This window comes from Camellia sinensis, chromosome 14, assembly GCF_055761805.1.
Source record: "Camellia sinensis isolate YWXY chromosome 14, ASM5576180v1, whole genome shotgun sequence".
In the NCBI taxonomy this organism is placed as follows: domain Eukaryota; kingdom Viridiplantae; phylum Streptophyta; class Magnoliopsida; order Ericales; family Theaceae; genus Camellia; species Camellia sinensis.
In genome coordinates, this window is record NC_138974.1 from 35,309,239 (window position 1) to 35,453,417 (window position 144,179).

The 144,179-nt window shown below is 36.3% G+C and overlaps 6 protein-coding genes and 2 long non-coding RNA genes across 27 annotated transcripts; 7 read left to right on the plus strand and 1 right to left on the minus strand.

Annotated features, from left to right (window-relative positions):
• The first annotated feature begins 1,881 nt into the window (after positions 1-1,881).
• Positions 1,882-5,818, plus strand: LOC114306826 (putative protein phosphatase 2C 51). 3 transcript variants are annotated; one of them, XM_028252158.2, is made up of 7 exons: positions 1,882-2,016; positions 2,685-2,981; positions 3,550-3,775; positions 4,139-4,241; positions 4,322-4,463; positions 4,634-4,808; positions 5,080-5,818. In XM_028252158.2, the coding sequence occupies exons 2-7, from the start codon at positions 2,708-2,710 to the stop codon at positions 5,390-5,392; spliced, it is 1,233 nt and encodes a 410-aa protein (XP_028107959.2). In that variant the 5' UTR covers positions 1,882-2,016; positions 2,685-2,707; the 3' UTR covers positions 5,393-5,818. The 3 variants fall into 3 exon arrangements, with proteins under 3 accessions (XP_028107959.2, XP_028107957.2, XP_028107958.2); XM_028252156.2 differs by having other exon boundaries at positions 1,886-2,021; XM_028252157.2 differs by having other exon boundaries at positions 1,987-2,170.
• Positions 5,819-5,971: 153 nt separating this feature from the next.
• On the minus strand, positions 5,972-8,031 carry LOC114306827 (putative protein phosphatase 2C 50). The gene is made up of 6 exons (XM_028252161.2): positions 7,977-8,031; positions 7,160-7,391; positions 6,879-6,972; positions 6,621-6,762; positions 6,287-6,527; positions 5,972-6,194 (listed from the first exon to the last, which is right to left on the minus strand). The coding sequence occupies exons 2-6, from the start codon at positions 7,357-7,359 to the stop codon at positions 6,170-6,172; spliced, it is 702 nt and encodes a 233-aa protein (XP_028107962.2). The 5' UTR covers positions 7,360-7,391; positions 7,977-8,031; the 3' UTR covers positions 5,972-6,169.
• Positions 8,032-13,821: 5,790 nt separating this feature from the next.
• Positions 13,822-16,420, plus strand: LOC145807968 (uncharacterized). 2 transcript variants are annotated; one of them, XM_082907113.1, is made up of 6 exons: positions 13,822-14,017; positions 14,114-14,163; positions 14,928-15,039; positions 15,211-15,324; positions 15,535-15,709; positions 15,921-16,420. In XM_082907113.1, the coding sequence occupies exons 1-4, from the start codon at positions 13,949-13,951 to the stop codon at positions 15,238-15,240; spliced, it is 261 nt and encodes an 86-aa protein (XP_082763239.1). In that variant the 5' UTR covers positions 13,822-13,948; the 3' UTR covers positions 15,241-15,324; positions 15,535-15,709; positions 15,921-16,420. The 2 variants fall into 2 exon arrangements, with proteins under 2 accessions (XP_082763239.1, XP_082763238.1); XM_082907112.1 differs by lacking the exons at positions 15,535-15,709; positions 15,921-16,420 and having other exon boundaries at positions 14,928-15,254.
• Positions 15,525-16,203, plus strand: LOC114306825 (putative protein phosphatase 2C 51). Its single transcript, XM_028252154.2, has 2 exons — positions 15,525-15,709; positions 15,921-16,203. The coding sequence occupies exons 1-2, from the start codon at positions 15,525-15,527 to the stop codon at positions 16,201-16,203; spliced, it is 468 nt and encodes a 155-aa protein (XP_028107955.2).
• Positions 16,421-48,741: 32,321 nt separating the features above from the next.
• Positions 48,742-50,825, plus strand: LOC145806904 (uncharacterized). Its single transcript, XM_082904755.1, has 4 exons — positions 48,742-49,061; positions 49,151-49,291; positions 49,929-50,304; positions 50,803-50,825. Exons 1-4 carry the CDS (start codon positions 48,954-48,956, stop codon positions 50,823-50,825), a joined length of 648 nt encoding a protein of 215 aa, XP_082760881.1. The 5' UTR covers positions 48,742-48,953.
• Positions 50,826-50,939: 114 nt separating this feature from the next.
• Positions 50,940-51,636, plus strand: LOC145807825 (uncharacterized). Its single transcript, XR_014351246.1, has 3 exons — positions 50,940-50,994; positions 51,093-51,396; positions 51,492-51,636. It is a non-coding gene; the product is annotated as an uncharacterized LOC145807825 (long non-coding RNA).
• Positions 51,637-66,322: 14,686 nt separating this feature from the next.
• Positions 66,323-105,070, plus strand: LOC114306824 (heat stress transcription factor A-7a). 17 transcript variants are annotated; one of them, XR_014350752.1, is made up of 7 exons: positions 66,323-67,496; positions 68,116-69,162; positions 69,294-69,497; positions 69,606-69,668; positions 69,770-69,838; positions 76,365-76,406; positions 104,421-105,070. XR_014350752.1 is itself a non-coding variant. In XM_028252146.2 (2 exons), exons 1-2 carry the CDS (start codon positions 67,203-67,205, stop codon positions 68,878-68,880), a joined length of 1,059 nt encoding a protein of 352 aa, XP_028107947.2. In that variant the 5' UTR covers positions 66,323-67,202; the 3' UTR covers positions 68,881-69,366. The 17 variants fall into 17 exon arrangements, 1 of the variants encoding a protein (XP_028107947.2); XR_014350750.1 differs by having other exon boundaries at positions 69,606-69,838; XR_014350761.1 differs by lacking the exons at positions 76,365-76,406; positions 104,421-105,070 and adding an exon at positions 67,708-67,753 and having other exon boundaries at positions 69,770-69,871.
• A 34,243-nt stretch (positions 105,071-139,313) lies between these two features.
• On the plus strand, positions 139,314-140,932 carry LOC145807552 (uncharacterized). Its single transcript, XR_014350765.1, has 2 exons — positions 139,314-139,512; positions 140,715-140,932. It is a non-coding gene; the product is annotated as an uncharacterized LOC145807552 (long non-coding RNA).
• The last annotated feature ends 3,247 nt before the right edge of the window (positions 140,933-144,179 follow it).

The window sequence follows — 144,179 nt, forward strand, 5'->3', positions numbered from 1 at the left end:
GCAGATGACTTGAAACAGATTAACAGACACCTGCATAGGGATAAGTTGAACTTGGTGCAAGAATCGGCGCACCAAAGGGTCGAGGGGAAACCAAACCCCTCCCTCAACAATGGCTGCGACTAGGAAGGCCACAGTACTCCTAGTGTCCATGCGCTTGGTGCCAACCTTTGCTAGCAAAAGGGTCACGTCATTAGGGATACTGTAATCTCAGCGAAACATGGCCATAGCCTCAGGAGTATCAACTAATGGTCGAAACTTCCCCATTAAACAGTCCTAATGGTACAAAGACAAAACTCAGACTAGGCATAAAATAAAACCAGACGTCGAAGACAATGGCGTAAGGGCCAAAGAGGGCGATCAAGACAAAAAAGAAAAAGAAAATAAAGAGAGAGATAAGAAAAGAAGACTCTAAAGGGAACTTACAGAGATTGCAGTGGCAAGTAGGCGGCACCGAAACGAGAACGGCCGTGGAACATTTGGACAGAGCACCGACGAGACCAACTTGGAGGAACGGAAAGGGTTTTGGACTCTCTAGAAATTTTGCAAAACAGATGAAGGGATTTGGATTGATGAATCTAGAGCATTTATTGCACCAACCGACGTGAAGGTACATAAATCACAACCATCAGCATGGAATCGACGCACTATCTCTGTGCACTAGTACCACGCCGCCACGTGTCCCCATGAAAGGACACATGCAGGGGGTAGGTGTCAGGATCGAACCGTTACCAAGGCCGAATTGGGACAGATTTGAAACGACACGACGCGATGTTTGGAGTATAGAGTAATAGCTTCCTCCAAGGGAAACCTTAACGCGAGCTAGGGGCAAATGAAGGGGCTAAATATGAAATGGGTCGGATCCTATCCCTGGGTCGGCCCAATCCATTAGACTCAAGATCTGAGAACCAGGATAAGCAATTAGGCTAGTCAGTTCAACCCAATCACATTGTCAACAATCCACCCAAGTCCACCTAGGCCCAATCTGTGGTGAAAAGATCAGTCTAGCCATGATGTTGGACTAGGCCGAGCCGCAGGACCTGACCCTTGGATAGAACCCAAAAGGGGCTGAGCCCACACAAAGACATCATACTGGGCCAGTCCATCTCCACAAGTAATCCCATAGAGGGCCGAGTTGAGACACACAATACTGAGACGAAGGAACATACTAGAGAAATGTGGAAGCTGTGAGTATTTGCATGTACAAGTTGCCACCTCAGCTGGTCCCCTATACCTAGAATCACGGAAATAGTTAACCAAAAGAATGTGGTTAGTTATCAGCATGGCTACAATGAGTATAAGCACCTATGACAACTACCAGATGGTCCCCAACATTGGCCAGTGCTAAAAGGAAAGCTGGCAGCACCACAGCTCCATAAAACCATCTTGGGTAACAAGTAAGGAGTTATATATAAACTACATTGATTTCACATTGAAGTTAGCTGATCTAAGCTAAACCCTACTCACTGAAAATTAACTCTCTATACTTAGAGAGCACCTGACTTCTTCTCCAATTACTCATTCCCACACCGGATGGGTCATCCGGCCAACCCCGGTCGGGCAGCTCTGATGGTGCTCCTTGTTGCAGGGCCTCAATTCTTGGATAATATAATCAAGTGCGGAGCTTCGATCCACAATCATCTAATACGGTGTTCAATACGCACAGGTATTTTGAGAAATAGGTTAAAAGTTAACTTTAACTTTTTTTAACTTTTAAAAATATATATATTAAAAAAACAAAGAAATAATGTCATAAATAAAATAAAATAAAAAGTCAAAATGGTCAAAATAGTGTTTCCCATATATTACGGATCCAAAATTTAAAATATATATACATAATATTTTTTTATTAAAAAAAAAAAAAAAAAAAAACCCGTAAAAAAAGGGGCTTAAAGCGAGCGAACAACTGAAAAGGCAATTTTCCTATTGGCAGTGACAGAAGCAGCTTCGTTTGGATTGGATTACTCAGCGATGGCTGATGGAAGAAGCGTCAATTATCTCGACATTCCAGATCCCTGCGTAGAGTATTCTTTCTCTCTCTCTCTCTCTCTCTCTCTCTATATATATATATATATGTGTATATAGTAGAGGCATATTCTAGGGCACTATGTATGACTGTTTCTTGTGAGATTCTATGATACTTTCTTCTTAATTTTGTGATTGCACATAAAAGGTGAGACCAGTAATTTCATCGAATCATCCTTGGTAAAAAAGGATTCGTTCGAAGAAGTTCCAAAAAAAAAAAAACAAAAAAATTCCTGTTACCACATTCATCTTTATTTAAATTTTAAGAGTTTTCTTTGGGTATTAATTTTTTTTTCTCGTGTATGTTTTTCCCATGTATCTGAGATTGCACTGTTAGATTTGTTTAATATTTTTTGTTTTTTCTTACTGGTACATTTGTTTAATTGATTAGTAGTTTACATTCATATGCCTTGCAAATCCTATGCTTTGTAGATTTTGAAGAACCATATCATGTTCTTATATTAGTATGCTATCCACAAATACTAGATTGTTTATATATCTATGTAGTTCCATGTATGATAGTGAATTATCATCTTTAGACTAAAGTAATTAAATGGAAAGCCTTATCTTCCACATTCCATTTCATTTAGTTTGAATTTATTTTCCCCAAATTATGTTCTTTATTTATTTATTTAATTTTTTCTGGTATTCTTTCTTTTCAGGAGAGCAATTTGATAAGAAATTGATGACGAAAAGATTTAAGATTGTAGTACTTTTAGGAATATTTCTTTCTGCAATTTCTTCATCTGCTACTCATGAGGTATCTGTATCCTGTATGATGGTTTACGATGAAGGTGGCGCTTCGGCTGTTTTAGAGTCTCCAGAGTGTCCGCAATGGCACGTCTCCACTCAATCTCAAAATCAAACTGGGAATTGCCAGTTTGCCACACTTCAAGGGCATAGGGAGTATCAAGAGGATCGCATTACTTGCAATCTTGAAATGAACATTCCCTTTCTTGGTATCCCCAATCTCCAAATGTTTCCTAGTTTTTTTCATAGTTAGGATAGGATATATATATATATATATATATATGGATGGTTATTTTGTTGTAAGTAGTCTGGCAGGACTTTATCATAATCATAATTAAATTTAGGAGTTATTTGGGATGTTTCTAAATAAGTGTACTTTTTGACTTTTTATGAAATATGGGTTAGGTTTGAAGTGATGTGGTAGAGATGTGATATGATTTAAATAAGATGATGTGACTTAAATAGGATAGTAACTTTTTGACTTTTTAACTTTTTTAGGTTATGACAAATAAGGCCTTATAATTTCTTATCTGCTTCATTGATCTAATAAACAATTAAGGTTTAACATTAGTTTTTTTTTTTTTTTTTTTTTTTTTTTATAATCATGAAGCTCATAAAAGATTTAATAAAAGGCAATAAGGTTACTTTCTAACAATGCAATGCATATATATTGACCATATTTGTTTGATTGTGATAAAATATTTTGTACATGCCTATATGGTGAATGTTTTGATTTAAATGACTAAAGCTAATTTTTTTGTGTTTGTTTTGTTACAGGCAAAGATGGGCCTAAGGAAGTTTTTGTTGGTGTAGCCGCAGTATTTGATGGTCATGGTGGCAAGGAGGCAAGTGAGATGGCTTCAGAGAACTTCTTGGGTTACTTTTTCTTGCATGTTGTATTCAACACATACAAACAAGCATTGTCTTTGAAAGCAGAACATGATTTAGTTGTTCAAGGGCCTAACAAATACAAAGCAGGGAATGGTAGTTTAAATCTTGTAAGGTGTCTCCTCGAGTACTTTGACTATTACAGGGGTTACAAAAAAATTAAAAAAATTTCCCCAGAATTTTGAAGCTTTTATTCTCAAACATAGTTTTTGCTTTTGAATTTATTTGCATAGTCATCTTAAACTTCTCTGCTTATAATTGCATTTCAGTATTTCTATTTTATCCACATGGTGACCATTTTTCTGAGATTTCTGTAGTTTTATTATTGCATCCACTTGAACTTTTAAATTTTATTTTTTGTTTTGTTTGTGTATTATTTATATTGTTCAAATATCGACCCGTATGACATTTTAAAATAAAAATACCACCTTTAGCATTGGTTAGTGATATCTGATTTATTTTTGTTATGTCGTCATAGTTCTGATGAAGGTCTACCTGTATCTGGTGATGAATCAATGCATGAAATTCTGCAGAAGGCTTTGTTGAGGACAATTCATGATATCGATACAAAATTTTCACTGGTAAGTATTCAGTCTTTACATTTTTCTTTCTCAAAACAAGTGTTTCTCATTAGTTTGTTGTGATCATCCTACATTCCCAGGAAGCTTTCAATAACAGATATATATCTGGATCCACTGCCACCATCGTTCTCTTGGTGGATGGTCAAATTTTAGTTGCTAGTGTTGGTGATTCAAAAGCACTCCTGTGCTCAGAGAAAATCAAGTCTGCTTTGGGGGATGAAGGTCTAATTCTTCCCGTTATTATCAAGTCCCTTTGTGGTTGGACTCACATTCACTAGGCACTGCTAGATTAAAAAAAATACACTTGTCTTGCATGTTATTAGCATATGACAACTAATCTAAATGTATACCCATAATTAGAAGTCTTATTTCAAGCCATTTGGACATAACAGGTGCTTCAATAACAGTGCTTGATGTGGAAGAACTGACAAGGGATCATCATCCAGATAGAGATGATGAGAGAGCCCGAATAGAAGCTGCTGGTGGGTTTGTACGTTTGTGGGGTGTGCCTCGTGTCAATGGTATCTTAGCTGTATCCCGATCTATTGGTGATGTGTACTTAAAAAGGTGAATTTTCGGAAGCTAAAGTTAGCTTAGTCTGCTCATCTTTTTCCTCTTCACTTTTTTATGTTTTGCTGTTAGTTCTGCTCTTTAGCCATCATCCTATGGTAATGATGAGAATTATGTAATTTTCAAATAGTTTTGGTGAGCCCATTGCCGATCTCTGATATTATCATTCTCTGTCAAACGTGTGAACTTTGCCCTGATCATTATTACATGGCTGATATAACTAGGGATGAGATGTTTTCTCACAGTTTATTTTGTTTTTAACTGTCAGATATGGTGTTAGTCCGGTGCCTGAAGTGATAGGTTGGCGGCATTTAACTGCCAATGATTGCTATTTGGTTGTTGCATCTGATGGCATCTTCGAGAGTTTGAAACCACAGAAAGTTTGTGATCTTTTATGGGATGCAAATGTCCAAGTAAATGAAACGTCCAAAAGCTCATGTTCATGTTCATCCTCTTCCTCATTGGCTGACCGCATTGTCAACAAAGCGTTCAAGAAAGGCAGTAGGGACAACTTGTCAGCTGTTGTAATTCCACTGAATTTTACTGGTTTTCCCGAAGAACCCGCTGGACAGAATTTGTGATTTTGGAAAATCAGCCATATTAGCCTTTCAAAAGGCATCTGCAATCAGATCAATATTCTTCAAGTTTCTACTTTGACAAACAGAGCATGTTTTTCATTTGCTCTGAAACTCATTTGAGATAGGATTGATAACTTTTGAAAGTTAGAGTTTTAGAGTTTTCATGTACTATTGAGGTTTTGGAGTTTTTTTTTTAATATTTTTTATAATCGCTACATTGTGGGTAGAATACTACCATGCCATGTCTGGGACCTAGGATTTGTTCAAGGGAAAGGAAAAGAATTTTTTTTGTCAATACATTTGAGTGTAGAATAGTGATGATGTACCCGTGAATGTCCAGTTTAACATACTTCGCATAATATTTGTAAATTTTGTAGCTCATCTCGTGCCGGTTGATAATAAAAATAAAATAAAATCCAATTCAACCAATTAGTATATTGTCATTACTGTACAATATCCTAAGTAATGCAAAGCTGAAGACTGAATGCTTCGTCATTGCTGCTTCTATTTTGCAGGTTCTTAGACAGAAGACCAGCTGACTTCAATGGAACCACAATGGCTGACAAGTTATCCATGCTGCCTTCTTCCGAGGCAGTCTTTACTATGCATTCGGCTGATGGATAATGGCACGAAGGGAACAGCTTCAACATTTCATAACCTTTGGAATGTCCGTATGGCAAAAGATCAGAGACATCTTGGACGGTAAGCTTTTCGTATATTCCATCAGATGAAACCACTAAGTAGCTGTCGTTCAGGGTTAACGGTCGCCAGTCCATTACCTCAGGCGAAGATTAGGACACCATAGCTGACCACAATTCACAAAAACATAAATTAGCAAGAATTTTTTTTATTTTTTTTTCCAAATTTATATTATATAACAGACTAAATATTCCAAACCTTTTGAATTTTACATCACCAATAGACCTTGACACAGCTAGCTGGCCATTGACACGAAGCACATAGGTCCAATCAACATGACCGCCACACGCTTCAATTCGCAATCTTTCATCAACTTGATCTGGATGATGATCTCTTGTTAGTTCCTCGGCAGAAAGCCGGGTCAACCCATTAGAAGCAGCTAATCTCATATCTTTACAGCCTATTCTTCTTCTTCTCTTGAATTCTCTCAGTAAAGTACCTGTTGCGTTGCACGAGTTTAAACAAAAATTTACACAAAACATGCTTCAGATCAATATATATATATATATATATATTACAGTAAGAATTCGACCTTGAACCTCATCTGGAGTGTTGAATTTCTCTGAACAAAGAAGAGCCTTTGAGTCACCAACATGTGCGGCTAAAATATGACCATCTACTAAAAGAACAACTGTGGCCGTAGATCCGGAAACAAGATTGTTTTCTGAAGCTTCCTACAAGATAATGGAAGAAACAAAACAAAAATGGGTCACATGTATTAATTAAAATACAGAATACTAGAAAGTTGAAGAACAAAACAAAAAAGGTTGTTTTTGTAAGAAACAGTTACCTTGGAAAATGTTGTATCAATATCATGGATTGTTCTCACCAGTGCTTCTTTCAAAATTTCCATATGCATTGATTCAGTCAGAGGTAGAGCATAGCTAAGGTAAAATCAAGGCATATATGTGAGCAAGTTTGGATGTGAAAATCTACGCTGTGTACAGTCAGTTGAAAAATATCAAACATAAATACTTGAAAAATAATATGCCACCGGATAAATTTCTTAAATTTTTTTACCTCACGTGAATCTATACAACAAATGTCGTATGTACATGGAAGAATACACACCTTTCAACAATTGAATCAAGCTGATCCGAATAATCTTCTTCCTTAAACAGAGAGCTTCCATTGTAGTTTTTCTTAAATGTAAGTGAAAATGAAGCCTCATGACGAATAAAATTTGTGTGTAGCAAGAAGTAATCCGACAGGAGCTTCGATGCCATTTCACCTGCTTCAGCTCCGGCATGACCATCAAAGACTGCAACCATGCCAATTCTAACTTCCTTCACTCCATTTTTACCTTCATCATCGTTAAATGTCAAACTCATCGGAAGATGATTTTCTTCTACACTTTTTTTTTTTTATCTAACCATCATATCGCAATTTATCCAAAAATCATAGCTGGTGATGTTAAATTGTGGTTGGATGAAGAAAGTGTTAAAAGAGGATTCGGATCTCACAAAAATCAGTCATGACTCTTTTAAATACTTAAGATAAGAAAAGTAAATTTACAATAATTTTCCACGAGCACACACATCTCACAAGTTTTAGCACATCAAGTTTTGTACAAACTCAATAATATGTTTGACGTGGTATTCTCAAATTAATAATAACAGTAATTACCATATGTGCAGAGGTGATTTGACTTACGTTATTTGACTAGGTGGGTATGAAGTCGGTCTCATCTATTATCTTTTATGGAATTAGTTGAGACTATGGTGTTCTAAAACAAACTATTGAATAATTTTCTCTTTACTTACACTCTTGCTTTTAATTTGTACATTGGCATGCAAGAATTTAAATATATCTCTAATGTGGCTATAAACAGACTCAATAAACTATACCAAATAAAAAGTAAAAAAGTTGAAAGAAATTTAGAGATTACCATAAAATAGAATTGGAATATGGAGATCGCAGAAAACACGATCCTCTTGGTACTTTCTTCGCACCAAGGATCTTCTAGAGTGAAATTTCCCTAAAATTTCCTAAAGTGCTACAGTGTATGGTTGAGATTTATTGGCAAGTCACATCAGAAAAATTGATGTGACTTGCCAGTAAATCTCAACCATACACTGTAGCACTTTAGGAAACTTTAGAGAAAAATCACTCTAGAGGATCCTTGCTCCTTTCTTCGTCCCTAAAGTCTAGCAGACTCACAGTTCATGTTGTGATGGCTCCTCCGCGACATTGAGGAGACTCAAGAACGGCAGGCGCCCCACCTTCATTGTAAACCATCATGCATGACACAGTTTTCCCAGTTTCAGTTTCTCCATTAATGGTGCATGAATTTACGTAAACAAACAATCCCAACAAGATTATTAACACAACTTCTAGTCGTTGTCTTTCCATTTAATTAGCTTGTTTTTATTATAACATTAAAATTTCACCTCTGCAAAGCCGCACAAAGAAACATTTATATATATATATATATATATATATATATATATATATAATATTGAGAGAGAGAATTTGAAAGTCGAGAAGAAATCACAAAAGTTGTGAGGAAAAAATACTTGTAATGTCACCCAAGTTGTATGGGAAACAAGACTTATGCTAACCCACGTCAAAAGAATAGCAAACCATTGTGTTTATAGATTATATATATATGAGAAATCACACGTCACTGGTCTCTCTCAAAATTATTATTTATTATAAATATAAGAAAAGTTATGACTTTGCTTTTTAATATTTATAAAGTTTATTATTAATTTAAAAATTATTTTTTTATATATCAAACAGATTTACTATGTCTTTTTGGACTAGATAGATTTTATAAATCTAATATTTTTGGACTAGATTTTGTAAATCTATGTACTTGAGTAAAAATCGGACTTCTAGTTATAGTGTTATTTGTGTCTGTTACATCAACTCTTTAATTCATATTTGAATACCAAAATTAATTAGATTAATTCATATTTTATTACTAGTTTATATAGTGTTATAGATATGAATAATGCTTGGGACCCTCTTTTGGGGGTCACCCCCTCACCCTCTTTTTGCCATGTGGCGGGTGGTGGTTGGAGGAGCAGGAAAAAAAAGAAAAAGAAAAAGAAAATGTAACCAATGAGAGAGAGAGGGGTTAAAGGGGTGGGAGGAAAAGGGGGATGAATCATTGTTGTATAGATATTTAGTCTAACATTCTTATCTAACTTTTAATAATGAAATCCACAATATTTTTTTTTTAATAATCTAAAGTCCCTCATCCCTTTATTATGAGATCTCACTCACGCGTTTATATCATACCAACTCTCTCATTCTGTCTCTCCATTTTCTTCAAAGTAAGGATCTTGACAATGATACAACCAGGAACGACCTTGGTCCCTCCACAAATGGCGCCTCCAACTGTCCCTTACCAACAGAACCACTTCCAATACCGCATATAGCTGCTGTTGATTGTCAACATACACGACCCCAATTAGGTTTGATCCCTTCACAGGTGAGCCTTACAAGCCAATTCTTCCTGAGAGCTTACCTCGCCATTTTGGAAGCCCATATTGATTCCCAACATACTTATCGGTTATGGTAGTGGAGGACCTTTGCTTCTCAACTTTTAATGAGGTAATGGTTTGTGGTTCCCATGTCTCGGCTTTTAACAGCTCCGCAGACATGGTTACTTGGAGTTGCCAAGTATGTGTTTGGTTCCATATTGCAACATATATTTTTTCTGTTACAATGATCGGATACTGTTTGTACAAAAATTTTAGAGAGAGAAGATATGAATATATAGATATACAGAGACCGACGATGTTGTGTTGTCTTTTTGATCAATTTTTTTTGGTTGAGTTAAAACACAATTTTCTTTAGTTTGATCAAAGCATAGAGAAAATTGTATACCAATCAGAAAAAAAAATTGATCAAAACACGATGAAAATTGTGAGGAAATTAGAGAAATTTGTGAGCAAATCAGAGAAATTTCAAAACACAAAGAAAATTTGAAAACATAGAAAAAATTAGAGAAATTGAGTAAATCAGAGAAATTTCAAAACACAAAAATTGTTTGAAATTTCTCTGAATTGAAATTTTTCTGGAAAAATATTGAAAGACCCCAACTACTATGAAAACGTTACATATCCTTTATCTTATAAAATCTTAATACCAAAGACCTTGAAAAAAACTCCCCCTAATAAAAAGAAATACAATTGTTTGGTTCTAATTTTCTGAATTCAATTTTTTGAAAATTAAGTTTTTTATTTTTTGTGCTTTTGATTTTATTAAAATTTTTAAATATTTTAAGCAAATTTTTTACGCACCTAACTTAGACATAACCTAAAAAGTAAAATATTTTAAAAAATCAATAAATACACGTGAATATGAAAATGCATTGAATTTTCATATTTTTTTCTATATTTTTTATATTTAGAAAATTCACAAATATTAGTATGTTTTTTAATTATATTTATATTAAACGTATTTAAAAAATAAAAAATTTATTCAAAATATTAAAAAATACAAAAAAATTAATTAAAAAAAAATTCAATTTAAAAAATTAGAACCAAACAAATAAGCATACTAAATTTTTTGCGCGGTATTTTTGGCCTACTATGTTCCTCGTTTGGGAGCATGTTATTTTAGTAATTTTTTGATTTTTTAGTTAAAATACGAGATAAAAAAAAAACTAGTATGTTTAAAATGATTTTTTATGAAAAGATATGCAAAAAACAGAGAGATTAGGAAATCTTTGACTTTTTTATATAGGTTATAAACTTTTTGATTTTTTTAATAATTTTTTGACTTTTAAACTAAGGCCTAGTTTGGGAAGACTAAATAAGTGCACTTTTTGACTTTTTATGAAATATGGGTTGGGTTTGGGTTGGGTTTGAAGTGATGTGTTAGAGAGGTGATGTGACTTAAATAAGATGATGTGACTTAAATAGGATAGTGACTTTTTGACTTTTTGTCTTTTTGTCTCATACCAAACTTGGCCTAAAACTCTCTCGTGCCAAACGAGGGCTATACACCAATGGAAGCCATCCGATTAAGCGTGTAACATGATCTTCGAACACGATAGAGAGAGAGAGAGAGAGACGATCGGGGGTTTAGTTGTACAATAATGCTTGATAACTCAAATTTTCATGATTTGAATAGCACGAATGTCTCAAAACGACTAACACTACGTCGCTTTGATACATTTGAGGGCCAATGCATGACGTGAAACCCTAGCCATTGATCCATCCCAGTGCATAATTCAAAACTTGTTTGGCTTCAACGAGTATCCGTTTGGAGTGAAATCAAATAGATTTTGTTTACTACTTTTTCGCATTGATACTTGTTTTTGTTCTTGTAATTTGATTTGGCTAGATTAGACACACTGGTGTAGCCTATTGGTTTCATTGAGTCGAATTTGACGGGGTGTTTAGGGTTTGATACTTGTTTACAATAAAATAAAATGTAAAAATATGCATTAAAAATTACAATAATGATTCATCCCACTAAAAATATCACCACTAATAGCACTAATGTATTAAAAAAGTAAAAAAACAAAAAAAAAATACAATTCCAAGACCAAAACATCACATCATTAATGGCGGGATCCACTGCCACCTAATTAGTGGGAGCACTAATTAGTGCTCCCAAGCATTTTTCAAATGCAAAGCAATATCAAAATCAAAAAAAGCATCAAATAAAGAAGGGAAATTCTCGAATTAGTTTATTTTGTAAATTATATTAGTAAATTGTGACCAGTTCAATTGCTTTGTATTAAACAAATAGGCATTTGTTTCTTGTATGTTTTTGCCTATTAATTTTTTCTTCACACTTTCCTTTTTCCAGGAATAAAGTTGGATCATCTAATTAAAAATGGGTAAACTTAAGGTTTTGTTAGAGCATCTCTAATGGTTTGCCATTGGAGCTGTCATTGCTATATATAGCAGCTGCCATTGAATTTTGATGCTCGAATGGCAAAACATAGCAGCTGCCAAATTTGAGAAATGCCAAAGCTTGTGTCAAATTTGACACAAGCTTTGGCAGCTGCCATTCATGCCACCTCAGCCATAAACCAACGGTTTCCCTCCCTCCTTCCCTCCCTTCACGCCAACTCATCCAATTCATCAAACAGATTCACAGATTGACAGGAAAAAAATTACAGATCCAAAATTCAGATTCAAAGATTCACAGATTAAAATTCATCAAAAAAATTACAGATTCAAATTACATATTCAAAGATTCACAGATTCAAATACAGATTCACATATTCAAATTCATCAAAAAATTACAGATTCACAGAAAAAAAAATAGTTAAACAGATTCAGAATTTTTATACCTGGTTTGGTAGCTGGTTTGGCAAAAAAAAAAAAGATTCAAATTTGCCAAAATAGATCCAATGGTTGCTATAATTTGCCAAATTTGAGATGCTCTCATCGTCAGAATAGATTCAAAAAAATTACAAAACAGATTAAAAAAAAAAACAGATTCAGATTCAGATAAAAAAAAAACAGATTCAGAATACAGATTAAAAAAAAAACAGATTCAGAAAAAACCTGGTCTCATCGTCCTTGTTGAGAGATTTATCGACTGACACAGATCATATACCTAGTCTCATCTCTCTCTCTGTTTCAAACAGTCGCCGATCTGTTCAAAATTCACCGATCGAAGACAGAGAGATGATGGATAGAGTGAGACAGAGAGAGAGAGGTAGATGAAGACCGATCGGTGACTGAAACCAGCTTCGGGTTCATCCATGGAGACCGAGAGAGGTATAGAGAGAGACTGAAACTAGATCAGTGGAGAGAGATCGGCTTGGTTAGGGTTTGATTTGGAAGATTTAAGGAGAGGAGATGAAAAAAGAGGAGAGAGAGATGAAGATCGGGGAGGGGAATGAAGAGAGAGGAGAGAGAGAGAGAAAGAGAGAAAGCTTGGTGCCATAGATATATGACTCAACAAGGAGAGGTATAGGTAGATAGATATTGGAAAGCACGGATTGTTCTAGATAGATGGATGATTAGCCGTTGAAATTATTTGTAATAAATTGAAATTATTTTTAACAAAAAATTGAAATTAAAAAATTAAAAATTTATTAAATTGTATTGGAATATTAAATTTAAATATTATTAGAATATTGTATTGAAATTTTATTAAATTTTATTAGAATATTGTATTGAAATTTTATTAAATGAAGAACATTGTATTGAAATTTTTTTAATGTCTTTTTATTAAATGAAGAACATTGTATTAAATGAAGAACATTGTATTGAATTTTTTTTTTCCAATTTTTCATTTTTTTAAATTTTTTATATTTGTCTAGTTGGGAATAATATAAATATATAATTTTTTTAACAAACATGTAAAAAAATGTCACAAAAGACAAAAAATAAATAAAAATAAAATCACAAAAAACCTATATCCAAACAACACCTACAAATTTGGAGGGAAAGTTGGTTGAGATTTGCCAAAAATAGCAAATCACCATTGGAACACCATTGCTATAATTTGACAAAATAACATTATTCATTGCCAAATTATAGCAATAGCAATAGCAAAATATCAATAACCATTGGAGATGCTCTTACTCCTATTAGGAGTGGTTATGCCTGCAATTCCAATTTCCTATGGATTATCAGTATCGTGTATGGCGGTCTACGATGAAGGTAGTACTCCCGCTGTTTTTAGATCTCCAGAATGCCCAGATTGGGTTCTTTCTCCCAAATCTCATCAAAATCAAATTATGAATTGCCAGTTTGCTACAACTCCAGGAAGAAGGAAATATCAAGAGGATCGTTTTTCATGTAATCTTGATATGCAGATACCGTTGCTTAGTAATCACAATACTCTTTACTGATATTATAATCGCTTGTATGATTATAAGCAATACGGGTTATTTTGCTCTTAAGTAGAAAAAAATAAAGTTTCTGGAACTTGACAATGCTGCAGGCAAAAATGGGCCTAAAGATGTCAGGCTGGGTGTGGTGGCTGTCTTTGATGGCCATATCGGTGAGGAAACTAGTGAAACGGCCTCAAAACTTCTGTTAGATTTTTATTTTCGTGGACTCTATGTTTGGCTCGTTCATGGACTGGTTAGCATTGCAGGAAGAAGACAATATGGTTTTTCAAAATAATTATGAAGATGAACTTGGGAGGTGAGTCCCTTTGTAACATACCATGACATTAAAATGTTTGTTAACAGTTTGTCTCTTCACCTGTCTTCAAGTCCATGCTCACACTTTCCTTCTTCTCTAATCCAAGCAGTAACGGAATTAAGAGAAGATTATGAGGGGTCGGGGCCCGTATTTCTTTGAAAAATGCTATTTGTCATAACATTTAAAAAATATCTATATTATTTTATATATAAAATGGCCTCAGCATAAAAAATATATATCTTATTTTTCTTTCATTTTGCATTCTCTTTCTATTTTGCACTAAAAAAATTTCTTCATTTTATTAGATATGGCTTCTATGGTATTTAATTTTTATCATATTTTATATATGTATATATGTGTGTGTGTGTGTGTTTGTATATATGATGAAAAAATTTTATTGATCTTTTGGCTCCTACAATGATGAAATCCTGATTCCGTTCTTAAATCCAAAGAATACTTTGATAAAGTTTCGGGCATATGTAATGCACTTAAAAAGTAGAACGTGCATTGTTCTTACATATGAAGCACTTTTGTAGCTTGTTCTGCATGCAAGAAGTTGCTATGTTAGCCCGTGCATCACAACAAATCCTCGCTAATTTGTTGACTATAATAGTAATACCGTGTTCAGTACCACATGGTTGAACAATTTTAACCCATTCACTTTTTGTTGTAAGTGGAGAAGCACAATCCTTAGAAAACTAAGGATTGTAAAATGTCTCTTCTTATTTATATCCAAATTCTTGTTAACTTGTTTGTTGGTGCAGGCACAGTTCTGAGGGAATAGTGCCTGTGATATTGGATGGATCGACACACATGGGAATCTTGAAGCAAGCCCTGGAGAGAACAATTTATGATATTGATTCAACATTCCCCGAGGCAAGTGCCACTTTTTCTTATTTCTATTCCTCCCTTTCTTTGTATGGGAGTGTAACTTGTGGTTCTTCCTGCTTTTTCCCGCATTCTTAAATTAGGCTAGCCATCTTCCTCCTAAATTTGTTTTCGGGTTCTGTACTTTCAGGAAGCTTTAGAAAACAATTTTTTTTTCAGGATCCACAGCTGTCATTGCCCTTCCGGTAGATGGTCAAATTTTAGTGGCCAATGTTGGTGACTCAAAAGCCCTTCTCTGCTCTGAGAAACTTCACCCGCATCATGAGGCTGATGGTTAATTTCTTTTGGCTAATATTTTAAAACTTTTCTTTTGTTCAATTTGTGATAAGAAAAATACTAGAATGATATTATACTTCTCTTTCATTTCTTGCACAATATTATATGGATCAAAGATTGGGCACACATGCAAGACACATTTGTCAGACTTTATTTTCTTTATTATTTCGATCCCAATCAATTCATGTCGCTTAGAAATGACAACAGGTACCTTAAAGGCGCATCTTGCTTCTAAGGAATTAACAAGAGATCATAATCTACACACAAAAGATGAGAGAGCCAGGATTGAAGCAGCTGGTGGTGATATCACTGAGTGGAATCCACCTCTAATCAATGGTCATTTTCCTATGACACCTGCTATTGGCGATGTTCCTATAAAGATGTATGGTTCCCAACACAAAGGAAATCTTAAATTTGATTTCTTCTTTCTTTCTTATTTATCAAATTTTGATTCCTGCTGTCTCCACCTACACTATTTATATAGTTACCAAGCTCCAAGATTTGTCTTCCCTAGTTTCCACCATTTCTAAAATGTTCATCACCAATTCTTGTCTCTTTTCCTTCTCATTCAAAACACCTTTTGTTTTTGTCAGGTATTTGGTGGTTGCATCGGATGGCATATTTGAAAGTCTGGAGCCAAAGGATGTCTGTGATCTCTTACAAGATGCACATTTCCAAGGCAACAAGAAGTCGAAGCAAAAATCCTCTTGTTTGTTGTTGTCCTCACTGGCAGACTGCATCGTCCACAACGCATTTGAGAAAGGCAGCACTGATAATTTGTTTGCTGTTGTAGTTCCACTAATGTCAGTTGGTTTTAACACAAGAACCCTTGTAGGTAAGGAAGTGAGTGGAGTAGCATTGATTCTTCTGCTTTAGCACCTTGATTGCTTTGTTTACACTTTTCTTTTCTGTAATTAGGGATGAACATGAGTTAGATAACTTTGTAAATATGTTTTCTAGTCAGATAAGCAGCACATATAGATTCTAGTTCAATTTGGTCCTCTCTCTTTTATTCCCAGAAGGGCTAATAGTTGTCTCATTATTATCTTTTTCTTTTATAAAAAAAAATAATAATTATAATAATGTTCTGTTACCCCTCCTTGGATTTATTTTATATTTCTGCAATATGAAAAAAAAAAAAAAAAAAAAAAAAAAGTATAAGGTTACAAAGACTTGCATAAACATTGGGGGAGGACAGGTTGTCAAGCCTTACATGATCTAGTGTGTCTGACTTTGGCCCTGTTTGGTAGAGTTGTGGGAAAGTGCTTATAGCTTATGCCTTAACAGCTTATACCTTATAACTATGAATATAAACTGATTTCTGACTTATAAATTAAGCATCTCCTGCCTCACTCAAAGAATAAGCTGATTTTTGACTTACAAAAAGCTATAAGCTGCATTGTTAAGTTAAACTAAACACATCAAAGTAGCTTAAATTAAGCTGAAAGCTAAAATAAGCAGCTTTTAAACTGCACCAAACAGGCACTAGTGAAATTTTTCATGATTTTGTGGAATCATCTTTAATTTGGTCATTGGGAGTATTAATATCACCTGTGAAGTGGTAATTGGATATCGTAAAAATTGATCTAAATCTATAATATAAAATATTAAAAATACCATAAAATCAATAATATGATAGTAGAGTTACCCCTTTTTTTTTCGTGATTTTAATTAAAAAATTTAGTAATATAAGGGTGGTTAAGTTTGAGTAGTGAAGTTTAATTAGCATCTGAATTGTCATTAATGTATTGGTTTAAAATATATAAGTGAGTGCACCAAACTAATTTATTTGTAACACATAAAATAATATTTTGCTTGATAAGGAATTTAATGTAAAAAATTTCAAGCAAGGTTGTGAAGATATCTTTTTTGCTTTTGGATGTGGATAGAAAAGGAATAGATATTTCCCAAAATAAATAAATAAATAAATAAATAAAAATTGTAGATATTTCTATTGGAGGAATATATGTTTGGCATTAGGATCCTCTGGAGTAGAAACCCTACAGTGATCTCCTAGAGTGGAAGATCCAACGGTTGACAATAAAACTCACCAAAACGATGTCGTTTTGGTGAGTAAGTTGAAAAAAAAAAAAACAAAAAACAAAGAGAGAGACAAGAAGAGAGAGAGAAGAAGATCTCCAAATTCTGCAAATGGCTGGGTTTTCAAATTTTTGAGTTTTTCTTCCGTCACCCCTTCATCTTCCCTCTCCTCTTCTTCATTCTCTCTTCGGTGATCGTCACCTATGTTCTTCACTGGCGAGCACTTGATGAGTGGTCATATAAGGATTTGAGAAAAGTATATATATATTTTTAATTTCTGCACTTGATGATGATTCAAATACCCTCCTTCTTCTTCTCTGATTACACCCACATTAAACCCACTTTTGTGATTTTAATTTTTTTTTTTTGTTGATAAAATCGTTTGTATATTTATTTGTTTTGATTTATATATATAGAAAGAGAGTTTTGCTTTGATCTGGGAATGATTCTCTGTGAGGACAAATAACAAACACCAAAGCTACAAAATCAAAACAATAAAGAACAAAAGACATAGACATGTAAGATTAATCTCAGATTTCCCAAGAAACAAACAAGCAGAGCCTGAACCTTAATTATACAGAGCAATGCCACAAAGATCATATAGATATTTATTTGACTCCATTACTTGCTTCTTAACATGGAGACAGTATCATCAAAGGAAGGCATTGTCTTGAATATTTTGAAATTGTTTTTGGAATCTTCATCTTTGTCTAAAAGGCTAAGTTTTGCTTCTTCCTTAGCAAAAACGCAGTCATCACCATCTGTAATCGACTCCGGAAGGAAAACTCTCACATATATTGTAGCTATCACCTAGATGAGATATTGACAGTATTAGAGACAAGAGTTGTAGCCAATATGAATTGGCGGTGTCCGGTGGTGGCGAGGCGGCGAAGAGGGAGAGGGAAGATGAAGGGGTGAGGGAAGTAAAACTCAGAAATTTGAAAACCTAGTCATGGCAGAGTTTGTGATCCTCTTCTCTCTCTCGTCTTGTCCCTCTCTCTCTTTGTTTTTGTTTTTGTTTTTTTTTTTTTTTTCAACTTACTCACCAAAACGATGTCGTTTTGGTGAGTTTTATTTTCAGCCATTAGATCTTTCACTTTAGGAGATCACTGTAGGATTTCTATTCTAGAGGATCCTAACGCCGCCTTTGTGCGTGGGGACAATCTATGGACCCATCAAAATTATGGTTGATTTTATTAAAATAATAATATTACAAACCTCAAAAAAACATAATTCTCACAATTTCACTTATCTATGATTGGTCCAAAAAGAAAAAAAAATAAAAAATAAAAAAATAAAAACACATAATTGGTCCACATCATTTTAAAGGTAATGAGAATCTCTAACTTTGGAGGTCCCAAACATTTTAATAAATATTATAAGAGTATTAGTTCAATTGAACTATCACTCTTCCCTTAGGGTGGGACTAACATACTCATCAGCTAGTTAGGATTGTTAATCCAATTTTCTTGAATTGAAATTAAAAAATCATTTTTTTATATTTAATAAATTTTTAAATTATTTTTAATTAAAATTTATATTTTTTGAAACCAAAAAAAATAATTATAAAATTAAAAAAATATTAATCGTAGATATTAATATTATCTATAGTATTACTAATTCGGATGTGTACAAACAAACACTATTTATGCTATATCTCCAACATAATATTATCACATTAATAATTTACTCACTTAATCTCATCGTACTCTTAGGTCTCGTTTGTCAACTATACATTTTAGCCAAAAAATTACTATAAATTATCACATCATTTTCTTTATTTTTTTTCACATATTTTTATAAAAAGTTAAAAATTTATTAAAATAACATATTTCCTTAAAAATGAAAATTAAGAGTTCTAATTTTGAAGTTCTAAAGAGAATTTTAATAATGTGATAAGAAGTGAGACTCACATATAATATGATATATGTATGTACATTTTACTTTTATTTTTTTCTCTTACCATATCATTAGAATTATCTTTAAAACTCTAAAATTAAAACTTTCTATTATTATTGTTTCTTTAATCTCCTCCATAGCCAAACAAACTCATTTCCATTGGTGAAGCGCTCCACAAATGATCCAATAATTACTTGCCACTTATTAGTCCCCACTGCCACGCATGTGCTTCTCCTTCTATTTGCAGCTATGTAATTAATAATTTATTTATATTTTCATTGCAGAGCTCAAAGGAGAACTATAGGGCAATTGTTCTTATTTTTTATTTTTTATTTTTTAAATCTCGATTCTTTATCCCATTTAAAAAAAAAAAAAGCTCAATTCTTTAAACAATTAAAATGTAACCCAATCTTATACTCTACCATCCAAAATGATCTAGTAAATACTAGAACAATGTAGAAGGCTTCTTATTTTATTTATTTTTTATTTCTGGATTGGCAGAATTCATAACTTTTGTTATTTTATTATTATATTTTTCCAATAAAATAATACTGTTTGCATAGTAAGATTTAAATAATAGATGGCCTACCTACTTTGGATTAAAATAATCGCAGCCACGTCAGACCCATGTGATCATTTTTAGTGGGGACAGTAATTTTTTTTTTTTCATTTTTTCCCATTAAATCGGGATTCTCTAAAAAAAATAATAATTCAGCATAAAATTTTAAAAAAAAATTATATATCAGTTGTAAAATTTATAAACATTAATAATTAAAATTCTGAATTTTTCTATGTATTAAGTCTCGTTTAAGAACATATTATTTTAATAATTTTTTAACTTTTTATAAAAAAATATATAAAAAAATAAATAGAATAATATGACAATTTATATTAATTTTTTTATCTTTTTAACTAAGACCGAAAATTTCCAAACGAGGCCTTAGTTAGCCCCCACTGCCACACATGTGCTTCTCCTTCTATTTGCAGCTATTTAATTAATTATTTATTTATATTTCAGTGCAGGGTTCAAAGAAAAGGGCAATTGTTCTTATTTTTTATTTTTTAAATCTCAATTCTTTAAACAATTAAGCGAATCTTTAAAGTCACCTTTGAAATGTGAGTTGATCTTTTCATTTTTTTTATTATTTTAATATGAGACTAAAAAATTTTATTTTAGATAAATTTTTTAATTTTTTTTTGATTTTTTAACTTGGTGATAATGTGTCCATATATCAAATTGCGTATATGTCCTTGAACATCAATTTATTTTCTTTTCTTCAATTTGTGCCCATGTGCTTAACAGACCTCCTACGCTGCCTATGCCAACCCCACTTTCAAATTTTCCTGTCGACTTCGATTGCTAATAATTATGTAAAATGGGGTTTAACTTGGGGTGGGTGACATTGTGGTTAAAAGTTGGGGTTTAAACTTTACGATCACAAGTTCAATTCTTTTTTTTTTGGCCAATTTCTTAGGCGAAGTGCAGTTGGTTAAGAGATTAGATCTCAAGATGTCTAATCAGTACTTGGTGTGAGTTCAATACTCTCCCGCTATGCGAGTCCTGACTTAAGGGGAGTTTGTCTCGGGAGGTTCAAGCAAGTTCTCAGGTTATAATCTTCTCGCTCGAAACGGCTAACAAGACACCCTGATGATCTCTGCAAGGGGTACTGCTTTGGACCTACAGGAGGGTAGAGAGGATTTTCCTGTTAAAAAAAAAATTTATGTAAAATGAGCCAATTTTTCAACATAATTAAAAAAAAATTACAGTTGAATTTATTTTAAGTCACATCATTTATGAACATATTTTACAATTTGTTAAAGAAAATTTCATAAAAATCATACTGCTAACTTATAACAACTCTGTTAGGTAGCTCGAATGGCTTGAGGTGTCAAAACGACGTCGTCTTGGCACCATTTTTTTATTTTTATTTTTTTTCCTGAAACAGAGAGGTGAGAGAAAAAAGGGGAGGACGAGAGAAGAGAGAGGAAAAGAAGAGGAGAAGGCAACATAGAGGAGGGTCGACGGTGAAGGTAACACAAATGAAATCCCAGCTTCACTACTCCTTTCCAATTTTCTCAGCAGCCAAACACACCCTATTTCTCTAAAAACCTCCCTCTTTTCCCTTCATTTTCTCACCTTTTTCTCTTTTGTTTCCGTCTGGGTTTTCTGTTACAAATGAATCTCCAACACATGAATAGTAATGGTGGTCATGATCTCACTGGGTTCTGGGATATCAACTCCTCGATTCCACCTCCCCCGGTCAACTTTCTCTCTCCATGAACCATCTTGGAAAGAGAAATGGGTATCATCAGATTCTGAATCCTCCATTTAAGAGCAAACCTTGGAGTTTTGCTCCAATGAAGGAAGGAAGGGGAATAGATGATGGGACTAATATAGGTTCTCGTGGGATTGATAGAAATGGGCTTGATTTAGACCAAGGTGATGATGAAGATAGTATTAAGAAGAAATTTGGGTGCACAAAGCTTTGTGCCAGAGGACATTGGAGACCTCATGAAGATTCCACGCTCAAAGAACATGTTACCTAATATGGTCCTCAAAATTGGAACTTGATTGCTGAGAAACTTCAAGGAAGATCGGGTAATTAATCTATCTCTTCCTATTATTTATGTCCGCAAATTCATTTTCTTTTCCTTGTTTGGGTCCTAAGAAAAAAACCCATTAATCTTTTCTTTTTTTTATTTATTTTTATTTTTTTGTTGTTGTAGAGAAGAGTTGCAAATTGAGGTGGTTTAACTAGTTAGATCCAAGGATGAACAAGAGGGCTTTCAGTGAGGAAGAAGTGGAAAGATTGTTGGTTGCACATAGAATGTATAGGAACAAGTGGGCTATGATAGCAAGTCAACACAAATGAAATCCCAGCAACACCCTAACAAAGGAAAATGAGGGAATTGTTATAATAAGAAGGAGATTGGGATGGTGTGTATAGCGATCCCGGTTGTCCCTTTACTGTTCTGTTGTATTCCGGACTCGGTTCCGTGGAGTTGGTAGTTGTATCTATCTTGTTACTATCCTTTAAATCCATTTGTTTGAGTTTTAGGATGTGTTGGGCTTGGTTGTTACAGGTTGGTAGAGCTTTGGCTCCCATGGTTGTTGCCCAGTTTTTGGATGGTCCGCTCGAGCGGGTCGTTTTGTGCTCAAGCGGGGTTTACACCCTTCCAGCATTTCGTGTCCCTGCAAAACTTCTGCAGGTGCGTTTTTTACGCTCGAACGGGTTTCTTGCGCTCGAGCGTGTCGCGCTCGAGCGGGATTGTTGGTGCTCGAGCGGGTAGTTCAGTTTTGGTGTAAATTCTGGGAAGAGGGAATCTACACTCGAGCGGACTACTTTTCTCGCTCGGGCGGATGTACTTTATTCTTGTATCTTGGCGCTCGAACGGGCATTCTTGCGCTCGAGCGTGTCCAGATTTTGTACTTGACGCTCGAGCGTTGTGTTTTCCGCTCGAGCGGGAATGTCGTATATTAGTTGACTGTGGGGCATTTTTAAATCACTTTTTCTCATCTCTTCTCTCTCTTACTTTTCCAAAAACTTCATTGTTAAGCCTCTCTCTCTAGAACTTTTCTTTCTCTCTAGGTATTGATCTAGTTGGAATTGTTTCCTCACCTTTGGCCTTTACAAAAAAAGTTGTTGATAATCGAGGGCTATCTTTTGATCCGAGAAACTTGTGATTTGGAGCAACTTCGTTTTTGTCATCTTCTTCATTGGGTGTCATCTTTTGAGGTAGGGATTCCTACTCACAACTATGGGTTTTGACCTAGATTTTTGAGCATCTTGTTAAATGGTTTGATTTTGGGATCTAGGGTTTCAAAATGTATAAAAGGGGGTTTGTTATTTTGATTCTAAAATGTGTATTTTGGGTTTCAAAATAAGGATACTGTTGTTGGTTGTTGATATATAAGCCATTGGGCCAATATTGGGAAATGGGGTAGAAAATCCTAATTTGTTGTATAAATTAATTGGTATAATTAATTTGGAAAAAGTGTTAATATTTGGAATTGAGTTGGAAATAATGAAATTGGCTCATTATATGGTAGAATGGTGGAGTTGGATTTATTAATCGCTCACTTTTGAAAACATTGATATTTTATCTGTTAATGCATTTATTATCTGTTTAGATATATTTGCTTTGGGCTACCGGTGGAGGGTAGTCGTGATTGTTGTAGACAATGCATGATGATTAGGTAAACTAAAACTAATCAATTGGATGTGTCATAGAGTATGACGGTTGATAGAATACATTTGCGTTATGTATTGATTGATTGTGTATATAACCCATGTGTATATACGTTGTGTGTGTGTGGGAAGAGATAGGGGATGTACTTCACGGTTTAGGGGAAGATAGGGGATGGACCTCTAAACCGGATGTTGTTTGGAAGGAGATAGGGGATGGACTCCACTGATACAGCTCATACGCTTGTCAGATAATGTGGTGATACAGCTCATATGCTTATCTATGGAAGTGTTGATATAGCTCATGTGTCTATCTGTTGAAGTGTGGATACAGCTTGTACGCTTATCTGTTGAGATATTGATATAGCTAGTAGGCTTATCTATTGTGTAATGAGAAACGTTTAATATGAGTCACTGTCTCATAAGTTGTTGGCCAGGTTCTGAGCCGTTGATATAAATTGTGAAATTGATAGGAAATGGAAAATGAAATGAAACATGAACATAGTGATCATAAAATGGAAATGGGTTACGAATTGATTTATGGAAATTGAATATTTATCAATTGCTGATGTCTTAGTTATTGCTCATACTATGTTTATCATATCTCTACTGGGCGTTGGTTCACCCTATATGGGACATTATTTTCAGGTACAGGTAGCATGCCACCTCCAAGGACATAGCTTGGATGATGATGAGAGTTAAAGACTCTTTTTGATTATTTTGTTTGTATTACATGTATATCAAGCCAAGGGCTTATTTTGTATAGAGTTAGTACTTTACTTTTATGTAACCAAGTGTTGACTTGGAAAGCTGTAAGCCCATAGAGCATTTGCTTTTGTTGTTAACATGTAATACCGTTGTTAAATTTACTCTGATGAAATGAAATGGTTGGTTTCTTTTATATCAATGCATGTCAAAAGTGATGGGTTTTATATATTATTTTGAGGGCGTTACAACTTGGTATCAGAGCGTGCCGGGTTCGAATACTTTGGGTACGTGGGAAGTGATTAGTATCACAATGGGTTTGTCTCGCTTGATTAGAGACTTAGAGGTAATGTTATGTGTCTAATTGATAACATGCTTATGTGGCTATGTGGGTATGGAATGTAGTTTCTAGGATGTTGATTGGATCCTTGGGTTTCTGGGAGTCTTGTTGGAAAAGCACTTGATCAATGCTGTTTCTAACCGGAACTCTAGTAATGCCTCGGGACTGTCATTATCCGAAAATGAAATTCGTAATTGCTTACGTGATTATGTGCTTACGTGGAGTGAATTACAGTTGTCCATGTATTAGGACGCGAGTGTTATAGCTTCGGCACATTTGTGATTGTGCTAATGGTCTTGGTTACCTTTATTAGGATGTCAGGACGAGGGCGTGGTAGGCGTAGCAGGCGTGGTAGGCAGGAGATGCCTTTACCGGATGACGTTCCGACAATGCAGGAGGGAGTTGGTTAGGCCAATGTGGCCGAGCCAGCGGGTCAGCAGGTTATGGGCGCCTTGGCCCGAGAGGTAGCGAGACCTTTGGGTATTTTCAGAGCTGAGAATCAAGTTGCTGAGGCAGGACCTTCTTTCTTGAAGAGGGAGTTCTTCCTGTCTAACCCGGACGAATTTGTTGGGGATCCGAAAGAGCCACTTAAGGCTGACGAGTGGTTGGAACAGATGGAGAAGACGTTCGAGATGCTTGGCATCGAGGACGGGGCTTTAAAGGTGACCTTGGCATCCTTCCAACTGAAGGGAGATGCGGGTCAATGGTGGAAGTACGAGAAGGGCAGTGTTGGTAGTGCATGGGGGGTTTTTGTGGATGCCTTCCAGGGGAAGTTTTTATCTTCAGCTGCTAGGGAGAAGCTAAGGGAACAGTTTTGCCAGCTTAAGCAGCAGGGTTTGTCAGTGGCCGAGTTTGAGGCTACTTTTACTAGCTTGTCTAGATTTGCACCTGAACTTGTGGCGTCCGAGGAACGCTGTTGCTTTGAGTTTGAGCGGAAGTTAAGGCGTGGACTCAAGTTGAGGGTTGGAGGATCGTTTATTCGAGAGTATAGACGTTTGGTGGATGCTGCAGCTCATATGGAGCTCATGATGCAGGAGGAGGATGAAGGGCAGAGAGGCTCCAAGAGGAGCCAAGATGGTCAGGGTGACGGCAGGAGACAGAGAGGTTCTAACCCTCAGCAGTCTCAGGGTGGTTTGGCTAAATTGACCTTTCCAGTGCCGAGTGCGGGCTCTGGGAGAGGTAGTCAGGGAGGCTTGACTTGTTTTGCGTGTGGCCAGCTGGGTCACAAGTCTTCGGTTTGCCCGCAGAAGGGAGGGGGTCAACGAGCTGCTTCTTCTTCAGCTAGACCTCAGGGCCAGAGTCAGGGCAGGGGCCAACCTTTGTCTTGCTATTAGTGTGGCCAGTCGGGGCACCTGAAGAGGTATTGCCCACAGTTGGGTGCCATATCTGGAGCGTCTGGCTCTAGGCAGACGCAAAGTTATCAGCCAGCTCAGTCTGTGCAGGCCTCGAGGGCCAATCTGGGAGCTTCGTCGTCCCAGTCAGTGCAGCAGTCTTTTGCTCCTAGAGGTGAGCAGGTGGATCAGGGACCTACAGGGCGCGTGTATGCTGTTACCGCGCAGGACCTAGTACCGGCTCCATCAATTGTGGGAGGTACCTTTCTGTTTTGCAACTCGGTTGCTAGTGTATTGATTGATACGGGTGCGTCTCATTCTTTTGTATTTGTTGCATTTGCATCTGTGTTAGAGCTGGAGTTGGCACTGTTAGCATCTCCTATTTGTGTAGTATCACCTATTGGGGGTGAATTGGTTTTGAAACACGGATGTAGAGGTTGTGATATAGAGGTCGCCGACCGTAGGCTTCCTTTTCCCTTTGTTGTTATGCCCATGAAGGGTTTTAATGTTATTTTGGATATGGACTGGCTATCGTCATACCGGGCAGTTATTGATTGCTACCGCCAGAGGGTTACAGTTTGTACCTTGAGCGAGGAGTGTTTCCATTTCTTGGGGGATCGGGTTAGTAGTGTGTTGCCACCGATGTATGATCCGCGAAGGCGGAGTGAGCTTAGTGGTCTACTTGCTAGCGTTTTGAGTAGTGAGTGTGATGAGACCCAGACTGTATTACCGAGAGTGGTTTGTGAGTATTCGGATGTTTTTCCCGAGGATCTCGTTAGTTTGCCACCTTACCGAGAGATAGAGTTCTCTATTAATTTAGTGCCCGGCACGGCGCCGATTTCTATGGCACATTATTGTTTTGCCCCAGCCGAGTTGAGTGAGTTGAAGACTCAGCTTTAGGAGTTGTTAGATAAAGGTTTTGTTCGCCTTAGTGTTTCGCCGTGGGGAGCACCGACCCTCTTTACTAAAAAGAAAGATGGTGCCTTGAGATTGTGTATCGACTACCGGAAGTTGAATCGGGCTACGGTCAAGAATAAGTACCCTATGCCCCGTATAGATGATTTTTTGACTAGTTGAAGGGTTCCCGTTGTTTCTCTAAGATAGACTTGAGATCGGGTTACCACAAGTTGAGGGTCAGGGAGGAGGATATTCCGAAGACGGTATTCCGTACGCGGTATGGCCATTATGAGTTTCTGGTGATGCCATTTGGGCTCACTAATGCACCGGCAGTCTTTATGGACTTGATGAACCGAATCTTCCAGGAATTCTTAGATCGCTTCGTGGTCGTTTTCGTGGACGACATTCTGGTTTATTCACCTTCTGAGGAGGAGCACGAGGAACACTTGAGAGTGGTGCTTGAATTGCTTAGAGCCCATAGGCTGTATGCCAAATTTGAGAAGTGTGAGTTCTGGCTAGAAGAAGTCAAGTTCTTAGGCCATGTGGTATCCGGGGAAGGGGTGTCTGTTGATACGTCCAAGGTTGAGGCAGTGCAAGATTGGGCACAGCCTAAGAGTGTTTTTGAGATCTGCAGTTTTCTGGGATTAGCCGGGTATTACCGTCGGTTTGTGAAAGATTTCTCCAGGCTAGCTTCGCCGTTGACTAGATTGACGCGAAAAAGGGATCAAGTTTGTGTGGAGTGAGACTTGTGAAAGGTCGTTCCAAGAGTTGAAGGTTAGATTGACCACCGCTCTGGTTTTGATTATTCCGGAGAGAGGGTTGGGTTATGCGGTTTATTGTGATGCCTCACGAGAGGGTTTGGGTTGTGTGTTGATGCAAGAGGGGAAAGTGGTAGCTTATAGCTCACGTCAGTTGAAAATGCACGAGAAGAATTACCCTACACACGACTTAGAGTTAGCTGCAGTGATCTTTGCCTTGAAAATTTGGAGGCACTACCTTTATGGTGAGAAGTTCGAGGTGTTCTCGGACCACAAGAGTTTGAAGTATCTGTTTACACAGAGAGACTTAAATTTGAGGCAGAGAAGGTGGATGAAGTTCATTGAGGACTATGACTTTGAGTTGCACTATCACCCGGGAAAGGCCAATGTTGTGGCCGATGCCCTTAGTAGAAAATCCATTAGTGATGTAGCTTGTATAGCCATCCGGGAATGGGAGATGTTGGGTACACTAGGCGAGTTTGATTTGCTTCTGGGCGAATCTATTGAGGCTGCGGCCTTGTTCTCTGTTATTACACAGCCTACACTTGTGACTCGAGTGTTAGAGGCACAGAGAGGTGACCTTGAGGTAGAATCCCTCCGAGGGAAGATCTCCAGTGGGAAGGTTGAGAAGGGTTTGATGGTGTATCCCGACTTGAGTGTGAGATATAGAGACCGTTTGTTTGTGCCGGAGTCTTGCCGAGAGGAGGTACTCCGGGAGTTTCACCATTCACGCCTTGCGGTGCATCTGGAAGGCACTAAGATGCATCGTGATTTGGGTCGCCAGTTTTGGTGGCGGGGTATGAAGAGGGATGTGGCAGTTTTCGTATTGAAGTGCCTTACTTGTTAGCAAGTGAAGGCCGAGCATCAGAGGCCAGCGGGTTTGTTGCAACCCTTGCCTATTGCCGAGTGGAAGTGAGAGCATGTCACTATGGATTTCGTTGTAGGTCTTCCGAGGACTCAGCGGGGTAGTGATGCTATTTGGGTGGTTGTAGACCGATTGACTAAGTCGGCGCATTTTATTCCTTTGCGCGTGAGAGATTCGGTAGATCACCTTGCCGACTTGTATATTCGGGACATAGTGAGATTGCACGAGGTCCCAGTGACGATCGTCTCAGATAGAGATCCTCGTTTTACTGCTAGGTTGTGGCAGAGCTTGCAGAGTGCCTTGGGCACTAGGTTGACCTTTAGTACGGCTTATCACCCTCAGACTGACAGGCAGTCCGAGCGTACTATTCAGATCATTAAGGATATGTTTCGAGGTTGTGTCCTTGACTTTAGTGGAACGTGGGAGAGGCACTTACCCTTGGTAGAGTTTGCCTATAACAACAGTTTTCAGTCGAGTATCGGTATGGCACTGTTTGAGGCCTTGTATGGCCGACCGTGTAGGTCTCCAGTTTGTTGGGCTGAGGTGGGTGATGCACCTTTGTTGGGTCCGGAGTTGGTTAGGGAGACGACGGAGAAAGTTGAGCTTATCCGTAGGAGGCTTGTTATAGCCCAGAGTCGCCAAAAGAGTTATGCTGACCGTAGGAGGAGGCCTTTGGTGTTTGAGGTAGGTGATCATGTTTTCTTGAAAATATCACCTAAGCGAGGTTTGATGAGGTTTGGGAAGAGTGGGATGTTATCCCCTCAGTTTATCGGTCCTTTTGAGATCCTTGAGAGGATTGGGGAGGTTGCTTATCGTTTGGCTTTGCCATCGCAGTTGTTCGGAGTGCATGACGTGTTTCATGTGAGTATGCTTCGGAAGTATGAGCCGGATCCATCCCATGTGTTAGATTGGACCGACTTAGAGGTAGATGAGGATGCCTCGTACGAGGAGAGACCGGTTCAGGTCTTGGATAGGCGGGATCAAGTCTTGCGAGGCAAGACCATTCCCTTGGTGAAGGTTTTGTGGAAGCATCACGGAGTGGAGGAAGCCACTTGGGAACGTGAGGCGGATGTCCGTGAGAATTATCCGGACTTGTTTGTTGATGTGTAATCATGTATTGAAATTCTATAATATTGTGGAACTTTAAGAGCATTACATATGTCTTAAGTTGTAAAACATGGTATATGTTTTGATTTATGGAAGTATGTTGTAGAACTTGCCTTATGATGGAAGTTGATTTTAACATTGTATATGTTAATGATGTTTAGAAATGCAAATAAATACATTTTGGCATTGAAAATGAGTCGAAATTGGTAAATTTCAGAGGAATGCATGTTGATAATGCAGGTTGTTATGTATAATGAGAAATGCCTCTTGAAAAGAGATGGGATTGACCGGTAATGGGTCGGAATGTTTAATATCATGTTGTAATATTGTTGGGAATGGAGAAAACCTATCTTTGAGAAACTTGTGTCTAATTTCGGAGACGAAATTCTTTAAGGGGGGGAGGTTATAGCGATCCCGGTTGTCCCTTTACTGTTCTGTTGTATTCCGGACTCGGTTCCGTGGAGTTGGTAGTTATATCTATCTTGTTACTATCCTTTAAATCCATTTGTTTGAGTTTTAGGATGCGTTGGGCTTGGTTGTTACAGGTTGGTAGAGCTTTGGCTCCCATGGTTGTTGCCCAGTTTTTGGATGGTCCGCTCGAGCGGGTCGTTTTGCACTCAAGCGGGGTTTACATGCTTCCAGCATTTCGTGTCCCTGCAAAACTTCTGCAGGTGTGTTTTCTACGCTCGAACGAGTTTCTTGCTCTCGAGCGTGTAGTTCAGTTTTGGTGTAAGTTCTGGGAAGGGGGAATCTACGCTCGAGCGGACTGCTTTTCTCGCTCGAGCGGATGTACTTTATTCTTGTATCTTAGGCCAAGTTTGGCAACTCTTAAAAAATCCAAAAAGTCAAAAAGTCACTATCCTATTTAAATCACATCATCTTATTTAAGTCACATCACCTCTCTAACACATCACTTCAAACCCAACCCATATTTCATAAAAAGTCAAAAAGTACACTTATTTAGTCTTCCCAAACTTGACCTTAGTGCTCGAGCGGGCCTTCTTGCACTCGAGTGTGTCCAGATTTTGTGTTTGACGCTCGAGCGTTGTGTTTTATGCTCGAGCGGGAATGTCGTATATCAGTTGACTGTGGGGCATTTTTAAATCACTTTTTCTCATCTCTTCTCTCTCTTACTTTTCCAAAAACTCCATTGTTGAGCCTCTCTCTAGAACCTTTCATTCTCTCTAGGTATTGATCTAATTGGAGTTGTTTCCTCACCTTTGGCCTTTACAAAAAAAGTTGTTGATCGTCAAGGGCTATCTTTTGATCCGAGAAACTTGTGATTTGGAGCAACTTCGTTTTCGTCATCTTCTTCATTGGGTGTCATCTTTTGAGATAGGGATTCCTACTCACAACTATGGGTTTTGACCTAGATTTTTGAGCATCTTGTTAAATAGTTTGATTTTGGGATCTAGGGTTTCAAAATGTATAAAAGGGGGTTTGTTATTTTGATTCTAAAATGTGTATTTTGGGTTTCAAAATAAGGATACTGTTGTTGGTTGCTGATATATAGGCCATTGGGCCAATATTGGGAAATGGGGTAGAAAACCCTAATTTGTTGTATAAATTAATTAGTATAATTAATTTGGAAAAAGTGTTGATATTTGGAATTGAGTTGGAAATAATGAAATTGGCTCATTAAATGATAGAATGGTGGGGTTGGATTTATTAATCTCTCACTTTTGAAAACATTGATATTTTATCTGTTAATGCATTTATTATTTGTTTAGATATATTTGCTTTGGGCTACCGGTGGAGGGTAGTCGTGATTATTGTAGACAATGCATGATGATTAGGCAAACTAAAACTAATCAATTGGATGTGTCATAGAGTATGACGGTTGATAGAATACATTTGCGTTATGTATTGATTGATTGTGTATATGACCCATGTGTATATACGTTGTGTGTGTGGGGGAGGAGATAGGGGATGGACTCCACTAATACAGCTCATATGCTTGTCAGATAATGTGGTGATACAGCTCATATGCTTATCTATGGAAGTGTTGATATAGGTCATGTGCTTATCTGTTGAAGTGTGGATACAACTTGTATGCTTATCTATTGAGATGTTGATATAGCTAGTAGGCTTATCTATTGTGTAATGAGAAACGTTTAATATGAGTCACTGCCTCATAAGTGGTTGGCCAGGTTCTGAGCCGTTGATATAAATTGTTAAATTGATAGGAAATGGAAAATGAAATGAAACATGAACATAGTGATCATAAAATGGAAATGGGTTACGAATTGATTTATGGAAATTAAACATTTATCAATTGCTGATGTCTTAGTTATTGCTCATACTGTGTTTAGCATATCTCTGCTGGGCGTTGGCTCACCCTATATGGAACATTATTTTCAGGTACAGGTAGCATACCACCTCCAAGGACATAACTTGGATGATGATGAGAGTTAAAGACTCTTTTTGATTATTTTGTTTGTATTACATGTACATCAAGCCAATGGCTTATTTTGTATAAAGTTAGTACTCTACTTTTGTGTAATCAAGTGTTGACTTGGAAAGCTGTAAGCCCATAGAGCATTTGCTTTTGTTGTTAACATGTAATACCGTTGTAAAATTTACTCTGATGAAATGAAATGGTTGGTTTCTTTTATATCAATGCATGCCAAAAGTGATGGGTTTTATGTATTATTTTGAGGGCGTTACAGTGTGAGACAAAGAGAGTGAGTGAGAGAGAGAGAGAGAGAGAGAGAGAGAGAGAGAGATACTAGTGCTAGTTAGAGAGAGAAAGAGAGAGAGAGAGAGGGAGAGGAGGTTGGAGTGTTTGAATGGAGATGAGAAGAAACAGAGATAGAGATGAGAGGAGAACAGAGATAGAGATAGAGATAGAGAGGAGAGGAGAGAGAACACTTTTCGAGCCACTCGAGCCTCAATAAATCAAGCTACGGGGCATTTTCCAACTTCAACTGTAATGAACTTGTCAGATGCCTCAATATTTTCAAACTTAGTTCAACATAGTTGGTGGCCAATTTTTTTTTTCTTCTCATAGTCATAAAATCATAATTCCATCGCTTGCCGTGGTGTTACCATATTTAAAATTAACAAGTACATAACAAATTTTCCTTTTCTCCAACTCAATAATTAACAAAATACGTTACGTAAGCCATAGTAATTTAATTTTTCTATATAAACACATACATATTGTACAATATAATGGAATCACATACATCCCGACCTTGGCTAAACTATGTTTCACAGATAGGAGTATTAGGTTGATTATATGTTTCCAAACATTCCGTTATTGCGCATGTACACTAACTTGCTCCGTCTCCTTGGTTTTTCACACCAACCAATCCAATTGACATAGGGCTGACCAGTGAAAATGACAAAGTTATTAGTCAATTGGTCCGGAATGAATTCAAATTGTTACTAGAAATGAATTGGTTACTCACCACAAGGCGGGACAAGCAAAGTACGGATGCCCTGAATTTTTATTTGATCTCGAGATCTTCACAACACATTGGCCATAGCTATAGGCACACATCTGACGTGGCCATGTAGTGAAAGTTGCAGTTGATGTAAAAGAAGCCATGCTTTGTTTTGTGACCGTGTAAGTGACTACAACAACTACATTATCGTATAGAGGCCACATAATTTAAAATTGATGAATGCTATACTCATTCACAAAATCACAAATGTGATTTTTTTTCCCTAAAAATGGGATTTTAAAAAATTAAAAACTAGAAGCACAAATAATTTACGAAATAGTTTACCAATTGAGTGAATCTTATCTTCATTTATTTTATTATTTATGTTTTAGAGTATAATAAATTGTAAAAAATGAAACCAAATGTGGAGCCAAAAAAATAGAAACTATCCACACAAATTGAGATACAAATTTTTTCATATAACAATTGTTTTGCTAGCATTTGAAGTTATCTTTTGTTTTAAATGAATTTATGTGTGGATGGTTAGTCAGATTAATTTGTTCAACTTATTTTAATATAATTATCAAATGAATAGTTGCAATTAAATTAGTTCCATGCATACAAAATTCTTCGAATTTGGCATTTTAAATTTTGACTTATTTAAATATTTTCATTTCCAGCTCTTTTTTTCTTTTTTTTTTTTCTTTATTTTTTAGATGGAATCAACAGCATCTCCCAAATTGTTTAAATCTAAGGACATGCTTTTTACACTTACATGAAATTAATAATGAGATGATATCAGTAAATTTTTCATTGAATTTTCAAATTAAACAGATTTTTAATTATTAATTTTTGGATACCTAATTTTTGAAAGAGCACCAAATAATTTTAAATAAATAAACGATAAGGACAATTGATTCTCTTCAATTTACCAACCAATCCATTAACTTCAATTTACATAACTACCAAAAGATATTGTTATAATATCTTCCAAATGAATTCAAGTTAACCGAGCATTGTTTCAATTTTAACATAAACAAAATTGCGACAAATAACAATATATCATGGACAGAACACAGTAGCAAATCAAAAAAATTTGCCAGAAAAAATTATTTCATTATAAATTAAAATTGTCCACCGCAACAAATCTTTGCATTAGCAACACAGCAGCATTCAAGACGTCTCCCAAATTGGTACAGAATCGAAAAGAAAAAATTCCCAGAAATCGGTATAAAACTTCTTTGCAGAAGAAGCAAAGAATGTAGGAAAGGTTACCAAAAATTAAACACATATCGGAGTTGTTTTAGAGGTAGAAAGTTTCCAAAGGTAAAAACAAAATTCCACATATCACAAATTCATGTCAGAACTGAAAGGAAAATGTTTTTTCCTAGATGTCCAACAAAAAAAGAACATGGACACAACAAAAAATGGACGATTCACAAATATATCATGGCAGATCGGGTTGAAAGAGACGAAATCCCAAAAAAACCAAAAAATTCTCCGTACGTCAAGATCGACTGCGGCGAGGACGCGATGGCTGCAATCTAGTAGTCAATCTACACTCCGATCAGCTTCGGATGTGGACAGCAGCCGTTGCTCCTCTTCTTCAGCGATGGATTGCTGCTGATCATCTCCTTCTTCGTCTAATGGTTAGGAATGGCAACAGGGCGGGGCCCGGGATCACCCTCCCCGTCCCCAATCCCCGATGGCCAAAACTTCCCCGTCCCCGGCCCCAATCCCCGACGGGGAACCTATCACGGTCCCTGTCCCCGTACCCAACTGGGATCGGGTTTCCCTGACCCCGAAAATTCCCTGATCCAACTCTGTTTCAACATTCAACACCATCAACAACAACTTTCAATATCATCAATAACATCCTCAAAAAAATCATACACAGAGAGACACACACACATACTTATATGCATACATTCACACAAAGGCACACACATACATTATACATACACATAGACACACCCATACATGTATACATAGAGAAAGAGAGAAAGGGGACGACAGAGGAGATCGGCGGAGATATGAGATCTCTGTGACTGAGGGCAATGATGGAGGTAGAGGCAGACAGCGACTGAGGGCAGCGATCTGAGATCTCTGGAGCGAACGGCGGAGTCGACAGAGGTGAAACGGCGGTCGAGGTGGACAGCGACTCTGGCGTCGCGGACAGTGACGGCTGCGCTAAGGAGGCGGAGAGGAGAGGTGCGAGAGTGAGAGAGAGGAGAGGAGAGGAGAGGTGCGAGAGTGAGAGAGTAGAGGGAAAAGAGAGTGAGAGAGAGAGAGACAGAACAGAACATATAATATATATATATATATATATATATATATTAAAGGGTATATATAGTAACTTTAATTCGGGGGGCTAAAGGGAATGGGGTTGGGGCCAGGGACGGGGACGGGCCAGGGGTGAAAAACATATCACCGTCCCTGGCCCGAAAATCATCAGGGATTTATTTTTGAGTACCATCCCCGGCCTGTTGGGGCTATTTTTCGGGAAAAAATCGCTCTAATCGGGGTTGGGAGGTCGGGTTCCCGTCGGGCCAATTTTAAATTGCCATCTCTGCTAATGGTGCCTTAGCTGAGGAAATGGGTGTGTGCGAGATTTGCTGTTATGTATAAGAGAATAAAGGAATCAAATTGGGGGTAATTTGGTAATTTTGACATTGCCTGAAAGGCTTCGCCCGCCCTGTGATGGGTTTTTGTTTTATATGGCTAAAATAGTTTATTTTGTCTCATATGACTAAAATTGCCAAAACAAGTATCCAAACGGGAGCTAAGATGTAACTGAATCTTATATTCTACAAGGATAAATTACACTAACCCCCCCTATTGTTTCAAAAATTACACAGGCTCCCCTTAGTTTTGAAACTAATATACAAATAACCCCTTCTGTTATCCACCCGTCCAAATTCAAACAGATTTGGCTGATGTCATCCAAAATTATTCTTCAAATTCCAATACTGCCCTTACCTCCCCATATATATATATATATAAACATATACATATCTTATATATATATATATATATATATATGCATATATCATTGACGATTCTTCCCTCGTACTCTCTCTCTCTCTTTTCCTTCTCACACTCTCTCGCTACTCTGTTTCTCTTCCCTCGTCATCCTCTGCTGCCCCAACGCCTCTCCTTCTAAAACCTCCGCCCAGTGCCGCTACCACCATACCAAACTCCACTCTCTCTCTCTCTCTCTCTCTCTCTCTCTCTCAGCTCATCCAGCTCCACCACCACCACCACCACCACCACCACCAAAAACCCTAGATATAAAGAGCTTAGTGTCGCGATGTAATCACGAGGGTTGTAGTGATGGCGAATCGCGATGACGATCATGGCAATTGCGACAGTTGCAGAAAGAGTGAGAGAGAAACAAAGAGATCGCAGTGGTGGTTGACTGTGATGGTGGCGATGTGATAAGAAGAAAATGTGAAGCTTAAGGAGGCGAGAGGGAGACAGAGTTCTCGACTGTATTATGAATAGTTCTCATGTCAACTGGAACTTCAATCTCGATTTATTATGGTCTTGAACCTTTGCACCTGATTTGACTTGGATTGGACATGTTCTTGCCAAGCACAAAACAATTGTGATTGAGTAAACACACACACACACACATACACACACACACACACACACACAAAGCCATGGATTCGATCATCGGCGGAGGTGAAGAAATAACAATGGGATGCATTTTCTCAATCAAAACCACACTCGAAGAATAGCTCGAAGTCCAAGTCATGTCCTTCGATCCACACTCTAACATACTTTTTCTTCATATCCTTTTCTCTCTTTCTCTCACTTTACATATCTAATTTCTTGCTTGAACCCTTGAATCAATTGTCGAATTATCTATGTATGCACTGTCAATTTGAATTCTTTAACACTCTGTGTATGTGTGTGTTTGATCGGCACAAGAGGGCATTCAATGTGTAGATTGTAGAGACATAGAGGTTTGGATAAAGAGTTCCATCGCAAGTTGAGTTAGTGATTTGGGTGTGTATAAGAGGGGTTATTGTTGGTTTGGGTTTTGGGTTTTTGATTAGAGAGGTTTGGGAAGAAAGTGTGACGAAGACAATGGCAGAAATGAGTAGTAGAGTGAGAAAGATGTTGATGATACAGAGTGGGTTAGGTGTGAAAGACAATGGGTTAAAGGGTATTATGGTCAATTTCACTGTCAAGTTAACATCGTTAAGACTCTTTTGACGGGAAATGGGTCTTTGTATATTAATTTCAAAAGTAAGGGAAGTTAGTGTAAGTTTTGAAACTACAGGGGAGGTCCTTATAATTAAGGCAAACCTCAGGGGAGGTTAGTGTAATTTAACCATTCTACAATTCAAAAGGATCTAGGTGCATGTTTGGGAAGAACTAAAAAAGTGCACTTTTTTTTTATATACATATACTTAAGGGAAAATCGGTCTAAGGTCCCTATCAAACTTTTAGTAATGGATTAAGTCCACAATCTGTTCTTTTGTAGTCTAAGGTCCCTCACCCCATCCCCTCTCCATCCACGTTGTCCTGAGTCCGAGCAACAAGCTGGTCTGCCGTATGCATGTCTCCATTATAGAGAGAGAAGCTGGTCGTTCTTTGTGTTGCCCTCTCCATCCCGTCCCTCATGCATGGTCTAGGTGTGTGGGTCTCTCCTTGCTGTGTACTCTCTCCTTTCTCTCTCTAAGCCGAGAGAGAGAGCCCGTGTACAGCTCTCTGTAATCATGTTCGTGTATCCTCCTCTCTTGATGCCATGGAGCTGATTTGCAGAGAAACAAGCTATGGACTCTTTCGATTGAGATTTGGTTTGACAAAACTCTTTTTAGAACTGTAAAACATATAGCTATGAGCTTTGAAGCTAACTTGTTTGATAAAATGTTTCTTAGAAAAATAATCATAGAGAAAAACAATTACAATTTTCTCTAATTTGTTCAAAACACATAGAAAATTATGATTTTTTTTTTTGTTTCTAGGTAGCCCAAATTTCTCTGGTTTGGTTTGATTTTGAATGACCAATAATAAAGAAGTTTAGATAACCAAGAAATATTTCCTGGTAGGTAACTAGAGAAATTCTTTGATTTTGAATGACCAATAATGGCTATGAGAAATTTGGAGAATCAGAAGCTTCTTCTACAGCCATATATCCAAAGAAAAAATATTAGAGAGTGAGAGAGAGTTTAGGGTAAGATGAGACTTGAACTTACTTTGTCCAAAGAAATTACAGTGGGAAATCCAGAGAAATTTGGCGAGAATTTCTCTGGACAGTGGGAAGTCCAGATAAATTTGAAAAGAAGTCCAGAGAAATTTGGAATTAGGTAAGGATAGATATACCCTGGAAAATTTGTAGATAAGTACAACAAAAATTTATTGAATTCATTCAAAGAAAATGATAGGAATTTCCCAAACAATTGTAGAATTTCTGAATCAATATCAACAATATAGCATATTCAAACAAGATGAAGCACATTACAATTTCTCTGGAGAGAATGGAAATTTCTCTGGAGAGAATGGAAGGCCAGAGAAATTTACAGTGGGAATCTAGGGAATGTTAGAGAAATTGGAAAGTCCAGAGAAATTCTTCCCAGAATTTCTCTGGACTAATTTTCTCTTTGAAGTTGAATTTTCTCTGGAAGTCTAGGGAATGACTTCTTTTCTTTCTTGTCTATGCTAGGGTATTGCAAGATCTTACTGTCAACCACCTCATCTTGTTGGACTTGATCTACAAAGAGCACTAGGATTAGCAAACAGAATTTTGATAGCAACTCTTCATGAAAAGATATTTGTAAGAGAACATATAAAATGCATGATGATGCAGAGTTTCTTGGATTTTGTGAATTTTCTCTGAACTATCTGAATTTTCTCTGGATGTCTAAATTTTTTCTGGACTATCTGAATTTTCTCTGGATAAAGAGAATTTCTCTGGATGTCTGGAGAGAATTTCTCTGGATTTTCCAGAGAAATTCTCTGGACCGAATTTTCTCTGGATCGAATTTTCTGTGGACTGAAATTTCTCTGCACCAATTTTCTCTGGACTGAAATTTCTCTGGACCAATTTTCTCTGGACTGAAATTTCTCTGGATCAAGGTTGAGGGACCTTAGACATTATGAAAATATTGTTGATGGACCTTAGACTTCATAAAAATATTTGATGTCCTTTATACTATAAAATCATAATATCAAGGACCTTAAAAAAAAAACCCCTATACTTAATTGGGTCACATCAATTAATATCTATCAATATTTTCTCCACACTTTATCTATTTTTTTACATTTTTTTTATTATAAAAAATTAAAAAATATACTTATTTAAAATATTCTAAACCACTCCTAATTAATACTAGAACAATGTAGAAGGTTCCTTATTATTATTATTATTCTGGACAGTGGTGGCAGAATTCATAACTTTTGTTATTTTATTATTATATTTTTCCAATAAAATAATACTGTTTCCATATTAAGATTTAAATAATTGAATGCGTACCTACTTTGGATTAAAATAATGGTAGCCACGTCAGACCCATGTGATAATTTTTAGTGGGGACCGTAAATTTTTTTTTTTTCATTTTTTTCCCATTAAATCGGGATTCTCTGAAGAGAAATAATAATTCATTGTGAATTTTTAAAAAAAATCATATATCAATTGTAAAATTTATAAACGTTAATAATTAAAATTTATATTTATAGAAATAATTCAAAAGCCCTTATTTAATGGCATTTCTTGTACTACTATCTCTTTTCGTTCTAATTTCATCAAATGTTTTTGACATGTTTGTCTTGCATAACACATATGTAATTCCAACATCACCACATCAATAGATATATTTATTAAGGGTGCTTGGCGGATATTTTAATCTATTCAAATGAATTGAATCGAATTGATCTGTCGCATTATAGACAGATATGTAATTATGAGTAGAAAATTACGAATTGATTTCTTCCAATTCGCTTAGTTTTGGACGGATGACGGATTTGAGATTCTTTTAACTGCAACCGAACTGTCAAATTGCGAGTATCCCTATTAATTTGTAATATTTTATGTTTTCAATTTGTTTAGATATTTTGCTTATATTTTCAATTAAAAATGAGTTTAAATATTCTGTTGTGTTTTCAATTTAAAAATCATTTTATCAAATGGCTAGTATTGATATTTGGTATTTTTGTGTAGAAAATATAAGATTTAATTGTCATTTTTAAAAAAATCAAATTAAATAGTTTTTGAATAAAAAAAAAAGGGTAATGAAATAGTTTTGATAATGCATGATTTTTTTTATATGTATTTAATATTGTATTTGACAATTTACTTGATAATCTTTTGGTTATATTGAGTTGGATTGTTATCAAAAAAAAAAATATATTAACACGTTGTATTATATTCAAAATTTGTAAAAGTTTAAACTGCCAAAGTGATTTGCATCCATTCATCAATCTGCTCAATCAGCATCTGCCAATTCGACAGATAGATGCGTATTGATTTTTTTCAATTCATCAATCTGACTGACGGATGGTGGATTAGAAGTTTCCCGACCACAACCGAACCGCGAGCACCTTTAATAGTTATATCTTTTGTAATAGTCATTTTTTTTTAATTTCAATGAACATATGTAATAACTAATTGGATTTGCTTATAAAATTTGAAATTTTATTTATAAATCCCATTTTAAGAAATGATGATCCGTTTTCTATTTTATATATATATATATATATATATATATATATATATATATATATATATATATATATATATATATTTGTACTAGAAAGGTAAGATACACAACCTATGATAATCAAATTTGGATAAATTTTTATATGGAAATCTTTTTTATATGGAATTATTTGAAATGTGGGATTTTTCAAACATTTCAAAAAGATATAAAATTCTTCAAACATTTCAAAAGGAGTACAAAAACTCCTTAGTAAGTTTTAACAAATGTATAATGTCAAACTGTAGCACCCCAATATAATACTCAAACGTAATACTTTAACGTAACACTCCAATCTAATACTCTAAGAAAAATGATGTGGAATTCTTCAAACCATTCCAAAAGGATGTGAGATTCTTCAAACCATTTTAAAAGGAGTACAAAAATTCATTAGTAAGTGTAGCCCGACTTTTCCGCGCTTCTTTCAGATGGTGAATAGCCCTACAGTTCAGACTCCACTTGTGGTTCTGAATCTAATTTCACAAGTGCAATGTGAAATAATGAAAACACAAAAAGAGTCCAAATTCGGCAATTCCTTTTTAAAAAATCAATGTTTGAATCAAATGTAAAAAATAGACTGCTTTGCTAGATTATAAAGTCGCCACCTAAATATTTTTGAAAAACTTAAGAAACCCTAGACTCGTGCCAAAGGCCATTAGTCCGTCATCACCAAAGTGTCTCGGCTTGGGGACTTAGGTACGAGAGGGGAAGGTCATGAATTGAGCACCCCACTTACCTGATCAAAGATCGACCTCTACTAATTATGATAAGTTTTTATTTATACTATATGCTCTTGTTCAGATTTATTAGCTATTTTACTATGTGATGTGCACACAAGGTATACACTAGTTTGAAAGAATTGGAACATTTGATCTCATGCTTTGTTTTGAAATTGTTTTGTGAATTTGCCACTTGAAAAAGTGGGCTAAAATGGACATTTAATCAAATTATCCCAGTTCAAGCAACTACCCTTCATCCACAGGGATTCAAACAATTATATCATTTAAGCAATTAGCCTCATGGTATTCGTGCTTTAGATATGGCAACACAAACATCCGATGCAAGATGCTAAGACATAAATGCTCACCTAATACTCCAAGCCAAAACAGGTGAAAGAGTTAGAAAAATATGCATGTTCCTAACTTATGCAATATAACTAATGCAACGCATACATTATGTATTTTTATAGGCCCGCCTATGAGCATAGCATGTGATTTCATTCAAGACATGCGAGAGAGGACGTATTCAAGTAAATGAATTTGAACATTTGATATTAGGTTAGCATGATGAGTCGAACCTTGGATGCATGCAATACAATGGATGCAAATTACAAGAATGCTAATGAAACGTGATGCCCTATACTAACCATCGTAAGCGAATAAGTAAAAAGGAGAAAGATGTGGGGTTGGAAGACATACAACTTATTACAACGTTGCCCTCGCACAAGAGAGTACAAATCAAAGCCCGAAAAGTCCGAATTAAACTAATTATTACAAAACCGAATGAATAAATAAGCGAGGCTAATTAACTAGTTAACTATGCTATTACAACAACAATAACTATGTTAAGTAAAGTAGCCCTTCAAACTAAGTAACTACAACAATTACAAAGGGACAATAATAATAATTATAACACTTAATAATTATCGAGACTAATTACAATAAGCAATATTAAATTAATTAATTACAACAACGATCATAATGTAAGCGAGAATGCGCAAGAATTGCATGCATGCACATACATAATGTTCGAGAACAGCTCTGTTTGCCCCAGGCTTGCTCTGTTTCACCTCAGCCACTGCCCTCTGTTTTCTGCAAAAATACACTGTTGACAAAACACTGAGGGCCGACCGGTCCTCAATGAAGCCTGGCCTGGCCTAAAAAAGGCAAGCCGTGCCTCAATTTTGTGCAAAACTCTATTTTGTGTTCTGAAGTGAAAATAGTGCAGACAGAGTTATTCAAGCTCTGTTTATCCCTTCCTTCCTTCTCTGTCATGGAAAAGCCTCGAGAGAAGGTTAGAATTGTTTCTAAAACCATCAATGAGCAAATTAATTGCTTGATGATTCCGGATACAATTTTGGACAAAAATTAATGAATGTAATGAATATGACCATTTCTCCCTTCTTATCATGGAATAAACTTAAAAAGGGGAAGTAGAGACGCTTCAAGAATCATCAAAATGCCATGAATTAGCGCATGATCACTCTTGATTCAATAAACTTAGCATAACGTCCGGCCAAGCCTAAGTAAGATAACTTATTTTTTTTTATGTGTGTTGGTTTCTTTTAAACCAATTCTTTAGTCATTTCCATTCTTTAGTCTATTTGTCCGAAGTGATGATTAAGTCCTCTAAAAGAAGAGAAGTGTCAAATGGGAAATAATTCTCAACATGAAAGAGAGATTACGCCGTTGACAATGAATCTCCGTAGAGATTAAGCCATTAAGTGTGAATCTCTAGTTCATGCGTTGAATAACCATCAACCGATTGAAACAACTCTCAAATGAAATAAATGAGTGACCAGTTGATTCTTAAAATGAGGTTATTACTATGAAAGTTAGACAAAGAAAAGCAAAGAACAACATAATACAAGCTATGTACAAAGACCAATGCTATAACAAATGAACTTATCAAAGCTTGAATCAATTAAATAGATTAGGACAACCTTAAAACAACCTCTGATAAGCCAAAAACAGTGGCTGAAAATGTAAGAAAAGAACTCAAAGAGCTAAACAAAAAGGTAAAGATAATGAAGCTATGTAAGCAAAAACAATAAGGGGTGGCCAACCCCTCCAATTTCAAGACTTCAAACCATTTTTATGGCCTTAGTTCAACTCTCAAAATTAGTTCAAAAATCAAAGAAAAAGAGTGTCAAGTTATCAAGGGTTGAGCTATAGAAATAGCTGCAAGCAAGGGTGTTAACTTTACCACCTTTGGTAGCTTATTAAAACCCAAGTTCCAACACTTAGAATGGATACAAAATAGCCCAAGAATACAAGAAATAGGTAGAAATGAAGTAAACAAAAGTAAGAATAAAAGTTACAAGCTTATACCTCTCAAAATGGAGTAAGTTTTGGTTGATGATCAAACTCACTATTGACACACTCTCAAGCTTGAATTATGCTTCTCAAGGGTCAACCAAGGTTCTAAGATAATGAGTCAAGGTTGTGTATGGTGTATATAGATGATACAAGGTTGATAAGTTAACTCAAAGGTAGCTTGCAATGGAAGCATGAGGAAGCAGGAGCTCTCTCTATGTATATAGGCTTTCTTTCAAATGTTCAACCCCCAAAACAAAGGTATCTGGTCGTATTTATAGAATTTGAACACAAAAAGTGATAAATATCTTCAAAAATGGACAGCTGGCGGCCTCTCACCTAGAATAGTGTTTCTCGCTATTGAAGCCTGGTCGGCCCTCAATAGGTACGGTCGGGCCTCAATGAATTCCCCTGTTTTCTGTTTCGGCCTCAACACAAGGTATAAAAATGAATTTCTTTGGTATGATCAGTGGGGAATATGGAAGGTTTGGGGTTGTTTCCAAGCTTAAATAAGGCTCATTTATTGGGACCTCAAACCATGTACAATATCACTTTCATTATTGAGTGTTCCGAGTAAAGCGCTCGAGCCTTGCAGGCGGTCAAAAGTGGGGTGTCCACGGTAAGTTTTGAGCAAATATATAATTTCAAATTGTAAGTGTTACATTAGGGAAAAGTAAAATTAAAGAGTTTTTTAGTGTTTCTGTGTGTATTACATTGGAGTATTGATTAGAATGTTACGTTTGAGAAAAATATATTAATGAGTTTTTTTAGAGTGTTACGTTGTTATATTTGGAAATAGAACACTAAGAAGTTTTTTAGTGTGTTATATTGAAATATTACGTTATTGAAGTGTTAAATTGGAGTATTATGTTCTTATCTGTAATATGGGATTTGTTCCAGAAAGAAAATCCAAAACCTCTATAGTGCGAATTACCCAATGTGTAATTTTACATTTCTAGAAATTCACTTTTATCCCTAAAAAATTAAACTCAAACATGTGAGCGATGTTTAACATGTGAGTGATTACCCTTTTATGTAATTTTCACTTTAATTGGACCTTTGGGTTCATAAGAAAAAATGGAGGATTAAACAGTTCAGAATATCACATTTAGAAATTTATTGGTGCTTTTGTGATAAAAAATTTTTCATAATGGAGGTGTTTGGGAAGAGTGTTAGGTTAAAATAACTCACTAAAATATAAATTAGACTAAAATATTCAATAAGATAAAATGTCACATTCAACTCATAATCATTTTATTTTTTCTCTCACAACTACCAAATCAACTATAAAAAAAAACCAACCAACTATAAAAAAAAAATAGCCCAAAAAAAAAAAATCAAATAAACAACTAAAATAGTTAACTTTTCAAATAAGATCATTGACTAGTTTAATTTGAAAAATCTACTGTGATCCAGTATAAATTTGTCCAATCATAAGATTTTAAGATTGATCAAGATACACAAAAATTAGCCCATGCACCTAGCTATCAATAAAAAAAATGTTAGTATAACTAAATTTAAAGTTTATATTTTAGAAGTCACTAATATCACACAAAAATATCAGTGATGGTGCATATAATAAGTAGGATAATGTTATATACATTAATTAGTATACCAATTGATGATATGGTATAATTTAGGCTTCGTTTGGAAAGTCAAGTCTCGGGTTTTTTTTGACTATTTTAGCCACAAAAAACAAAATAAGTTTTTTAACCCAATAAGATAAAACATTACCTCCAACCCTTAATTATTACATTCTTCTTCTAAAAAAAAAACCAAAAAAGTCAAAAACCCTTTCCAAACGAGACTTTTTAGCCCCAGGTTAAAATAGCCAAAAAATTAAAAAAGTCAAAAAGCCAACTCACTTCTTAATCCAACCCTTAAGAGGTTTTTGATATTTGTAATTTGTATAATGAATGTAATCAATAATAATGTCATAACTAGTGTTGATGCACTAGTTAATACATTAATTGGTATATGTAGCACCACCGTAATAAGTATGTGGGGGTTTATCAATGTAATAATTTCATTTAGGTAGTTTTATAACGAAAATTATACAATAATTTTGAAGTATCATGTGATTATTTTTCCTCACTAATTATTATTCATTATATTTTCTCATGTGCCTCAATCACCTAACATAAATAATCAACACTCAACCTTCTCTACCAATCATACTACCATAGAGTACCATGTGATCGTATTCTTGGACTACTGAATAATTACCCGTATTATAAACTCAAGTTTGTTAGGTAATAAATTCTACTACTCCCTCTGCCCCATTTTATTTGTTTACTTTTCCATTTTAGTTCGTATCAAAATATTTGTCCACTTTCTATTTTGGGATATTAAATTTTGTTAGATTTTTAAATTGTCCCTTATAAACCATTTTCAAATTCTAAAAGAAGGGTGATGGTGGGAAAATATTTTAAAATTTAAATTAAAATGTAATGATTGCATGTCTTCCTAATATGTGGAATTTTTTATAATGAACAAATAAATTATAATAGAGAGAGTATTATTTTAGGGGATTTTTTTTTAAGGTCCCTAATAATAACAATTTAGAGGATAAAGGACACACAAAAAGATAGTGATGCCTCACGTCCCTAAAACAACTTGGCGCGCGTTTTTAATTATTTTGTGGACCAAAATACCCTCGCCAAAATCAACACAGAACCAAACTCATTCCGACGTCTCAGTTACATTCCAAACATCCAACATCTTCACGAACAGGAGAACAGCAGAATTAGGGTTTCAACATCATCTGCACCATCGACATTACAGCTTCGTTATCTTCTCCAAAAATCATTCCCATTCCTTCCTCACAAATTTCTCTGACCTAGGTTAAAGCTTCGTTTTCACTGCTCATCATCATCTCAGTCCATCTTCGTCACGTCGCATCTTCATCGCGGGCCATATCAGCTCATCATTCAAGTTTCATCCTAACTCTGGTCAGTTTTTCTACAATACAACTAGATTTTCTCTGGAAACACAGTTAATAGCATTTTATAATAACCTTTCATAAATTAGGGTTTCAATTTCGTAATAAAAAGCTACCTGAATTTGAAAAAATTTATTTCTGTATATTTTGAACTTATTCTTCAACATGTTTGTGTGATTTTATCTGTAAATTTCACTGGCATTTGAATTTCTCTGATTTTTTATTAATGTAATTTTCTTCTTTCAATTTTCTCTGGCATGTTTATTTTCACAACAATTTTTTGTGTTTTTATCTTATTCTTGAACATGTTTCTGTAATTCTGTCTATAAATTTTCCTGCTCCGTAAATTTCTCTGTAATATGTATTTTTAATTGCAATGTCTATCTTAATCTAGAATGTCTATTGCTTTCTTGCCTCTGTCTTAAGTTTCTCTGGTATTTATAATTTTCTCTGACCACATCACATCACTTTCCTCCCTTGTGTCTTTGTCATTTTAAATTTTCTCTGGAATTTTAATATTGTGCACTGGAATGAATGTTTCTTCTTGGAATTTTCTCTGCCATATGTACTTTGAGAAAAAGTTATTTCTCTGAATTTTGATCTTATTCTTGAATATGTTTCTGTCATTTTGTCTCTGAATTTCTCTGCTTTGTAAATTTCTCTGGAATATGTATCCTTCTCTGCAATGTCAATTACACTCTTGCCTCTGTCTTAAGTTTCTCTGGTATTTATAATTTTCTCTGACCACATCACATCACTTTCCTCCATTGTGTCTTTGTCATTTTAAATTTTCTCTGGAATTTTAATATTGTGGACTGGAATGAATGTTTCTTCTTGGAATTTTCTCTGCCATATGTACTTTGAGAAAAAGTTATTTCTCTGAATTTTGATCTTATTTTTGAATATGTTTCTGTCATTTTGTCTCTGAATTTCTCTGCTTTGTAAATTTCTCTGGAATATGTATCCTTCTCTGCAATGTCAATTACACTCTTGCCCCTGTCTAAGTTTCTCTGGTATTTATAATTTTCTCTGACCACATCGCACCACTTTCCTCTATTGAGTGTCTCTATCATGGTTAATTTTCTCTGCTTGTGTATGTAAATTTTTCTTGCATTTTAATATTATGAATTGAAATTTTCTCTGGAATGGAAATTTCCTCAAGAATGTGTAATTTTCTCCAGAATGTGCAGTTTTCTCTGGTATGTTTATTTTGTTCAATTCTTGATTTCAATATGGTGTACTTCTCAGTGCCATGTTTACATTACTTTGTTTATTTTATCTTTGCTAATTGTGGAATGCAAATTTTCTTTCACTTGCCATGTTTACTTTTTTCTATCATTCATTTTCTCTGGTATGTTTACTTCTATCTGTAATTTAAACAATTATTGAAAATTTCTCTCCCATGTTTATGATGCTGTGTTGATTTTCTCTGACATGTCAAATTTTCTGTAATTTTCCCTTATCTGTAATTTTCTCTGGCATCTCCAATTTTCTCCCTTATCTGTAATTTTCTCTGACATGTCCATTTTTCTCTGGGATTTAATGTTGACATCTCTATGCTTTAATCATTGTCTAGAAATGGCAAAACGTAAAGGCAGCGAAACACCGGAAACACCAAGCAAAAAACAGAAACTGTCTCAGTCTACTTATGGACTAGGATCAAAAACCAGCAGCAAAACACTAGAAACACCAAGGAAGCAAGAACAACTCTCTCAGTCCTCTTATCATCTAAGATCAAAAACCAGCACTAAAACACCACAAACTCCTTCCCAAAATACACAAGTCCAAGCTGATGAAGCAACTAGCATCCAGATGAGTACCCCAACTTCAAAAGACTCAAGCTCAAGGGGGAAAAAACCTGTTAAACTCCACAGAAAGAGAGCTCACTACAGCATTCAATTCCGATCCAACCTCTCATCTGTCGTCTCCTTCTTTCAAACACTTAAATTCAGTTCAAAACATCTTCTAGAGCTTCAAAAGACCCCATTCTGGTATTTGATCCAAGCTCTAACCACTGGAAGGATGGATCCAAAGAAATCTAGGAAATCCGATGATGATGTAGTTGCCATAATCCAATGTTACAATGAAAAAACAAAAGCATTCACAGTTGGGAAGAAGAACCTGACCTTTACAACAAATGACATGACCTTGATTTTTGGTTTGGAAGGAGGTAAAGGAGCCATGTCATTAAGATATTCTAAAAAGCCAAAATCTGCATTCCTCTGGAGAAGATTCCAAAAGGACACAAGGCTCACTGGTCCTGTTCTTAAAAATGCCTTGGTCAAAGCAATGAAAGGCAAGCAACCAACTGACTTCAAAGATGTAGCAATCATTGTTACATTGTACTTGTGTCTCACCCTATTTTTTGCAACAAGTGGGAATTCAATAGGTTGGGTTTTATAAAGTATGTGGAACCTCTTGAATCAATGAAACAGTATGATTGGCCGGAAGCAATCACATCAACATTGATTGATTCTATCATGGCATTGCACAGAACTCCAGAAAAAGTTACGGGGTGTGTCATTGCATTGCTGGTAAGTATAATATCCATTCAAATTTGCAGTTATCATACTTACAAATTTGTGCGTTTACAAAATTTTATTTACTTTCATTTTCATCACAGTATTGGCTATGTGAACATGCAACTATCATTGACTCAGAAGACAGTAACACAACAGACTTCCCAAGATGTGCCAAGTGGAACCTTCAAACCTTGACGAAACAGCTGCAGAAGACACCAGTCCACTCTCTTGCACCTCGACAGGTTAGATTCCTATTGCTACCGAAATCTCAGTGAAATTTCAAAATTTCTCTGACCACTGCTTTGTTTCCCTCCTTGTGCATTGATTGATTAAGATTAATTTTCTCTGAAATATCAATTTCTGTTTTCTTCTTTGTTAACCACTGGTCTATTTCTACCATTGTAATCAATTTTCTCTGCCATCCAAATTTCTCTGACCACAATTGTAACACATTAACTTATATGCCCTGATTCATTTTCTCTAATATCTGAATTATGTTCTTTGTTACATAATTTTCTCTGGCCCATCAAATTTTATCTCCTTGTGTGTAATTTTCTCTGCCCATAACTTGTGTGCCTTGCATCTTTGATAAACACTGTTTATTTCTACCCTTCTAATGAATTTTCACTGGAATTCAAATTTCTCTAACACAAATATAGTAAAACATTAACTTATAAACACTGTTTATTTCACTGTTTCATAATTTTCTCTGCCCCATAAAATTAACTCCATGTCTCTAATTTTCTCTGGCCCAATACAATTTTCTCTGAAGTTTGTTTTCAATTAGTATCATTTAGATGAATTTTATTTTTCTTATTTGAATTTTTTCTCTCAGTGAATTTTGTAACATTTCTCTAATAAAAGAGTCTCCTGTTACAGATTGATAACAAGCAGCTAGTGAAAAACCCATCTGAGGAGTTCTGTCTTGGCAAAAAGACGAAGAAAGAATTAAAAAAGGCAATTGTCATATTCAAGGAGACATTACAAGATCCATCTGAAGATGGAGGGAATGAACAAAAAGAAGGCAACACAGAAGAATACGAAGCCAGCAATGGACAAGAACATCAAGCAAGCAGCGCAGAAGAAGAAACCACCAAAGAAAGTGAAGAAATAGAACCAGAAGACAAAGAACAAAATGAACAGAAAGAAGAAGACAGTGAACAAGAAGATGAAGATGAAGATGAACAAGAAGAAGAGAACAAGGATGAAAGTGATGAAGAAGAAAATAATGAGCCGATGGACCAACAATATGATGGCATTTGTGGCTCAACAATCCATCAGCCTGAAGAATTTGAGGAATCAAAGGATGCCCAAATTGCTGATCTATGTCAAAGACTGAAGGCACTGTCTCAATCTAAAAAAGAAGAAGACAGAAATTGGATGGAATTACTTGCTGAAAAGGATATTTCAATAAGAATCCTGACATCACATAACTCAGAACTTCAAGAAAAAGAAAGCACAATCCGAATGAAACTAAGGATGTCGGAGGTTGAAAAAGCAGACGATGCAAAAACAATTCAACAGTTGAGGTGTTCAAATTCGGAGCTTGAAACTGAAAATGCCAAATTGCATGAACAAGTTCAAGAACTATCTGTCCAACTAGCAACACAACCATACCGAACACCAACACAACTTCAACCACAAGGTCAGTGAAAATCTTGAGCCACAAAAAGTTATGTCCTTGTGCCATCATAACTCAGAGAAATTTCTATTTATTATAATTTTCTCTGTCATTGGTAATTTTCTCTGGAAGTTATATATCTCTCAACACATTAGTTATATTTCTACTGCTCATTTCATTTCTCTGTATATTTTCTTATTCCATTTTTGGGGCTTGTTTGATTTTCACTGTGTATAGTTGGAATGCAACTGGAACAACAACCAACAATCCAACAAGAGCAAATGCCACACAAACAACAACCGAAACAAAAGAAGAAACTCTATGGTAACTGCAAAATATTGAATTAAATTAATTTACATATTGAAATATCATCTGTTGCTTCAGAGAAATTTCACTTTTCCTAATATTTTCACTGCCTACAGTCAAAAAAGATCCAACCTCAATGATAAAAAATTTAAAGGCAAAAGAAAGGAAGGAAAAGCAGCATGATCCAGAATTCCAATATCCGAAAGTTGCGAAAGTGACTAGAGCTTCAAAACAAGCTGCAAAACAAGTTGAGCAAAGCACGAAGGACAAAGAAGTGCTTGATGCTGATGCATACGTCTTGCCTCAACCTATAAACATCACAAAATCTTGGGTCTTTCCACAAACTCTTCCCATTTCAAGATTGATAAAAGATCATATAAAAGACATCTTGCAGCACATATCAAATGTGTCTGGGCTTGAGTAAGTACAACAAACAAAATAGAACATAACAAACAACAAATTACAAACTTATGTTGCCTTAACAACAATTCAATCCCTTCTTTGTCATCTTGTAGAGCTTTAATTTGGACAAGTGAGTTGAATATCATTACCTTTGAAGACATTGGAAACCTCATAAAGCAAAAAGAAATTGCCAACAATGTAAGTCTTTCCCTTTCATCAACATTTCTCTGCAATGTTCCATCAGCCTTTATAAAACAATATTACAATTATAAATCATATTTTTCAGGTCATTGATGGCTATAGAGAGATCCTTTTGGCTGACCAAATCAGAGAGAAACAACAACCAACCTCATTTTTTTTCACATCCATGTGCTTAGTATGTTACTACTATTTTATTTGATTTTCTCTGGAATTTACTTTCTACTTTCTCTTCTTAATATACTTCTTGAAGTCAGTTGTGTCACTAACAAAACCATTTTTTGATTTTCTCTGAGCACAGAATTTCATCAACATGACAGAAAATCAAAGTTTTCGAGTGTCCTTATTTGACAAGCATATTGAAACAGCATGGAGGAACTATAGGTTCCTCTATTTTCCAATAAATACTGGAGGTAATGAGAAGTCCACACATGGAAATCACTGGACCTTACTTGTCCTGGACAAACAAGACAATTTATGGAGGTTCTACAACTCACTGAGGCCAAGGAGGGATGATGCAGAAGACAAATATGTCAAAGATGCAAAACAATTGGTAACGAGTGCAAATTTCTCTGATCCATCATCATCTTTATGTGATGATAATTTTCATAGAATCCCATTGACTTGTCCGTAAATTTCTCTGTTATATAAAAATTATTTTTTTGCAGTAAGATTACGTGGAGAATTTTTTGAAAGCTTGTCTTGAAAGAGACGCTCAATCACAACCCTCTTTCAAATTAATTAACTCACAAAACACAAGTTATGACTTTGAGTATGTCAACAATGCTCCACAACAAGAAAGCGATTCGTAAGTTTCATACATCTATAAATAAGATAATTTCAGTTGCATGTTTCTTAAAACTAACCATACCTATAATTTGTATGCAGTCTGGATTGTGGCCTCTTTGTCTACTATATAATGAAACAATATAGCAAGCATGAACCTATCAAATCCAAATTGTCCACACAAGAGATAAGGTTGATGAGGGCAGAACTCATAGAGAGATTTGTGACCGAAGTTGGCCGGTCATGGACTGAACCAATTGAAATACCTCTAGAAGAACCACAAATGTAATAGTGAAACTAGTGAAAGGAAGACAATGTACATATCCACACAGAGAAAATTGTCTCACATATATGTATATATCCTTTCTTGTTGATACATTGAAGGAATGATGATCCTTGACGTATATGTATATATCCTTTCTTGACTAATCTAAATTTCATTTTTTTTTTATTTCGACAAATGTAAATTTCAACAATTGTCTGCCAGAGAAAATTGTCTGCCAGAGAAAATTGTCTGCAGAAATTTCTCTGGTATAAACTACCAGAAATTCACAGAGAAATTTAACTTGTATCGTCCCAAGGGGATGCCTATATGACCATGTAATCTGTAAAACTTTGTGTTGGTACAAAACAATCATCAAACTCAACAAAACACAAAGCACACAGTAATTTTATCTGCCACTGGAAAATTTCATTGCATGAATTTCAAATTTCAGAACACAATGCCCATATAGTTTTCTCTGATGGTGAAAAATTTCTCTGGATGAAAATTTCTCTGGCTTTGACACAAATTTCTGAGTTCAAGTGAGTCCAGAGAAATTCTTCCCTGGTCCAGAGAAATTCTCAACTCAGAGAAATTCTCAACTCAGAGAAATTCCAAAAGAGCTTGATTTTGTTTCTTGGTTGTACAATAATTTTTTGAATGCTCTGTCTGCTGTGCACATTTCTTGAAATGATTGATATGAAGCTACCAGAAATTTACAGATAAATTTAACTCATATCTCACCAAAGAAGGTGCCTATATGATCATTCAATCTCTAATGCACTGTGTTAGTACAAAACAATTATCAAATTGAAAAAACACAATCCACACAGTACTTTAGTCTGCCATTGTCAAATTTATGTGGATGAATATGAAGCTTCAAAACACAACACACAGAATTTTCTCTGCCATAGGAAAATTTCTCTGGATGAATTTGACAGGTACTACAAACCCACTGCCTATAGTATATATCAACAAACACACTTTAACTGATATTGAAAAATTTCTCTGGATGAATTTGATTGATATTATTATATACACTGTCCAAAAAATAAATTTCACAAAACAAAATACACAAAGTAATCATCAAATGTATTATTCTATCAATAAAATGTATAATCCTCAACTATTTAACAAAGGTTCCTTGCATGTCCTCTTATTATGGTGACCAATACTCTCACAACGACTACACTTAATCACCCTTTTAAACTCTCCAGTAGAAGCAATTCTGTTCTTCTTCGGCCTCCCAGCAGGTCTCTTGCTCAATGGAGGTAAAATCATAGCATCTTCAATGCTACACACAGGTTTTTCAACAGTTGGAACTGGGCCAATCGAAAAGGAGTATGCTCGACGATACATATCAGCATGAAAAAATGGTTCAACAAATGAATTCAAATTCTTTCCACTCCTAAAAATTGCAGCAACAGCATGTTGACATGGATACCCATTTATTTCCCATTTTCGACATGAACAAGTTCTCAACCCAAGATCAACCATAACCGAAGGAAAACAATGCACTTCAAAGACATTATCAGATGATAAACTCACATTCCATGTCCTCCCGTCCAAAAAAGACTTCTCCAACACACTATCCATATGAGGACACAAAATTTTATTCCATTTACTAGAGAGCAGCCTCCTATCAGACCTCATATTCATGATTTGCAACCGTATCATGTCCACCAAATTTGTTATTGGCAAGTGCCGAGCTTCTCGTATCCATGAATTGAATGACTCAGCAACATTTGAATACATCTCACCATAACGTTTCCCTGCAAAATATGCATCACTCCAATTTTCATATGGTAAACTTCTCAAGAAAACACTCACAATGTCTCCTCCCTCACTTTTTAACTCATTTAACTTGAAATGAAATGATGCCTTTGTTGGAGCATATGCACATTCTGAAAACTTGGACACAATCGTCTCCCTAACCAAATTTGTGTTTCCACATGACAACTTATCCCTCAAATTTCTCTTTAGATGTTCCAGACAAAATCCATGAAAGCAGTTAGGGAAAAACCTAGCAATTCCCTCCACAATTCCACAATGTCGATCAGATATGAAACTTATCACCCTTTCTGATCCTAATAATCCATATAAATGTTCAAGAAACCAACACCAATTGTCTTTATTCTCAGCATCAACAACAGCAAAAGCTACAGGAAAAAAACCTACAAAACAAATAGGAACAAGCATATTAGGTACACACATGCAGAGAAAAATAGAACAATAAACAACCAGAGAAGTTTGACACTGCCAACATCCAGAGAAAATTCACACATTGGCAACATCCAGAGAAAATTGAATATGTGACCAGCTACAGAGAAAATTCACACAATCATAATATACAGAGAAAATTCACTTAGTGACCACCTACAAAACAACAGAGAAAAATAGAACAATAAAACAACTAGAGAAGTTTGACACTGTCAACATCCAGAGAAAATTCACACATTGGCAACATCCAGAGAAAATTGACTTAGTGACCAGCTACAGAGAAAATTCACACAATCATAATATACAGAGAAAATTCACTTAGTGACCACCTACAGATACAATTCACACAATGACAACATCCAGAGAAAATTCATACACTGACAAAAATCCATTGAAAATTCTCACAGTGGCCACAACAATAGAAAATCCACACAGTGGCCAAAACCAGAGAAAATTCACATTCACTCAATTCCTACATGTATAGAAAATTCACATACTTAGATAAAAATAGATATATTTACAATTACCTTCATTCCCATCTTTCCCCGTTGCAGCAAGCATAACTCCTTTGTATCGTCCTTTCAAAAATGTTCCATCAAGAAAAAGCAATGACCGACAATATTTGAAACCAGCAATGCATGCATGAAAAGCCACAAACACTCTTTTGAAACGCTTGTTATCTTCAAAATCTAACTCAAAACGACTCCCTGGATTGTTCTTCAATGCCTCATCAAAATACCACCGTAATTGATCAAATGACAAACAAGAATCCCCATATGTACTACATTTTGCTTTTTCAACACTCAACCAACCACAGTTATAACTAATTGAGACCCCATACTTGTCTTTCATTTCTTTCACAGCATCCACTGGACGAGTTAAAGGTTTTGCACTTACCTCTTCAAGTATCAGCCCAGAAACCAAGCTGGAAGTCATCCTCGAATGTTTACTCGTACGAACCGCCACACCACACGTATGTTCATTGTTCAAAGTCCTTATGTAGAAGAACCCATTTGTTTTTTCAACAGAAGCATGTACACGCCACATACATCCCCTTGATTCCTTATATGCACATTCTGCCGTAACCCTCAGCTTGTCATTTTTAACATACGTAAACTAAAAACCAACCTCAATAGCATACTTGCATAAAAAAGTACGGAACTCAACCACACCACCCTCAAACTTTTGTCCAACACTCGTAATATTATTCCGCCAACTAACCGACAATAACACCTTTTCTTGGTGAGAACAAAACTTAGAGAGTGAATTCCTTTCAACATCCACCAGCCTATCACACTCACCATCCACAACATCTACCCAATTAGACCCCACTTCATCCTCTTCATCAGAAGTACTACATCTACTAACTGAAACATCAACTATATCAACACCGCGTGCACAAACAACCCTCAACATATTCAGAAAATCAATATTATTTTGAACCATACAATTCGGATGGCCCAAAATAGAATATGAAATACACATAGTCTCAGGTTTCAAATTCTCCCATGTTTTACACAAAATGCCAACCAATTCCTCAAAATTCAATTCGCATGAAACATTAATGACAATAGTATCATTCCCATATTTGCACAGCAACAACACTGCAATGTCCATTGAAACTGAAACAAAAAACAACAAAAAAAATCACAGAAACACTTCACAAGAACAACATAAATGTCCAGAGAAATTTCTAAAAATTATAATTTTCTCTGAACTTAAAATAAAACTCCAAAGACATCTACAAACTGATATTCACCTTCAAGATGATAAAAAACAAAATCACAGAAACTTAATGAATCACAGAGAAATTTACCGCTAACAATTAAACACAATTATAGAAAAAAAATCACATAGAATACAAGTCCAGAGAAATACTTTTCTCTGAACTACAAACTGAAAGTGAGTAACAAACTTACAATTTTCTCTGAACTACAAATACAAGTATAGAGAAATTTATGAACTTACATTCACTTTCTCATATTCTATCTCCATTACAAACTTCTAATAATATGTCCATATGCACTTATAATTTCCTCTGGACTACACAAACAATAGTGCAGAAAATGAAATTTCTCTGGTTTGAAAAAACATAGAACACAACTATAATTCATCAGCATGTTGATAAAAAACAGAGCACCAAAAATGAACTCTAAACATCAAAATCACCTACACTGTCAACACTATCTGAAATTGATCAAAAAACAAAGAATGAAAAATTAATTCCAAAAATAAAAATCAACTCTATCAAGCTGGCCTCTCTCTAAACAAAAATCAAAATCCATTTGGAATCTAAATCGAAAACAAACCTAATTCAACTCAACTCAAAAACCTACGCGATCAACACACTGTCAACACTCTTTCAAATTGATTAAAAAACAAATAATAAAAAATTAATTCCAAAAATAAAAATCAATTCTATCAAGCTGGCCTCTCTCTACACAAAAATTCAAAACAAATATCAAAATGCATGTGCTATCTCCATCGAAAACAAACCTGATTCAACTCCACTGAAAATCTACGCGATCAATACACTATCACACCACTGAAATCTCCGACGAAATCTCTAACAAAATCTACACGATCGTAGCAATCTTTCTCGTCAACTCCACTGAAATCTCCGACGAAATCTCCACCATAAAATCTCCACTGAAATCTCCGACGAAAACTCCGACAAAATCTCCACTTCAAATTCGGTTTCCAAAATGTATCAGTTAAGTCAACCATATAATATTCAAACAAATTTATGTTATAAAGGAAGGGTAATGTAGGTACTTTATAACCTAAAATAAATTTGAGGGACCTTAGCCATCAAAACATATTATAAAGGACCTCTCCTCGTATCAAAAGTAGAGGAGGGACGTTAGGCCAATTTTCCCATTATTTTATATCTCTAATACAATACTAACCATTAAAATGACATTGTCAATAATAAAAAGCTTATGCACACATAAGGTATCGAATACAAAATACATTATAGAAATTTTAAACATTTTATTTGATATTTGTACATTTTATATTTAGTATATTGGTACCTTTTATATCTGATGAAACCTTCCATGCATGGCACAACTGAATTATAAATGTTAATTCAAGCATTATTGAGTAGCTAATCCACAAAACTATCACTTGAGCTGGTTTGAAAATTAATGGTACAACTGAATTATAAATATTAATTCTAGCATTACTCGGTAGGTTAATCCACAAAACTATCACTTGAGTTGGTTTGAAAATTAATTATCTTAATGGTTTTTTAAAAAAAATTATGAAAAAATGTGTAAAAAAAAAAGTAGCGAGATATATGATTAAATGTTTTAATTTTTTTTTTGTGACTATTTTAATTAAAAAATCATATATCAAACACCTTAGGCAAGTATGATTCTCCTAAGGGCTTAATCTCAAAGGATGTCATAGGTTCAACTTCCTTAAAGAAAAGTTGAATTAAAAAGACAAACACTTGATGCTTTAAAATGATAGAAAGACTAATTTTCGTAGATACTAATCTAACAAATAAATAGTTGTTTGGAATGATCTAAATAAGTATCATTTTTGAATTTTTGTAAAAAGTTATCCGAGATAGTAGAGAGATAGTATGACCTAAATAAAAAATGATATGACTCAAATAAAATAAAAAAAATAATCTACAATAGAACAACCCCTAACAACACTTTCGCTGATAAAAAAAAAAAAAAAAACCACCACTTACACAAATCCAAGGTTAGTTTTGTGTATCTATAATCCCATCATAATTTACTACCCACCAACCAAACAAAGTGACGTTAGCTTTAAAAAAGAATTAGAAAGAGGGAGAAAAAAATTACTAATACATGAAGGTATAAATGTATTTATGATGGGATGTCAATAAAAGACTATAGAGTGCAAGTATCTGTAATGAGATGTAAATAAAAGACTGTAAAGTGCAACTGTTGGGAAATTATGACAATTTCCTTTATAAACTCAGATGTTACTTTGGAAGTAGGAGAGGGGTGTAAATCACTTGTTGTGATTTACAAAGAGACACAATATTTAACGTGGTTCGGCCTCACTGCCTACGTCCACGAGAGAGTAACCATTTTCACTATATAATGGAAATTACAAAGAAATTACAATGGAGGAAGACTCTCTCTCACTCAACTCTCATTGAGCTCCAGCGTTCACACCGAATGAGCTCTTATCTCTGTCACAGGGTTAATCTCTCATTTAGCTCTTTGAACAGAGTAACTCTCTATAGCTCTCAAACTCTCCAACTCTCTTGGAATCCAATCTCTTTGATCGGAGATGATTTTGTATCTCCCACTTATGGAGATTATATTTTCTCGCACTCTATCTAAAATAATCTCACAACCTCTCTATTTATAGATTCATCCTACAATGTAAACATATAATATGAACACAAGAAAATACGAATAGTAAGATACCAAACTCCTTAGTTCCAGAAGTTTTTTCTTCATTCTAGACTCTATTCTTCAACTTGAACTTTGCAGCCTGCAAATGCACAGTGATGAGATTTCATGAATTCTCTATAAGCTTCTAGCTTCTTCTTCTCTTTTTCAAATTCAAATTGAATTCCTCTTCTTAAATCTAGAATTCTTTGGAACCTTCTTTTCCAAACTCAAATTGAGTTTGATTTCCAACATCCCCCTCAAACTCAATTTGTTGGATTCTTTCAATCCAAGCAATCTTCAAGTTTATAACTTCAACACCCCCTTAAGCTTGATTCTTGACACAATGCCTCATATGTGCTTGTGGATCTCATCATGACCTCTTGTCTGGTCTTTGTAGTCAATCCTCTATTGACTTCTATCTCTCTTGGAATAACCTTATGTCATTCGGTGCTGTCAACCTCCTATTGACGTTTTTTCTCTTGCAGATCAACCATCTGTTTTCTATTGCGTGGTATAACCACTTGTTGTCCACGGTAGTCAACCACCTGTTAACCTATGTCTCTTCAATGTTACAAAGCAACCGCCTATTGTTTGTCTCGTTCACAATATTTGGGACGTCATCTATCACCCATTTGTGATGTCTTTTTTGTTGTATTCTTTGACTCCCGTTTCAAAGAATTTTTTTTTTCCCTTCATCTCTTTAAACAAAATCTGCAAATTTCTAGTATAGAATTTGCAAAATCTAATCGTAGGGATGTGTCACGACCCAAAACCCACCCTTATGGGTTTAGTGTCGTAACCGGCCAGTATTTTGTGATTACCAAAAGCATGTTTAACAGTATTAACAATAGTTTAATAATAGGGGCTAGCGGAAGCAATAAATATTATAATAAATCGTTCAATGAGCTGTGAGGACTTAAATAAATAAACAATTTATATATATATATATATAAACACTTAAGTCCAAAACACATCTAAGTACAAAATAAAAGACATGTTAGGAAATTAAATCCCAAAGCCAAAACAAATTATAAAACATTCACTTAACTTCATACAACATTCAAAAAAGGTGGATTTAGATCACCGAAAAGCCTTGACACGTGCAATAGTTCGAAACCTCGCAATGAGGCACAGTAGTTGGCTTGACAAAAACAGGTTTTGGGTCGATGCCGCTAACCCTAATCCAGTGCTCGATCACTTATATACATATAATAAACTAGAGCCTAATGAATAACAAATGTGTAAAGAGATTTATGAATGTTGTCCTTTTAACAATTCAAATTAGTCAGATTCAGTAGTGAATAAATTCACAAAGCAGTATTTCAGACATTTCATAGTCACATGAAATCATAGCAGTCATATGTGGTACATCCAATAGTAGAATAGTATAGTATGTCTTAAAGACCAAACAGTTAGTTGATGGCCATCAATAGAGTAAACAGTAGTTCCAAGAATTAGAACTGACAGAGATCTCTGTAACAGTAGCAGTAACAGTAACAACATCAATAACAATAGCAATTGTTATGGATGCCACGAGTACAATTTACAAAATAGGACAATCATTCATTCAAAAAAAGAGTATCATTTCATTTCAGAAAACAGTACATTTAATCAATCAGAAAATAATTACAATTGAACATAACTTTACAACATTATTACTCACAGTGGGTTCCTTGAAACACGTGCTAAAAATGCACTAAAGATGCGGCATCCAACCTAAACAATCAAATTCAAGCACAACTCAATACACAATTCACTCATTCGGTCGATTCTATTCAGTTCATTGCTTACTTAATCAGTTTCTAACTTTTTGTTCTCTAATTCATTCGTGTTCATGGAAGGCAAATGCATATGAAAAACACGTTAAAACCATACAAGCGGAGGCTCAAAAAGTGGAATAGTGGAGCGAAAAACAAAACTGGGATTGCCCTTAGAACCACATATGCGGGGTACTAGCTGCACGTGTGGAACCATCACCGTACGTGCAATTATTTCAGTATGCAACTCTAAACTACCCTGTTTTCCGCACGTGCAAAACTGGGTAAAATTCAATTCGAATTCTGCTCTAATTTTTGAACCTTCCTCTTCTCAAATTCTAACTTCTTTTTTGCGTAATTCAAGACCCAAAACTTTTCATAATCATGGTAAATAAGAAATTCCTCACTTCATTTGAAATCGAAGCTTCATTTTAAAACCCAAATTCCATGCAAAGAATTTAAGCTCTTGAATATATACATTCTATGTTCATTAAACATACAAGTTAAGCTTTAAACCTCAAATTCTCCTTTATTTTCCTTAATTTTGGAAACTCATGCAATTTAACAAATGAAGAATCATGAATTTTATGAAAACAATGCCATGCATGTTGAGTTTTGAAAATTAATTCATCTAACTTTTCGTTTCTATGATCATATATTTCCAATTCTAATTTTACTCCAAGAATTGAAATGGAGAATGATAAACCTTACAATATTGAGCTTCAAATTCTTAATTCCAATGGAGTTTTCTCTTCAATTGGAAGTATATGCAAGTACATGAATGCATACTCATGAATGTTCAAGAATCTTGTCATGCATGTATCAATTTTCCATCTAATTCAACAAATCTTATAATTAAGCTGATGAGTTCCTTAATCACTCCTCAATTTCCATACCCCATGCATGAGATGAAATGTAGAATCATAATTTCATGAAAACATGCTATGCATGGTGAATTTAAGAGGTAATATAATCATTTTTTCCCCTTAAAATGACATGTATGTTCTAAACCCTTAAAAATATAAACAAAATTTCCAAATCACCATGAATTCATCCTTGTTCAAGTTTTAATCTTTAAAAATGAAAAACGTACAAGTCCCTAAGTCAAGAAATTGGAGAGGAAAGCTTACTTTACTTTGATGTTTTGCAAGAATTAGCTTAATTTCTCTTGTTTTCTTTTTCCTGTTGTTGAATTCTTTTCTAGGACAATCTCTCTCTCTCTCTCGTTCTAGACCTCTCTTTTTTTCTCAAATTTTTGTTTGCTCAAATGAATAAGTTTTAGCTCAAAAGATAAGCTAAGCCTATATATATCTGATATATAGCTATTTCTAAACTCAATACAAGTAGTAAGAGCCAAACATGACTTTACAAATTAGACGAAATCAATTTTTAATTAAACTTCTCAGATGATTTTAAAAATTCCAATTAACATATCCATGTACTCCATTTCGATTTCTGAACCCATTTCGGCTGTCAATATCAGTTTTAAAGTCGTATTCTCAACAGATAATTTCTCCATTTGGATAGATATACACAAATTAAATCATATAATCCACAATTAACACACGGGTAATCCAGATAATTATGATTTGCATTTGTGAGGTTGTTATAGGATATGTCCGGAATGCTCCAAATAACTGAAAATGACTATTGGATCGTCAAAATCCGATTTCAAGTGGCTCAGATCTAGCCAAAACAATTTGGACGGTTCAGATCACGGTTGTACCTCAACCATGTCACATCAGAAAGTTCCTCTTATTTTTCATGCAGATGACGTTAGTAATGATAATGAGTGATGTTAGTGGTGGTCATCTTGACTTTCTTGGCAACTTTGACCAGCTCGTATAGCTTTATTTTAACTCTGTTTTTTATGCAATTTTTTTCCAAAATGATCATCTCGATGAGGCCTACACACTAGTGTGATCAAAAGTTGATTTTGACAACTTTGATTTTTGGACAAATTTGAAATCACACTTTGTCTCTTCTAACTTCTTCTTTGAATCGTCGTGGCTTTGATAACTTCTCTAGATTGTCTTGACTTTGATACCATTGTTGAAAAATTATAGCAAATTCGTTTATAAACTCTGATACCACTTTGGAAGTGGAAGAGGTTTGTAAATCACTTGTTATGATTCATAAAGACACAATATTTAATGTGATTCGGCCATACTGCCTACATCCATGAGAGGGCAATCACTTTTACTATATAATAGAAATTACAAAAGAGATTACAATGGAAGAGGACTCTTTCACTCGACTCTCATTGAGCTCCCCCTCTCTACCACAAAGGGTTAATCTCTTATTTAGCTTTCTGAACAGAGCAACTCTCTGTAACTCTCTTAGAATCCAATCTCCCTAACTGGAGATGGCTTTGTATCTCACACTTCTAGAGATTATTCTCTCACTCTATCTAAAATAACCGCATAGCTTCTCTATTTATAAGTTCATTGTAACAACCCCGACCCATGATTAACGTTAATCCATGATTTAATGTGTCTAATAAGTTATTGAGATCGAATCCTAATTTAATTACATGTGTGATGCATTATTTATACTTTTATCTATCTCTCGTAGGAAGATTTATTCATGTTTTCGTTTCGGTTTGCGAATTGAAGGCCTTATCGGCATCCGATTCAGAAATTGACTTGATTTATGTGTTATTTAGAATTTTTAGAATTTTATGATAGATTTAATTGAAAGTTGATTTGGAACGATTAAATTAGATTAATTTAATGCCTACTTGATTAGCCTTAATTAACTCTCATTAGGCAAGCCTATATAAGGCTTCTTATGTGCTCTCACTCATTCTTTTCTCTCATATCAACACATTTTGAGCTCACACACACACAAACGTGTAGAGAGAGAAAGAGAGGCTAGAGAGAAGTCTTCAAGCAAGGAATTTGCTAGAGAATTAAGGAGAATTGAAGGAATTGACCAAGAACTCACTAGGATTCAAGGAGTTGAGAACTTAAGGTATGAAATCAAGCCTTTAGTTGTGTAATTAAGGTGCGTAACTCATGCATTCAAAAAGAATTAAATGAGTTGGGGCAAGAATTAAGTTTAATGAAGCAGAAGAGAAGAGTATACACACATGCATGTGCATTACATTGCATTTAGAGCATGTTGTCTAAAAATTTGCCCATGCATGTTCATATTTTGGTTGTAGTCTAAGAATTCACCATGTTTTTTAGTAGAATATCTCATTTGATCATGTTTTGGAAGTTATGAACTCAAATGAATACATGCATGACACGTTCACGTCATATTTTACATTTTAAGTTGAATGTTACACAATTAACATACTTTTGGGCCTTGATTTTATGAAATGATCTTTAAACCTTCATATTTTACAAGTTTACATATGTTGTCTTAGTTTTGGGCTCAAAAGGATGTGAATTGTGACCTGGAATTTGAATTTCGAGTTGGAAAGAGCAATCTGGAAATCCTAGATTTTGCCTCTCCGCTTGAGCGACGGATTCTCCACTCAAGCGCCCACTCTGTGATCTTGCATTTCCCGCTCGAGTGACCAAAAGTCCGCTCGAGCGTGAAATGCATGCTCCTAGAAGTTCTTATGTTTTGCAGTCCGCTCAAGCGAGGACATGTCTCTCACGCTTGAGTGAGCGTCAAGCGAGCATCGAGCAGAAAAATCAAGCAACCAACACTTTTGCAAAAGTTTACAGACCGTTCGAGCGACAGATCTTGCCCTCGAGCGACCACTCACATTTTGCATGTCTGCTTGAGCGTAGGAAGTTGCGCTCGAGCGAGAACTCTGTTTTCAGCAAGTTTTATCAAGTGCTTTCAAGTGCATTTTTGCATCCTCATTCCATCCTAGGCATACCTAGGCCAAGATTAAGGCACAATAATGAGGATAAAAGTAGAGACACACCAAGATAAGAAAAGAACAAGGTAAATGTCTCCGGGTGTGTAATTCAGTATATATATTCGTTTTGTTCTTGTGTAGGTCACGTGCCGCAAGATATCTAAATTACCTACTTTATTCCTCTGTTTGGAGCCACTTGTTATTTGTGAGTAATAACTTTGTAAAGTTATGTTAAACTTTAATTATTTTCTGATGATACGACATGATTAGTTTCTGAAATGCTATGTTTTGTGTGAATAAATGATTGTCCAAGTTTCTGAAATATATTTTGTGGCATCCTTAGCATCATATGATATGCGCCCCTTTATGGGTCATCAGGTCCCTTTATGGGTCACCAGGTTCTCTTATGGGTCATTGGAATGCCTTTACGGCTGTTCCTTTATGGGTCATCGGAAACGTCTCTGTGCACCTGAGTCATCAGAATGCCTTATGGCTGTCCCTTTTATGGGTCATCAGAATGCCTTCACGGTTGTCCCTTTATGGGTCATCGGATTTGTTAACACTAATAGATGTGCCACATACTATGATGTGAAATGTGTGAACTTTGAAAATGAATATGAACAAGTACATGAATCTATTTCTAAATTGAAATCTAAATATGCATAAAACTCTGTTTCTGATATAAATTCTGATTTCTAATTCTATTATGGACATCATTCATTATAACCCCTTTACTTTGTTATTATTCACTAGGTTCCTGCTAACTATTTATATTATATATGTAGCTGATCAGGCGTGAGACCAAGCCCAGAGTTGATGGCCTAAGATTTCGTTTTGTCAGTCATCCTTTGCGCCTTTCAAGGAGGTTCCAGATTAAGTCAATTTAGTGGCTGTTTCTTTTTGTGAATGTATTAGCCTTTGTTTCTTTTGATCTTTGAACAAGATTTTGTTCATATGTACATGAAGTAATGTGTAAATATTGTATCTTTTGGTATCACTCGTAAGTTTATAAAAGCTTAAGATTATCTGTCTCATGTATATTTTCACAGCTTAATGGACTAAGTATTATTTATGTATTTGCTTTCGCAGCCCCTAACTATGTGTTATTCTGTTGAGAGGCCTTTGATAATCTAAGAATTATTGGCCGGTTATGCCGCTAAATCTATAAGGGCCGGTTTGGGTCGTGACATTCATCCTATAATGTAAACACACAATTTGAACACAAGAAAATACAAATAATAGGAAACCAAATCCAAATTAAACCCCTCAATTCCAAAAGTTTCTTCTTTATTTTAGAATTGCTTCTTCAACTTGAACTTTGCAGCCTCTAAATGCACAGTAATGAAATTTCGTGAATTCTTCATAAGCTTCTAGCTTCTTCTTCTTTTCTTCAAATTCAAATTGAATTCCTTTTTTTCAATCTAAAATTCTTTGGAGCCTACTTTTAAACTCAAATTAAATTTGACTTGCAACAATCCCTCAAACTCAATTTGTTGAATTGTTTTAATCTAAACAATCTTTAAGTTTATAACTTCAATACAATATATAAATAAAAGAGGATAAAGTTCAAATATCATTTATACCTTTTTTATATGTTGATAATTTTTTTTTTCTCTTTTTCAACCCCATACATATCCTTTAAGAAAAAAACCTTTCTTCAACGATTTTGTGATTGCTGCTCAGTTTAGTGCTTGTTTTCAACCATGTCACCCAATTATGAGTGGGGTATCAGAATCCTCCCATTACATTACAGTTCAAAAAAAAAGAAAAAAGAAAAAAGAATCCTCCAATTAAATTCTATAAAATAAATAAAACCACTTCTTTTTTTAATCCAAGTGGCCGGCACACCCTGTCCCTCCACCATACCACTCTCCAACCTCATCCCTCCAAGGATTCCAGAACCTTCCTCCCCCCTCTCTCTCTCTCTCTTGCCAAATGAAGAAAGGAAATATTACATATACACAGATATGGCTTACCAAAATAATATCTAGAACTTTCCATCATTAAAATTTTCATAATAGATCCCCATTCATACCCTTAATCACTCACTTCCAAAGCTTCCCTCTATGTGTCTGTGACTCAGCAAAACGAACCTCTCAACTGGATAAACTACCTTGCCCAAAGGGGAAAGTCTGGTGCACCTCGTGTCCTTCCACTTTGACCTGCTCAGTCTCAATCCATGTAGCTCTAAATCCATTGCACTCTCTTGTTTTCTCCTCTTTTAGCATGTTTGGATCTTTAAACTTTTATGAAATCTTTTCTTGTCTCTTCTTTGCAAAATTGACTGTATTGTTCTTCAATTCTGGCATTCAAAATTGAACCCATCTGAGATTGGACCAAGGAATCGAGAAAAGAACACAAACCCAGTAAAATTTAAGCATCTTTTTGCAATCTTGATGATGAATCCTTCATACCCAGTTAAGGAGGAGTGTCCGGGATCGAGTTCATCGCAATCCGGTGAGGGGCCGCCGCCGCTGCCGATGGAGGGGCTTCATGACACAGGCCCTCCACCGTTTCTCACCAAGACCTTTGACATGGTGGATGACCCAATCAGTGATCATGTAGTTTCTTGGAGCAGAGGGGGTCACAGCTTTGTTGTTTGGGATCCATATGCCTTCTCTTCCAATCTCCTCCCAACATACTTCAAGCACAACAACTTTTCAAGCTTTGTCAGGCAGCTCAATACTTATGTGAGTATTCACTCTCTTAAATACAAATCTTCTGATTGGTTTTTGCATTTTTAATCTCCTTCTATATTTCATCTTGATGGAAAAAAATAAAATAAAATAAAAAAATCCTTCAAAACCAGTAATTCCATCTGTTACCTGTTTGTTTAAAGAACTGTGAGAGTTTCTTTTATTACTGAAAATTTTCGTTGCTGTTTGTTGATCTATTTTTCAGCCTGGATGATCGGTTCTTGGAGTCTCTCACTCAACACTTTGTAATGGTTATATTTTCTACTCTTTAGATTTGAAAGATTTGGGAACTCCTTTCCATTCTTCAAATCATCTTGTTTTGCATATCATTGAATCTTTTCCCCCCCATCAATCTTGTGCCTCTTTCTTTCTTTCTTTCTTTCCAAAGTTCCTTTCTAGACTTAGGTCCTTAGTAAAATTCTTTTACTTGGTCCATAAAGTCAGAACTGGTACATTTTTACAGGTATTGTATGAAAGCTACTAACCTTCTTAAACCTTTCAATCTTATTGTTTAGCTAGTGCGCACACAGAGATCTATAAATTCCAGTTTCCAAAAAATTCTTGATTCATGGACTCAGGAACCATGACTTTGAATGTGGAACTGGACTTGCAGGGCTTTAGGAAGATTGATCCAGATAAATGGGAATTTGCTAATGAAGGATTTCTGAGCGGTCGTAGGCATCTTCTGAAGAACATCAAAAGAAGAAAGGTACCTTCACAGCCTCTTCCTCCTCAACAAGCTCTGGGTCCTTGTTTGGAAGTTGGAAGATACGGATTCGATGGAGAAATAGATCGCCTGAGACGGGACAAGCAGGTTCTGATGATGGAACTTGTGAAGCTTAGACAGCAACAGCAAAATAGCAGGGCTCATCTTCGTGCCATGGAACTGAGGCTTCAAGGGACAGAGAGGAAGCAGCAACAAATGATGATTTTTCTTGCAAAAGCTATGCAAAATCCATTATTTATCCAGCAATTAGTCCAACTGAAGGAGAAAAGAAAGGAACTCGAAGACAAAGCTACTAAAAAAAGGCAGAGGCGCCCAATTGAGCAAGGCCAATCCAGTCGAAGTGGTGAAGGGTTAATTAAAATCGAGCCTCTGGAATTCGTAGACCCTTATGGATTTGAAGTATCAGAGCTGGAGGCACTTGCAATGGAAATGCAGGGATTTGGTAGTAGATCAAGAAAGGAGAGAGAAGAAGAACTCGAGCAATTTGAGAATGGGGGGGATAAAGAACTTGATGAGAGGTTTTGGGAAGAATTACTGAATGAGAAGCTCGATGAAGAATCAGGTTTGCCAGGGAACGAAGAAGAAGGTGAAGAGGAGGATGTGAATGTCTTAGCCAATCAATTGGGTTGCTTGGGTTCAAGCCCAAAGTAGAAAGTGGCTTCTTCTGCATCGCTGATCGTCCACTTCCTGGCTCCTTGCATCAGTGACCATTTCTTTTGTGTTCTTAATCTTAGATCTACCTATGTTACTTGTTAATTTCTGTCTCATTTTGTGTAGATTAGGTTCTCAAGCAAAGAGGAAGATGTGATTACCTAATCCAATCCATTGGGTTACCTGTGTTCGAGCGCAAAGTAGAAAGCTGGACTTGATTAAACATTGCTAGTTGTCAACTGTCAACTACCTCACCACTCCCTCGATCACCGTTACTTTTAGGTAGCAGGCCTTCCGTAGTTGTTTGATTAATTTCAGTCTTGTTTGATTAATTTCAGTCTGTTTGTGTAATTTAGATCCTAGCAAATGCTAGTAGGCCATAACTTTCTTATGGGTTTCTTGCAATTTGGCAGGATAGGGAATTACCAATCATTGTAACCATCAAAGAAAAAAAAAAAAAAAAAAACTTGGTTTTGTTGTTTCTAACTCTGTGACTCTTCTTTGTTGCCTTTTTATATGTACATAGATATATCTGCTTCTCATTCATCTCTACCTTCATCAGATTGCAGGCCTTGTTCAAGAGTATGTAGAAGTTCTTTATCATGATTTGTCTCAAGGTTCATGTTTTTTAATATTATTTAGTTTATTTGTCCTTATCACCCACTAGTTCTGATTTAATATCATTTGGTTAACTGGTTTTTTGGTAATTCATTTTTGGCCTATAGATTGCTCAGGAGCCGTTGAATATGAAGATACTTTCGCTGCAAGTTGCAAAAAAAACAGCTTCAGTTAAGTTATCTTTTTTTATTATTCAAGTGGCAGCTGTGGTCACTTTGTCGGTTAGATTTTTTGTTTATGAGTTGTCTTTTTATTTGTTTTAATGAGGCAGAGATCAAGATCAAGATGTGGTTGGTTTTGAATTTGGTGATGCAACTTGCGAAGATATTTTCTGCTTGCGGTAATTTAATTCTTAAATCAGTCATTTTCGTCAGCTCAGCTGTATCTAGGCTCATGAAGGGCAATGCATATGACTCTTTTGAGCAACACCACACATGAATAGCATTTTAAATTTGTCATTGTTAGTGATGTTCCTGTTAGACTGATAATAACAAAACTTCCTCCGTTTGCAGCTCTAAATAACGGGATTCTGAATGAAAAATAAGGTAAAATAGAAGGGAACTTTTTTTTGGTCCTTCATGGGAAGTTCCTCCACCATCTATAATGATCCACCATCTATAATGAGCCTGCTATCAGTTTGTAGGTTTTGTTCATCTGGTGACCTTGAATCTCTTATGGCAGATGTTGGGCATCTAGGACTTTTGCACAACTTTTGGTTGCGTACCTAAGTCCATATGAACTGGAATGAGTACCGGTAGTTGGGAAGTCTTGGTGGTTATTTGCTGAAACCATTTAAGTTTTCAGTTTGTGAATAGGCTGTTGAGCATCTTCAAAAGCCTCGGTAAAAAATAAAAACAAAAAACCAGAAAACAGGAAGGCGTGATATGTCGGATAAAGAGATTATTTAGGATGATTGAAGGTAAACTTTGAACGAATTGAAATGAAGAGCTGGCTGGGCAGTGACAGTCTATGAATTGAGTTGGGGGGTAGGGGGTTAATGCTTACATATTGAGCTTGCTCCAAATATCTCAATCAATGCAATATATCCTCATGGCCGATCAATGACATGAAAACATAGGAGGTACCAAGAGAACAAGCATCTATGGTGTCTAAGAAATTTCAAGACAAGACATTGAACATTAATATACTTTTACGTTGTGTTTGGTTGGGGGATTTGGGAAGGGAAATGGAAAGGGAAATGGAAATGAAAGGAAAAGGAGAAAGAATTAATAGAATTTCAAATCCCAACTATGTTTGGTTGTGTTGGTTATAAAATAGAATTGATGTACTAAAAGGTCTCCTATTTCTTTATTTATTTCTCACCCCCTTTCTTTTCCCATATATTTTTTATTATAACCAAACATAAATAGGATTACATTTCTCATTCCTTTTTCAAATCCTACCCCAAAAACCCCAACCAAACACAGCAGCAAAACTTTTGCTAATTGGAACGACATGATAACACCGTGGGGCAAGGATGACATGCACGAACAAATTGAGCTCATAATTTTTTCTCGATTAAAATTCTGCTTCTCATTCGAGGAGTCATTATGATAACATGAAGCTTCGGACAAACCACATTGAAAATATGAAAATAAAAATTTATGGAATTTTAGTGAGGAAATAATAAGAGATGCATTATCCCTATATAAATTTTTGGTTTTTCAATGTAATTTTACTTCGTCCATCAACATAATTAAATTCGTTGTTATTGTAACAGAAATTAATGTAATTTGCCACCCATTATAAAATTTTCTATAATTTCTTTTTGGGCGGATTGTAATAATTGAAAATACCATTAGTTTATTTTAAGGGTAAAGTTGTCAATTTAATAAAATATAAATTAATTTGACAAAATTAAATGTTAAAAAATTATTTTTGAATTTTTAAAATTTGTTTCTACTTACCAAAGATAAAATTATATAAAAGTGATAAATTTTTTACGTTTTTATTTTTTTATTTGTTTATCAAACTAATTAATATGTGTTTTGATGATAATCATGTAATGGACGGTTGTTTTTGTTGATATTTTTTTTATGATTATCATGTAATAGATTGTTGTATTTGTTGATAACAAATATTTTTGGATGGTTATCATATAATAGATGGTTATTGGACTTTTAATGTATAATTGATATGTTTAATATATAAAATATTTTTAGTTTAAATTTTTTGATTTAATGAATTGATTTAATAATGATAACAAAATGATCGTCATGTTCGACTTTAATAGAAACTAATTTAACAAAAATAAATATAAAAAAATTTATTTTAAAAAATTATTTCTACTATCCCAACAGATAAAATTATATAAAAATGATGTGTTTTTAAAATTTTTTCACTAATTTAATTTTTAGTTTCTTACAAAAAAATTATATAAATATAGATTCTGAAATCAAATCAAATATTAACTTTATAACCAAGAAAGTTTCAACATTATTTATTAAAAAAAAGAAATTATTAAATTTCAAACAACATAAAAGTTAATCAATGCAAAGTAAGTTATATGATGACTTAATCCTTGAAATAGACCGTTTGTAAATAAAATATTTTTAATTATTTTTATTTAAAATAAAATTTAAAATTTAATATTAAATGTGTCATAAACTCTAAATTATAAAAATTATTAGTGTAATTTGTCATTTCTTTTATTATTGAAGGGTAACAAGTATAATTTATTAAAAAAAATATTATATTTGGATGGATTGAAGGTCTGATTGCTTGTGACTGAGATTCATAACTTTCACCTACACCTTCAACGTGAACACTTCAGTACAAAAATGCACGTTAATAAAAAATCAGTAGGTGATGTAAGCAAATTTATTTTTAAAATAAAAAATTAATTTTAAGTTTTAATATTTTATGTATAAAAAATTTTAAAAATTAGAATTCAAATAATGACTGATAAATTTTTTTGACATTATATGTGATGTTATGTAAAAAGTTCATAAAAACAATTTCTTTCAAAGTTACAATAATAATAATAATAATAATAATAATAATAAAAAAGTATATATTCTAACCTGAAATCAAACCTGAAATTGTGTTAATGAAATCTATCAAAAATCATGAATTTCATTTATATCAAAATATTTTTTTTTGAAAAAAGTAAAAACAACGAAAAATTTTATAATGTACAAATTATGATTTGGTTATAACTCATGGTGTATTATATTATGATATATGTTATAAAAGAACTAGGGATAACCCGTGCCAGAAGACAACCAATAATTTTTTGATATCACATCTGCTACGGAATTCAATTGTCATAAATCAATTCAAAATGAAAATATTATTTCAATTTATAACTTCACAGATAAGAAACTGAAATTGTTTTTACATATTGAATTGTCAAAAGTATTCATAAATCTCAAATTGTAAACTTCAAAATAAAGTCCAAATAGTGAATTTTATATTTCAGTGTAGCATAAGCAAAGAATCTAAAAAGATTTGCTAAAATTTAAGTCCAAATAGCAAATTTTATCATTTGATCCACGTTAAAATGACACATATATAACAAACCTTCAATAAAATAATATTACTGAATTAGCATCATAACTGGTAACTGTTTCGCCTTATTAGATTTCAATACTTTTTTTGAGTGGATGAATAAATATTTTGATACGAAAGAGTAATCATCCTAGCTAGCCAAAAATAAAACATTAATCATCCAATTTAGAATGAAAGCCAATTAACAACACACATAGAGCGTATTAACATCTCATATGTTCTTAAAAATCACATAATAAAAGGATATCTACTTGAGAAGGAGATTTATGACCAGATATTGGCCGAGCTAGTTTGGGCTTCAGTCGAGGCCTTAACTCGAACAAAACGGACCCCGCACGCTTGACCGAGGTATTAGCACGGTCAAATGTTGGCTATGCGTTGGACCGAGCTATGAACCCGGTCAGGTTAAGGACAAACGTTGGGGTGTTAGCTCGGTCTGAAGATGTGCATTCCATCAAGAGTTGGATGGGACTTGCCCTTGATAGACTAGGTTTGGCCGAGCAAGAGCTCATTGTGGACTAGCGAGCTCGGTTGAGTCAACATTTAGATTTATCTGCCAGGACCGAGCAGGTATCGCGGTCCTGAAGAAAGATTGTGGTGCCGTGCTGGGCATAGCCCGGTAAGGAGTGCTGTGTGGCATGATTGGACTACAGGAAGGAGATTCCGCCGTTCTTACGCTTCAATATCGTTAGGCAGTTTTGCCATTAGTGTTTGGCTGTATTCGTGCCTACACATAAAGGAAGGCAAGAGGACAGTATATCCACGTGTCCAGGAAAGGACGTGCAAGGTGGTGTGCGCACAAACTATATAAACGGCGCAGCGCCTCCATGCACAGGTCTAGAACCCTTACACACTGAGACCTCCTAGTTATTAGAGCTTTCTCTCTTTTGTCTTCTCTCTCTCTCTCTAAAATTGTGCTAACTTGACCGTTGGAGGTGTATTCCGGCCACTACCCACCAGGTAGCTCACCGTTGTTGTGTTCACAGGTTATTCAGAGTGAAGCGAAGCTTGGACACGAGGAGTATAGAGTGTTATGAATATTTTCTTCCTACACAACTGGTGTCGTCTATGGGAATCTTTGACAGACAAAACCTTGTCCTCCAAGCTTTTCCAGTCATCTTTCACGGCAAACAATGACGACATTCCGCTGTCCGCCATAGACGGCATCATGTCGGAGTCCGTTCGGCTCAGAGATGGCCTGTCTGCCATTCCGACGATGGTTGGTTTGGAGACCTCCGCGCAAGGACTTCCCAAAGATGCATGAGACAAGCGCACAAGGAGTTCTGGACGCTCTGTCAATCCAGAAGAGTGTTGTCGATGGCAAGATTCACATACTCAGCACCTAGAAGACAAGTTGAGAGACTAAGATACCATCATTAAGAAAATGACGACGGAGATGAAGGCCTTGAAATGCCAGATGAAGGGAAAGGGCATCGCTGGAGTGAGAAACCACAGTGAGCACGCCTATTCCTACCGTTCCGGCAGTCAAAATAAACGCCGCACCCCCTTTACTCTCTTTCACGAGACGTGTAACGACCTGGACTTGCTAATCGTGATTTTAATTAATTAATTATGTGTTAATTCTAATTGAACTAAGTTCCTAGTAATTTAATTTATGCACATCTGTCCAAATTGAAAAATTACATGTTAAGGTTACATCTTTGAAACTGAAATCGACAATCTTATTAGGTGCACAAATTGAAATTGAGTGCATAGATGGACTCATGGGAATTTTAGAGCTATTTGGGCAATTTAATTGAAAATTGATGCAGTTTACTGAAATAGTCTGTGATTGAATTGAACCTTAATTGGAACTATTAATTATGTTCCTACATGTTAATTATGTGATTAAGTGTCATTGATTGTTATGAGATTTATTGACTTTGAATAGATAGGTTAAAATGAAAATTAAACCTATAATTTTAACAAGTTAGAATTAAATAAAATTGGATAGGAATTAGAGCCTAATTCACCTTAGTATAATTTAATTTGGTGTAATTAAGAGTATAAGATGATGAGATTAATTTAATTTGAGTGTAGTTGATTTTAATTAATTTCTTAGCCTAATTAATTTAAGCCTTACGTAAGTATAATTAAAGAATTAGTGAAATAGTGTTTTGACTCATCAATACTCATCAATTGAATATAGAAGAGAGGACTAGAGTTAGAAGTAGTGGGACTTGTTTTGATAGTCACCCACGTAGAGAGAGAGAGAGAGCGACTTTGAGAGTTAGAACTCAAGAGAAGAGGTAGAGGAAGAACATTGAAACTAAGTTCAATTCATCAACTTAAGGTAAGACTACTATTTAAATTTCTTGAAATTGAATCTCATATGCTCATCACCTTTAAAGATATAAGGTTAATTAGGATGAATTCATGGTTAATTGGAAGTTTATGGTGGTAATTGACCAATTTGAACATACAAGCTAAGTTAGAAAAGAATTGAAGGAAATTGACCTTAGATTCAACATGTATGGCATGAATTCATAACACCTTGGTTTATATACATATTTTCTTGCATAATTTTCATGAACCCTCCAAGTTTCATTGAGCTTTCCTTAGAAAGTTTGGAATTAGAATTGTTGAAACACATGAATCATGTTTTTATAACTCCTTTGGAGGCTTAGATCAACTAAATGTGAAGACTTAAATTAAATTATGAACATGCATGATATTCTTGTTGTTCCTACATGTCATTTCTTGCATGAGCCTTATGAATTCTAAAGTTTCCAAAGGACTCTCTTCATGCATTTTGAGATTGAAGCCTCAAACCACATGGTTTATACTTTTGAAGTTTTATTAGAGTCTATGATCTCTCAAATTGGACATTTGGAATTTATTTACAAGTTTTGATTTCTAGTTGATGTTAAAGATCATAGTCAAGCTCGTTTATGTGAATTTTGGAGTTGAAATACATGAAATTGGAGTCCAATATTGAAGAATTGCAAGTCTAAAAGAGCCATTTTCGGATTCCAATTTATCCAGAACCGCATGTGCGGCTTGAAACCCCGCAAGTGCAGAAAACAGAGCCAACCTGTGGTGCATACTGAAATAATTGCACCTGTGGGAGTAGGTGCGGGGATGGTCCCGCACGTGCGCACGTGCGGTCCCCTTTGAGTAGTCCCGGTTTCGTTTTTCGCTCCACTTTTTCACCTTCTGGATCTCTGCTTGCATCGTTTTAAAATGTTTTTCCATATGCATTTCATTCATGTGCATTTTTGGTTTTTAGACACAAAACATAATAAAGAATAGAATGAAAACCGAAAAAAGAAAACGCATAGAAATCGATTTATCGAATTGTATACTAGTGTAAGGATGTGATTGTAATTGTGTTATGCTTGACTTTATTTGTTTAGGCCGGACGCCAGACCATTAGTGCGTACATCGAGAAGCCCACTGTAAGTAACAATGTTATAAAGATATGTTCAAATCGTATTTATTTTCTAAATGATAAATTATATCATTTCTAAATGGTTACTTTTATCGATTGAATGATGATCCTATTTTGAATTGTATTCGTGGCATCCATAGTGTATTGTTATTATTATTGATATTGTTATCGCTATTGTTACAGAGATCTCTGTCAGTTCCAATTCTTGGAACTATTGTATATTGTATGATGGCCATTAATTGATTGTTCGGTCTTTATAAGACCTATTGTATTATTGCTATTGGATGTACCACATATGACCTATATGAATATGATTGATTGAATTGAACGATGGAACGATTGATTGACAAATGATATCGATTGAAAATGTTCTAATGATAATTGATTATTTCAAAGACTGTAAAGACATCATTCTTAACCTCTTTACACATTTGTTATTCACTGGGCTTCGGCTCATAGTTTATTATATATATGTAGGTAGTCATGCACCAGATTAAAGCTAGAGACGTCGACCTGAATCCTTATTTTGTCAAGCCAGCTATTGTCCCTCATTGTGAGGTTCTGGACTATCTTGTGTCAAGGCTTTTTGGGTGGTTCAAATTCCCCCTTTTGAGTTTGCGAGGTGAAAAGAACGTTTTAAGACTTTTAATGATACTGTTTTTGGTAATGGGATTTAATTCCCTAACTTGTGTTTTGTCTTGTATATATGTGTTTTATGGACATAAGTGTTTGTGTGTATAATTATGTATATGAAAGTTTATTTCCATTCAAGTCCTCACAACTCATAGGACAATGTATGTTATTATTGATTGGCTTCCACTAGCCCTTTTTATATTGTATTATTGTCATTATTATTGAACAGGCCTTCGGTAATCACATATTACTGGTCGATTACAAAGCTAAACCTATAGGGGCGGGTTTGAGCCGTGATAAGACGCTTTGGAGGTGGAGACTATGTCGCGCCGGCAGCAACATCTCGTACACAGGACAACAGTTACCACCCCTCACGCCCGATAACGGCGTTGAGATATTCTCATTCTGATCGTTCGAAAGACCTAAGAGATGTGTTGGAGGAGCGCGCTGGCCAGTGGGAAGCATAGCGGGTGCTTGCATTGCAGTGGCTGGCCCTTAGAGGGCGAGCCAGTGACGAGGTTGCCATGCCACAACTACGCTTTGCGGCACCCGCACCACCAGACAAAGAGTTAGCAAGGCTGAACGCCACCTCTTTTTCTGTAGAGATCAAGAACACACCGCTCCCCCCCCCCCCCAGGTTCCATCAGCCAAAGTTCATGTTCCATGACAAGAAAACTAACCCATATATGCACGTAAGCCATTTCCGGCAAGTTATAGCGGGGCATAGGCGTAACGATGCACTCATCCCATCGAGTTTGGGTGAATTAGGCCTGAAATGGTTCGAGAGGTTGACGAAGGAGAGTATCGAGAGGTGGCAGCAGTTAGCAGACGCGTTCGTAACTAGATTTAAAACCAATACCAAAATCCCCATGAAAGTCGACAGCCTTCTGGGCATTAAGATGGAACCGGGAAACCCACTAAAGGCGTACAACGCCAAGCTATGAAAGACATTCAACGAGATTCTTGATTGCCTGACCAACCTGGCAATCACCCAATACAAGCGCAGTCTCCCAGTCGGACATAGGCTGCGAGACTTGCTCATCATGAGTCAACCGACAACCATGAAGTTGTTAATGCAGCGCATCAATGAGCACTTCTGAGTCGAGGATGATGCAACCGTAGCTACCATAAAGGTGAATCCAATAGTAGTGAACAAAAGGGTGGTTGGGAAGGTTCACGCGGTCGGACATGAGGCAAACCGTCCGAACGACCGAGAAAGAGAACAGGACCGGGGTTCTAACCGCAACAATCAGGGTAAGGGTCGTAATAACGACCATACTAACTATTCTCGCGATGCCGTAGAAGATGCAAAAAGGAAGCTAAATGCCCGAACAGTATCACCACGGTTTTCAAAATTTCAATCTACCACATACTTGCAAGATCCATGACGAGGCATACGTTCGGTGGCTGGCTAAGTTGGGCAATGCACAAAGAGGCTTTAATCCAAGGTATCGCTGCACCTACCATAATGAGCGTGGACACTACACAGAAGATTGCACACCTTTGTAGCAGCATTTAGAAGAGTTGGTGGCAGTCGACCACCTAGGTCGTTACATTGATAGAAGCGTCTAGGCTGCGCCCTAAGCTCAAGCCGAGCCAAATGGTTTGGTTGTTTTAGATACACCCCACACGGCGTAATCAATGTGATCCATAGGATTGTGGAGTTTAGACACCACATTTTTTACCGTCCTCAAGACTCAAATGTCATCACTTGTGCATTCGATGATTGTGCTTGTTTGTGTTCGTTTTCAGTGCTCGAAGTCCTCAGTGGAGTACTATCACGACCCAAACCCGCCCCTGTAGGTTTAGCATCGTAACCGGCCAGTAATCCGTGGATTACCAAAGGTCTTTGAACAGATAAGCATAAGATAAGGGGCTGCGGAAGCAATCATACAACAAAGACAAGGTCCAACGAGCTGTGATAACGTACATGGGACAGAACATTTCGAAACTTATATATATATACAAGCGTGTCGGTCGAGGGACCTCAATATTTACAAAACATTTACATAAGTGGAGTTCCCAAGACCTGACTTTACAAACATTTAAAACTAGCATAAGTACAAAACAACCATGCAACTAGACTTCAATCGGAACCTCCTCGGGAGGCACAACAGTTGGCTGACAAAAAAGAACAGAAGGCCGTCAACTCTGGCCCTGGTCACACGCTGGCTCACCTACAAACATAATATAAATTGTGAGCTAAAACTTAATGAATAATAATAGAGTAAAGCATTTAATGAATGATGTCCATCACAGAGTTAAAAATCAAATTCTTAACAGAGATAGATTCATATACATATTCATAATCAGATTTCGCATATAATCATACGTGGTACATCCCTTAGCGTTAACAAATCCGATGGCCCATAAAGGGACGACCTTGAAGGCATTTTGATGACTCATGTGCACAGAGACGTTTCTAAGGACCCATAAAGGGACCTGATGACCTATAAAGGGACGCATATCATATGATGCTAAGGATGCCACGAATAACTTTCAGAATCTTGGACAATCAATCATTCATTCAAAACATAGCGTAACATTTCAGAAGACTAATCATTTCATGTCATAATGTCCAGAAAATATTTAACATTGAACATAACTTTACAAAGTTATTACTCAAAGATGATTGGTAGCCCTAACTAGATGGTAAGGCGGCCCTTCACTTGTTCTGAGACGCATGACCTACATGAACACACATACGAACACACACTTGAAACACACGTTCGAATTAAACATAACTTATGTCATTTGCTCTTAGTGTGTTTCTAATCTCTTATCCTCATTATGGGGTCTTAAACATGGCCTAGGAATGCCTAGGATGGAATGAGGATACAAGAATGCATTGAAAACCATTTCTCAAATTTTACTGAAAATAAGGTCCACGCTCGAGCGTGGCTTCCCCTGCTCGAGCGGACATGCAAATAAAGAAGCTTCGCTTGAGCGTGGACTTCCCCGCTTGAGCAAACTGCAACTTATGAAAAAGTGCTAGATGCATAAAATTCACGCTCGATGGGCGCTTGACCCCCGCTCGAGCGTGTGATACAGACCCTCGCTCGAGCGTGGCTCCCCTGCTCGAGCGGACTGCAAAACACACAAACTTCTGGGTATACGCATTTCACGCTCGAGCGTGACTCTCGCCGCTTGAACGGAAGTGCATGTACTCAGGCTTCACGCTCAAGCGTGAAAGTCTCCGCTCAAGCGTGGGTCAAATTTCTAGAAAATCCAGATTGACCTCCAAACATGAAATTCAACATTCAACCTTCCAAAACTCAATTTCCTGGGCCAAAACTTTGGAAAACACTTGGTAACCCATAAAACAACATGTTTAAAGCTTAAGTTCAAGAAATCATGGCCCAAGAGTAAACCAATTTGTGCAAAATCAACATGAACTTTATGAATATGCTATTAATTCAACATGCAAGAACCTCTTTGAATTCAAACCTTCCAAAACATAACCAAACTTAATAATTTGATGGAAAATAAGTTGAATGGCTATAATATGAGTGAAATTGACATATGCATGGAAGAAATCTTTGAAATCATGCTCAATTTGCAAGAAAATGTACATGCATGCATGGTATGGCCCATTTCTAGTACAATTCCCATATAAATTCACTTATTTCACGAATGATCTTGATGAATCTAACTCAATTACTGAAAGGAGAGTTTAGTTTCTTACCTAGAGGCTCCAATCTACAAAATTAAGGTTGAGGCTCTACAAATCTTCTTCAATTGTAAACAATCCTTAGCACCTCCTTGAATTTGAGCTAAATCTCTAAATCTTGGACCAATTCTTCTACTCTCACGTTTTTGGGTCTAAGAGGACTCAAGAGTGTATGTAAAATGAAGAAGGGAGTGAGTGGGGGGGTGTTATTGTGCTCAAAAGGGCCACTAAGGCTCTAATTAGGCCATTAACAAAATGTACTTAGCAAGGTTGATTAGTGGCATTAATTTAATCAAATTTAATCGTTCCGAACTGAATTTTAATTAAACCTACCATAAAAATCTATAAATCCTAACTAGCACATATATCAAGTCAATTTCGAAATCGGGCACCGATAAGGCTTTCAATTCGCAATTCAAAACAAAAACATGAACAGATATTTCTACGCCTAACAGATATAAACACAAAAATCATGCAATACTCATGCGAATTAGTTCCAAATCCTTCCTAAATTATTGTTAGGCTTAACTAAGCACGAATTAATGTTAATCTGGGGTTGGAGTTATTATAGTTTTCCCTCCTTATTCGAGTTTGGTCCCCAAACTCGAATTACCTTCATTCTGAAAGAACATCGGGTTCAATGGAAACAATTCCGGATATCTTTTCATCATATCTTCTTCTGTTTCCCAGGTCGCATAGGTTCCTCCGTGGTTTTTCCAATCTACTTTTACCAACGGTATTTCTTTGTTTCTCAATCTCTTGATCCTGCGATTCACAATTTGAATAGGTCTTTCCTCGTAGGTGTAGTCATCTTTCAAAAGCACATGTGTCGGTTCAATGACGTGGAGTAGATCTCTCAAATATTCCCGAAGCATCGATACATGAAAGACATTGTGCATATGTTCCATTACTGGAGGCAAGGCTACCCGATACGACACTGGATTGATCTTTTCAAGGACCTCATAAGGTCCAACATACCTTGGCGCCAATTTGCCCTTAACACCAAACCGAGTTTGACCCTTCATTGGTGTCACTTTAATGAACACATGGTCCCCAACTTCATATTTCCTATCTCTTCTTCGAACATCAGCATAGCTCTTCTGCCGACTCTGTGCAGTCTTTAGACATTGTTGGATCAGTTTCACTTTCTCGGTAATTTCTTGTACAAGTTCCGGTCCCAACAAAGGTCTATCACCTACTTCAGCCCAACATATCGGGGAACGACATTTTCTTCCATACAAAGCTTCGCAATGAGCCATTTCAATACTTGAATGGTAATTGTTGTTGTACACAAATTCAGCTAATGGCAAGTAGGTCTCCCAAGTTCCTTGGAAGTCTAACACACACATTCTGAGCATGTCTTCTAAAGTTTGGTTAGTTCATTTAGTTTGTCCATCTGTCTGCGGGTGATAGGCACTACTCAGTCTCAATTCCGTCCCCAAAGCCTGTTACAAACTCTGCCAAAATCTCGATATAAACTTTGAGTCTCTGTCAGACACAATAGATACTGGCACTCCATGCAATCTCACGATTTCAGTCATATAGATATTGGCCAATTTATCAGTGTTATAAATAGTTTTGACAGGCAGGAAATGGGCAGACTTAGTTAAACGGTCAACTATAACCCAGATAGAGTCAATACCTCGAGAAGAGCGAGGCAATCCCACAATGAAGTCTATGGTAATGTGCTCCCATTTCCATTCCGGTATTGAGAGTGGTTGTAGCAAATCAGCGGGTCGTTGATGTTCAGCTTTAACCTGTTGGCAATGTAGACATCTCGCCACAAAGTCTGCAATACTCTTTTTCATTCCAGGCCACCAAAAATTCTGTTTCAAATTATGGTACATTTTCATGTTCCCCGGGTGCATAGCAAACTTACTGCTGTGTGCTTCGGTCATCACTCGTTTTCTCAAATCACAACAATCGGGTACACAAAGACGGTTTTGGAATTTCAGTACATCATTCTCAAACACAAATCCTGGCCTTGGCGTTGACTCAAACTCCTCCATAATCTTTTTCAAGTATTCATCTTCACATTGTTTTTGTTTGATCTCGTCAAGAATCGTAGGTTGAGCGGAAATGGCAGTTAACATCCCATCTTGTTCTTGCACACTAACCTCAATGTCTTTCTGTTCTAGGTCAACTGGCAGTTCTTTTCGATTGGTCAGCAAGCATGACAAATTTGCACTGGATTTTCGGCTCAAGGCATCTGTTACGGTATTAGCCTTTCCTGGATGATACAAGATCTGCAAATCGTAATCCTTGATTAACTCTAACCATCGCCTCTGCCTCATATTCAATTCCTTTTGGGTGAAGAAATATTTCAGGCTTTTATGATCGGTATACACCTCGCAAGTCACCCCATACAAATAGTGATGCCATGTTTTCAAAGCAAACACCACAGCCGCTAATTCAAGATCATGTGTTGGGTAATTCTTTTCATGAGGTTGAAGTTGTCTAGAAGCATAGGTAATCACCCTTCCGTTTTGCATTAATACACACCCCAAGCCTTTATAGGAAGCATCACTGTGCACTTGAAACCCATCAGTACCATTAGGCAAGGTTAAGATTAGTGTAGTCACTAACCTGGTTTTCAACTCTTGGAAAGCTGCCTCTCTTTGTTCATTTCAGTCAAATGACGCATTCTTCTGTGTTAACTGGGTCAACGGCATAGCAAACTTGGAAAAGTCTTTCACAAATCTTCGGTAGTAACCTGCAAGTCTTAGAAAACTTTTAACTTCTATTACGTTCGTCGGTCTAGGCCAATCCACAATAGCTTCAATCTTCTGAGGGTCAACAGAAACACCATCCTCATTGATCACATGTCCCAAAAAGGCTACATTGTCAAGCCAGAATTCACATTTGGACAATTTAGCATACAATTTCTTTTCTTTCAAAATTTGCAAAGTAGTTCTCAGATGGTTCTCATGTTCTTCCCTGTCTTTAGAATAAATTAGAATGTCATCAATAAACACGACAATAACTTCATCAAGATATTGTTTGAAAACCCTATTCATTAGGTCTATAAAAGCTGCAGGTGCGTTTGTCACTCCAAAAGGCATTACCAGGAATTCATAATGTCCATATCTAGTTCGGAATGCAGTTTTCTCTATGTCCTCAGCTCTAACCTTTAACTGATGATAACCGGACCTAAGATCAATTTTAGAGAACACTTTAGCTCCTTGGAGTTGATCAAATAAACCATCTATTCGAGGTAAGGGATATTTGTTCTTAATAGTCATTTTGTTCAATTCTCGGTAGTCTATACACAACCTCAAAGATCCATCCTTCTTTTTGACAAACAAGACTGGAGCACCCCAAGGTGAAGTGCTCAGACGGATAAATTTCTTATTTAACAACTCTTGAAATTGGGTTTTTAATTCTTTCAATTCTGAGGTAGACATTCTATAGAGGGTCTTGGAAATAGGTTGTGTCCCCGGAAACACCTCAACAGTGAATTCGATTTCTCTATCCACTAAGTCCCAGGTAAGTCATTCGGAAATACATCGGGAAGTTCACAAGCAACAGGGATAGTTTCTACATTAGTTCCGTCAGATGACGCAGTTAGTATACAACACAGATAACCCCTACATCCTTTCTTAAGCAGTTTTCTGGCTTTCAAAGCTGAAATCAGATATGGGGGAGGAACTATCCCATTCCCAGAAAAGTAAATTCAAGCATACCCGGTGGTCTAAACACAACAGTTTTATTTGCACAGTCAATGGCAGCACAATATTTAGTCAACCAATCCAACCCCAAAATACAATCAAAATGATTAATGTCCAAGGGTAATAAGTCCACATATAACATCATATCGCCAATCATAACATCACATGTCGGATAAACATGAGTGCACATCATAGAATCCCCAGACGACGTAGATACAGATAACACATATGTCATAAATTCTAATGGTCTAGTCAATTTTCGAGAGAAAGCATGCGATACAAAGGAATGTGTAGAACCAGAATCTATCAATACGCATGCATCTTGAGAATATACAGAGAGTGTACCTGACACCATGGTATAGGTGTTTGGTACGTCACCAGGCACTAAGGCGAACACTCGACCCTGTCTCAGAGGTTCTTTCCCAGTATTGGCCCTCGTATTCGTCTTGGATGCAGAAGCAGATTCGGCTGAGCTTGCCGCTGGTTGGTTGGTATTTTCGAACCTGACAGGACAATCCTTCATCATATGACCAGTCTTTCCACATCTAAAACAGGCGCCCAAAGCGCAATAACAATCCCCTTTGTGTTTCTTACCATATTCCGAGAAAGTTAGTGTAGTACCACTACTTTGGCTTGAGCTACTGTAAGATCCCGTGTTTCGCCTCTTATTCCCAGAAACCGAACGACTCTTTTTGAAACTGTTTCCATATCTTTTCCCTGTCCAATCAGTTCGTGGGGCAAGAGTTTGTTTCTTCGCTGCTAGAATGGACTCTGCCATTAATGCCATATCCAAAACATTCACGTACGTGGGTAAGTTTAGGACTCCCACCCTATCCAGTATGTCCAGGTCCAATCCACCCTCAAACTTGTGGGCTTTTTTGTTGTCCGTGTCCACCATGTGAGGAGCAAACCTAACCAATTCGGTAAACTTAGCCTCGTACTCGGCTACAGACATTCTGCCTTGTTTGAGTTCCTGAAATTCTGAAACCTTTCGGTCTCAGAAGCATTGACGAAAATACTTGTCATAGAAGATTGTACTGAATTGAGTCCACGTCATATTCTTGTGGCCATTTCGGATCAGTAACCACCACCTTCGGGCTTCATCCTTCAGAGTATAGGTGGCTAGGAGGACTTTCTGGACTTCAGAACAAGGGAACACCTCATACAGTTTCTCCATTTCAAGTAACCACGTCTCTGCTTTCAATGGTTCAATTCCACCATAGAATGTTGGTAGTTTCATGTTCATGAACTTCTGTGTCAAGTTGATGACGTCACTGGTGCCCATTTCAACTTGAGCCGGCAGGGGCGGAGGTGGTAAAGGTTGTTGCCTCTATTGTTGCATTACCACTTCGGTTAAGGTTGCAAGCATTTGTTCCATTCTATTCATTCGGGCATCAGAGGACCCTGCTGTGTCATCATTCCTTGCATTGTCCATTTACTATAGGTAAACAAAACTTTATGTATTCAAATTCACATGTTTATACTTGAACTTATGCTTTCACTTTCGAACAATACTCATAAACATGCAGATGAAATGCTCCTACTTCTTACTAGGACTTCCTAAGCTCATATGGACCTGTGTGTGCGGTAGAACACGTGCTCTGATACTACTCTGTCACGACCCAAACCCGTCCCTGTAGGTTTTGCATCGTAACCGGCCAGTAATCCATAGAATACCAAAGGCCTTTGAACAGATAAGCACAAGATAAGGGGCTGCGGAAAAAATCATATAACAAAGACAAAGTCCAATGAGCTGTGATAACGTACATAAGACAAAACATTTTGAAACTTATATATATACACAAGCGTGTCGGTCGGGGGACCTCAATATTTACAAAACATTTACATAAGTGGAGTTCCCAAGACCTGACTTTATAAACATTCAGAACTAGCATAAGTACAAAATAGCCATGCAACTAGACTTTGATCGGAACCTCCTCGGGAGGCACAACGGTTGGCTGACAAAAAAGAACAGCAGGCCGTTAACTCTGGCCCTGGCTACATGCCGGCTCACCTACATACATAATATAAACTGTGAGCTAAAACCCAATGAATAATAACAGAGTAAAAGATTTAATGAATGATGTCCATCACAGAGTTAGAAATCAAATTCTTAATAGAGACAGATTCATAGACATATTCATAATCAGATTTCGCATATAATCATACGTGGTACATCTTTTAGCGTTAACAAATCCGATGGCTCATGAAGGGACGGCCTTGAAGGCATTCTGATGACTCATGTACACAGAAACGTTTCTAAGGACCCATAAAGGGATCTGATGACCCATAAAGGGACGCATATCATATGATGCTAAGGATGCCACAAATTACTTTCAGAATCTTGAACAATCATTCATTCATTCAAAACATAGCGTAGCATTTCAAAAGACTAATCATTTCATGTCATAATGTCCAGAAAATATTTAACATTGAACATAACTTTACAAAGTTATTACTCACAGATGATTGGTAGCCCTAACTAGATGGTAAGGTGGCCCTTCACTTGTTCTGAGGCGCGTGACCTACATGAACACACATACGAACACACACTTGAAACACACGTTCGAATTGTACATAACTTATGTCGTTTGCTCTTAGTGTGTTTCTAATCTCTTATCTTCATTATGGGGTCTTAAACATGGCCTAGGAATGCCTAGGACGGAATGAGGATGCAAGAATGCATTGAAAATCATTTCTCAAATTTTGCTGAAGATAAGGTCCACGCTCGAGCGTGGATTCCCCCGCTCGAGCGGACATGCAGATAAAGAAGCTCCGCTCGAGCGAATTGCAACTTATGAAAAAGTGCTGAATGCATGAAATTCACACTCGACGGGCGCTTGACCCCCGCTCGAGCGTGTGACACAGACCCTCGCTCGAGCATGGCTTCCTCGCTCGAGCGGACTGTAAAACACACAAACTTCTGGGTATACGCATTTCACGCTCGAGCTTGACTCTCGCCGCTCGAGCGGAAGTGCATGTACTCAGGCTTCACACTCGAGCGTGAAAGTCCCCGCTCAAGCGTGGGTCAAATTTCTGGAAAATCCAGATTGACCTCCAAACATGAAATTCAACATTCAACCATCCAAAACTCAATTTCCTGGGCCAAAACTTTGGAAAACATTTGGTAACCCATAAAACAACATGTTTAAAGCTTAAATTCAAGAAATCATGGCCCAAGAGTAAACCAATTTGTGCAAAATCAACATGAACTTTATGAATATGCTATTAATTCAACATGCAAGAATCTCTTTGAATTCAAACCTTCCAAAACATGACCAAACTTAATAATTTGATGGAAAATAAGTTGAATGGCTATAATATGAGTGAAATTGACACATGCATGGAAGAAATCTTTGAAATCATGCTCAATTTGCAAGAAAATGTATATGCATGCATGGCATGACCCATTTCTAGTGCAATTCCCATATGAATTCACTTAGTTCACTAATGATCTTGATGAATCTAACTCAATTACTGAAAGGAGAGTTTAGTTTCTTACCTAGAGGCTCCAATCTACAAAATTAAGGTTGAGGCTCTACAAATCTTCTTCAATTGTTAACAACCCTTAGCACCTCCTTAAATTTGAGCTAAATCTCTAAATCTTGGACCAATTCTTCTACTCTCATGTTTTTGGGTCTAAGAGGACTCAAGAGTGTATGTAAAACGAAGAAGGGAGTGAGTGGGGGGTGTTATTGTGCTCAAAAGGGCCACTAAGGCTCTAATTAGGCCATTAAACAAAAAGTGCTTAGCAAGGTTGATTAGTGGCATTAATTTAATCAAATTTAATCGTTCCGAACCGAATTTTAATTAAACCTACCATAAAATTCTATAAATCCTAACTAGCACATATATCAAGTCAATTTCGAAATCGGGTGTCGATAAGGCTTTCAATTCGCAATTCAAAACAAAAACATGAACATATATTTCTACGCCTAACAGATATAAACACAAAAATCATGCAATACTCATGCGAATTAGTTCCAAATCCTTCCTAAATTATTGTTAGGCTTAACTAAGCACGAATTAACGTTAATCTGGGGTCGGGGTTATTACAAGTACCTTGCCTTTGAGCCTTGAAACCTTATCTGTTTTGTGTACTGTTTTGAACCAAAAGCTTGTTGTTTCAAGGCTGGAAGAGTGGGTGACCTGTCGGCCAGCCCCTTGGGCTGTCGGCCTGGGCTTGTGCTTGTCGGCTACTAGTGGTGGCCGACGGCCATCAGTCCATTTTTTCTAAATATTTATTGACAGTTGTGCCAGCTGTTGCACACTGAGTTGCATCCCGATACACGTGTCTAGTAGGATGTTCCTAAGCTGAAGACTTGTTTTTCTATATATAGGGGGTTCCTCCCCCATTTTAAAAGGTTAGCAATTTTAGACCAAAAAAAATATCTCTCTCTCTATCTCTCTTGATATTTTGTGCTTGGTTGCCTAATTTCTCTATACTTTTGCATACCAAACCTTAATCAAACTTGACCATCTTTGAGCTGAGGTTCCTTGCAGTCTTGTTTGAGGTCTAGAAGGAGGTTTGAGGTTGAATTTATGCCTAACTTCTGCTTTGCTTCAATGGTATAGCACTTACCTTGTTTAAGCTTATTTTGTATCTTTGTTTTGCCATCCATTTCAACTATTTTTGGGCTAATCTTGAACTGTCAAAAACTCTATTTTTATGGTTTAAAAGTGTTGGTTTGAGGCTATTTTGGGTTAGGGGGTGGTCCACCTTTCTTGCTCCTTTGCTTGTTAAGCTTTTGTGCCATTTTTCATCACTCAAACCAACTTTTTTGGGCCTTTTAACCACTGAATTTCAGATGCTTTTTAGTGGCAAAAACCTTATTTTGAAGTCAAAATTTGGAGGGGTTAGCCTCCCCTCCTTGTGTCTTGTTTGCATGCCTAGTTAGCCTTATTTATTAGCTTATTGTTTTAGCTTTTTGTGGCTCAAGTCCAGCATATTTTAGACTATATTTAGGGCTATTTTGCCTCTATTTTTGGTTGTTTGTTTCATTTGAGCCTTGCATGGCATGGTTGCAGCGTAATTTCCTTCACTAGCTTAGTGTTTTAAGGCTTTAATCACCATCATTTTGAGTTGATAGCATGTTTTAGTGTGTTTTGTACTTAATTTCAGCACTTAAATCTCTACGATCCCTCTCAATTCTTCACTCTTTTGTTTGCTTTGAAAGTGGTTTTAAACCCCTTGTTTGCCTAAGTGTGAAATGGAGGTGCTACACCTAATGGTTTAATCCCTTAGAGGGTTCATTACCAATAGTGTAATGCATCTTTCATGCCCAAAGCTACTTGTGGTTTGAGCCATCTTTCCATTAGAGGACAATCACCAATGGACAATTGAATTAAGGAATGGTTTGGTAATTAAAATGAGTAAATAAAAAAATGACAAGTAAAAGAGGCAAGATAAACATCTTTCGTATTGCATTGCATGTGTTCGAATCGGATGTTAATTCGAACACAAGGAAAATGGGACATTTCATACTCAAAAGTGATGAAATGTGCCACTTTCCTTGGTCACCATTGCCCTTGATCATGGATGATAGGGTGGTGGTCTTTTTGGTCTTGTTTGTGCATTTATTGAACTTGTACAAACTTGGTCCTTTAGCCATCATGCATGGAAATTGCTTGATTAATGGTTTGAGGACCAAGAGTTTCTCTCATTTGAGCTTGTGTGATGATAATGAGGGTAAACAGTATAGACAACCTGTGAGAATACACTATTTTGCTCTCTGTTGCACCATGCAAGTGTGAACCACCAATGGCCGACCGGCTACCATTGGTAGTCGACCGGCCCCTTGTCCCCCTTGTCAGCCATTAGTGATTTTTGTACAGTGTGTTCCTGAGGTGGAGCAGAGGTGTTCTGGAAGTTGGCAAAACTTTTAGTGATCGAATGTGCAAACAGAGGCCTGCAGCAGCAAAACAGTGGCTTTTCGGGTGAAGGATCAAGCATGCATGCATTCCTCGCTTCACGGGATTAGCTAGTCAGTTTAATTAGCACTAGATCAAGCATGTGTTGTAATTAATTAGTTGTAGCTAATTAAGTATTTTCAATAATTAGTTAGTTTAACTAGTTATTCGTTTTCGGTTTGTAATAATTAATTAGCTAGAATAGTTAATTAGTTTTTGGTTTGTGATAATTAGTTAGCTTAATTAGCGTAGCTAGTTGGTTAGCGCTTATTCATTGGGACCCTCCTTCACGAGGGCGTAATGTTGTAATAAACGTGCATACGCGTGTGTATGTCTTCCAACCCCATGTCTTTCTCCCTTTTATTTAATCGCTTTTGATGGTTAGATTAGGGTCATATTTTGATTAGCATATCGCATGTTTGCATCCATTCATTCGTTTGTATGCACTGAGGCTCGGCGCATCATTCAAACTGCATTGCAATTTCAGTATTTCTTTGAATATGTGTTTAACTGTATGTTATCAAATTGATCTATATGCCATATTAGTAGCCAAGCCTATTAATTGAATATTGCATGTGTTGCATTAGGCATCTTTTATAGTTAGGATCATGCATCTTTCTAACTAATTTTTGTTTTGGCTTGGAGTACTCGGTAAGTTTTATGCTTTAGCATACTTGCATGAGTGTGAATGCCGCCGTATTTAGCATGCTTGCCATGAGGCTATGTGCTTAAATGCTAAACTGCATGAATTCCTGTGGATGAAGGCTTGTTATTTGAATTGGAATGATTCAACGAATGTGCGTTTTAAGCCCACTTTGTTGAGTGACAAATCATGTTTTAAGCCCACTATGTTTGGTGGCAAATTCGTATCTTTAAGCCCACTTGAGGATGTCAAATTCAAACTATTTTCGCAAACAAACATGAGTTGAATTGTTTCAAGTCTTGCAAACTAGTCTATACTTGCTTGTGCGCGTCACGTAGTAAAGCTAGTTTAATAACCAGAATAAGAACACATAATGTTTATAAAAACTCATGTCATGATTAATAGAGACCGATATTGGATCGGGTGAGCAGGGGTGCTTATTTCATGACCTTCCCCTCTCGTACCCAAGTTCCCGAGCCGAGGCAACTTTGGTGATGAGGGACACGTGGCCTTTGGCACGAGTCATGGGTTTCCTAAATTTCTCCAAAATGAAATATTTAGATGGCGACTCTGTATCTGGCAAAGCAGTTCAATTTTGGCATTATTTGATTTAAAATATATTTTTTAAAAGGTTTGCCTAATTTGGACTCTTTAGTGTTATCAGTTTCACATTGCACTTGTGAGACTAGATTCAGAACCGCGGGAGTCCGAACTGTGAGGCCTTTATTTTCAACCTTTTTGAAAGGTGGGGCGCGAGAAAAAAAACGAGTCCATATGGAGCTGGCGCAGGTATGCGAGCTTGGGGAAAAAGAGACTGGTGGCTGTCGGCCACCAGTGGTCGCCGATCGGCCACCACCAGTGGCCGACCGGCCACATCCATAGCCAACAGAGGCTTCCCATGGCCGACAGCCTTGAGGGGTGGCCGACAGGCCACCAAGAGGTCCAGACAACAAGTTTTGGTCCAAAGCAAGGCACTGAAAGAAGAAAGTTTAAAGGCTCAAAGACAGAGGCCTTGTTTGGTTTGTGTTTCTCAAAAAATTTTGAGAAAAATTCTCTACAAATAAGTATTCAAAAATAATCAAACCAAACAAATTTTTCCAATTTTTTTTTCCAAAACTTGTTTGGTTTACAAGTTTTCCAAACAAATCTCTCTCTCATACACATCAAATCAATCACTTTTTCCAAAACTCTCTCTCAAAATAATTTTTCAAAACATCTTTTGAAAAAAAACCAAACCAAACAAATTTTTGTACTTTTTATCTCAAAACATGTTTCTCAAATACAAACCAAACAAGCCCAGAGTATTCCATCGAGGATTTCGGGCGCTCAAAATGATCACAAACAAGCAAAATCATCGTGTGCACAAACGATGACGTCTAAGTCTTGAAGACAGTCAAAAATAGGGTGTCTACACTATCTCTCCCGCATATCACGTGTTGTCTGTGAGGCACTCACCCTAGTCCTCGTCAGTGTGGGCCAAAAGTAGATCATCATCCTCCCACCATAAACCTCCAGCAGTCGACAAATAGTTGTCTGGCTCCGTTCTGATCACTTTTACATCACAAGCTTCCTTCGCAAGGTATTGGCCCATTACATCTTTCTAGTTGTCTTCAACCCTCTCTTGTGCAAAATGTTTCAGCGCAGCTTCCTGTTCTATGTCCACAGTACTCACAGTGCCCAGTTCCTAACACATGAAATGCAACACGAAAGATGCTTATCTTTTCTTTTTTACTTGTTCATTTTTGTTTACTTATTTTAGATTACCAATCCATTCTTTAATTGATTAGTCTAAAAGTGAGTGTCCTCTAATGGAAAGTGGGCTTAAACCACAAGTGCCTCGGGCATGAAAGAGACCTCCTGCCGTTGATAATGAACCTTCGAGGGGATTAAACCATTAAGCATGAATGTCTCAATTTCACACTTAAACAAACAAGCGGTTTAAAACCACTTTCAAAGCAAACGAAAAAGTGAAGAATAAAGAGAGATTGGAGAGTTTTTAGTGCTGAAATAGAGTGCAAAATAACACTAAAACATGCTTTCAACTCAAAAGAATGATGATTAAAGCATTAAAACAAGCAAGTAAGAAGAAGATTAAACCCAACAGACATGTAACATTTTCCTATATATATCCTGTTTTGGTAAGTACAAACTTATCACTTTCAAAAGCTAGCTTAAACCCATTTTTACTCAATAGAGATCTAGAAACAAGATTCTTGCAAATGTCCGGTACATGTAGCACATTATTGAGAGTGAGTTTCTTTCTAAATGTCATATTCAGAATAATCTTTCCTTGTCCTTTGACTTTAGAAGTAGAGGAGTTATCCATGAAAAGTTGTTCGCCATTGTCCACCACAGAATAAGATGTGAACATCTTTTTATCGGCACAGATGTAGTGAGTAGCACCAGTGTCCACCCACCATTCTTTAGGATTTCCGACAAGGTTTGCCTCAGAAACAACTGCAGAAAGATTTATGTCATCTACACCATTGGAAATTTTGTCCACTTCGGTCACATTAACTTAAGCAGGCTTCTTGCTTGATATTTCTTTGCTTTGTGCTTCCTACAGCAATCTTTAGTCTGATGTCTCTCTTTGTCATAGATATAACATTTACCATTGAACTTGTATTTCTTAGTTTCCCCTCCTTTAGAGCCTTGTGAGGAACTTTCTCCAAAATACTTCTGTTTTTTTGCTTTTGGTGCATGTTCCACCGTATTTGTTTTAGACTTCATTAGATGCTTACCAGCCCGCTTTTCAGAATTGTGGTTGTCCTCCTCAATCCCCAAACGCATAATCAATTCTTCTAAAGTCATTTCTTTGCATTTGTGTTTGAAATAGTTCTTGAATTTCTTCCAGCCTTGTGGTAATTTTTCAATTAAGGCAGCAACTTGGAAGGATTCACTAAGAGACATACCTTCTGCATGAATGTCATGCATAATAAGTTGGAGATTTTGAATTCAACTGATCACAGTTTTTGAATCATTCATCACAAAATCTAGGAATTTGCCAACCACAAATTTCTTTAAGCTAGCATTTTCTATTTTTTGCTGTTTCTCCAAAGACTCCCAAAGTTTCTTTGTCCCTTGATAGGACTATAGATGTTGTACAATGTGTTATCAAGTCCGTTCAAGATGTAGTTCAAGCAAAGGAAGTCAATATGTTTCCTAGCATCGACCGCAGCAACCACTTGTCGGTCGGTTTCATCATCTTTCAGAGTAGGAGCATTTTCACAGAGAAAACGTGCCAGGTTGAGAGAAATAAGATAGAACAACATTTTCTCCTGTCATTTTTAAAATCAATTCTTAAGAATTTCTTTGGCTTTTTATCGTGATTAACTAGTATAGTCACAATAGAAGGAGGGATTGGAGCAATTGCAGTCTCTATACCAATATTGGTTTGAACATTAGTTTCAGTAGTCATGAATTATAAATTATAAAACAAAATTATAATTAGAATTTTATATTACACAGAAAATTAAACCAAAAAATAGAATTTAATTCTGTAAAAATAAAAGAAACAAGAATTGTAACTTTTATTTCCAATTAATTTGAAAATAAATTTTATTTAAACAAATTAATTCCAACAAAAAAATATTTCTATAATATTTCAAAAATTAAAATATTGAAAATAGAATTTCAATTAATGAAAACTCAAAAATTATTTTTGAAAACCAAAATTAATTTTCGACCAACTTCACAAATGAATATTCTGAAATTGTTAATGATAACCAGTATATTATTATTAGTTGTCAAAGAAAATAAATAGTATATTAGTACTATTTGTCAAATAGTATATTACTACTATTTGTATTTTCCAATCAGAATATTATTTTGTATAAGCACAGAAAATAATTTCTGTAAGAAGAAGAAAGGTAAAAAGGAAACAAATGAAAAATTCTGTATAAACAGAATAATTCTGTTGTAAGATTATAGGAACAATCTTCTGTGTATGAGAAAATAATGTGAAACAAACCAAACAAATAAAATAAATTATTTACAGAATTTATTTATTGAAACAAATAAGTAAAAAAAAAAATGATCAAGTCGAATGTGTGACACTCTGTCCTTAAGACAAATTCGCCTCGCTCAAGTACTCATAGAATAATGGTGTCTATCTCCCAAGATACAATGATCTTTCATAGATTGTATTAGCACTAATAATAATCTGTTTTACTGAACTAGAACCTGTGTTCTATGCTCTCAGAAATTTCTTTAAAAGCTAGTATGAAGAACAATGCAAAGAAAGAGCAAAACCGGGGAGAGAATTGATCTTTCTAATTGAGAAAATCTATTGGAATGATTTTGTATTTATAGGCATAGTTGGTGACTGTTGAGAAGATCCGAATGTTTGAAACCAGTTTGATTTGTTGGAAACTACTGAACAGTTTTAAATCTATTTAAAATGGAAGAGACATTCGGATTGTTGTGAAAGTCACACTGGTTGAAAGCAAAAATTTGAATTCAAACTATTTGGTGCAAAATTCAAAATTTTCCGTAAGAATTTGGGAAAAAAATTCAAATAAATTTTGTTAAAAAAATTAATGTTAGGACCCAACCTGGCACGGTCGGTTGGTAGTGCGCTGGTTTCGGCCAAAGCCTATTTTGTTTATAACTCCTCCTTTCACAAAACTTGGGGTGCCCCTTGGGGCCCAACCCAAATATTGCCACCTAGAACTTATATACACACATAAGTTCTCTTAAGTTTTCAATTTGGGACAACCTTTTAAGGAAACCTACATTTGATTCTTCAATTTCTCATTTTATGAACTTGAAAACTGTGTCAACTTCCCATTCACTTATAAATGATTTTGACGAACCATTTCACTGTGTGACTTGCCATGCGATAAGGAACACGTTACCTCTTTGAACCTACTCTAAAAGACGTGTGAGACTCACTCAAATTTGAGTTCAAAATTAGCCCAAAATAAGTCTATAAAAACCATGTTTCCAACAATAACTTTGTAGTTAATTTAACCAAAAAAAATAAAATAATATTTAACCATTACATCTTATGTTTATATTTTTAGTTAAATATTTTTCCATCTTAAGTGAATATTTTTGTTTAAAAAAACATAAAACTAAGTAAATTATATACATATGTACATAATTAGAGTTGAACATGAGGCACATGTGAAATTTAAAATAATGTAGTATTTGAAATAATTGAATCGAATAATTACGTCAATTATTTGATGTAGTTAAGAATGATAGAATTACAATTATTATGTTTTGAGTATTTTGAAAAAATAGTAAAAAAGTGTAACATTTTACGCTAATCGTAGTATGAATTTTATCTAACATAGTATAGATTATGATTGTTTAAAAATTCGTTCAAATCGGTAATTCGGACTGAACCAGATTGAATCGTACAGTTTGGTTCGATTCTATTAAGAATTGGTTCGGTTTCGGATTAAGAAATATGAGAATCGTAAAAACGGTTCGATTAATGAATTTTATGAAAAATCGCGGTTCGAACCGAACCGAACCGAATTTTAAAGATATATATCAAGTTTTATTTTTATTAATTGATTTTTTATAATTTTAATGATATTAGATGGTATAGATATGTAATATTAAGTAATGCCTTAATATTATTAGTTTTTATCATGAATTAAATGTAATTAGTTTGAGTAATTATTTTGCTAATATTAACAATTTATTCTTGTAAATAGAAATTTTTGAAACCGAAAATCAAACCGAAATCGAACCATTTTTTCAATTTGATTCTAGTTTGGTTTTACAAGTGTAACGGTCTGGTCTGATTCTTAAAATCACAAAATTATTAAAATCGATACGATTTTAAATTTTCTCAAAATTGAACCAATTCGGACCGTGTGCACTTAGTATAGATTATGACTTGTTTTGATAACTCGGTTAAAAGTCTTTTTGTCAAACCAGAATCTAATGTGCGTATTACCCGACCCATGTTTTTGCCCCGTTGCATTCCAAAAATCTCTGTGCGCTCGCTCTCCTGCGGCCGACATGGCGGTAGTAGCTCTGGATTTATGGCGCGAACTTCCAACTTTTTTTTAATTTTTTTTAATACTCTAATCCTCTTTTGTGCTTCTCTTCTTCAACTTTCAAGTGCTCTCGCAGTTTCATTGGCTTCAATATCGAATTCCAAGTGTTGTTTGTTCCATCCATCTTCAAACTTCTCAATCGCCTATTGTCCAGTTCGGATTTGTTCGTTCGTTCGTTCGTTCGTTCTTCTCTGTTTTATTGAATCCTGATATATTGGATTGGTTACGAATTTTGCAGAATGTCGATTAGGGAAAGATTTTGGACTATTGGCAAGTTTTTTGATCTCAAGGAAACGAGTCTCGATTGCGGTACATTCGTGGTTTTGATTTTTCAATCTTCAAACTGATGTGCGAAGCATGATTAGTTGGCTTGTATCTTTAATCATATGCCCCATAGCTATTGTTTTGGTAATTCCATAGCTAATATTGGTATGCTTAATTTTTATCTTGATGAAAGTTCCATAGTTATTTATATATGTTATGGTATGGACAAGAGCTCTGTAATAAACCCTAAATCCTAAACCATAGGGTGTTATGACTTCGCCCCCCCCCCCCCCCCCCCCCCCCCCCCCAATTCATAGCAAATGACTTGTGATAAGAGAAACTTAGGCTTGTCTATTTTGGTATGAAGTGCATAAAACCAAGGGTTTGTTTGGGGTGTAAGTGTATTTTTTGTCTTTTTATAAAAAGATATGCAGAAAAGTAAAGAGGTGATGTGATGGAAAAAATATAAAAAAATAAAAAGATAGATTATTTTGTAGTAGCCAAACTTGGCCTAAAACTTATACGCTGTTTTCAGAGAGAGCAACTTGCATACTGTTGAATTGTTGACCGTCAACTCATCTAAAAGCTCAAGCTGATAGAGAGAGGGGCAACTTTATTATTTATATTATTCTCAACAGATATGATGTGTTGACTAACAAGAATTAAGTGTCGTAGCCTGTGTGGTCAGTTCTTTTATTGAAATGAATTAAGTATTTATGCTAGTTTTGATTTCTAAAGTGTCTTACAGTTTACAAATATAACTTGCTTAACTATGAGTAATTTTCTGTCTTCCTTGCAATGCTCTTTTACTTATTCCAGAACCGCAATTTTCTTCAAAGCTGATCAGATTGCAATATTTTTATAAGTAAAACAAAATCTCAGAGCTAGCCAGGGAGCGACTTATCTCATAGTATGCTTACATTCATACCACTGGTTTTTTGCTGTGACATTATTTTTTTTAGGAAAAACATTCTTCGGAGTGAGCAATTCAAATAAGGAGTGGCTCATCACATGCCAGTGCTTTGTTATTTACATAGACTATTGACACTCTGTGAGAAGAGGACTTATACAAAATAAAAGGTCATATGAGGATGTTTATTTGCTGATAATTTGTGGCTTACCTTTCTGTGTACCCCAAAAATACATTGTCTGGTTACTCCCAGCTATTCCATAATTTGCAACTTAAGTGATTGAAGGTATTGTGTGGTCATTTGTAGTAAATAAAAGGGGAAATTACAAATCAGTGTAGAAGATCACAAATAATTACAAACACATGGGCGGAGCAACGTTTTCTGTGCAACAAAACCACAACAAAAGTTGCATCCCAAACCTATTGGTAAATACTTTCCCCATTTCCCACTGTATTGTAATTTCTCTAAATAAAATTTGTTTGTCCATGAACAATGATTAACTCGATTGGGTTAGAGCATTAATATGTGATCCAAAATTAGGAATGAGAATGTGTTCTCATATAAAGTTTAAGATGGAAAGAATATCTCACATATACTTGAGAAGAAAGATGCTTTGAATTCATGATAATGGAAAAAGTGAGAATTGGTGCTAGGTTTATGTGTGATCAAGTTTCCTTAGAACCCTATATCATAATTGAGTGGATGACAGGTCACTTCTCTTTGTTGGCCCTCACAGATTATGATTAAGTCATGATTGAATAGATGGTAGTTGCGCTCCTGTTCATAGCCCTTATACTTTGGAAATTGTTTTCTGCTTTACTTTTTTGTTATTAATATATCACGAGGGTTGACAAATAGGCTGCTGTAGAAATGCGGAGAAAAAAGGTTTTCATATTTACCTTCACATGATCAATTTCAGATTGTGAGGCTGTGTTCATCATTTTCAATCTGCATTTCCCCACCCTCAGTTAATACTTCTTCCTGCTAGCCATTTTTGTATTATCACTGTAGTTATGAGCTCAAGTTATGGCATGATTCCTATCTACAATTGTTCAGTGCCACAAAACTTGGCTGTCTTACTGGCCATTCTTTAAAATTAATGTTGCAGGAATGAATGAATTTCAGTGTGACGGAGGAGAATGATTGAATTCTGAGAAGGAATTAACCAGAGACAAGACATGAAGCCACAGTCAATATTTTGAAAAACAGCATATTTTCGCATATAGTATACATACTTACATATGCGTGTATGATTTTTATGTGAAACATAGTAATTATTACTCTTGTTTTTTAGTAAGACCTTCATTGTCGCTCAAGCAAGGTTGCTACTAAACTATCTGAACAACTCTTTTCATGGTATTATTACTTTTATTATTATGAACTTTTAAACAACCCCCCCCCCCCCCCCCCACCAAAAAAAAAAAAGACTAGTGTATTTTACCAAACTGATAACTAAATCTCTATCTTAGCAATCTAGTATGTCACGGTGGACAAATCTTTATTTATTTATTTTTTTGAGTATGTTAGTCATAAGTTTTATATCAAAAAATAGATATTACAGCGACTCATTATATGCCCAGAGGCAACACACCCTTTAAGGAGGGAAAAAACGTGCCTAGCTTCTACAAAAAAATCTAACAAGTAGATTAACATACAAGGACAATCCAAAAGCTAGGCCAAGCAACAATCAATGGACACGCTTACGATTTCATAGGAGTCTTACAACTTGATTTCTTAGACTTGATAGAAAGGCTAACCTCTTGAGCAAGTTTAAGATTAGCGATTCTCTCAAGAAGCTTTTTCTTGTTTTCCATAGTGGACAAATCTACCTCCAATAGTTGCGTTTTTGTAGTTCATGTTCTCAACTTCAGGATGCTAGGGGATTCCCCCACCCCTTTTGGATAGTGAAGGCACATGGCTCAAATTTCAGCCTTTTAAGTTTAGGGAGTGTGTTAAGGTTACCTGGGATGTCCCTATCAGAACCTTTTTAGCTCTCAATTGTTAAGACACTATAACTAACATTCTCGCTTTGCAATGACATGTTTTCTAACTCTTTCAATCAAGCATGTTGGTTTCCAAAGTTCAGAAGAAAAACCTCACAAAATGAAAGAAGAAGAAATTTCCTACTCTCCACCCCCACCCCCTAGATGTATACTGTCATTTGAGCCAAAACCTTGTGTCTCACCCTTGCTTAACCATCAGTCTTTATTTTAGCCTTTCCCACAAGTTGTTCCTTTGGTCCAAAGACATCAAGACTGGCTGTGCACCGGTTGCCTTCTATGTAAGCACTCTTATCCCCAAGAATAAAAATTATATAAGCTGACAAAACACAACATTTATTATTGTTTCTTCTCTTTTTAATGTATTGTGTCTATTAAAATTTCTCATACCAGCTAAGACTGTTCGTTTCTCCAGGGCATATAAGTTGACTAACTCCCTGTGTATTTGTTAAAATTCACCTACTCTCCACCTACTTCACCCACTTAAACCTACTCCACTAAACCTAACCCACTACACCACTACCACCTCACCTACTCCACTAAACCTAACCCACTACACCACTACCACCTCCACTTCACCTACTCCTTACCTACTACACACTCACTCTCTTCTATATATAAGAATCATGAATCATTGTAATATATATCAATATATCAATCAATAATAATACATACAATTTATTCTCTCTCTTTCTCTATACATTATTTCTTACATGGTATCAGAGCTGGTTTAAAACCTAGTATTTTCGCTTCCCTGGCGGGCGGCAACCTCACCTTAGCCGCCCGCCGGACCTCAACCTATTCCGCTGATAAAATCAACAAAGATTTGTGCAACTGTAGTCATGTGTGAGGCTGATGGAGAAGAATTCTTCACCTCATATGACGAGACAGTCTGGAACTGGAAACACTGCAACATTCTGCTCTGGAATTCTGCAGCAGCTAGATTATAGCTTGGTTGAGTGCCAAGCTTTGGTTCTTCCACTCACTCTTGAACTTGCCCAGCAAAGTGTGAAGGTTCATGCTTGTGTTGGAGGGACTAGTGTGCGCGAAGATCAGCGCATTCTCTCCAGTGGGGTTCATGTTGTTGTTGGTACTCCTGGTCGTGTGTTTGACATGTTGCGGAGACAATCACTTCGCCCTGTTTACATCAAAATGTTTGTCTTGGATGAAGCTGATGAAATGCTGTCACGAGGTTTTTAAAAATCAGATCTATGATATTTTCTAGTTGCTGCCACCCAAAATCCAGGTTGGGGTGTTCTCTGCCACAATGCCACCAGAGACTCTTGAAATCACCAGGAAATTCATGAATAAGCCTGGAAAGAGAAAAAGCTCATGCTAGGATTTGCGAAGTGATTCGCTGCAGGAATTTTGGCTTTGGATGAAACCCTTACCATACTCCACTCATTCTCTCCAACTGTTCTAACTTTTTATTTTTATTATTATATCAAATAATCAATGCACTCATGTTCCCCACTAACAGTGTCCACTTTTGACCCAAACCATTTTCAATCCATCATTTCTCCTTCACCTTTTACACCCCACTCACCGACTCTCTCTCCACTTTATCACATGGGTTTGTCCCTCTCTCTCCTCCATTTGATTTCAAAAATCACTTATTTTTATTTATTTTTTCCAAGTCACTTTTCCTCTTTTTTAAATACCCCACTTTATTTTGAAACAATCGCACTGATGTTTTTCATATAATCCATCTATAAATATTTTTTATCTATTTTCTTTCTCCCTTGTTTTCTTTCATTTTATTTTTATTTTTTCAACAAAACACTCCCAAAACAAAAAAAAAAAAAAAAAAAAAAACAACATTTTACAAACTTGTCATTTCTTCATGCCGGGGATCAACCCCGATCAGCATTTTACACCATAAAAAAAAAATAAAAATAAAAAAACACAAAACAAAACAAAACACAACCAACACAAATCGGAACAGTGGGATTTTTCTTCTCGCCTATTCCGCCGGTCTTTTCTTCTTGCCACCGTCTTAGGCGGCCCTTGCCGGTGTTGCCTCCGTGTTTCCCACTCCACTGGGCATGATCACTACTCCCTGCTCCTCCACTGCAGCATATGGTGGACCTCCAAATCGGAACATCACGGTGGCCTTCCGCTTCAGCTCCTTGTTTTCTGTCTTTAGCACACTTATCTCTGCTCGCGCATCCTTATACATGCGTTGGAGCAGAGCTAGCTGGGAGTTTAACTGTTGCACCTCATTTGTCCTGCTCTGCAGCCGGTGCGACAAGTTTGTGACCGCAGTCATGGTTTCCACACATAACTTCAGTGTATACTGATTGGCCTCCACATCCGACTGCACTGCCATTCTTTGCTCCACAGACCACATAGGAAAGTTCAACGGAGCAAACTCCGGGGCGCTTGGTTGAGGTTCCAGTGCCACCGCACCAGTTATCTCTCTTGTTGACTCGTTGAGGTCGGGAAAGAGAGTGAGCAGACCACGGGAAGATGAGGCCATGTTCTGGGTAGCTGAACGGGAAGAAGAGGCCATGTTTTTTGGGTTGCTGAGTGTTTCCGAGAAGGGTTGGATATAGAGTATTTACAGATTGTTTCAGAATGACCAGTTCAGAGGTTTCAGTCTGGTTTGGTTTCCTCCGCCTCTGCATTGGTTTATATTGACACTGACGACGCGGCCGACACGCCGCTCTGTCGCTCACGTGCCTCGCCGCGTCTCCGGCTCACCTTTTGATGGCTCGACGCTTTCTGTCGGGCACGACTTTTGATGAAGTGGGCGCGCCTTTTGAGGGCGCAACTTTTGATGGCACGTCTTTTTATAGATTGGGCACGCCTTTTGATGGCACGCCTTTTTGAAAGATTGGGCACACCTTTTGAGGGTGCGACTTTTTAAGGGTCCGACAAGACTCTGTAAACTGTCCCGACATTGATTCCGGTTAGCTCCTTCATGGGTCCGACAAGACTCTGTAAACTGTCCCGACATTGATTCCGGTTAGTTTCTACAAGGGTCCGACAAGACTCTGTAAACTGTCCCGACATTGATTCCGGTTAGTTTCTACAAGGGTCCAGCAAGACTCCGTAAACTGTCTTCTACAACGGTCCGACATGACCCCATAAACTGTCTTCTACATCGGTCCGACATGACCCCATAAACTGTCTTCTACATCGGTCTGACATGACCACACAGTGTCTGCTACAACGGTCCGACATGACCCCATAAACTGTCTTCTACATCGGTCTGACACCGCCATCCAGTGTCCTCTACACCGTTATGACACCACCATACAGTGTCCTCTACATAGTTATGACACCCACATACAGTGTCCTCTACAACGTTATGACACCACCATCCAGTGTCTCCACCAACGGTCTGACACGACCATACAGTGTCTCCTATCTTTTTTTATTTTTATGTATTTTCTTGTTTTGTTACTCTCTCCAAACTCAAGTTGGTTAGTTCCTATCCCCCTTGAGTTTGCGGGGGGCTGTTAAAATTCACCTACTCTCCACCTACTTCACCCACTTAAACCTACTCCACTAAACCTAACCCACTACACCACTACCACCTCACCTACTCCACTAAACCTAACCCACTACACCACTACCACCTCCACTTCACCTACTCCTTACCTACTACACACTCACTCTCTTCTATATATAAGAATCATGAATCATTGTAATATATATCAATATATCAATCAATAATAATACATACAATTTATTCTCTCTCTTTCTCTATACATTATTTCTTACAGTATTGTATGAAAAGCTTCCTAGTCAAATTGTTTTCTTTTTTATATCATTTTCTACTCTCAAATGTGTTTGTACTTACCATTGGTTGGTTTGTGGATTTATTTCTTGTAGCATTTCTTGTATGGAATTTCAATGCTACATCCACAAACTTACATCAGTGAGGGAAGTCAACCATGGTTGGTATATTAATCCTAAACCTAAGTAGTAGATAAACAAAGCGTACTGAAGACTTACTCAAGTGAAGCTCTGAAACCTAACAGGTGATAAAACCTTTATCATCCAAATGTTAAGTTCGAACTCCTATGATATGTTAAAAGGTTTTTATGAGTTTGGTAGTTGGTTTGGCTGATCTGTTAAATCATGTGAAGTAGAACTAGTCCAAAATGGCATGCTGGTTCGTTAAAAAGATTCGTTTGCAACTTTTAGATGTCTGTTTGACTTGGTTCATAGCTTCACATAATTTTATGAAAAAAAGCGAGTCTGGAATTGTTATTGATCTTACGAGTCAGCATTAGAGGCTCTGATCATACCCATCTCACATATATTACATAAGCTTTGTCTGGCTTTGATTTGCAGGCACTGTTTCATTCCATTGTATAGAAGTGGCACCCTCATCGAGAGACGTAACTATGTGGTCTCCTAAATCTGGCTGGATCTTTATCCGGAAAAATTACAAAAAGAAATCTTATGAAAGGTTTGATTTTATTGTTTGTAAGGCTGGTGATGATTTTTGGATGCTGTCCACTTTAGGCAAGGAGGGCACTAGGTTGTGCTAAATGAGTGTGTATGGGTATGATTGACTGAAATTTGTTTACAAATTCATGCAAACGAGAAACATTCATAAAATTTTTGTTGCGCCTTTATTTCCCCTGATGAAGTTTTATGAAATGGTATCAGTGGATCCAAGAAATTAGAGCTGAGATTTCTTCTGAGTTGGGGTTTATTGAATGCTGCTTTGCTGAGGAAACAAACCTCTGCTGGGCTACTTGCACAGCGGTTAAGGGAGTGAATTATTGGATGAGCCGTAAACTCAGGGCATTTTGTGTTCAACTCATTGGTGTCTCCCAGACTGAACTGATACATGTATTGTAAATATGTGAGATTTACGCTACAGGAATGGGCTGAAGGCTACAACTTGGACCCTTCCCTCTCCTAAAGTGCCTCTAATTTTAGATGAAGATGTGATTTAATTCCAAGATTTTAATATTACAACAAGATTTAATTAAGGTTGTTAGCATTTGATGTTCATTTCATGTACTACTATTTTACAATTGAGCAAAATTTCCTGTCGTAGTGATTAGTGAGAGAAGGGATAGATCACTTTGTGGGATCCACCTCTTCACTCGGACTGAACCATTTAGTGATCGGAGAAAAGTCGAATTTTTTTTTTTAATGTACTCAGCATACTATAAGGAGTAAAAAGAAAAATATAAACAAAGAAAAGCAATGGGCTTAAATGTCTAGTTCTTATTCGTAGCATTTAGACTTCTTAGCATTGGTCCAAATTAAACCTGCTTTACCAAACTATGAATTGAAAATATTTATGCCAGAGATCAGATGTGATGCCCACTAAAGCAATGGTAGTGTGGGGGAATCTCAACAAAAGTGGAAGGTGGCCTCTAAAGAACAGAAAAAATAAAACAGAATGTAAAGATTTTCTTAAGGTCCTCAAAAGCCTTTCAGAAACTCCTGGAGGAAAATATCCACTTGCTTGTGAATATCTATTTATGCATTAATTGTGAAATTTCCAATCATTTCCATACCACAATGGCAGATGAGATCATTTATCCCACTGTACTACTTTTTGTTTTATATTTTTTAATTATTGATTTTGGTAACATGATAATATGAGATTTATGAAGTAGAGGATGAGACACAAAGTGAGCTGGATGATCCGTGTTCTGTCACAATATGCCATTTCAAAACAAAAGAACAATGTTTGGGAACTCTAATAATATAGCTATAAAGGAGCTGTAATGGTGTGGGCCTCACGGTGATAGTGATATTTGTGTCTTGGTTGTTATTTATTTATTTATCTTATTTATTTTTTCATTACTAAGTGTATAGAGCTTTTTTTTTTTAAGGAGATATATCACTACTAAAAACAAAATCACTAATAGCCCTAACCACAATGATTTTATTGGTGGCTCACTACAAAAAAATTAAAATTTTGGGGACCAAAATTTAGGGATAAAATTATTTTTTAGGGACCAAATATTTTTGTTGCAAAAAATGTTGTTATTTTATATTTTTAGTAACAAAAATTGAATATTAGTGATGAATTATTATCTATTTGGGATCAAATTTTTTGTCTCAAAAAATAAATCATTTTGAGACCAAATTATTTTGTCCCTAAAAGTCTATTTATTAGTGACATTTTCAAAATTTTGTTGCTAAATTTTTTTTTTAACTTTTCGGAACGACCTTTTAGCGACTATCCTTATCATGATGAAATTAGTTTCTAAATGTCTTTTGCAACAAAATTAACTTTTAAATATCAAAATATTTGATCTTTAAAATTTTTATATGTTGTAGTGACTGCAGCGATTGCACCTCGAAAAAAATGATGAAACTGAGCTCAATCAATAAGTTATTTCAAGCTGGGTTGCATGATGATTTTGCAAACTAACAAGGGTTATGAGAATGCATATGAACAAATTACTTTAAACAAATTAAAGGTTTGAAAGCAAGGTTATGAGACCTGTAAGTATCTTTTCTATTGTTTTTTCTTCTACTTTTGTGGTTAGGCTTGATATTTAGAGTAAAGTTGTATTAGTTAGCATATGGACCACAAACCAAGTTCCCCAAACAGTGATTTCCCAAGGAGAAAGTACAATTTGGTTTAAGATGATTCGCAGATTGGGTAGCGACCTTTCCCGATTAGCGATAATCTTGGAACATTCATCAAGATAATGTCACTGTAAAATTATGGATGGATATATTCCTTAACAATATATATTGCAGTGAGGAAGTTGGGAACATATGAACACTTATCTGTATACATTTTTCCCACAAAATATAATTCCATAATTCCACTTTCATTCTTCTCAATGGTCAAACTTTTCTTACCTAAATCATGTAGTTGGAATTTTTTTGATCTGTTTTTTATGTGAAACATGTAACACTTTCAAAATAAAGTATAAAACAACCATTCATATAATCCGTGAACATAGAAGAAATACTCCCTCAGTCTCAAAATATTAGTCCCTTATTCCGTTTTTTATTGTCCCAAAATATTAGTCTCCCTTCAAAAATCAAGTACAAAAATAATATAAATTTCCTATTTTGCCCTTCTTTTAAATTAATAAATAATATAAAAAGTACAATTTTGACATTGATATTCCCAAAAAATGTACTATCAAAAGGATAATTTTGGAAAATCAACTTTTTTCAAATGTAATAATTATACTACCAAAAAAAGTTGGTTCCCCAAAAGGGACCATTATTTTGGGACGGAGGGAGTATTACATTTCCATTCATCAGAGTTTCCTTTGCAAAAGATATTACATGTATTACATTTTCATAAACGTTAATCTTGAAATTATAGCATGTAACTCTAATTTCTAAACAACAAAAATAAATGCCCAAAGGGCTTACAACTTTCCAAGTTAACACTAGTTATAATAAAAGAAGAATTCTAACTTTTTATATATAAAGCCCTTGGCTTGAATATACAAGTAACATTAAAACAAAATAGCCAAAAGGGAGTCTTCAACTCCTAAACCTCCCAAGCCACGACCTTGGAGGCGGTATGTCCCATGTACCTGAAAAGTGATGTCCCAAGTAGGGTGAGCCAAAGCCCAGTAAAGATATGCTAAACAACATATAAGAATTAATTAAAACATTAGCATTCGATAAATGTGTAACATTTGTCAACCAACTTACATCCTTCCCCATAACCAATCAACATTGACATTCATACTTCCATTCATTCACATTACTTATCCAAATCAATTTATAGACATAGTTCATCATTATTTAAAAAATTCAAAATGAGACTACAACTCATTTATTAACACTTCAATCATAAATATTCATCCATACACTTTCATTTCTTGCCATTTTACGGAACTACGTCCGAGGGAACCGGCACCCAAATATATATAAGATTTTGAGACTTTCACCCTGAACACTCCGGCCAACTTAATTATCAATGGAGTCTGTGTGAGTCGATTTTTGACCACACTACCAAACAGATACTCAACTGGAGAACACTGACATAATAGATCAAGTCCGAACAACCTGTTACAGAAAGATAGGAATCCGGCGGTGATTTGTCCACCCGGGGACACTCCGACGATCAAGTCAATTACCTCTCAAAGGTAGCAACAGTGCTTAACTCACTGTTCAGAATACCAAAAGCGTACCTTAGACTTACGGGGGTGCCTCTCTTTTATAGCCAACACATACCTAATCCCAATGGAAGCCTAGCTTCAATGGATTTTGTCTTATTGTCAATCTTGGACTCATGGTAGGATTGGGATAAATTCTCTAAGAGTCTTATCTTTATCTAAACTGAAATCCTCTCCCAATTTAGGACTCTTGTCCCTTATTCGCTTATCCCGGACTCCGGTATCCTCACAGATAACCTCGGCCTAGCCGAGATTACCTCGGCATCATGTCCTGGACACGTGGCACCTCGGCTGACACTTCGGTGCCACCTTGGCCACGTGTTGTCATTCAGAAATTACGTCCCCACAACTGCCCCCTAGGTTCTATTACCTCGGCATCTTGAGGTGATGGAAGCTATATCATTTCCTCCACTTAGCATGTCGGCTAAGCTTGCTTTATCCTTCATTACCAAGTTCATCATTCGTTGGCCCCATTTGACCAAGACCTGTTAACCTACTTTCATCAATGCCTTAGAACAAATAATCAAGTTTGTTCAAATTATTTAGCCGAGATTATCCTCATAGCCGAGGTCTTTGCTTTATTTAAACCAAGAACTTCAAGAGTTTCAACACGCGTGTGAGCTGTCACACACAGTATTTCAACCGTTTCTGCCATGCGTCTTTCCCCTACTGAACCGTACCTGACACGCGCCATTAAGCCGCATCGCTCGTGCGTGCGTCGTCTGACAAGCACGTCGCCCTAGGCACATTGATTGCAATTTTGCCGCCATTTCGTGGTTTTGATCAAAACCACTTCTCTCTCTCCGTCTTTTCACTTTTGTATCCTCAACTTCATGCTAACTCTCTCTCTACTCTTACAAATTCACTATTGTTTTCAAGCTCTCAAGCTGTGCAACCACTTCCACTCTTTCCTTCCGGCGAAGCCTTTGCTGATCGATACCATGCCTATGTACAAGAAACTCGAGAAATTTCTCAATCGTCACTCCGAAAGCACATTTGAGAGGATTCATCCTCATTTTGAATTTCTGGCACCTCTTGAATACTTTCTCAAGGTCTGGTTGCTCCAGCATTCTTAAGTTTGAAAGGCATGACTGTATAGAAGAAATTTCCGAGAGGTGTTCTAAAAGAAGTCTTTTCTACATCCTCCTCGGCTAATTTAATCTGATTGTGTCCGCTGAATCCATCCATGAATAAACATGGTGTCCTTCTCTTCCGTAGTATTTTTCTCCTCCTTCTGGATCGAAAGGACCTTCGATATGAGCCATAAAGGCTCTGCCTTCTAGATCGAGAGCACTTCCATGATAAACTTGTTCACTCTCCGGCTCGAAGGTGTCGTCCAGATAACAATCATTGTTATCAAGATTAGCGATAGCCTCAATCATCGAGCCTTCATACGTTATCATAACAACATTCTTGCTATTGCCTTGGTGCTGAGGATATGGTTGTTCTCGGATGTCTTGAGTTCCCTACTTTTTGAACCTTAATTCGTCTACCTTGACTTTATCTCTGAAAATTTTCCTGAGAGTCCCACACTTCTTTGTTGGATGTTTCAATGTGCGATGATAGACGCAAAACTCGGGGCTCTCACGGTCATTCTTTGATAGGACTTTCTCGACATAAGGCATTCCCTCCGTCGGCCACCCATTCCTTAACTAGGGCTTTTACCTCTTCAATTCCACATAGATAAGAAACATTACCTTTTTCACCACTATATTGTTTCCCTCTTCCAGCCTCTATGACCCCCTCCTTGTGACTTCCGGGTATCGGGGGTGGAGGCAGCAGCAACGATAGGTCCACAAGACAATTTGAAGCTAGTCTTGTAACTGGCTTAAATCCGAACTCCTGAGCCTGAGGAGTGCTAATGTTCCGAGTTGCTTCGATAAGTGCTGAAAATGTGGGTAACTAGAAACAATTTGTACTTGTTCAATGCCCCCTCTAGATAGATTTGAACCAAATAACTCTCTTCCACAACTTCATGGCAATCCATAGCCTTGTCCTGAAACCTTTTGATGTAGTTAAGGATGTCCTCACTTTCTCGTTGTTTCTCCTTACACAATGTAAGTGTGGTCACCTTCTCAACCACTTGAAAGAACTTGGCATAGAATTTGTTGATCATCTCCTCCTAACTTCAGATAGAGTTTGGGGCCAAGTTAACATACTAACTATATGCTCGGTCAGTGAGGGACTTAAAGAATTCTCTCAGCCGAAGGACGTGGTTTGAACCACGAATAACTAGAGTCTCGATGAATCGCACAACATGTTTTCGAGTATTTCCTTGTTTGCTATTGAATTTGATGAATTTCAGCACCGTATACCCCTTTGGGTATGGATGACTCAATATCTCAATAAGGTATGGTGGCTTGACATCCGGGTCAAGCAAGGAGGGTAAAGTCCTCTTCCTCCGTTCGAAATTGAACATAACTTGCACATCGACAAGATTGAGAAATTGTTGAGGAAGAGAATTTGATGGTGGCATTCCCAGAACTTGGCATGTTGACCCAAAGACTAAGTCAGGAGTAGCTTGGTCATTCTGGCGTTGAGAATTCATCATTGGTGAAGACACGTGATGATACTCGCCATCGGCACGTATGGACAAGCCATTTGGTGATGGGATATTGAATTAAGTTCCATAAAGTCCACTGCACGTCACAATTATACCAGGTTGGGCTTGCAAATTTGTTGTCAGTGCCAAAGGAGGCCCGCTCAGTACATGAGTAGCGTTTACTGGTGGTGAAACGAGATTAGGTACGGGTAGAGCTCCTTTTTGTGCAATCATGCCCCTTATATTTGTTTGGACACCAACAATCGCCGGAGCGCCATTCGTTACACCAGAACCTTCCTTAGTCATCATTGGATCTTGGCTTGGCGCACTATGGAGCCCGGGCATGGCAAACTGCTACCGCCTATTGTGGTCTGAGCATGTGTTGCTGTTGTTGTGTTGCCATAAGCCACAGGCTAACTGTGGCCAACTTCTCCTTGGGTTTGATTTTGTACTCCGGCGGGGATAACTCCACTACCAGTTTGATTTCTACTTGGCACCGGTACAAAATTAGAACTCATCACCAACATGGTGTGAGTGAGATTCTGAAGAATGGTAAGAATCTTTTACTGACTATCTTGAAGTCCTTGAATGGATTCGAGCAAAAGTGGTTGATCTGGAGCCATGGTCCTATCATCACCACCATTAGAGGATCCTTGTTGGTGAACTTCATCTTCTCCCACCATCCTTGCCGGAGTTGTGTGGGTTCCGGATCTCATTGAGACCATTAACCAATCTACTTCCCCAGCAAAGTCGCCAAATGTATGAGAGGGTTCAAGAACGTTGTTGGAAAATTTGAAGATCTTCGAAGAACTTTGAAGAAAATTCGAATTTTTTAAAAATGATGAGAGGTTTAGGTTCTTCAACAGCCACAACTAAGAACACAAAAACAAAGAGAGAGAATAATGGCATGACTCTCCCATGGATCTCCCACTTTCACTCTCAAGGTAGATAATGGAGAAAGGAAATTAGTTCTTTCCTAAGAGTTATCTCCTCAAAATCCATCCCTTGTAAAGCTATAGGTGGGTACTATTTATAGACACCTCATGATGTAAGATAGAGCGCATGTGCAAGGCACATGGGAAATATTCTCTTTAACAACCTTGTCTGAGGAGATGGCCTCTTCGAAGATGAAGAAAACTCCGAAGAGGAGATCAACCTCTTGGCGAACTGTTCCTTTTAGCCACACCTAACCAATGATTCTCAATCATACCAAACGGCCGAGGTAGTCTTAAAGGACCCCCCACCGCTAATATTAGTCTTATGGACCCCTCGGGGTCATGCCACCTCGACCCGGGCATAGACTAAATCAATCGATGAGTGAATTCATCTTCACCAACCGTCCTCGGGATTCAGGCCCTTTGTTCGAGCTCTAACCTCACTCATGATTCTGGTTGGTTGATCCTGAAATGCTCCAAGTCTGCAAATGTTCTGGGACTCACCAATGGAGCGGCTTCTAGATTGCGATCGAATCTATTCGAAGCCCGAGTGCCTCGGATCTCTAGGCTTGCTCAATACCCTTTTGAGTTCAGGTCCGAGTAAGCCTCTAAGTTCGTGGATCTGAATTCTTTCGAGGCTTAGAGCGATTTGGCCTGTTTAATGGCGATAAATCCAGGCCCACCAATCTTGGACTTTTTGATTGGGCCTAATTAATTTAAAAGGGCCCAACTTGACTCCTCCTATACCTTCCATATCCACATGGGTTGCCAACACGATGTCATGGCCCGTTGGAAGGCCACCGGTGATGGAGACAACGGCGTAGACTTTCATCCTGCCAAATCTCCCGATGTCTTCAAGTTCTGTTGCGGAAATGTTAGTTATGATCAAAGGTCTCCAGTGTTCCATTTTTGGGAGAGAATGAATGGAATGAATGAATGGGAGAGAAAGAGGCTTGGTGTTGAATTTATATAAGCTGAAGTGGCTTGGAAAATGAAGACTTGGTAAAAATTATGGGAAGACTCGTTTGAGGAGATGAAGAACTATATATTATTACAACGATGACAAATTCAAATTACAGCGCAAACGGATATATGGGATTAGTCATACAAATATTAAAAAATTATTGAACATCAAAATCAAGTATGAGACAAGAATGCAATGGATTTTTGCCCAGTGTAATAGACATATCACAATAGAATAGTAATGGTATAGACTACATAGAAGGTTCGAAACCGTGTATTTCTCTTCTCGATTTTTTTCTTTTGAGGTGCTGACGAGGTATTTGTCAATTTGTCTATCATTTCTGTACTATTGTTTTGAAAAGTATAAGTCATTGAAGTTTTCAAAAATTAACTATAACATCTTAAAAAAAGTTATTATTTTAATTTTTAGTATTTATAAAGTTTATCACTAACTATTTTTTTTTTTCAAACATCCACTGAAGTGAATATTTTTGTATAAACTTCATGAAGGCTTATTGGGTGAGCTAATTACAATTTGGAATGAACTCTATAAACATTAAAAATCATAATCATAATTTCTTTCTTTTTTTTATGATTTTGTAATTAATTTTTAAAAATTTCTTTGACATATTTACTTCTCAAAACAATATTATAGAAATGATAAACCTATTGGTAAATACCTTATCAGCATCCATTGGAATGAACTTTATAAACATTAAAAATCATAATCATAATTTCTTTTTTTTATGATTTTGTAATTAATTTTTAAAAATTTCTTTGACATATTTACTTCTCAAAACAATATTATAGAAATGATAGACCTGTTGGTAAATACCTCATCAGCATCCAAAAAAAGAAAAAGAAAAAAGAAAAAAAAAGAAGAGATACATGGATTCTGATCTTTTATCCCAACTCTATGTAATATATACCATTACTCTATGTATTGGGTGAAAATCTATTGCATCCTTATATCATATTTTAATTTTTTTATGTTCAATAATTTTTTAATATTTATATGAGTAAGCCCATATATTCGTTTGCGACATAATTTGAAATTGTCCTGGTTATAATAATAGTTCTTCATCTCCTCAAAAAAGTCTTCCCATAATTTTTACCAAGTCTTCATTTTCCAAGCAACTAATATAAATTCAACACCAAGCCTCTTTCTCTCAATATCTCTCCCATTCATTCATTCAATCAATCATTCTCTCCCAAAAATGGAACACTTGAGACCTTTTGTGATCACTAACCTTTCTGCAACAGAACTAGAAGACATCAGGCTCTTCGGCAGGATGAAAGTCTCCGCCACTGTCTCCATCTCCGGTGGCCCTCCAACGGGCTATAACACGGAGTTCACAACCCACGTCGATATGGAAGGAAACACCAGTCCCAAATGGAACACTCTCATGGATTTCAAACTCCATGACCCATCTCTCCGAAACAACCTCCTTTATCTCAATTTCAACTTCCATTGCAGTCGAACCTTCGGTGACAAATACATCGGCGGAGTCAGTGTCCCCATCAATCCCCTCTTCGCCATGATATCTGGTAATACGACCGCTTCTCAGGCGGTCCGGTATCCAGTTACAACGTTTTCTGGGGAGGTGCATGGCTTTGTAAACTTCTGTTTCGGATTTGGGAACTCAATTCGTCCATTGGGACCTCAACAACCGGCTCCGTAGTGGCAGCCACCACCACCACACATGTAGTGTTGGAGGCCCAAGCTGAAGTTAGGCAGAGTTATTATACAAGTGAAGTGAGCCACAGACACTGCAAAACCAAGTCAATTATGGTGGTAATGCTCAGGCCAATGATGATCAGGCCAATCAGTATGATTATGGTGATCAGGCCAATGAGTTTGATGATGTGAGTGACTATCAATGCCGATTAGTTATCAAGATTATGGTTTTTCTTGTGGTATGGTGGGGTGGTGCTGGCTAACCATTCATAACAAGTATCTTCATTGAGTTTGTTTTTGCTTTTTGATAGATTTAACTATTGTCTATAGTTATGTAACTACTAATGTGGCTTGTGTTATATATACCGAGCTTGTTTATATGGTTACTTTTTGTCAAGGAAAAATATATATAACATATCATAAGAATGATATAGTAGTTATAGTCATGTGCATAGTTGTTTTGTTTTAAGTGATAGGCTCTTAATTGAAGAGGTTCCTCAAATATGTCTCACTTTGTAATTTGCCTCCAGGCTTTTCCCATCTTAAAAAAAAAAAAAAACAGAAGTGATAGGCTCCTTACCAGTTTACTATTTTAGATTAGACCGTCAAGCTGGTCCCATTTTTGGGTACAACTTTAATAATTTGGGTTGTTCCCGTTTTAAAAATCGTTGGGTAAATCATTTATATAAATAATTATTAAAAAAATCAAAAAATTAAATATTATTTTTTCTTTTTACTTTTTACACATATTTTCACAAAAATTAAAAAGTTATCTCAAATATACTTTTTTTTTATATCATATTTTAACCAAAAAATTAAAAAGTTACTAAAAAAGCAGGTTCCCAAACGAGGCCTAAGTTGGTCAAATAACAGTAACTATACATTCCAATAAACACAATAAGAAAAAATACTTTTGGCGAGCACATTTTTTGAATTGGTTGAAGATAGTTGATTTTCTGTGATTAACATTTTTTTTGATTGCTAACGAGTTGTGTTTTTGCGACCAATGACATTTTGGTAGCTAATAGGTAATTTTTTGTGACCAAAAAAAAAAATTTATGGTCGCACAAAGTAATGGCGAGAAAAAAAAAAAGAAAAAAAAAGAAGAAAAAGCGGGATCTCAAAACCTTTGGTGACCAATAAATTGTGGTCACATAAAGAAAAATATCATATTTTGTATCAAAACTACTTAGTTTTGAATGTTTCCTAATATTAATTAATTTTGTTACTATTTGAAATAATTATTAATAATCAGTTCCAAAAAAATTATTAATAATTAAATAATAAATTATTACGAACATAATAGTAATTATTTTTTAATAGAATTATTATTTATTGATTAAAATCATAAAAAAAATTAAAATTTTTTTTCATTCAAAATATTAATAAAGGTAAAATTACAAATATAAATAACAAAAATTAAAAAAAATATAAATTAAAACCAATTTTTACTACAAAATTTTGTCCCAAATTCAAATTTCTTCTTAGTGTTTAAAACAAACCTTCCAAAATTTTGCCTAAATTAAAATTCCCTCCTAAAATTTTTGCCTAAATTTCAACTCCCAGGTCCCAAAACAAAAAAACAAGAAAAGGAAAAAATAAAGGAAAACTAGCTGGAGGGAGATGTGTAATTTTGAAAATTTAACAATTTAATAATTTCAATATAGTTCAATGGGGCAGTAAATACGACTCAGGTAATCCCTAAGTTGGTGTTTGCAAGTAGGCATAACTAGCACTACCAAATCCCACTTCACCGGTTGCTAATCAGAAGGCACGTGATACCTTCTCCGCGCGTGTTTACGATTTTTCACCATGGACACTCAGGCCAACTTAACTAATACAAACTACACCCTCTATCCGGATTTACCAATGTATTTACCCCAAAACAAATCAATATGATCTTGTTTCATAACATAATTTCCTTTCTCAAAACTATAGTTTTCAATTACAATTCGAAATCAAAGATAACAAATGAAATGGATTGGCAATGCAATATGTAACAACGTACTTGAATAATTTCAATTTCAGTTTACGAAGAAGAGATAGAGACAGAGGGAAGAGCAGTCCTTCGGAGCAACAGCCATTGCTTTACTCATGACAGCCACTGCGTCGCTCGAGCAGTCCTTCGGAGTAATCTACTTCGTAGCCCCGTTCATCTTCGCTTCTCCCTTCAGTCGATGAAGACCTGCGAACGAAGCAAACAAAGCTGTCTCACCTCTCCCTCCAGCCAGAGCTCTCGCACCTCTCCTTCCCACCGCCCAATTTCAAGTGCATGTTTAGATCCTAGGGTTTTGAGTTATGATTTGAGGCATTTCAATTTGAAAATTAGGGTTTAGGGTTTTCAATTTCAAAATTTAGGGCTTTTCAATTTGGGGTTTAGTGTTTAACTTGGATGCTTGTTCTGAATGTTTAACTTGGATGCTTTTCAATTTGTTCTGAATTTGTTATTTTTTCTTGTTTGGTTTCCTGAATTTATATATTTGTGTTCTTTATTTTATTTTATTTTATTTTCATGCTTTTGTAACATCTATCCGATATTCAGTGTTCACTTTCAAAAAGCTAACCGAAGTTTGTTAGGTAAAAAACTGAAGTTGATACGAGAAGATATGGAAAAGAAAAGTTATGGAATTTTGGTTGTGTTGTTGCCTTAGTGACATAACATTACTATTTGTGTTTTTATTCATTCTTCATCACTTGAATTATAAGATAAGCTCTCTGTACTAACATTTTTTTTTTAATTTTTACTTCTGGTACAAAAATCCATGAGTTGCTAAAAGCATCTCCAATGGTCCACTTTTTTTTTTTTTTTTTTTTTTTCTATCAAATCTGAATAAAAAAAGGACTATTTTCTCAATCTGATATGAGCTGCTCCAATGGTTGTCAACAAAAGGCAGGAGACGTCCGGGGAGACGACCAGCCGGTCGACCAGACTAGGGATGGAAATTTGAACCCGGCCCGACGGGGACCCGACCCCCCGTCCCCGATTACAATGGTTTTTCCCTAAAAAATACTCCTTATGCGCCGGGAATGGTATTTAAAAATGCATCCCCGATCAATTTCGGGCCGGGGACGGGGATAGCTTTCACAGCCCCGGACCTGCCCCGTCTCCCTCGAAGTAAAATTACCTTTATGCCCCTCTATATCCATTCATATATATATATATATACCCCTCTCTCACAGATTTGTCACTCTCCTCCTCTCTTAGACCCCTCTCTCTCTCACACTCTCATTCTCACACATTCGAAACCCTAACCTCAAATCAAACCCACGCCGATTGTTCGAAACCCTAACCTCAAACCCATGTCGATCGAAGCAAGGAAGGAGTAAACCATGGAGATTAAAGTCAATTACAGCTCCTCTCCCTCTCTCTCTCTCTCTCTCTCACTCGCTGCTCCACCACCGCCTCCGCCATTCGACAACGAGAGTCGATCGTATCTCCTCTCCCCTCTCTCTCTCACCGCTACAGCACTGCTCCACTACCACCTCTACCATTTCACTACCGCCTCACCATCGCAGATCTATCTCTTTTTTTCTTTCTCGCCATTTCTACCCACTTCTCTCTATTTTGTAAATTTGTTGTTGTTTTTTTTTTTTTTTTTGGGAACAGAATTTGTTGGGTTGTTTTTGTTAAATTGCAGATCTGTTGTTGTTTGTTGTTAAATTTGGTGTGCTGTTGTTGTTGAATATCAGATTTGGGACTGAATTTTTTTTTTTTTTTTTTTTTGGTCGGGGAATTTTTGGGGTCGGAGAAACCCGATCCCCGTTAGGGGATGGGGGCGGGGCCGGTGATAGGTTCCTCGTCGGGGATCGGGGTCGGGTTCGGGGGAATTTCCATCGTCGGGGATCGAGGATGGGGAGTGCGATCCCCGGCCCGCCCCGCCCCACCCCGTTGCCATTCCTAGACCAGACGAGGCAAATAATTTTTTTTTTTCCCCCTGTTTCCCCAATTTGTTGCTTGACCACTATCTTCTGGGACTTGATCTCTAACTGATCTTGCACTCCAAACATCATCCAATTTCACACAGGTTCTCAGTATCCAAACACCAGGGATCTTTCACTTGGGTCTCCTCCAAAACAATCATAATTTTCACCAAATCTTGAATTGAGTAAAAAAAAGATTGTTAGTGTGCATCTATATAAAAGATTCATTATAATTTTCAGACAGATTGTTCGATATTTCACACAGATTCTCAGTTTTTTTTTTTTTTTTTGCAAAGATCCGACGGTAGAATGATGTCTTGAAAGATTGTTCGATATTTCACACAGATTCTCAGCTTTTTTTTATATAGATCCATACATATGGTTGTTGAAAAAAAGATTGTCAGTATCGAAACACCAAGGATCCATTTACTAACAATCTTTCACTTAGGTCTCCTCCAAAAGAATCCACTCAAATCTTGAACTAGGTCACCTCCAAATCAATCAAAAAAGTCAAACAACGATAAAAAAAAAAACGAATCACCTACACAAGAATTCAACCAGCTAAGAACTTGACCTTTCCTCGGCCTTCCACATCTGGATTTGAAGAAGAAGACGAAGAGGAAAGAAACCCAAAGTGTGAATGAAGTAACCATTGTTCCTGTTCATTTTCTGTGTAATCCGGACGACCAGAGAGACAACTGGCTGGACATCCGGCCGATCATCCGGTAGCCCCACCCAACGGTCACACACAGTGAACTGGTGAAAGATGAGCTACGTCCTCAGTTTGGTGTAAGATTTGAGTTATTCTCAATTTGATATCGTTTTGCTGAAACCATTGGAGAGTCAAAAACGGTACTTTTTCACCAAATTTAAATTTGATAATAAATCTGAGTAAACATTGGAGACGGTCTAATATTAACTACATCTAACGCAACAGACGAAGCATAAACAAGAGTTGTTTTGCCTTTCATAAGCAAGTGTAGATGAATAACACCTGGAGGTCTCTTTGTTGGTGGCCTTGGACAATGAATTTTGCAATACCTTTGGAAATTATATAACCTGGACCACGGGCCCATGGTGGGTACGACTCATGTGGCCATTCATGCCAAGAGATCACTAATAAAATTAAATAAACAATATAATGAGGCTAACCTCTGTTGGAAAAATGGTTTAATATAGGCATATTTTTTAGCCTAATTTTAAGTGGGTCCCATACGTCTTTTGGGGTGGGTCCGAAGAGGTGAAGTGTTCCTTGCCGCGTGGCAAATCACACGGTGAAAACGGAACATCAAAACCTTTTATGAGTGAAGGGGAAGTTGATGTTGTTTTTGAGTCTAACATTAATTTTTATTTGATAAAATTTATTTGAATTTTTTCAATAAAAAATTATTGTGGGAATTTAATTTAATTGTAAATTCAAATTTTGGGTTCCTAAGTGGTTTCCTAAAGTTTGTAATTGTGAGAATTTAATTTAATTCTAAATTCAAATTTTTAGCTCCTAAGTGGTTTCTTAAAAATTGATTAAACTATTTAAATAGTTTAATAAAGTTATTCCATTCAGTGAAAGGTTTTATTGATTTAACTATTCTAATAGTTTAAACAATAAAGTTACAACAGTTTTGTAACTGTTCACCTTTGGAACCTTTTTCAAATTTTTTGAAAATTTGCAACGGACATATCATCTATGAATAGTGTTGCACCTTTTCACTTCTTTGTTGAACCTGTTCGGGGCTAAGGTTTTTTGCCTATATATATTGCCTGATTCCAGCAGTCTTGTATCCGTATTTTTTTTCAGTCTGAAATTTTTCTCTTTGCTGTCCAGATTTCTTTTAGTGCATTATTCTTCATTTATAATTTTTGGAATAAATATTCAGAGAGTTAGAACACAGGTTTGGTTCGCCGAACAAATTGTTTGGAGTGCTACTACAATTTGTGAAGATCATTGTATCCTGGGAGATAGACGCCACTCAACTGTAAGCACCATAGCGGGGCGAATCTGTCTTAAGGACAAAGTCTCACACACTCGACTTGGTCTTTAATTATTCATTCGGTTTAATAAATAAATTCGGTATGTTATTTATTTATTTGTTTGAATTTATTTCTATTTATTTTATTTACACAGAAGATTGTTCCAACAATCTTAAGACATATTTGAATTATTCTGTTTACAGAATTTTTCGTTTGTTTCCCTTTTTTATTCTTCGTAAATAATTTCGGAAGAAAATTATTTTCTGTGGATTTACAAAATAATATTCTGGTTGGAAAAATAAATAGTGATTATATGCTATTTGACAGATAGTAGTAATATACTGTCTCTTTTCTTTGACAACAACTAGTAGTACGATACTAGTGTCATTAACAATTCAGATTATATTTTTGTGGAATTTTTTCAGAAATTAATTTTAGGTTTTAGAAATTATTTTCTGAGTTTTCATTACTTAAAATTCGGTTTTAGTATTTTATTTATTGAAGTGCTACAGAAATTAATTTTCTGTGTGGAATTAATTTGGTTGAATAAAATTTTATTTTATTTCCAAATTAATTGAAAAAAATAAAAGTTATATTCTTATTTCTTTTATTTTATAGAATTTAATTTCCTGTGTAGAGTTAATTTGGTTGAATAAAATTTTATTTTATTTTATTTCCAAATTAATTGAAAAATAAAGTTAGTTTTTATTTCTTTTATTTTACAGAATTTAATTTTCTATATGGAATTAATTTGTTTAAATAAAATTTTATTTTATTTTCAAATTAATTGGAAAATAAAAGTTACATTCTTGTTTCTTTTATTTTTACAGAATTTAATTCTGTGAATTTGGATTAGTTTTCTGTGTGGAATTAATTTGGTTAAATAAAATTTTATTTTATGTTATTTCCAAATTAATTAAAAATAAAAGTTACATTTTGTTTTGTTTCTTTTATTTTAACAAAATTTATTTCTGTAGTTTGGTTTAATTTGTTTAAATAAAATTTTATTTTATTTTCAAATTAATTGGAAATAAAAGTTACAATTCTTGTTTCTTTTATTTTTACAAAATTTAAAATTCTGTACTTTTTGGTTTAAATTTTCTGTGTAGTATAAAATTCTAATTCTAATTTTATTTTATAATTTAGAATTTATAGCGATCCCGGTTTTCCTTTTCGTGCTTAACTGTCATCTGGATTCGATTTCGTAAGGGTGTTATTGTCTTATTCTCTTTCTATCCCTTTCTCTTTGTGTTCGAGCTTGGGGTTGTGTTGGGCAAGTTGGGAATAAGTTGGTTGCGTTTTAAAACGTAAAGTCTTTGCCCAGTTTTTGGTCTTTCCGCTCGAGCGGGACTCTGTTGTTGCTTGTCCGCTCGAGCGGGGGTGTTGGCGCTCGAGCGGGGAAATCACCCATCCAGTATTTCGTCTGCAGTGGTATACGCTCGAGCAGGGGATTGGACGCTCGAGCGGGAGTATGTGTCTGACGCTCGAGCGGGGACTTTGACGCTCGAGCGGGCATCATGTCTGTAAAAGTTCTGGGAGCGTGCATCCGCCGCTCGAGCGGGGGATTGGACGCTCGAGCGGGGATCTATGAGTGACGCTCGAGCGGAGATGTTGCCGCTCGAGCGGGGCGACTTTTATATATAGCCGAGATCCGACCTTTTTGTTCACTTTTCAACATCTTTTCTCTCTTTTACTTTTTCAAAAAGGTATTTTGAGAGCTCCTCTCACTAAAACCCTAACTTCTCTCTTAGGATTGATCTAGTAGGAGTTGTTTTCTCACCTTGGGCCTTTACAAAAGTTGTGTTGATCGTCGAGGGCTATCTTTTAATCTGAAAATTTCGGGATTTGGAGCATTTCCGTTTCTTCATCTTCTTCGGTGCGTCCCATCATTCGAGGTAGGGATATCCTACTCCTCTTTATGAGCTTTGTCTTTGAATTTTAGCATTTTGATATGTTGGGGGTTGTTGGGTAATTTTGAGAAAGTTTGGGCCTTTGTGTAGTTTTACAAGAGTTGGGGTTTTAAATATATAAACCTATATGCATGTTAGGCATAGAGAAATGAGATTAATGTTGGGACATTGATGGAAATGGAACCTTAGGGTTGTTTGTGAATTATGGTAATTTGCCCTAATTGGTTTAATTAATTAATGCATATAATTAATTGAAGAAAGCGAGGAATTGAATTGAGAATGTTGAAATTGGGAATGTATCGGATTAAAGAGTGTATACGAATCTTTTATCGCTCATCTAGTTGTAATGCTGATATATTATCCAGTTGTGCATTTATTTACTGCTTAGAAATAATTGATTTGGGTTACCGGTGGAGGGTAGTGATGATTGTTGTAGACGATGCATGTTGATTAGGCAAACTAAAACTAATCATTTGGTTATGTCATAGAGTATGATGGTTGATAGAATACATTAACTTTATGTATTGATCGATGTGTATATGATTCTGTGTTTATATGCATTGCTTGTGTAGAGGAGAAGATGGGGGATGTACTCCGCGGTTTAGGGGAAGATGGGGGATGCACCTCTAAACCGGATAGGATTGGGAGGAGATGGGGGATGAACTCCGTAGACACAGCTCATATGCTTGTCTAGAGAAGTGAAGATACAACTCATATGCTTATCTTTGTGAAGTATAGATATAACTCATATGCTTGTCTAGTGAAGTATAGATATAGCTCATATGCTTGTCTAGTGCAGTGTAGATATAGCTCATATGCTTATCTGTTGTAGTGTTGATACAACTCATATGCTTATCTGTGGTAATATTGATATAGCTCATATGCTTATCTGTGGTAATATTGATATAGCTCACATGCTTATCTGTTGTAATAGTGATATAGCTCATAAGCTTATCTATTGAAAAGTTTGTTGATTTGATATAGCACTAAAATGTATATCATCATCGTTTGTGAAGTATGGAAGTAGTTTATGTGTTATTGATACAACACCAAAATGTGTATCCACCGTAAATTTTGAAAATGTTCTAGTGATGAACTATAATCTCATCAAAAGGTTTTGGCCAGAGTACTGAGCCCTGTTTTCAAACCCAAAGTTGAACAAGAAATGAAAAGTGAATTGTAACGTAGACTTGGTTGTCATGGAATTGAAATAAGATGTAAATGGAAGTGTAAGTATCGACCATCTATCAGTTGCTAATCTTCTAGGCATTGTTTATAGTTGGTTTAGTATATCTCTGTTGGGCTGTGGCTCACCCTATATGGGAACATCATTTCAGGTACAGGTAGCATGCCACCTCCAAGGACATAGCTTGGGAGGCTAGAGGCGGACAGACTTTTGTTCTCTTATCTCCTTTTGATGTATTACATGTAAATTCAAGCCAAGGGCTTAATGTGTAACCGAGTCAATACTCTCTTTTATAACCAAGTGTTAACTTGGAAAGCTGTAAGCCCGTAGGGCATTTACCTTTGTTGTTAACGTGTAATGCTTTTGTAATGAAGTACTCTGATGAACTGAGGAAATGTGGATCTTTTGTATATAAATGTTTGTTTATATTGATGGGTTTAATGTTATTATTTTGAGGGCGTTACAGAATTTATGGCTACTAAAACTGGTCAAACTAATGTTCAAACCAGTACTGGTATAGTGATTGCCATTACGCCAACCTCTTCTTATGTTGGGATTGTGCCGGTGAATCATGGTGAAAAACTAGAGAAGTTCTTAGGAACTGTTTTTAGAAGATGGCAGAAGAGAATGCTATCTAAAGGAGGGGAAACTAAGAAATACAAGTTTAATGGCATGTGTTACATTTGTAACAAAGAGGGACATCGGGCCAAAGATTGTCGTTACAAACGTAAAGGCAAAGGAAGATCAAGTAAGAAGGTTGCTAAAGCCAAAATGACCGAAATTTCCAATGGCGTAGATGTCATAAATCTTTCTGCAGTTGTTTCCGAGGCAAATCTTGTCGGAAATCCTAAAGAATGGTGGGTGGACACTGGTGCTACTCGCCATATCTGTGCCGACAAAAAGATGTTCACATCTTATTCTTCAGTGGACAATGGTGAACAACTTTTTATGGGCAACTCCTCAACTTCCAAAGTTGAAGGACGAGGAAAGATTGTTCTCAAGATGACATCAGGAAAGGAACTCACTCTCAACAATGTGCTGCATGTACTGGACATTCGCAAGAATTTAGTTCCGGATCTTTGTTGAGTAAGAATGGGTTTAGGCTAGTTTTTGAAAGTGACAAGTTTGTACTTACCAAAAACGGGATATATATAGGAAAAGGTTATATGTCTGATGGCCTTTTCAAATTAAATGTAATGACCGTTGTACCCCCAGCTATTAATAATACTACATCTTCTTCTTATTTGCTTGAGTCTTCAAATTTATGGCATGGTAGACTAGGACATGTTAATTATGGATCTTTGCGTAGATTAATTAATATGGAATGTTTACCTAAATTTGCAACTGATTCAAATCATAAATGTGAAATTTGTGTTGAGGCAAAATTATCTAAAACTCCGTTTCATTCAATTGAAAGAAGTACGGAACCACTTGAATTAATTCATAGTGACATTTGTGATTTTAAATCAATTCAAACTAGAGGTGAGAAAAAGTATTTTATCACTTTTATAGATGACTATACTAGATATAGTTATGTTCATTTAATTCGAACCAAGGATGAAGCTTTGGAAACTTTCATTCAATATAAGAATGAAGTTGAAAATCAACTTGGTGAGAAAATCAAGAAACTTAGAAGTGATAGAGGTGGTGAATATGAATCACCTTTTGGTGAATTTTGTAAAGAACATGGAATAATTCATCAAACCACCGCTCCTTACTCACCTCAGCAAAATGGAATTACTGAAAGGAAAAATATGACTTTAAAAGAAATGATGAATGCCATGTTAATCAGTTCTGGATTACCTCAGAACTTGTGGGGGGAAGCAATACTTTCTGCTAATTATATTTTAAATAAAGTACCCCGAAAGAAAGTAAATCAAACACCTTATGAATTGTGACATGGAAGAGTACCATCCTACAAATACTTAAAAGTGTGGGGGTGTTTGGCTAAAGTGGCTATTCCTAGTCCTAAAAAGACTAAGATAGGTCCTAAGACTATTGATTGCATTTTCATTGGTTATACCAAGAATAGTAGTGCATATCGGTTTTTGATTCATAAATCAGAACATTCTGAAATGCATATAAATACTATTATTGAGTCTCAGAATGCATCATTCTTTGAACATGTATTTCCAAATAAGACTGGACAAGAAACTAGTAACAATAAAAGATATCATGATGCTATTACTAGTAAGGATCAAGAACATGATCAAGAACAAGAGTTAGATCAAAATGAGGAAGAGGAACCTAGGCGTAGTAAACGTGCTAGAACCTCAAAATCTTTTGGTCCAGATTTCTTAACATTTTTGTTAGAAAATGAGCCTTTAACTTTTAAAGAGGCTATGTCCAGTCCTGAAGCTCCTTTATGGAAAGAAGCTGTCAACAGTGAAGTTAAATCCATCTTGCAAAATCACACTTGGAAATTAGTGGACTTGCCACCAGGTTGTAAACCTCTTGGGTACAAGTGGATTTTCAAAAAAAAATTGAAAGCGGATGGATCAATTGACAAATACAAGGCAAGACTTGTGGTCAAAGGATTTAGACAAAAAGAAGGTCTTGATTACTTTGACACATACTCGCCGGTTATTAGAATAACATCCATTAGAATGCTAATTGCCATTACATCTCTATACAATCTAGAAATTCATCAAATGGATGCGAAAACCGCTTTCTTAAATGGTGAGTTAAATGAACAAATTTACATGGAACAACCAGAAGGGTTTTCTGTTCCAGGAAAAGAAAAGAAAGTGTGTAAATTGGTTAAATCATTATATGGTTTAAAACAAGCGCCAAAGCAATGGCATGAGAAATTTGACAAGGCAATGATGTCAAATGGATTTAAAATTAATGAGTGTGACAAATATATTTATATTAAAAACACTAACAAATGTTATGTCATTGTATGTCTTTATGTAGATGATATGCTCAGCATAGGTAGTAATAATGACATGATTAAAACTACTAAGAAAATGTTGAATAAACATTTTGACATGAAGGACATGGGCATTGCTGATGTAATTCTTGGTATGAAAATTACCAAAACATCAGAAGGATATGCTTTGTCACAATCTCATTACATTGAGAAAATACTTGACAAATTTAGCAAAAATGATGATCATCTTGCTAGAACACCTGTAGATGTTAATTTGTATCTTTCTAAGAATGTATAGGAAAGTATTTCTCAATTAGAGTATGCCCAAATTATTGGAAGCTTAATGTACTTGATGAACTGCACTCGCCCAGATATAGCTTATGCAGTAAGTATATTAAGTAGATATACGAGTAATCCGGGAGTAGAACACTGGAAAGCAATTATAAGGGTTCTTAGATATCTCCGATTTACTCGTAACATTGGGCTTAATTATACTAGATTGTCACGCCCCCAAACCGCCCCTAGTAGTTTGGTGCCGTGATGGCCAGTAATCCGAGATTACCGAAGGCCGACTTACAAGAATCACACACAATCAGAGTATGAAATATGGGGCTTACAAGTGCGGAAGCAAAATATATATATATACAGAATCTAAATAGTCCATGAGAGCTGTGCTTAAGTCCAATGAAATGACATACATTTTTACAAGTCTTACCACTTAGATACAATAAGGAAATGAGATACAAAATACATCTTGACCAAAAGGCTTCTCAAGCCGACATATACAAGTGCACATGAAACATAAGCTAAGAAGCATAATCTTCAAGATGGTACAAAATGCTAATCCAAAACACGTCGGCTATGCGCCCAAAAACACATCGGCTACACGTCTAGGCCTCATTGCCTTCTTGCTCATCACCTACATATATATAGAGAGGGTGAGCTTGGATACTCAGTGAATGATATTAAAAATAAAGGTTTTGCATGATTGATATCCAAGATTTCTTTCAAAACAATACATAGCATACTTTACAATCAAGAGGGAAATCAAGTTCATTGCCGGCCTTTCAAGTTCTTTGGATGTTATTACATCTACTTAATACAAGGGGGTGATGACAATTCCAAGACAAGAGTGCAGTTGCATTATAATCCCCTGCAGCTAAGGACTTTCAAGACAAGAGTGCAGTTGCATTATAGTCCCTTGCAACTAAGGACTTTCAAGACAAGAGTGCAATTGCATTATAGTCCCCTGCAGCTAAGGACTTTCAAGACAAGAGTGCAGTTGCATTATAGTCCCCTGCAGCTAAGGACTTTCAAGACAAGAGTGCAGTTGCATTATAGTCCCCTGCAGCTAAGGACTTTCAAGAAATGTCATCAAAACAAGATAGTGTTTAATACACAAGTAGGGATAGTCATTCATGCTAGATCAAGTACTTTTCAAAACAAGGCAAGACGAGATTTATGAAAGCAAGTGTAACATAGCTTTATTAAAAATACCACTCACATAGTTTCTTCAAACGTCGGAGTCGAGACAAGCCCAAGTCCTACAAACACAGGGCAAAGCCTATTGAATGCACTTTCAAACAAGTCTCTTATGTATGCAAATGATTTCGGAAAACATGCTGGGCACCAACCAGGTCTAGCCCGAGGTTCCACACCTCCTCGCCAAGGTGTGTTCCCGGGGGCCACATGCAAGGAAAAGAGGTCGGGAAACTCTGGGTTTCCCTCTACTGATGAACATGAAGAGCATGAGTGTGAAAACATGAAAAATATGAATGTTCAATCATAATCTGTCATCACAAATCTGGGATTTTCATGCTATGAGTTTGAAAACATGGACCTGGGTACCCGTACTTGGAATCCTTGCGGAAATAAACACAAAAACATGATTCTTTATGCAAGCTTTCGGATCAAAACAAGACTTTTCTTGAAGAACACATGAATGCCATTTTCTCTTTCTAAAATCGAACTTCAAAACGATGCATGGCTTACAAATCATATCCGATCATGCAATGCAATAACATGAACATAGAGAACATCATGAGCAGATCAAGAATCTAACCTTAGAACACGGATCTAACGGTTCGATCTCTAGGAATCAAGCTTGAAGATCTACTTCCTCACTCTAAAGCTCCTTCTTCCTCCTAGAGTTTCTCTCTCTACAAGGCAAGGTTATGATACCAAATGATAGTTTTCTTTACCCGGTTCTGGGGTTAACCCTCTACTGAGACACGTGGCGGCGACTGGTTGGGTTTTCCCTGAAAAGGTGGCTGACAGACCAGACAAAGCATGGTGGAAGGGTGTTCAACAAGTAAAGCGGTATGGGCTCTCTGACAAGGCAATGACATCGGCTAATAACAAGGCGTATTTAACAAGCTACACGGAATGGCACTCCGGCAAGGGGGTGACATCGGCTAACAAAGGACTTCGGCAACTAGGGTGACAATGACCTCGGCTAGGAAGGACAACACTTGACTAAGCTGTGCCACATCTTGGCCTAGATGCGCCACACCTCGGCCTAGGTCATACCACTCCAGGACGAGATCACTTGGGTGCAAGGTAACATCTCGGCTAATGTGTCAAGGCAAGGACGGAGGTCAACAAGGGGTTCCAAGATACTTCTAGACTGAGGATGACCTCGGCTTGGAATGATCTAGGCGTAACGTAACCTAGGCTTGGAATAACATCGGCTAGTATAACTCAGGCAAGGCGTGACCTATGTTTCACATCAAGGAAGGAACAAGACAAGCACACCACACTTAAGCGAAACAGGTCACAAACATACACATGCAAACTTAACAAGCCATAATCATACAGATGCTCATGAACATGACGAAGACATAAAATGTGGGTTCCTACAGTCTACCCTCCTTAAAGAAGTTTGGTCCCCAAACTTAAGTTACCTTGTCCTACGAATAACTCCGGGTAACGGATTTTCATCTCCTCTTCCTTTTCCCATGTGGCCTCCTCGCCATAATGCTTCTCCCATTCGATTTTCACCATTGATATCGACTTGTTTCTCAACTGTTTCACTTGTCTGTCGATAATTCTCATCGACTTCTCTTCGTAGCCCAGGTCTTCATTAACTACAACTCCGTAGTAATCTATTACATGCAGTGGGTCTCGGATATATTTTCTCAGCATTGAAACATGGAACACGCTGTGGACTTGGCTCAAATCTGGCGGCAAAGCGAGTCTGTAAGCAACGGTGTTGACTTTCTCAAGAATTTCAAACGGCCCAATATATCGGGGTGCAAGTTTACCCTTCTTCCCAAATCTCGAAACTCCCGTCATCGGTGAGACCTTCAAAAATACATGATCCCCAATTTCAAATTCTAACTCCCTCCTCCTTCGGTCGGCATAACACTTCTGTCGACTCTGTGCAGTTTTAATCCTCTGCTGAATGAGTTTGATCTTTTCGGTTGTCATCTGAACCAACTCGGGGCCAATTAGAGCTTTGTCTCCTACTTCAGTCCAACATATCGGCGATCTGCACTCCCTTTCATACAAAGCTTCATACGGCGCCATGCCTATGCTGGCTTGATAACTGTTGTTGTACGCGAACTCTACTAATGGCAAATGCGATTCCCAACTTCCCTGGAAGTCCAACACGCACAGTCTGAGCATGTCTTCAAGTGTCTGAATCGTTCTTTCTGTCTGCCCGTCGGTCTGGGGGTGAAAGGCTGTGCTAAATCTCAACTCTGTTCCCAAGGCTCCTTGTAGACTCTGCCAAAATCTAGAAACGAACTTCGGATCTCGGTCTGACACAATGGACATCGGCACTCCATGAAGCCTAACGATCTCATTCATGTACAATTCGGTAAGTCGGTCGGCAGTGAATGTAGTCTTGACAGGCAAGAAGTGAGCTGACTTAGTAAACCTGTCGACTATAACCCAAATGGAATCCATACCTCGTTGCGTCCTCGGCAAACCCACTACGAAATCCATGGAGATGTGCTCCCATTTCCACTCAGGAATTGACAAGGGTTGAAGAAGTCCTGCCGGTCTCTGGTGTTCTGCCTTCACTCGCTGACAACACAGACACTGAAATACAAACTCGGCTCTCTTTTCATGTTTGGCCACCAGAAGGTCCGCTTTACGTCCTGATACATCTTGGTGCTCCCTGGATGAATGGCAAACTTGAAACTGTGGGCCTCTTGCAAAATCTTCCTTTTTAACTCTGGTACGTCGGTTACACACAATCTTCCTTCAAACTTAAGCACTTGATTCTCCATGGTGTATCCCGGCCTCGGCTTGGTGACGAATTCATCAATTACCTTCTTGAGGAATTTGTCCTCCCTCTGTCGGGTCTTCGCTTCCTTAATAATGGTCGGTTCCACCGAAACCGCTGTCAGGCACGCCAAACTTCCAACTAGCTTCCTGCTCAATGCGTCGGCTACGGAATTTGCCCTACCTGGGTGATACTGAATCTGCATGTCATAATCCTTCAGTAGCTCGAGCCATCTTCTCTGCCTCATATTTAACTCTTTCTGAGTGAACAAGTACTTCAGACTCTTGTGGTCGGTGAAAACTTGGCAAGATGTTCCATACAAGTAATGACGCCATATCTTCAAAGCAAAAACCACGGCAGCTAGCTCCAGATCATGGGTAAGATAATTCTTTTCATTGGGCTTCAACTGATGAGACGCGTACGCTATGACTTTACCTTCTTGCATTAACACGCAACCCAAACCCTTATGTGAAGCATCACTATAAATCTGAAATTCCTCATTAGCCGATGGTAGTACCAGAACTGGTGCTGTAACTAACCTCGTCTTCAGCTCCTGGAAGGCTGATTCTCTTTCATTGGTCCATTCATAAGCTGCTCCCTTCTTAGTTAGTTGTGTCAATGGCACTGCAATCCTCGAGAAATCCTTCACAAACTTTCTGTAATAACCTGCCAAACCCAGAAAACTACGAACCTCGGACACGTTGGTCGGCGTCGGCCAATTCACAACAGCTTCAATCTTACTGGGGTCAACTGATATACCGTCTTCATTAATCACATGCCCTAGAAATGAAATGCTGGAAAGCCAAAACTCGCATTTACTTAACTTGGCGTACAACTTCTTGTCTCTCAGGGTCTGCAGGGCAAGTCTCAGATGATTCTCGTGCTCGCTCGTATTCCCGGAATAGATCAATATGCCGTCGATAAAAATAATGACAAACTCATCTAGGTACGGCTTAAAGACTCTGTTCATCAAGTCCATGAATGCTGCTGGGGCATTGGTTACTCCGAAGGGCATTACCAAAAATTCGTAGTGGCCATATCTTGTCCGAAAAGCAGTTTTCTCGATGTCCTCGGCTTTAACCTTCAACTGGTGGTAGCCTGACCTAAGGTCAATCTTGGAAAAGACTCGTGCTCCTCGTAGTTGATCAAGCAAATCATCGATTCTAGGCAATGGGTACTTATTCTTAATGGTCACCTTATTAAGTTCCCTGTAGTCAATGCAAAGACGAAGTGTGCCATCATTTTTCTTAACAAATAGAACGGGTGCTCCCCACGGTGAAGTGCTCGGCCTAACAAATCCTTTGTCCAACAATTCTTGTAATTGCGATTTCAGTTCTCTGAGTTCGGCTGGGGCCATTCTGTAGGGTGTTTTGGAGATGGGTTGTGTTCCTGACAGGATGTCCACGGTAAACTCTATTTCCCTATCGACAAGGTGGCCAGGCAACTCATTCGGAAAGACATCGGGGAATTCCTCAACAACGGGTATGTCGGCTAACTCAACACTTCCATTCAAATCACTTAGTATACTGCATAAATAACCCTGACATCCTTTTTGGATCAACTTGTAGGCCTTCATGGATGAGATTAAGTAAGGTGGGGGTACTACTCCTTTACCTTGGAAAATGACCTCAGCTTGACTTGGGGTCTTCAATGTGACGCTCTTAGTAACACAATTAATGGATGCATGGTTCACTACTAACCAATCCATTCCCAATATGACATCGAAATGGGTCATGCTTAATGGCATCAAATCAACTAACAACTCTACACTCTCGATCATAACAATACACGCCCTATAAATGGATGTAACAATCATATTTCTCCCAGATGGAGTAGACACAGATAATACGTAGTCAAGGGGTTCTAATTCTCTACTCAACTTCTCGGCAAATATAGTGGACACAAATGAATGCGTAGAACCCGAATCAATCAATACGTATGCATCTTGAGAACAAATTGAAAGGGTACCTGACACTACTGCCTCGGCATTCTGGGCGTCTCCGGGTACCAATGCAAAAACTCTGCCTTGCCTTGCCTGTATTCTCCCGACGTTGTTGTTCTGTGCAGCGCCCGAGGTGCTTCCATTCCTCTTTCCATCGTCAGTCCCTGCCTTCGGGCAGTCCTTCACACGATGACCTATCTTGCCGCACTCATAGCAAGCTCCTGTTGCCCAACGACAAACCCCGAAATGTAGCTTTCCACAACTCGCGCACACCGGCTTGGCGTTACCTTCCTGATTTGAGTTGCTGGAACTGTCTGTGCTCATTCTCTTCTTGGCATGGAACGGAACTCGGCGATTATCATAATTCTGTCTCTTCCTCTGACCCTCACCCGGACTCTGGTATCGGTTCAAATTAGCTTCAGCCAGGATGGCCTTGTCCAGTACTCCAGCGTATGTCGGCATATTGAGCATATTGACCCGATCTTGTATCGGTCCACGTAACCCACTTTCGAACTTCCTCGCCTTTCGGTATTCGTCGTCAACCATATGAGGCGCATATCTCGCCAGTTCAGTAAAGGCACGATCGTATTCTGCGACTGTCTTGTTCCCTTGCATCAGATTCTGAAACTCCGTGGTCTTTCGGTCTCGGACGCTAAGGGGGAAATGCTTGTTGTAGAATAATTCCAAAAATTTTGCCCAAGTCAAACCCGGATTGCTTTCTCGGACCATCATCCACCACCTACGAGCATTGTCATCTAATGTGAATGCTGCCAGAGATACTTTCTGGGCGTCTGTACTGGGGAAGATCTCAAACAACTTCTCCATCTCTAAAACCCATGCCTCGGCTTTCATTGGTTCTATACCTCTTTGAAATCTCGGCGGTTTCATTTTCTTGAACTCTCTGATTAGGGTTATCGTGTCGTTCCCATACAAAGCCTGCTGTAGAGGCACTTGTGGCACTGGAGGGGGTGGAGCTGTATAACGGCCATTCGTCTGCTCGGCCTGCGTGGAAGTCGTACCAGTATCCTGTGGCCTAGGTTGTCTCTGCTCACGAACCAAGCTTTCGACTAACCTTTCCAATCTCTCCAATCTATCTTCTGAACGATCTCGGCCAACTGGAGGTCTACCTCTCCTCATGATGCTAGGAGGATGCAAGATGAGACTTTAAAAATAACTGAACAGGTAATACGTATACAAGTAACAAATGTCTATGCCGAAATGATGCACACGTAGTCAAGTAGCAAGCAATATGATGCAATCCTAACATCGTTCTAAGGAAAATCCTATGCTCTTTAGGACTCAAGGTGGGTGATTAACGTACTATAAGGATCTCGTGCTCTGATACCATTCTGTCACGCCCCCAAACCGCCCCTAGTAGTTTGGTGCCGTGATGGCCAGTAATCCGAGATTACCGAAGGCCGACTTACAAGAATCACACACAATCAGAGTATGAAATATGGGGCTTACAAGTGCGGAAGCAAAATATATATATACAGAATCTAAATAGTCCATGAGAGCTGTGCTTAAGTCCAATGAAATGACATACATTTTTACAAGTCTTACCACTTAGATACAATAAGGAAATGAGATACAAAATACATCTGGACCAAAAGGCTTCTCAAGCCGACATATACAAGTGCACATGAAACATAAGCTAAGAAGCATAATCTTCAAGATGGTACAAAATGCTAATCCAAAACACGTCGGCTATGCGCCCAAAAACACATCGGCTACACGTCTAGGCCTCATTGCCTTCTTGCTCATCACCTACATATATATAGAGAGGGTGAGCTTGGATACTCAGTGAATGATATTAGAAATAAAGGTTTTGCATGATTGATATCCAAGATTTCTTTCAAAACAATACATAGCATACTTTACAATCAAGAGGGAAATCAAGTTCATTGCCGGCCTTTCAAGTTCTTTGGATGTTATTACATCTACTTAATACAAGGGGGTGATGACAATTCCAAGACAAGAGTGCAGTTGCATTATAGTCCCCTGCAGCTAAGGACTTTCAAGACAAGAGTGCAGTTGCATTATAGTCCCCTGCAGCTAAGGACTTTCAAGACAAGAGTGCAGTTGCATTATAGTCCCCTGCAGCTAAGGACTTTCAAGAAATGTCATCAAAACAAGATAGTGTTTAATACACAAGTAGGGATAGTCATTCATGCTAGATCAAGTACTTTTCAAAACAAGGCAAGACGAGATTTATGAAAGCAAGTGTAACATAGCTTTATTAAAAATACCACTCACATAGTTTCTTCAAACGTCGGAGTCGAGACAAGCCCAAGTCCTACAAACACAGGGCAAAGCCTATTGAATGCACTTTCAAACAAGTCTCTTATGTATGCAAATGATTTCGGAAAACATGCTGGGCACCAACCAGGTCTAGCCCGAGGTTCCACACCTCCTCGCCGAGGTGTGTTCCCGGGGGCCACATGCAAGGAAAAGAGGTCGGGAAACTCTGGGTTTCCCTCTGCTGATGAACATGAAGAGCATGAGTGTGAAAACATGAAAAATATGAATGTTCAATCATAATCTGTCATCACAAATCTGGGATTTTCATGCTATGAGTTTGAAAACATGGACCTGGGTACCCGTACTTGGAATCCTTGCGGAAATAAACACAAAAACATGATTCTTTATGCAAGCTTTCGGATCAAAACAAGACTTTTCTTGAAGAACACATGAATGCCATTTTCTCTTTCTAAAATCGAACTTCAAAACGATGCATGGCTTACAAATCATATCCGATCATGCAATGCAATAACATGAACATAGAGAACATCATGAGCAGATCAAGAATCTAACCTTAGAACACGGATCTAACGGTTCGATCTCTAGGAATCAAGCTTGAAGATCTACTTCCTCACTCTAAAGCTCCTTCTTCCTCCTAGAGTTTCTCTCTCTACAAGGCAAGGTTATGATACCAAATGATAGTTTTCTTTACCCGGTTCTGGGGTTAACCCTCTACTGAGACACGTGGCGGCGACTGGTTGGGTTTTCCCTGAAAAGGTGGCTGACAGACCAGACAAAGCATGGTGGAAGGGTGTTCAACAAGTAAAGCGGTATGGGCTCTCTGACAAGGCAATGACATCGGCTAATAACAAGGCGTATTTAACAAGCTACACGGAATGGCACTCCGGCAAGGGGGTGACATCGGCTAACAAAGGACTTCGGCAACTAGGGTGACAATGACCTCGGCTAGGAAGGACAACACTTGACTAAGCTGTGCCACATCTTGGCCTAGATGCACCACACCTCGGCCTAGGTCATACCACTCCAGGACGAGATCACTTGGGTGCAAGGTAACATCTCGGCTAATGTGTCAAGGCAAGGACGGAGGTCAACAAGGGGTTCCAAGATACTTCTAGACTGAGGATGACCTCGGCTTGGAATGATCTAGGTGTAACGTAACCTAGGCTTGGAATAACATCGGCTAGTATAACTCAGGCAAGGCGTGACCTAAGTTTCACATCAAGGAAGGAACAAGACAAGCACACCACACTTAAGCGAAACAGGTCACAAACATACACATGCAAACTTAACAAGCCATAATCATACAGATGCTCATGAACATGACGAAGACATAAAATGTGGGTTCCTACATAGATATCCAGCAGTACTTGAAGGATACTGTGATACAAATTGGATATCGGATACAAGAGACTCAAAGTCCACTAGTGGGTATGTCTTTACTCTTAGTGGGGCGGTTGTATCTTGGAAATCTTCCAAATAGACTTGTATTGCTAGGTCTACTATGGAATCAGAATTCATAGCTTTAGACAAAGCAGGGGAAGAGGCAAAATGGCTTCGCCACTTTCTTGAAGATATTCCAATATGGCCAAAATCGGTGCATGTTATATGCATATATTGCGATAGTCAATCAACAATAGGAAGAGCACAGAGTCATATGTATAATGGTAAGTCTAGACACATTCGTCGTCGACATAATACCGTAAGACAACTACTCTCTAATGGAATTATTTCCATAGAATATGTTAAGTCTAAAGACAACATAGCGGATCCACTAACCAAAGGGTTAGCAAGAGAGTTAGTTGAGAATTCATCGAGGAGAATAGGACTTAAGCCTATTAAATAAGAGTTACCACAACGGCAACCCAACCTAATTGACTGGAGATCCCAAGATCTAAGTTCAAAGGGACAACCGAGTTGTGAATGACTCAGAAGGATCACTGGGGAGTCTAACTCCTACCCATTTCTTTGATGAAATAGTGATGTCTGCAGCGTTTGAGGTTAAATAAATTTTAATGATTCTTATATCTAGGTAAACCTCGTGGAGTATGGCAGGATACTCTTCATAAGAATCACCTATGTGAGTGTGAACTGGGCCGGTTCTATGAGATTTGTGAAGGGCTACAATTCTCTAGAGCACTCATGAAGACCAGGTTGTTCAGGGCCAAAATGAACACAATAGTGAGAACTAAACTGTGTCTGGGAATATACTGTGTGAGTTCTATTGTCTTGGTTTACACAAACTGCTGAACAGTTCAAGACTTCATGTTCACTGGTTAGCTAGTAAATCCGATAGTGTCTCACAAGGGAAGGTTCAAAGCCAAAAGCTACTTATCCTTTGCAGAATATTTCCAATTTTTGTACTCTCTGAAATTAGATCATGTTGTTGCATTTTCTCTCCGTCAAATTCCATTCATGTGGGGGATTGTTGGAAAAATGGTTTAATATAGACATATTTTTTAGCCCAATTTTAAGTGGGCCCCATACGTCTTTTGGGATGGGTCCGAAGAGGTGAAGTGTTCCTTGCCACGTGGCAAGTCACACGGTGAAGACGGAATATCAAAACCTTTTATGAGTGAAGGGGAAGTTGACGTTGTTTTTGAGACTAACATTAATTTTTATTTGATAAAATTCATTTGAATTTTTTCAATAAAAAATTATTGTGGGAATTTAATTTAATTGTAAATTCAAATTTTGGGTTCCTAAGTGGTTTCCTAAAGTTTGTAATTGTGGGAATTTAATTTAATTCTAAATTCTAATTTTTAGTTCCTAAGTGGTTTCCTAAAAATTGATTAAACTATTTAACGTTTTATTGATTTAACTATTCTAATAGTTTAAACAATAAAGTTACAACAGTTTTGTAACTGTTCACCTTTGGAACCTTTTTCAAATTTTTTGAAAATTTGCAACGGACATATCATCTATGAATAGTGTTGCACCTTTTCACTTCTTTGTTGAACCTGTTCGGGGCTAAGGTTTTTTGCCTATATATATTGCCTGATTCCAGCAGTCTTGTATCCGTATTTTTTTTTAGTCTGAAATTTTTCTCTTTGCTTTCCAAATTTCTTAGTGCATTATTCTTCATTTATAATTTTAGGAATAAATATTCAGAGAGTTAGAACACAGGTTTGGTTCGCCGAACAAATTGTTTGAAGTGCTACTACAATTTGTGAAGATCATTGTATCCTGGGAGATAGACGCCACTCAACTGTAAGCACCGTAGCGGGGCGAATCTGTCTTAAGGACAGAGTGTCACATACTCGACTTGGTCTTTAATTATTCATTCGGTTTAATAAATAAATTCGGTACGTTATTTATTTATTTGTTTGAATTTATTTCTATTTATTTTATTTATACAGAAGATTGTTCCAACAATATCATCCTACATAAAACTGAAATCTAGTTAGATTGATACCTCAATACTGATATACCACTTGTTGTCTTTGTCCCTATGGGGTGATGATTCAAATGATATAAGACTGTAAAAGAGGCCATTAGAAACCTTTTTCCCTTTCAGACTAGAAAGAACTTCATCTACCCTAACAAAAGCATCATCATCTGTTTTCATTATATATATATTTGGCAGGGAGAATTTGGGTCTGCAAATTTAAAGGATAAATTATTAATAGGTGAGCCTCAAATAAAAGAATTGTGAGAAAAAATGAAGATTCATTGGAAACATATATATATATATATATATATTTAAAAAAGGTAGGGGGGGGGGGGGGGGGGGGGGAGAAGGCCAAAGAATAGACCACGTTTTGGTTCCATGAATAACCCATGTTTTGACTAGCTACACATTTTTGAAAAGAATAGATAAAGAGGAAAAAATGGAAAGAAAGAGAGAAAGTAAAAAAAGCAAAACGAGTTATAAGTTTTCTGTCCCCTCCTCTAAAAAAGTCCTCTGTTTTATGGTGCTACCAAATCCAAAACTATGCTTATATGCAATGCTAAAGATTGAGAACTGTGAAGATTCATGACAATATCAATTTAGTAATACTTCGGCTAGACTGACCACAATTATGCTTGTATCAATAATCAAATAATTAAACTACAGCAGCAAGCTCTTTCTGTTCACCAAACAATCATCTACCTACCCCTAGACTGCAAATTGCGACTCTCTTTAAAGAGCTCGTTTGGAATAAATTTTTTTGGGACTTTTTGGCTATTTTAGTCAAAAAAAACAAAATAAGTTTTTTGGCCCAATAAAACAAAACGTCACATTCAACCCATAATCATTACATTTTTTCTCTCACAAAATTCAAAAAAAGCCAAAAAATTCATCACAAACAAGACTTTTTAACTTCAGGCTAAAATAGCCAAAAAACCAACCCACATCCCAAACCAACCCAAAGTGAGTGGGCTGTAGTAATCAACAAATGGCATCGGTTGGATATTTCCATATAAATTTTTCTGCTGCTACATTTTTTGTCATTGTCTGATTGCAATAAATTTTTCTACTGCTATATTTTTCTGTTGCTGCTGTCTTTTACGTGTTATTATCTGTATTTGATTGTATTAATTCTTTATGCTTTGTTGTAAAACATATTATAATTGAATGATTGTTTGACAAGTTAATACATATTGTTGGTGCTACATTTTTTAGCCAAGTATGGATTTTATACAAAAGGAATTAACATTGGCAAATATTGTCTCATTTTTTACTCATCACTATTATGATTTTTTTTTTCTTTCTATTTTTCCTCATAGGTCTCATGAATGATTTTGAAGAAAGAACAGTGTTTTTATTAATATGTCAATGTTTAGAACACCCAAAAGGAGAAGAAGAATGCGGTGTTGGTACAGAGTTTTAAGATGGGAATGATTTCAATTTTTTCAATTATTCAAATGAAAGCAAGTACCAGAGCAAAACCAATTCTCTAAACACGACATGGCCATAAAGTTACAGGTTGCTCTCTCTCTTTTTTTTCTCTATTTTTCTTTGTTTAGTTTCATGTATGTCTTACTTAGTGATACAGATTTTCATTATTTGTTTCTTGTGTTTCTTTGATTAATGCGATCTGCTTCGTTCCTTTAGAAAAAAAAACAATAAATGGTGAAATTCTGTTGGCTTTTTTTTCTTAAAAGGGTTTCTACTCTAATGTTAGTTATTGTTAGGAATAAAATAGTCATTATGAAAATTTAAAATTTGTAAGTTTGTCTATATTTACACGACAAAGGATTAAACGCAAGCATAAACCCTTTTAATAAAAAGAAGCCAAGATAATTTTTTATGTTGATACTCAAAAAGAAAAGAAACAACATAAAGAAGGTGAATATTATTTCTGAATTGAAATTAACAAAGTCCACTCATTATTATGTTAGGTGATATCGTACTATAAAACAGAAGGAAGCATAGCTAGATTTCAGTCCATTTTATTTTAATATTTTTAAAATAAAAATATTTTTAGAACTACCAGTTTATCTCTGCTTTTGAGCATGAGCTAGCTGTCAAAAAGTTTGTAGTCTTTGTTCTTTCTAGGAGGATTATCTTATGCTGGGAGTGAAAAATGGCTTTGGTTATTTTGTTACACTTATTTTTGAGTATTACTGATTATATTTATCTCTTGCGATATATTGAAATTTAGTGACAAATTCTCTTGTAATTGTTTTCCACTAAACAGAGCTCAATTCTAAGTTGGTTTATATGTACATAACTTTTTTCTCTCCATATAATTTTCTACTATATATGTTTATAAATTTCAGTTCAAAACACAAATGTAATAGGCACTAGCTGGGCATTAGTTAGCGTCTCTTGCACGTGGCCCTTTCACTAGTAACTATAAGAAATTTTGAATCGCTATGTATTCGCTTGTGGATGAAAAAAATGTTGGCTTTTAATTTTGATTTCTTCACAAAGCAAACCATACTCTCCCTTGTAAACTATATTTTTGTATGTTAGTTTATTAATTTATCTTTTTATGTGATGTAGTTGAGATTTTTATGAGGTTTTTTCTTCAACTTTCTAGTAAGGTGCTGTGTAATTGCTAGTTTGGGAGTGGAATTAGATCCACAAAATTTTACACAATTAAATAGAAATGTAAGCAAAAATATTATTATTAACAACGCTTTCTTCATTTTTTTTATTTTTTTATTTTTTTATTATTGCAGGTAGCTAGAGGTGTAGTCATGCGTGTTTGTGAACATGAGTTTGCCGGTGCATTAATTCTAAGTTGTGCTTATACATGGAGTTTTTGATATATTTCGCATCAGACAAACATGGCGTGCACTTGGATATGATCGTTTTTGAAATCTTTGATGGTTTTGTTAAATATGTTTTTGATGTAGTAAATTTATTGTAAACTAAATGGATGAATAGATGGTTATTCTGTAAACTAAATGGATGGATAGATGGTTATTTTGTTAAATATTAATGTTTTCATGTTGACAGGTGGTAGTAATTTGATAGATTAATTACTATTTTGACGTCCTTTCCATGGTTTATTGTTTGTAGATTGGATTGTTGATGGATTGGTGTGTTGAAATTAATTGGATGGACATGAATTATGCATTAATTGCAAATGTATTACAGGTATCACAAAAAAAATTAGCATTACATTGGCAAAAATGATGCTTAAAATTGAAAACTTTTTTGTGACCAATACAACTTTAGTCGCAAAAGGCCTGTGAGAAGCTTGCTGCTATGACTGACTTTTCGCGACCAAAATATGTTGTTGCTAAATGACAGCTTTCTGCAAACCACTTTTCATCTACCAAAATCGGTGGTCGCAATTATTTCCTTTTAGAGACTAGATTTTTTGTCGCAAAATGAACAACTTTTGAAAAATTGAAATCCTTTTCCCGACCAAAGTAAATGGTCGCAAATGCTTTACTTTCCACAACCAACTTCAGTTTTGGTCACCAAAAACTTTATGTGACGGACTTTTAGCAACTAAATTGCAACCAACTTTTTTTGGTTGCTAAAAACCATCAGCGACTAGATATGATCTTTCTACGACCAAAAAGTTGGTTGCTAAAAGTGTTATTTCTTGTAGTAAAATCTTGTTTACAAAAAATGGATTATATTTATAATTTTAAGTATAACCATTCATTTTTTAATACAAAATTGATTCAAACATATAGTTACCATTATCCGATTAATTTGAAATAAAATGCTCCAATAACTTTTCTTCAAATTTGGTTAAAAAAATTGAATGCTTCCTTCCTCACATTCTCAAACAATTTATCAATTTTTTTTTTTAAAAAAATCTAAGTTTCTAATGACTTCTTTTCCTCAAATTTGGTTAAAAAATATTTTTGCCTACATGAAATAAAAAAATTAATTTTATACAAGTTTAATAAAATGATTGGGCATGATTTTGACTCAAAATTTTTTCATTAAATTTAAATTTAATAAAAAAAATTAATGAATTGAAAGCCATGAGCAAAAAAATCTTTTGTTTTAAATAAAGAGCCAATGAAACTGAATGTAGTATATCCATCCAGTCCATATCCATTGGACTTGACTTGTCATAGACAAGCGTTCGTAAAAATGGACAACGAGATTGGCCTTTTATTAGATTTTGGGAGGCTGGGCCTATATGAAAAATTGGAATGATTCTAGTCTAAGGCCCGTTTGTTTCTAGAGATAGAATGGAGGAGATTGATAGTGAGGGGATTGTTAGTGAGGGGATTAGTAGTGAGGAATTATTAAATTATTTTTATATAAAATAATAAAACAAATAAAAAAATATAAAAAATTAAAAATTATATTTTAAAAAAAATTTCCCATATATAAAAAATAAAAAATTTCTAATCCCCTCACTATTTTTCTAATACCATCTCTACCTCCTCCTTACCAATCCTCTCTCCAAGGGTATTAGTAATATCAAGGGACTAATAGTCCCAAGACCTTCTCCCAAAACAAACAAGGCTATTACTAATACCTTGGTATTACTAATACCTTGGTATTAGCAATACCAATATCCTCTCTTTCACCCAAAACAAACGGGGCCTAAAAGTGTTCAGACTTCCCGGTCGTGGACTAAATAGGCAGACACAATGCCAACACCTGTCATCGTCCAAGCTGGACTCCCGCTCTTGCCGATTCACATCTTATACACGTCAGATACGTGTCCCCAAAATCAACCAATAAAACATTTATCAAGAAATTAATTTTTTTATAATTGAAAAATTAATAATTGTTATTTAAATTAGATTTTTAATAAAATTTAATACTATAATTATATCAAATTGTAAGATTTCATATATTTTTCAATAAAAATTCAAAGGAGATATTATTTTAAAAAATGTGATGGAAAGTGATAAATGATAATAAAATTTAGAGTCAATTATAGGTTGGTTTAGGAATAGACTATTTAAATAATTTTTTGACTTTTTATAAAAAAAATTATACAAAAAAATAGAGAGATAATATCACCAAAATAAGATAAAAAGCAAATAAGTTGTTTTTTTAGGTTGTTACTTCTAGAAATTACAAATAATTTCTTGCCAAAATTTGTTATTTTATAAAATTAACTATAAAAAAAATTCTAACTAATCTTTCATATAACAATAAATTACTTAAATTCTTAATTAAAATATATTTATGATATCATTAAAACTGATACTAATTGATTTGATTATTTATTAATGAAAATATTCATTTATTATACGATTAGAAATTAAAAGAATGAAATATAATTTTTAAAATTATGAAAATAACTCATATTTTAAAAGAGGAGGATGTAATTTTTTTCATAAAATCAACTTTCAAAAATAGCAAAAAAAACGGGGAAAAAAAATTGATGAAAAAACATCGGCACAAACATGAAAAAAACGATGCAATGGAAATGAACTAATAGTGGACAAAAACAGAATTATCTGTAATTCATAATAGTTGTTAATTAAAAAATATTTCATCATCGTCGTCGTGTATCATGCTTTGATACAAAGTCAATGGCACTCACTATCAGGGACGGACACAGAGTGTTAGGCGCCGTGGCCCCACTCTTTTGGCTTGCTTTCGGCTTCACCATCTGTGTATTTTTTTATTTTTTTTTATTGTTATTTTTTATGTAATGTGTATTCACTCTCAGCTCTTTTTTATTCTAGTATTTTTTTACTCTAAAGCAATTCATGTGCTTCTCCTTCTTTTTGTCTTTTATAATTTTTTTTATTCTTATATTTTTTATTTTCTCTCTTCTTTTAATTTCAAAGTTTTTTTTTTCTTTTTTCTTTTGGACTTATCTCTTGATTGTAAATTATATGTTATTTTTTTTTTTGGGAGTCACAAATTTAACCGTATAATGTCCAATTCATTGTCCTATAATTGTAAGTAAATTGTGAATCTTTAACATTACTCACATAGGGGCTGTTTGGGAAGTGGTTTGGGCGGCTGTTATAGCCTAAAATTTTTTTTTAGCCAAAAAGCCACTTTTGCAAGCTTTTTCAAAAAAAAAAAAAGAAAAAAAAAGGACTGCACAGCGGCAGTGTAGGCTGTGCCTACACTGTCAGCTACAAAATTTGTTCCATCAATGGTAAATTACGGTTTTATCACTTGACAACAATTTAAAAAAATATATTTTTAGGGGCAAATTTGTCATTCTAATTTCAAACATCATTTCAACACATTTT

Coding starts and splice junctions, on each gene's coding strand:
- LOC114306826 (XM_028252158.2), top strand. CDS start 2,708: ATGACGAAAAGATTTAAGATTGTAGTACTTTTAGGAATATTTCTTTCT. Junction 3,776..4,138: donor GGTAGTTTAAATCTTGTAAG/GTGTCTCCTCGA, acceptor ATGTCGTCATAG/TTCTGATGAAGGTCTACCTG. Junction 4,464..4,633: donor GTCTGCTTTGGGGGATGAAG/GTCTAATTCTTC, acceptor TGGACATAACAG/GTGCTTCAATAACAGTGCTT.
- LOC114306827 (XM_028252161.2), bottom strand. CDS start 7,359: ATGGTTGCAGTCTTTGATGGTCATGCCGGAGCTGAAGCAGGTGAAATG. Junction 6,763..6,878: donor TTGATACAACATTTTCCAAG/GTAACTGTTTCT, acceptor ATTATCTTGTAG/GAAGCTTCAGAAAACAATCT. Junction 6,195..6,286: donor GGTGATGTAAAATTCAAAAG/GTTTGGAATATT, acceptor AATTGTGGTCAG/CTATGGTGTCCTAATCTTCG.
- LOC145807968 (XM_082907112.1), top strand. CDS start 13,949: ATGCTGCAGGCAAAAATGGGCCTAAAGATGTCAGGCTGGGTGTGGTGG. Junction 14,018..14,113: donor TGTCTTTGATGGCCATATCG/GTGAGGAAACTA, acceptor TTAGCATTGCAG/GAAGAAGACAATATGGTTTT. Junction 14,164..14,927: donor TATGAAGATGAACTTGGGAG/GTGAGTCCCTTT, acceptor TTGTTGGTGCAG/GCACAGTTCTGAGGGAATAG.
- LOC114306825 (XM_028252154.2), top strand. CDS start 15,525: ATGACAACAGGTACCTTAAAGGCGCATCTTGCTTCTAAGGAATTAACA. Junction 15,710..15,920: donor GGCGATGTTCCTATAAAGAT/GTATGGTTCCCA, acceptor TGTTTTTGTCAG/GTATTTGGTGGTTGCATCGG.
- LOC145806904 (XM_082904755.1), top strand. CDS start 48,954: ATGAAACAGTATGATTGGCCGGAAGCAATCACATCAACATTGATTGAT. Junction 49,062..49,150: donor GGTGTGTCATTGCATTGCTG/GTAAGTATAATA, acceptor TTTTCATCACAG/TATTGGCTATGTGAACATGC. Junction 49,292..49,928: donor ACTCTCTTGCACCTCGACAG/GTTAGATTCCTA, acceptor CTCCTGTTACAG/ATTGATAACAAGCAGCTAGT.
- LOC114306824 (XM_028252146.2), top strand. CDS start 67,203: ATGATGAATCCTTCATACCCAGTTAAGGAGGAGTGTCCGGGATCGAGT. Junction 67,497..68,115: donor TCAGGCAGCTCAATACTTAT/GTGAGTATTCAC, acceptor CTGGACTTGCAG/GGCTTTAGGAAGATTGATCC.